This window comes from Callorhinchus milii, unplaced genomic scaffold (assembly GCF_018977255.1).
Source record: "Callorhinchus milii isolate IMCB2004 unplaced genomic scaffold, IMCB_Cmil_1.0 Scaffold2, whole genome shotgun sequence".
Lineage (NCBI taxonomy): Eukaryota > Metazoa > Chordata > Chondrichthyes > Chimaeriformes > Callorhinchidae > Callorhinchus > Callorhinchus milii.
In genome coordinates, this window is record NW_024704743.1 from 1,584,366 (window position 1) to 1,728,544 (window position 144,179).

Below are 144,179 nucleotides of genomic sequence, written 5' to 3' on the forward strand. Positions count from 1 at the left end.
GGCTCTCACGGAATGGCGTGGAGTTGACCGGCGCAGGAAGCAAAAAAAAGTTCCCTCGAGAAGGTCGTTAAAACCCAACACAGTGGACTGTTGTTGATTTCCCTCCATACCCCGGCACCTCCCTTCCTCTCCGACCTGCTTACCCCCCCCACCCAAACCCACTACCCGCTGCCTCCGCTCCACCGGCTCCGGCCTCCGCTCCACCGGCTCCGGCCTCTGCTCCACCGGCTCCGGCCTCCGCTCCATGACCAGTGGACGCACTTTCAGCCACATCGCCCCCGAAACTCTGGCACTCTGTCCCCACGTGTGTTTTGAGGGCGAAACGCGGCAGCCAAATGGGCGTCGTTAGTGGAGAGTAAGCAGATCGGAGAGATAGGTGAGGTGTCAGGGCGTAAAGTCACTTCTTTACGTGATTGCGAGGATCTTCCAAATTGGAATCGTTCTGCAACGGGGGAGAGCCAGCGGATCCTGGTAGGAACTGGGCGATGGCGCCACGGAGTCTTGGTGCTGATGAGGATACAAGCAGCGGAGCTTCGAATGCATTGGATTTTACGAACGATGGAGTGTGAGGGACACCGGCAAGGAGCTCGCTCCGGAATAATCGAGGCGGGAGGTGAGGAATGCATCGATAAGGCTTTCGACCGCGTTGGGTCTCAGGTATTTCTGTGATAAACCACTCGGAGATCAGACAATGTAACTTTGGCTTCGGGATTGTGGCTCGAACAATAATTAACTTGGAATTTCCATTCTTTCCTCGGTGCTGCGTGTGTGTGTGTGGGTGGATGGGAGGGGGGGGGGGGGGTGGAACGCTGAAGGTAGAGTTACAAAACTATTTGACATTAATATTTACAAAGTAAAACCAGCCACTTATTTATCTTGAAGGGATTATTATTACCCCCCCCCCTCCCACTTCTTGGAAACAATCCACCAAACGGGTTCCTACCGACTGCTGAGTGAACAGAGGCGGGTGGGAGTAAGGAAACCTGAACTAAGGATTTTGCCCCACTCGGGGATCGAACCCGGGTCCTCCCGCTTGGAAGGCTCTAACCACTACGCCACAGGACTCCACTGTGGAAGACTGTACACTGTAGGGAATGGTACGGCGCCGTATGCTGTGTTGGACGTGACGCTATCTCAAACTGTTACAATCCTCATCATTAAAACCGCGGCGGGAGAAATGTGGCTCGTGATGGGACGATGATCACAGGCGGGTGTGGAACCCCAGGGTCCACTTTTGACTGAGGCGCAGGAGGATTTTTAGAGGCGGTTTTATACGGAGATCGCTTTCTCGCTGCGTTTGCATCGACAACGGGCGATCAAAAAGGGGCCGTTAAGTCCCGTTGGAACAACTGGCTCTATCTGGAGCTCCATCATCCAAGTGCCCTCAATCGTCTGCAGGAGGTGAGAACACACGCAGCAGAAAAGCTTCCAAAGAAAAGTGAAAGCTCTATTTAAAAAAAAATTCTCCTCCCCGACTCACCCCCCAAACTGCTCTGATGAAACTCTGTGAACTTCCGACTCTTCCATCATTCAACCTTGAACAGTTGTATTGAATGGATGACATTTCCACGGGCCCCGGCAGCACATTCTGTTTCCGAACGCTTTCCGTGATCCATATCAGTATTTACTGCTGCAATCCCTCACCAGAAATGTATCGAGGGGTATCGGGATAACGGGAGCTGCCTCGTAATTCAGAGAATACGTCGCCTTTCACGTTAATTAATGATAAACGTAACCAAACTCTTTGCAAAATGTCAGCCCGGCTCAGTTGGTAGCACTCTCACCCCTGGGGTCAGAAGGTTGTGGGTTCACGCCCCGTTTCGGACTCAATCTCCGTCGTCTAAGGTGACCCGACAATGGAGCGCTGGGGGAAAAGGGCGGTGTTGCATTGCTTTGAGCTGCCGTCCTTCGGATTAGACGCCAAACCGAGGTCCCGTCTGCCCGTTCGGGCGGACGTGAAAGACTCCCGTGACGCTGTTTGAAAAGGGAGGTTTTTTTCTCTCTCTCTCTCTCTCTCCCCCACCCCGGGGGCCAGGCCAACCATCCCCCAAATAAAATGGGTCACTCACTTCACGGGCTGTTTGTGGGACATTTGTTTGCCTCTGCATTTGTCCTCAAAGAAGGCCGTCTGTCGTTAAGCTTACGTCCTGGGAAACATTTCGAATGAGCTGCATGTACCAAGTGCAAAGGTTATTATTGTTATGATTCACGATGGGGGGGTGGGGGGGGATAGAGCAGAGTTGACGTGCTATACCTGGGGACCTTGTACCAGCAGACTCTTAAAGGGCAGCAGCCTTTCACCGCAAAAAGTGCTCGTCAAAAGGCTTTCTCTTACTGTTAGGAAAACTTTCGGTAAGAAGTAAATAATAATAATAATCCTCGCATTTGATTTGCAGCGCCTGATCACGTCTTCAAGACGTGGGGGTGGGCTTCTGTGCTCCAAACCTTCAAGACAATAAAGTACTAAAACATTCACTCAATCGGTATCTATTAAACCCCTATTACAGGACGCGCGCACACACACTCCCTCAGGAACTCTTTAACTTCAGGATGTAGTAAGAGGATGCGTTGGTGCTGATCGCCGCTTCGCTGCAAACAGCCCTCGGAGTTCAGGAAGAGACGTGCCAGGCACAAGAGGCTGTCTGTCTCCAGCGGCTCTCGGCTGGAACTGGGAATAAAATATGTCCGGATGTCATTGCGGGAGCCAGAGGCGCCGTGTGGCATTGGGGGGTGGGTGGGGGTGGGGGAATTGTCCTGCATTGTCCCCTGAGGCGGTGGCTAACAGCGCTTGGAGGGGTTAATTACATTTCCACCCAAACAACAGCCACATCGACCACGATGTCAGTCTGATCAATACAGAGCTCCGGGCAGGACGGTGAATTTACAGCCACTTCTCTGGGCTTTTGTACCGGGAGCATTTTTTTTAATCCATTCTCTTTCAGAGAGGAGAGAGCACAAGACTGATAGCTCCCCCCCCCCCCCACAACCCCCCCCCACCCCGAGCCCCCCCCATGCTGGGCTCTGAATACACTTAAACATGGCAATTGGCAGCATCGCATGACAACCGCACGCTCTTAAAGGGCAGAAGAAGCCCTTTCACCGCAAACGTGCTTGGCAGACGTCATTTCTTTTTTACTGTTAGGAAAACTTGCGGTAGAGATAAATAATAATAATCCGGGCATTTCGATACGGCGCCTTATCGGGTCTTCAAGACGTCTCAAAGCGCTTGAAAGGATGCACTGTAAAGTGTATATTTTGTGGGCGAAACGCGGCAGCAGCGTCCCCACAAACAGCCGCGGATTGAGCGACCAAATTATTATTTTTTTTTGAAAGGGATTAGTACCTGCATCTAATCCTCTCTGGAATTAGGTTAGTGGGACGTGTGAGTCCAGAGAGAGAGAGAGAGAGAGAGAGTGCGTACGTATTCCAATCCGATACGTGGGAATTTCCACGTGTGGCTGGGACGCGCGGAAGCCTCAGTTCGGTTTGGACGGCCACGGGTTTGGGCGCGTGTCGAGGCAGCCGGCTGACGGGAAAAAAACAAAACAATGGAGATTAAGAACAGCGATAAAACTAAGACTGCTCAAAGACCACCGCAACCGATGTACGTCAGACAGCGAAGGCCACTTGAGGACAGCGGTCGCAGGAATCCGTAGTCAATTAGCAGCGTTTCCTGCAACAACTGGTTGAGAGCAAGGTGGAGCACAGTGGGACAGGAAACCGCTTTGTTTTTGACTTGGTCCAGTGGAACTCAAGGCAATGTCTCCCATTTTTTTTAATATACAAACTGCGTTTGAGGAAAACATCAATCGCCACAATATTAATATTCCTCGCGCTTTGATAGAGCGCCTTTTGACGTCAAACATCTCGCACTGCTCGACTGGTAGCTGCTGTCAAGCGAGGAGGTACGGAGTAGCTCCAGGCGAACGCAGTAGCACAACTTGCACTCAGCAATGTCCCACAACAGCCACAATAATAACTACAATAATGATAATAAACTGTTAATGATTAACTGGCCCTGTTAATAAGACGAGTCGTGAAATGGCTGGACAAAATAGCCGGCGAACAAACAAACTACCAGCCCTCCGGCCACAAGCAACGATTTTAGTTAGGAAGTTCAAACAGATTTAAGAACCGTTCATTCATATGTAACATGGCAGTGTTATGGGTCTGATTGACCATCACTTAGAAATTACCTCTACAGATTGACTTAAACTGCAATAACTTATAATAATAATAATAATCCTCGCATTTGATATAGCGCTTTTCACGTCGGGAGGACGTCCCAAAGCGCTTCACAGAACACACTGTAAAGTGAAGTGGCTGTATGTTTGTGGGCGAACGCGGCAGCCAATTGCGCACAACAATGTCCCACAAACAGTCGTGGGTTGAAAATGACCAATTTATTATTGTTTTTGGTTTTGGAGGATTATTATTAGGCTCTGTGTGGAGTAAGGAAACTTGCCCGAGGTTTCACCCTCTGCCTGGAATTGAACTCAGGTCTCTCACTCGCAGAGCGAGTGCTCTAACCACTGAGCCACAGGACTCCAGGACTTCAACATCATCGTCATATCTTATCACAGTAGTTTAAAGGTGCACTTGGAACTCTCATATTATTATGCAGAGTACCAAGTACACCTTTAAATAGTGAACAGCCCTTTCTGCCATCCCTGTTTCACGCCATTTGCGGCTGAGCTCCCACCACTTCTATTTCTTTCTGCTATTAAGTTCTGTCCAAACTCCCTTTCCATTTCTCTTCGGTTCCTAAATCCTACCTCTCCGACCAACTTGCCTCCAACCCCCACTTCCCAGGTTGCCAGGTCGTAAACACCGTCCCTTGTAAAGGGCACTGTACCATCTCCGAAGTTAATAATAATTAACTTAATTATAATAATAATAATAATAATTAACTAATAATAATTAACTCAACGCCTTATCACGGCGTTGAGACGACTCAAAGCGCTTTGCAGGATGTAGTGAATTGACTGTATAGTTTGTGGATAAAACGCAGCAGCCGATTGCGCACAGCAGCGTCCCCACAAACAGCCGTGGATTGAGTGACCAAATTATTATTTATTTGGAGGGATTATTAGCTCCAGAAGGCAACCTGCCAATCGGACTATCAACCAGGATCCTACCTACTGCTCGGTAACCAGGTGTGTGTGCGTGTGTGTGTGTGGAGTGAGGAAACTTGCCTAACATTTTGCTCTGCCCAGGAATTGAACCCAGGTCCTCTCGCTCGCGAGTGCTCTATCCACTGTGGGTGCAAGGCTCCGCAGAACTCTACCTTAAAGAAAAATGGTTTAGTACAATACAATTTACATTTACACAGCGGGGGATGAGGAAAGATGGCTGAAAGCGCGGTCGGGGGGTGGGGGGGGAATCCTTTCACGGAAACAACAAAAAAAGGAAATTTGAACAATTAGCCTCACGCACACACTTTGAAACATAATATTTATTAAAATATACAGAATTATAATACACTGTATTCACACTTACTGGGCTGGCGTACATTTTAGAGACTGAACACAAACGGTCAACGAGAAAAGCTGAAGTACTGGCGGGTGACAACACAAGAGGGTATGCCCTGGTTTTGTGGCAAGCGCAAAAATACCGTAATTTGCCTCGTCAAAGCAAAATACTTCCAAGGCGAAGTCATTAATTACCGGATGTAAACGGGCATACCTTTGTGCGTGGAGCAGTCTGCAACCACCTGAATTAACCTTTTGCCTCCATTGCCCAAAGCTTCAGTTTGATTCCTGATAAAAACGTAGCCTTCATTGAAATGGAAGTGTAACATATCCAGGTGTACGGTTCAACAGCCAAACGAGACAGGCGTCACGATATTTGTGTTACTGAGAAATAATAAAGGATGAGGAGGGTGTTTTTCCAGGTCTAATTCTACCATACGATAGGTACATATGATATAATAATAATCCTTGATTTGATACAGCGTCTTATCACGTCTTTGAGACGTCTCAAAGCGCATCACCTTGACCGGTTAGTCAGTGCGCTCTATCGATGTGAACAGAGTGAATACCGGTGGTGAGTTCAGAATGAACACACAGAGAAACTCGGACTACAGCCCTGATAGTACACTGGTTAGAAATGGGAGCTCTGTCTGCTGTTTGCTGCTCTCTTGTCAGGTCTGTATCGCGAGGGTAAATTTGGACTGAACTTCCCAGTTTTGAACGGCAAAACAAAGCCAAGATTCCTGCTCCTGGTCCCTGTGCAGGACACGCCACTGGTAGCGTGTGTTCGTGTGTGTGTGTGTGTGGGAGGTAAGCAGGGTCTCCTCGGGGCTGAACTGGCTGCAAGGTGACATGTATGGAATGAAGTCCACCCTCTGTGATGGTCTCTAGTCCTGTTTCTGAGCCAGGCAAGTCCACAGATTGCCAGGGCACGGCTGGTCTCAGCCCAGTCCAGCATGGCTCATCGGTAGGACCTGGAAGGGCAGACCAGTCACTGGGGGTAGGGATTCCTCCCATTCAGCTCCTGGTAACCCTACAAACCAAAGCCCTAACGGGTAAGGTGGTCCTAGTTGGATTAGCAATGGGAAAGCTTGCCAGACAGCGCTCTCAATGGCAAGCATTACGGTTTTAGCTGGATAGACTCCAGCAGTTACCCCAACATACACTCTGGGTTCCCCCCCAAGCCTTGGTTCTTGCCAACCTGCAATGGAGACTTTCCCTCTCGGGAGAGAGAGAGAGAGTGCGCGTTCCATTCCAACAAATATTTCCATGTGTAGTTGGGAACAGATGGAACTCTCAGTTTGGTTTGGATACTCTAACACATGCTGATGGGTTTCCGAACGTGTCACCTGCACGTGGGGAGGGGAAGGTTGACGGAAGAAGCAAAAGCGGCTATAAGGTGACAAAATTTTTGCCGTATGACAAAAAAAAAAGACATTTGTATAGCGTCTTCCACGTCGGGAGAATCAATCGTTTAACTCAATTGCTTATTGGTTATTTTATGTTTTATTGAATTCCGGGGGTCTTTCCTGGTCGGCCTTGTTCTGTGGCTGTTAGGGATGGCACCATTTACACTTCTCTATATAAAACATAGCAGCCAACACTGCTGGTATCTGTTCCCCTCCCCCCCGCCAATATATTATGGGAGCAATAATAGTGGGAAGAGTTTTCAGGACGTGGATGGCAGTATCAATGGTAGACAGGCTATTGCACTATTGCCTGTTTAAAGCGGAGGCTTGTTCCCCCGTTGATTTATTCACTGCACGTTCCACTCTGCTTGGTCAAAAGAACTAACTGGATAAAGGAGAGGTTTTGCTTCCCACGGGTCCCCAGCGATATGCTTTAACGAGAAAGCCTAACTCATCTTTGTCAGGCTATTCAGTGAAAGTGGACTTGGCTTTCACCCTTGCCATTGTGGAGGAGGCTCCTCTCTCCTCTGCGGGGTCTAATTGCCAAGGCCAAGCAGGAGGGAAGTCAATGCGCTGGCACTCTCCAGAGTTGCTCCCAGCGCCTCCCTCCCTCCTTGCACACAAATTCCTGAATCAGGCACCAACTGATTTTTTTTCTTTTAAAAACAGGAACTCAACAAATCTTTGGAAATTGAATGAATTCAGGATTAGGGAGCCCAGGGTGTGCGTTGGGGTAACTGCTGAAGTCTAACCAGCTAACACCGCATAGCTCGCCATTGATAACGCTGTCTGACAAGCTTTCCCGCTGCTTGTCCAGCTAGGACCACCCTCACCATCAGTTAGGGCTTTGGCTTGCAGGGTGATGAGTTGAAAATGTCACAGGAGATTTTTGGGCAGTTGGATGAGGAGCTGGATGGATCAGCTACTGACTGAAACTGTGACTGAGTTACAACTAAAATAATAGATGACCACGCCCTGGGCAAGCACGCAATTCATTTCATTTGCTCTCTAAAAGGTATCAAATATATAAATATATATTCTTTTAACTCGTAACTGCTTACCTAAACTCACCTGATGAAGTGGAAGCGGCCTAACCTGAGTGCTGACGATCAAAGCGTTACGTGACGGTAACTTATCGACATACAGTACGTTTCACAAAAGTGCAGCATTTATAAATCAGTATTTTTCTGACCTCCGAAATATCTATAGTCTTAGCCTGAAGACCGTTGTATTTTAGAAAATTCTTGAAGCCAGTGTTAATTCTGGAGCTGATTTTCTGCAGGTCCTATCAATCAGAGAACACACTCGACCCACAGTATATTGAGGTGTGCAAGAGAGAGAGTAGAGTGTGAGACAGACAGAGAGGTAAGGACTCACCAGGAAGTGCAGGTACTCACCATGAGTGACGAACCTGACACCCCCTGTGGGTGTTGACCAGCTCTATAACACACTCCAATCATAACACAAGGTCTTATTCCAAGGACCTCACCTGTTATAACTGAGCGGATCTCTATTCTCTATCCTGTGATTATATTCTGACACTGGTCTTAAGGCTAATACTGTGAGGTATTTTGGACCTCGGGTTTGCCCACACAGCTCCCAGGTGGGTCTGCCTTCACAAAGCTATTGGAGGTTTGGGGTTTGCTACAATACTAAGGCACAGGAAGCGAATGAACATCCCAAGATCCCTATTATTCTGCGGCGTTTGAGGGACATTACAACCACTGAAAAGCTCATACCTACATGAAACGGCTGCTTTCAGTTCATTGAGACGAAGCCAATGGCACATTCAATACAGCAACATTGGCTCAACGCTAACAGCTTGCACTTAATACAGAGCCTTTCACATAAGATACATGTCTTCACGCCCTGTACAAAGACATTGAGCATGGAGGAGAGAAAGGGTTTGAGTGTGGACCAAAGGCACGGTCGAAGAGGTACATGTGTGAAGGCAGGAAGAGAAAGCGGGCAAGGCAGAGGGATTTGGGTGAGTTCCACAGAGTGGGGATAGATAGGGGAGGGAGGGAGAGTGAGGGAAAGGGGCGGAGGTGCAAAAGTAATTGCTTGCGATCAAATAACTGATCGCGGTTCAAGTTCCTATCTCGGCACGTTTCAAAAATAAGATTTTTTAAAAAAAAACTTGACCCAAGTGTGAGCCTCTCAAAATGCTGTTTTCCAACAAAAAAAATCCTGTCCAGATCATCCCTTAACACCTCCTGCTATTACCGCAGGGAAAGGGGAGTCATTGTCCACCCCACCATCATCTATAAAACATCCCCTCACCTGTAACCGTGGAAAAAGAAGTCTCTGCTCCCTGGGAACAGATGGCTTAAAGCACCCGTGTACAGAGCGAGAGAGAGAGAGAGAGACTGTAATGTTAGAGATGTGTCTGCGAGCTGGCGAGGGTACATTTTACCCCGATGGCTGACAATACAAGAGGCCTTCTGCCCCCTTCCCTTTCCAGCCTCCGGGGGCGTTTGGAAGAAAGAGGGGGTAGAGAGTGCGTCAGATGCAAGCTGTTATTCCGAGCCGTTCTGATATTATCTACAGCGAAATGAAGGCTCGCTTATTGACTCATGCATCCAATAGCCCCATGGCCGTGTTCCACGCTTGATTTCACAGGTACATGCAATGCAGTCCATGTGGTTTACAGGATTGGCTCTGTTCCGTTCCAGTCTATGACTGCTCCCTTCCACCTGCACAAAACAAATCAAAGACGTATCAAAGCAGATTATTATAGTTGCTGCTAAATTATTTTACTTTCAAGTCGACCCAATGTACAGTCACACCACTTTACAGCGTATCCTGTGAAGCGCTTTGAGACGTTCCGAAGACGTGATAAGGCACTGTATCAAATGCCAGGATTTATTATTGTTATTATGTTATGTACACTTGGCGCCCAGCAAGAGAAATCATGAGAATCCCACCTGATATTACGCACACGGAATTCTCTACTGCCAAGGCCATCCATCAATTCTTTTTATAATAATAAAATAGAATAATCCTTGCACTAGATTCAGTGTCTTCAGTACACTCTACCCTTTTCCCTTTCAAACAGTGTACGTGAAATAATGAATAAAAATAATCCTTGCATTTGATACTGTACGTTTTGCATTACGAGGACTTCTCAAAACACTACACAGGATTTACTGTAAAGTCCGGGTTCAAATTAATTTGCTGGTGGCATCGTCCCACAAAGTGCAATTGAGTGAATGATTCATTTTATTTTGGGGATTGTCGGCCAGGTCACCGGGAGAGAGAAACTCCCTTCCTCCAGCGCTTTGGGACATCCTCCTAATGTGAAAGGCGCGAAACAAATGTAATGTTAATTTGTTGTTGTTCGCTTTTCAGCTTGTGTCACCAGATCTTTAACCTCCACCTGAACAGACAGACGGGACCTTGTTTTAATGTCTCATCTGAAGGATGGACAGCACTTCCAACATTGTAGTGAGTTCCCCAGCCCTGTTGTGCAGTGCAGCCTAGACTATGTGAATTCTAAGGGGCTTGAACCCCAACCTTCTGACTCAAGAGGCGAGAGTACAACTCACTGAGCCAGGCCAACACAAATAGATTAGAAGAGACTAAATGCCAACTAGCACCTCAGCCAAGTATCTACTATTCATGTGTTAGGCTTGACTTTGGGTGTCACAGCCAAGCCAGAGATCTCTCCAGGTGGTCTTAGTAATAATAATTATTAAGGTGCCACATAAAAGGTTAGTCCAAAAGATAAGGACCCATGGAATTGGGGGGAGCATATTAACGTGGATTGGGGAATGGTTAACGGGTAGGAAACAAAGAGTAGGGATAAACGGGTCCTTTTCAGATTGGCGGGATGTGACTAGTGGAGTGCCACAAGGATCAGTCCTTGGGCCTCAGCTATTTACCATCTACATCAACGATCTTGATGAGGACATCGAAGTTAATACATCTAAATTCGCAGATGACACAAAACTAGGAGGAAGTGTCAACACAGAGGACGACATTAAAAAAATGCAGTGAGACATAGATAGGTTAGGTGATTGGGCAGGTAGGTGGGACATGAATGTAGGGAAGCGTGAAGACATCCACCTCGGTAGCAAAAACAGTAAAGCAGGTTATTTTTTAGAAGGGGAGAGACTGGAATGTGTTAGCGTCCAGAGGGACTTGGGTGTCCTTGTACACCAATCACAGAAAGTTAGTCTGTGGGTGCAGCAGCAATTAGGAGGTGAACGGTATGTTAGTATTCATTATGAAAGGATTAGAGTATAAGAGTAGGGAAGTCTTGCTGCAACTGTATAGGGTCCTGGTGAGACCACACCTGGAATACTGTGTGCAGTTTTGGTCTCCTTATTTAAGGAAGGATGTACTTGCCTTGGAGGGGGTGCAGCGTAGATTTACTCGGTTAGTGCCAGGGATGAAGGGGATGAGTTACGAGGATAGGCTGACCAATTTGGGGCTATATTCTCTAGAATATAGAAGAATTAGAGGGGATTCTTATAGAAACCTATAAGATCATCAAAGGGCATGATAGAGTAGATAGTGGGAGATTGTTTCCCCTGATTGGAGAAACTAAAACCAGGGGTCACAACCTTAAAATCAGAGGCCAACCCTTTCGCACTGAGTTGAGGAAGAACTTCTTCACTCAAGGACAGTGAATGTATGGAACTCACTACCCCAAAGGGCTGTTGACGCTCAGTCCTTGAACATAGTCAAGACTGAGATAGATAGATTTCTTATTGCTAAAGGGATTAAGGGATATGGGGATAAGGCAGCGTCAGGTTATTAGATGGAGTTAGATTAGAAGATCAGCCATGATTGAATGGCGGGGCAGGCTCGAAGGGCCGAATGGTCCACTCCTGCTCCTACATGTTATGTTATCATGTCATTGAGACGTCTCAAAGCGCTTCACAGGATTTAAAGTGAATTGACTGTCTATTTTATGGGAGAAACGCGGCAGCCAATTACGCACAGCAGCGTCCCACAAAGTCATGGATTGAATTGATCAAATTGTTATATTTTTATTTGGCAGAATTATCACCCCCGGCAAAAGCGATCCGCCAATCGACTAACAACCGGATTTCCACTTACTGTTAGGTACAGAGTAAGGAAATTTGCCCAACGTTTCGCCCTGGATGGGAATTGAACTCAGGTCCTCTCGCTTGTGAGTGCTCTCTCTAACCACTAAACTACAGGACTCCACCGAGCTCAGTGGGGCTGAAGAACCCAGTTGCAATGAAATCAGTTAACTCAACAGGGTTATGAACCCAAGACCCTTCTGTGTGGCCCTTGCTGCAGCAGCACTAGTTCTGGAATGAATAGACTGTAAACAGAATGCAGCATGGAATTGCTTATCTGGCTTTACCACTGTACCCCTGCGCCTGTTCAAAGGGATTCAAGTCACTCCATCATGATGGGCCGAATGGTTCTGTGCTGCAAATCTTCTAAACATGACACCACTGGGACCAGTGGAGATATTTCTTATATCAACAGACTTGCCATGTGTTAAACGTGCTTAAGGTGTCTGGAATTTGTCCAGTGTGGAAAATCTATAACAGGGAGCCTTTAATGTTTGGCAGATAAATGCACTCAGCAAGGGATGTGGTAAATAACGTCACCATTCTCTCTCCCCTGACAGCCTTGATATCTTTAGATAGGAAACAAAAGGTTAGCTGAAAAGGTAAGACTTAATAACGATTATGATAATCCTTGCAGTTAACGCAGCGCCTTATCACGTCTTCGAGACGTCTCAACGAACACGCTGTAAAGTGAATCTGACTGTATATTTTGTGGGCGAAACTTAGTGCAAAAATGTCCCCACAGCTGTTCAAACTGTGTCTATAGGTCACTGGCTGTACTGAGGCAAGTCACTCACTTTGTCCTGATGCAGTTTTCGAGTGGCGGAATCAAATCATCTTCCCTGGTCACCACGCACGTCTGAGGCGCATCTGATAGAGACAAATAATTATCCTAATAATTAACCTCATCGAATGCTCCCGAGAATAGCAAAAGCAACGAAAAATGAGAACTCGATTCTTAACTTGTTAGCTTGATCTCCGTATCCTCGACCCCTCTACTACCATCGGAGGTCGAGCTTTTATTGACTAAGCCACTAACTAACTAAGCTATGGAACTCCCTGCCTCAATCCCTCTGCCTTTCCACCACCCCACCGCCATCTATACCAACAATAATAATCCTCTGCTGTACTTTGAACTGAGATTTAACTGAGATTGAAGATTTAAGTGAACACAGACCTATTGTCAGTCGGATTTCATCCTGTTGGTTCGCCAGGCCGTCATAGTAGTACATGTCAAATTTCCTCTCGAATTTCCAGTCGTTCATTAACTCCTTCTTCAAGCTGAACAACACACTGAAGTGACTTTCACTGCAGACCACCCAAATCGGAAACCTTGGAGTTTTCAGGTAGGATCCCACCTATACAATAAATACAATAACAAAATTACAATGTCCAAGGCGCTGGACAGAGGGATTTGGACCCGGGCAGGAGTTGATGAGGTCTGTGAGTAGAGGGGCAAGGAGGTGAAGCTGGGCTCCACCGCATGTAACCCTCTTGGGCTACATGACTCAGTTCCGCAAAGGACAATACATACCCTTTACCAACTGAGTCATCAACTGAGAGTCTGGCTGATACCGATGCAGTATTGCTATTTTACAATGTTGAAGTATCTTTATAGTCAGTATCAGCACTGATCAGATATCTAGTATTTATGTTAATTTGCCAAAGAAAATCAGAACACTGAGGTACTATGTTATGAAATAGTTATCACATTTGCCAGAAACATTGTGCAACACAATAGACAATCAATACGTAATAATAAAAATAAATAAACCTTGCGTGTGATACAATGCATATAAAGTAGAAATGTTTCAAACCATTTCATTGGTTGAGATGTGATCTCTGGAATCAAAAGTTTGACTGCAAATTGGGATAATAATAATAATAATAATCCTTGCATTTGATATGCCGCCTTTCACAATGAGCCCAAACCACTTCATTGCTTACTGGCATGCAATGCTTGTGTGTTTTGTGGGGGAAACACGGCAGCCAATTTGCGCACAGCAACGTCCCACGAACAACTACGGAGTGAGTGACCAATTTATTTGTGGGATTGTTGACCAAGACACTAAGGAGAGAGAAACTCCCTTCTCTTTTTTCGAAAAAAGCTAAGGGATCTTTTAACGTTCTCCTGAACAGGCAGTCAGCTTAGCATCTCAGTTTAACATCTCATCCGAAGAATTGGCACCTTTGACAATCAGAACATCCGTTGGATGCAACTACAAACCAGCAAACCATCCAGTTCAATCCTCAACTCTCCTTGTTCCCTCACATCTGTTCTTTGACCAAGACCAAGACTGCACTATTCAAATGTGCTACTTGCTGGTGCCTCCACCATCCATAAAGTCCACAAAACTCCACCACCCTAATCCTCCACAGGACTAACTCCACATTGCCTCTCACTCCAGTCCTCTGTCTCCCAGCAGATCAATTTCAAAGCCTCACCTACAAATCCCTTCCCACTCCAACACTGCCCTATCTCACTGATCTCTTACCCCACACCCTGTCCTCATCCCCTCTGCTCGGCTAATTCAAGCTTGCTGCACGTTCATTCCAAACATCTCTGGTAGCCAAGTTTTCACCTACGGTGCCCCTAATCTCTTGAACTGCCTCCCATTATGCTCTATCCCTCCCCATCTTGATCTGTCTTCATGTGCTGCCTTGAAACCTAGCTCTTTGACCTTTGAGCACATACCGAAGGAGAGAAAGTGGCATGTGATATTATCATCAGCATTAATTATCACCACAAAAAATGCAGTCAAGAGCAATCAGTAATTATTACAGTGCTCGGGGAGAGGGTTGAACTCAACTGCGGATAGTACTGTGAACACAGGGCTAGAAATATAAGTGCAAGTTGATGTTGTTGAAATAATCATCAACTACTTCTGCCCGTAGTTTGTGACCAATACGATAAATATCGCTGATATCACATGGTGTATTTTTATGTAGAGATATAAGTGATAAGTGACATAAGTGATGGCAGTCCAATTCTCTCGTCCCTTAGAAAGGTTTTGCAAGAGTATTAAGGGATATGGAAGTGGGATGGGGGAAGTGATGTGCTCTATTGGACCAAAATATATCTTTGCAATCTACACGACAGACCACAGTAAAATCAGATCTCACTATCTCAATGACAAATCCCAAAAGGTGGGGGCAGAGAGGCTGAGGCCCGACTGCCAATGGTTGGGCCGACCGGGCTGGGGACGTGAAGTAGAGGGAGCAGACGGATCAATATGGAAGTACTCTCTGGGGACTGCACCCCTGGAAACAAGTATAGGGGTACTTGGAGGAGAGGGCTTAACTCCCGAACTATTACCCGCTTCGGACTACAGTTCTGGTCAATGTGCTAATTAGCACGTGCCACACTCTCTCCCACAGAGTTACAGAAACATCGGGGAAAAGGGGGCTCGGAAGTTGGATTGATCCGGTCAAAAGGTGGATTTAGAAAAAAAACAGGTACAACACCTTCTCTGCTGAAAAATGCGATGATTCTATTGAGGTTCTCTGCCCAATGAGGGTGGGTGGTGTGGGAAAGACAAAAGAGAGATCGTAATCAGTGATTGGGATCTTAACTGCATTTTTCCAGCTCTTTCTGGTTCTCTTAGAATACTGGATTGTCAGGTCCGACCGGATCAGTCAGGTGGACAAATGAGATATACGAGTGAGTCGCTACTCTTTCATAAAACTGATACCATCACACATAGCAGATTCCCCATGCCCCCCAGACTCATTATAGGCCACACAAAGTCTTATCTACGGGCACAGCTCACCTCACTCACACCCAGGAGAAAAGAGGGGGAATAGAATCAGAATTTATCTCCCTAAAACAATACAGGAAGGTAGAAAATAATATCTCAGATACAGTACATAGTTTGGGACACGGCATGTCAAGCGCGAACCAAATGGACCTTGGTCTGCTTTCGCCAGCAAATTCTTATGTTCTTAAAAATTCCTAATCTTATCACCTTTCCGATGCTCGATCCATCTCCAACGATGACAACAAATCTCCAATGGCTATTAAAGTCAAATGGAGTTCATCTTAACCTTTCTGGTCACTGCTCAAAACTTCCAGTTTGACTGTGGCGGTGCGTTGTTTAGGCAAACTCAGCCGATTAGCGCGCAGCAAGATCCCACAAACAGCCATGAGATGAATGACCAATTAAATCTGGAGGATTGTAGGTCATAGCATTTCAAATCAGTGCTGGAGGGTTATAGTATTGTCGGAGGTGCCGTCTTTCAAATGTGACATTAAACCGAGGTCCCATATGCTTGTCCAGGTGGCTGTGAAAGATCCCATGGTGCTCTTCGAAAAGAGAAGGGAGCTTTCACCTTTCCTAGGAGTATGTCTCAAAATACTTTACATGGACATTGTGGGACATCAAGATCGAGGAGAGGGTAAGGGGGAAGGTGATACATTTTCAAAGAGGAAGATTTTTTTTTATTGGTTTGAAAACCATTGTGAGCTGCATGTTTCTGACTGATTCAATGGCAGCAGTACAACAATGGGCACCTTGGAGTTTCCAATGTCATGGCTTCCATCAAACCTCAGTGGTCAGAGCACTCGCCTTGCAAGCAGGCTGTGTCCACCTCCCAGGGGGTGGGGGTGGGAAGGGAAGAGGGTGAATATTTTAGTTCAGTTCCGGCACGCAGACGTCTTGACTACGAGTACTCACTACCTAGAACGGATGTGTGTGCCCTGGTTGGCTAAATACACACATCTGCCAATTGCATTTAACCACAATGTTGTATTGTTCGAAGCTTCATCTGCGTATCGTCGATAATTATTAACTCGCGCTTGTTGCTTGAGCTAAATTTACCAAAAACTGGCAGGTTTTGTGATGATGAAGAGGAATAAATTTGGGCACATTTCGGAATTTCAAATGGGGTGCAAGGCTTACAACAACCACAAATTACATTTATATAGCGTCCATCACTTCGAAAGGCCGCTCGCTCTAAGTGACTTGATAATCACACCCTTTTCAAAAACAGTTACCTCTTTGACCTACGGTCCTTTCCATCTCCAGTCCGCGGAGTCTGACCCCCCCCCCCGTCTCTATGAAGCACCCCAAAATGTCCGATACAAAGTACGCTACAGAAATAACTTGTGGGTCATTGCTGTGCACTGTATTTTCCTACAAATACAGTTCCTTTACAAAGATTGAAAAGAATGCACTTCACTGTAAAATGCTTAGAAAATACTTTGAGATGGTCTGACAATGTGATAAGGCACTGTAGCATAGAATTATAAAAAAATGACAGCACAGAAGGAGGCCATTCGGCCCATCAAGTTTTCTCTCAGAGCAAGCTGTTCGTTCAGTCCCAATTCCCTGCCTTACTCCTATACCTATATCCTTTATGTATCTGTGTACTCCCTCTTGAAACCCACCACCATACTTGGCACACTATTCTCCATCCCACACTCACACACAGCGCTCGAGATGCTGCTCCGGGTAAAAAAAAGCACTATATAAATGCAATTCGTTCTTTTTGTTGTTGAAAGCATTTCTTCTAAGCTTTCCTTTCTGTGTTCTTGTGACCGTCATATCAAATGCAAGCGGTTACGAATCATGACAAATTCAGTTAAAAACCATCATTGAAAAAATAATTAAAAGGGAGGTTAGTCACAGGGTTTTTTTTTTTGCACAGAGGTTGGTTGGAATGTGGAATTCTCTGCCCCAAAGCGTCGCAGATCTTTTAAAAGTGCCTTGGGACATCCTCCCGACATGAAAGGCGCCATAAAAATGTAGTTTGTTGTTGTCAAAGAGAATCAGATTGAAGAGGAATATTAAAATAGCCCTGGGAGCGAGCAGGAGAATGGGATCAGATTGGGAAATACGCCTATTGTGGAAAACAAACAACAGCACACAATCGATGCCCGAATGTTCTGTGCTGGAACGTCCTGATTCTTTAGTGCAAATAATGCTACTCACCTTTTAGTATAGTGCCTTTCACATCAGGAGGACATCTCAAAGCACTTCATGGAATTCACTGGAGACTGTGTTTTGTGGGCAAACACGGTAGCCAATGTTGCACAAAGAGCCATGAGCAATTTTGTTGGAGGGTGGGTGTGGGAATTATTGGTCAAGACACCATTCTCTTTTCAAATAGCGCTGTAGGATCTTTAACGTCCACCTAAACAGGCAGGCAAGACCTCGGTTAACATGTCAGCTGAAGGACGGGTGAAATTCGCCACTCTCTCAAAAGAGTTACTCCGAAAAGCTGACAGAAAAGCTTGTCTCTGAAAAAGTTTTAAAAGAGTTGGCACAGGCACGATGGGCCGAATGGCCTCCTTCTGTGCTGTAAGATTCTATGATCAGCTCTAAGCACACTCAAGAGTTCAATTTAGGCACAGATCCCCATAGCCACTGACATCTACAGACAAAAGATCTGTTTTGTAAACTCTGCCGTTTCCTGTTGCCAGCAATTTGACTGTTTGTAGCAAATGATTCTGCTTGTGTTTGTGGGTGTGTATGCTAAAAAGCACAGGCATGTAAATCCAAGGAGCAGAGAGATTCAGGAGAGGTGAATAGGAGGTGGGCTTGGTTAGGGGTTCGTGCCATATCATTTACATAATCCTTGCATTTGATAAAGCGCCTTATGACATCTTCGAGACGTCTCAAAGCGCCTCACAGAATACACTGTAAAGTGAATTGACTGCATATTTTGTGCGTGAAACGCAGCAGCCAATTGTGCACAGCAGCGTCCCCACAAACAGTTGTGGATTGAATGACCAAATTTTTATTTATTATTTTGAAGGGATTATTACCACTGGAAAGCGACCACTAATTGATTAACAACCGGGTACCTACTTCCTGCTAGGTAAATAGTGGCGTGTGCGTGGAGTAAGCAAACTTGCCCAACATTTTGCCCTGCTCGGGAATCAAACCGAGGTCCTCTCGCTTGCGAGGTGAGGGCTCTAACCACTGAGCTACAGGACTTCTTTAGTATAAAGAAGTGTTTTTACCCACTGAAGCACTGGGAACAAATGATCAAGAGAGGAACAAATGATCAAGAGAGGAACAAAGTGCTGGTAGTTTAGCAGCTATCTCAAGCCGCTGTACAAACCCAGAACAATGCCACCATCAGCCCTGTGAAACATACCTTGCATATGCTGTAGTGCTCAAAGAGTGAAAGCAATCCAATGTCGCTACGCCCTGTGATTCCTTTGAGCACGGTGATGTTCCCGTTGCCAGAATCAAGGTCTACAACATCATTGAAAACATTGGAAACAGCCCTGCCAGTCAACAGCAAGTTCACTAGCTCCTGGGGAGACACAATCCACAAATATCTGATGAATTTAACATTCTACAGAACTAGGACTGAAGTTTTATCAACGTAGCTTAAAACAACAACTTGCCTTTATATAGGGTTGCCTCTCAGAGCACTTTACAGTGACCAAATTATTATTATTTTTTTTTGCATGATATAATCTGAAAAGAGAAAGGGGTGAAAAATCCCCCCCCCCCTCCCACAAAATACAGTCACTCCATTTTGCAGTATGTTCTGTGAAGTGCTTTGAGATGTTTCAACGACATGATAAGGGGCTGTATCAAATGCGAGGTCTGTTATTCCGAGACGTTAAACTTCAGACTTTTTTCAGCTTTTGGTTAACGGAAAAGCTGGTGGTGGAAGATTACATATTTAAGTTGTTGTTATATTGAGCTGGAAATCCATCCATTGCTTTTCCGATATCACCATTGAGAAATGGTGATTCAATACGATTAATATAAATAAAAATCCTTGTATTTTATATAATACAGCACATCTGTCCTCAATTAATTTCATTGAGGATTAGGAACCAACGCATGAGCTTATTCTCTTTTCGAATAGTTTCACAGGATCTTTGACGTCAACTAAATGGGTCCTTGGTGTAACTTTGTATTGTATCTTCAACAATGCAGGGCATTGAACAGCCCTGCATTGGAGTGTCAACCTGGATTGTCAACTCAAGTCCCAGTATGAGTAATAATAACTCATGCATTGATATAGCGCCTTATTACGTTGAGAAGTCTCAAAGCGCTTCACGGAATATATTGTGAAGTGGATTTATGGTGTATTTTGTGAGCAAAACATGGCAGCGTCCCACAAATAGTCGTGGACTGAGTGACCACTTTTTGGGGGAGAGATTATTTTCCCAATCCGCTATTTGACTAACAACCGGGTTCCTACTTACTGCTAGGTAAACAAAGGCGGATGGAGTAACGAAACTTGCCTAAGATTTCCCTGCCCGGGAATCGAACCCGGGTCCTCTCGCTTGAACCAGTGGGGGTCTGACTACGAGATAAGACAGCTGGAGAACAAATCTGACCCCTAGACTTCAGCAAAAGTTCTAAGGCTGCTCTCGAGACTGCCTCGACGGCTTGAGCTTCACTGACCTGTGTGCAGTATCCATGTGCTCCAATCAGTGAACTTGCAGGGACGTCAAAGTCAGATATCACCCTGGAAAGAATCCAAGAGTAAGCAGTTCAGAGTTTTGTTCAGAATGCCTGTGTAGCTGTTGTTTGTGATCCCTCAGCTGTGAATGCCTTGACACCAATCAACGGGATAGCTTTCCCATATTGACTTCACTTTCAGGGTGTGACCACTCTGTAATGCAGAACACTCTGTTCAAGTGGCTCAGAAACTGCCCACTTGGCACTTTGTGAGTTTATCCAGGTGTGTGTGTGTTTGCCTTTCCTTGGGAAACAATAAGATTAAAAGCTGTGACAATGGTTTATAAAATCAAGAAAACAGGTTCTGTAGTGACACAAGTAGGAAAGGTTACAGGACACTCACATACCAGGCTCCACATCGCCATCACTCCCCATACTTGGCCAATAAGAAAAAGAGAGAACTTGTATTTTGATAACGGCAAAGCATCTCATTTGTAGTGACTTTTATTGTAGGCTGTTTTGGGCACCGCAAAGCCAATGTAGCAACCAATTCAGCTGGAAGATTGTTGGTCAGGACAGTGAGCGAAACGACCTTCGTTTTCAAAAGGATCTTTTATGACCCCGTGAAGAAAAAGTAACCTCTGGTTTTATGTCTTGGCACCTATGATAATAGTACTGCCCTGGAGTGTCAGCTGTGACTCAAATCTTGGCAGTGAGCTCACAGTCCCAACATGAGGCTTGAACCCACAACCTTGTGTTGCGGAGAACTGTCAATGAAGCCAAGCTAACACACTGAATTACTGGTCAGTAATTACTGGTCTTCGCATTTGAACGCATTGGGATCAACGGAACATGCTTCAACCTGGGACCTTTACTTGAACCATGAACCTATCTGTCCAGGTGGTTCGTTAAAGACCCCTATTCGAAAAGAGTAGGTGGTTTCTCTGTCCGTGTGTCCTGGCCAACAAACCCCACCCCCACCAAATAAAATTGATTGTTCAGGCCTCGGGCTGTTTGTGGAACCCAAAAATAAGCGTGCTACCAAGGGAAGACATAACAACAACAACAACAAGCATCTCAAGAATGCTTAAAACGCTTCCGCCACTAAGGAGGAAGCAGCAGATTTTTGCTGAAGGTTACATTTTTGTCATTCCAAATTATAAATCGCACAGGACAATGCTAGGCTGATTTCTGAAGTTATGAGGACAACATAGAGATAAACAAATTATTTTTGGTTTTGGTGCAGAGATAAGACCCATTTCCTATTTCCATGTTTGATTGTTTTCCCCGAAAAGGAAGGACACCAATCTGACTGTGAAATCTCCAATTAACTTTTTTACTTTCAAAAGAAAATTCAGCACTAATCATTAACAACAACAACTTCGATTTATACAGCCTTTCAGAGCACTTTACAGTAATGGATCCCGGGGCCGAGCCAGGGGGAGGAAGGTGACCAAAGGTGCGGCCGAAAAGAAAGGTCTTCAGCAGGGACCTGAAAATAGGAAGAGAGGGGGCGAGGTGAAGGGAGTGAGGAAGGGAATTCCAGAGCCTCGGGGTATAGTGGCTGAAGGCACGGCCGCTGAGGGTGGAGCAGAGGACTCGGGGAACGAGGAGGAGGCCAGGAATGAAGGCAACGGGTACTGTTTTGAGGAGAGAGGAGGTCAGAAAGGTCGGGGGGTGCAGAGGAGTGCAGGGACTTGAATTCAAGGGTGAGGATTCAAATCGCCGTAATCACAGTGCCAAGACATTTAAGGTGAAAAATGCAGTGAGTGATAATACTTATTGGACTAATTATCATCCACCGGTGACAATTATCAGCAGAAATTGCACCAAATGCCATCCTATCCAGTGATAATTATCACCCTCAAGTGTTAGATTTGACCTTGCTGCAGATCGATTGATTCAGAAATGAAGGAAAAATATACTTTCCTCTTGCAGATGGTTTGCAATAAATGATAATCCATGGAGAGATTGGCGGGATGCGAGGGTGGGTATCCTGGAAGGATGAGATTGGATGGACCAAAGTGTCTTCTTCATGCAAACCGATCTTGTGTCTTGTGAGTCAAGGATACGATCCAGATGGGTGTATGTTTGGATCACACGGCAGAAGTTATTCCTGCTAACTGGCTGGATATCTGGATGCCCATTGATCCTGATAAGACACAGGCACCAGTAAAGTACTGAGGAAAAAAACTGATGGGCGAGTTACCACCTGAAATGTCCTACAAAAAGCCATAGAGCGAGTGCCCAACTCTATTTGGGGGATTTGTTGACCAGGAGAAACACCCTTCACTTTTTGATTCGTGCCATGGGAACTTTCACCTCTACCCGAACAGGCAGACCTTGCTTCCTGCAACATGGCAGCCAGATTGATTTTGGACAGGAATGATAGGGAAAATTCCTTTGTTTGTAAACATGAGGAAACATCCCAGGCCTGAATCCTGAGGGTTGCTATGCACTATTTTAGAATTCCAACACTGCCTGAGATCGCTCTCCCCACCACCACCCCCAGCAGCAGCAGCAGCAGCAAAGAACTTGTGCTGGGGCAGCACATTTCACATGCTCTCTCAATTGTGTAAAAAGACTTGTCCTAATCCCCTTCACACCAATTGGCATTCCTGAGTTCCTGAGGATTTCACACACTTGGAAACACACAGATACCTCATCACCACTTTGATCAGTCTTAAGCTGCGTTTAAGAATCATAACAACAAAATTACATTTATAGAGCGCCTTTTACATCGGGAGGATGTCCCAAGGCGCTGGACAGTCAGGGTTCAGGACCCGAGCATGGGGGGGGCGGGGTGGGGTAGGGGTGAGGGAAGGCAGAGAGGTGGGAGGGCAACTGAAGGCACGATCGAAGAGGAGGGTCTTGAGACCGGCCTTGAAGGAGGCAAGGGAGGAAGCGAAGCGAAGGACTGTGGGGTGGAGTTCCAGAGTGTGGAGGCAGAGAGGCTGAGGTTGGGCGGGAGCCATGGAGCAGGCCGGAGCCCGCTGGAGGGAGCGGGCAGATTGGTAGGGAGGCAGCAGGTCAGAAAGGTAGGAGGGGGCAAGACGATGGATGGCCTTGAAAGTGAGGACGAGGATCTTGAATTCGATCCCCTGGGGGATGGGGAGCCAGCGGAGTCGGGTGGAAGTGATGGAGTCACGGAGCCTGGTGCGCGAGAGTACACGAGCTGCAGAGTTTTGGATGATCTGCAGCTTGGGAAGGGAAGAGTTGGGAAGGCCGATGAGGAGGGAGTTTCCATAATTGAGCCTTAATGTGACGAATGTGTGGGTGAGGGCTTCGACAGCCTGAGGGGTGAGGCAGTGGCGGAGTCTGGCAATGTTGCGAAGGTGGTGGTAGGCAGTGCCGGTCATGGCGCGAATGTGGGGGAGAAAGGACAGTTCAGGGTCAAACAAGACATCCAGGTTCCTGACTGGCTCAGTGAGGTTGAGTGTGCAGCCATGGAGGCTGATGCTGCCAGCGCCCGAGGTGCGGAGGCACTGGCACGAGCCAATTAGGAGGGCCTCGGTCTTGCTGACGTTCAGTTGGAGAAAGTTGTCCCTCGTCCAGGACTTGATGTTGGACAGGCAGTCGGTCAGGATGCCAGTGGTCCTGGAGTTGAGGGTGGAGGCAGAGAGATAGAGTTGGGTGTCATCTGCACACATGTGGAAATTTACCCCGTGTCTGCGGATGATGCCACCAAGGGGGAGCATGTAGAGGGTGAAGAGGAGGACAGAGGATAGAGCCCTGAGGAACGCCGCATGAGACGGTGCGGGGGCTGGAGAAGAAGCCATTTGCTGAGACGAAGTGGAGGTGGTGTGAAAGGCAGGACCTGAACCAGTCAAGGACAGAACGTTGAAGGTTGAGGTGGGAGGAGAGATGGTGGAGGAGGATTAAGTGGTCCACAGTATCAAAAGCGGCAGAGAGGTTGAGCAGGACGAGGAGGCAGAGGAAGCCCTAGTTACACATGGTCAGGATGTCGTTTGTGACCTTGACCAGAGCAGTTTGCTTGCTGTGGGCAGCACGGAAACCCGATTGGAGGGGCTCATGGACAGAGTGGGAGGAAAGAGCGAAGCTGGGAGATAACGGCTCTCTCAAGGACCTTAGACAGAAAAGGGAGGTCACAGCTCGTCACAGCTCCCTATACATGTTAACATTTCAGTGCAGGGCTGTAGGAGCACTGATCATCGTAGATGTCATGCTTCGGGTGAGGCCTTCAACTAAGGTCACATCTACCTGTTCAAGGCCCTTATATTTTAAAAAAGCCCTCATGTGTCGAGAACACCCTTATTTTCCACTACATTCTGCCTACGTGCGGTTCCTAATGTGGTTTGAGCTGGAAAGAACAAAGTCAAGGTGTGAAATTCCACTGGGTTATGAGGGCCCCGTTGACAGGTGTTAAACTGTCAGCCACTTTGCAAAGCGACTATCAGCACGTACAAAATGGGACTTGTAGCGTCCTTTCTACTGTATTTGCCTGCAAAAAAAAGTTACTGACTTCCTTCAACGGGCTGTTCTTTTTGGGGCGCGGGGGGGCGTCAATTGGATGTTTGACACATGCAGAAACCTGGGCCATCACCTAATCCAAGAGTTCCATTCATCCCACCTATACGTAGAAATTCCAGAGATGTTTATTGAAATGAAAATGCGCTCTTTCTCTCTCCCTCGAGGGACACAACCTGCTTAGGGACTATTAGACTTGGGGACCCCAGAGTGTGCATTGGGGGTACAAATGGCATCCAACCAGCTAAAACTGGATAGCTTGCCATTGAGAGCACTGTCTGGCAGGTTTTCCCACTGCTTTGTACAGCGAGGCCCCTAGGTAACACCTTCCAACAGCTGTCAGCCCCCAGCCTCAGAGTTTCATCAGCAGCTACCTGACAGAAATCTCCTTTAGCATGGAGGGGGCGGACCTTGACAGGAAAGCGTATGACATTCCAGCCACCTTGATATTCTCGAAGTCCAAGTCCAGGCTGACTAAGCACCAGCTGCTTTAATCCAGGTCCTCATGTGAGGGGCTTTGGTAAATATGCACGCAGCGCCCGCTATGAACTCGATTCTGCCTCCGGTGTGCTCTGGGACACTACCCTGCGTGAGGGACGCCATATCAATGCAAGTTGCTGTTGTTGCTCAGCCTTAGGTCAGTGCAGGCCAGTGACCAGATACCCCACAATCCTCTCTGGAACAGATACAGTAAGACCGTCCCCCTTGATGGCGTCCAACACATTGATGAATATGGAATAGGATGGATAACAATGGCCGGCCTTGCTCACCCCCGCCCCACCCCCTTCAAGAGAGATGGACTCAGTGAGTCCGCCTTCAACCCTTACACGGATACCGGGATCTGGAAAAAGATTCTGTTAAAATTCCAAGATTTGGGCATGTAGTTCCAGCATCCTTCACACAGAAATGCAATGACCAACTGAGATATCATTTGGTGAATTTGGATGAGGGAAGAACACAGGCCAGAAGAGGTGGTTGAGACGTCTCGAAGCGCTTCACAGAATATAATGTGAAGCGGAGTGACTGTATTTTGTGGGCGAAACATACTAATGAACTTACAACCTTCTGTTTCAGAGGTGAGAGAGCTACCAACTGAGCCAATGGGCTCTTTCTTGCTCACAAATTTATTGCTTTTCAGGGGGTAATAATTCCTTAAAAAAAATAATAAATTGGTCAGTCAATGCATGACTGTGTGTGAGACGCTGCTGTGCGTAATTGGCTGCTGCATTTCGCTCACAAAATACATAGTCAATTCACTTTACAGTAATATTCTGTGAAGTGCTTAGAGACAGTTCAAGGTGATAAGGTGCTGCATCAAATGCAAGGATTATTATTATTGTTATTATTATTAAATGCTTATGTAGAAAACAGCTCTGAGTGGAACTCAGTGAACCCAGAGCCATGTTGCAAAGAGATTAAATTCAGCGCAGTTTCCCAAGATCTGACTCTGGTCACATTATTGGCTGTACATCAACAACATTGGGTGATGTAGGACATGACATGTTTACAACTTCCCTCTTGCTCCCAGAAGAAATAGCCTGCAGAAATACCGATTCCCTCCTTTTCAATACAGGCAAAGAAACGGGGCTATTTTACTGCCGAACTTTGCACGCTTTGACAACCCATTGTGTAAGCGAACCTTGGGATTCATTAAAAACATCCGGGTATTGTGCTCTCTAATCACAACAACAACAAATCTGACACAGTTTGATGGTAGACCTGAAATTAGCATTTTCCACAATTCTGCAACAACTTAAAAGTTTAGACCATAGCTTGATTTATTGGAATTTCAGGCATTCCAAGGCATTTCTGCCTCAATATCCTTTTCAGGCATTCCACTCTCTGACACCTTTTCGTTAGCGATCTCGCTAAAAGCATTTAACATGGCCAAAGTGTGGACAGCGGTTGTTGGAAAATGCCTTTGCTGTGATGTAAAATATATAGTCAATTCACTTTACAGTAATATCCTTTGAAGCGCTTTAAGACGTCTCAAAGGTGTGATAAGGCGCTATCAAAGGCAAGGATTATTATTATTATTAAACGCTCATGTCGAAAACAGCCCTGAGTGGAATTCAGTGAACCCAGAGCCATGCTGTAAAGAGATTAAATTCAGCGCAGTTTCCCGAAATCTGACCCTGGTCACTTTATTGGCCGTACATCAACAACATTGGGTCATGTTTACAACTTTCCTCTTCCTCCCAGAAGAAATAGCCTGCAGAAATACCGATTCCCTCCGAATGGTGTGATGTAATATCATCACAGGTTCCCATCACAAGCTGCAGATCATTCGTACATCTGCAATTAGCTCTTCTTCAATCCCTCCGCCTTGCCCCACTCGCTCCCCCTTTTCAAGTCCCGCCTGAAAACCTTCCTTTTCGACCATGCTTATGGTCACTAATAATTATTATTAGTGTTCAAAATCCTACTATCCTGTAGTATAGTGGTTAGTATGCTAGCATCACAAGCGAAAGGCCCCAGGTTTGATTCCCGGGTGAGGCAAAACCTTAGACATGTCTCCTTACTCCACACGCCCTCTGTTTACATAGCAGTAAGTAGGAATCCGGTTGTTAGGCAATTGATGGATAGCTTTTCCGTAATAATCCCATTTTATAACTCCACAACCGTTTGTGGGACACTTCTATGTGTAATTGGCTGCTATATTTTACCCACAAAATATACAGTCAATTTATTTTGAGACCTCTGAACAACGCGACAAGGAGATATCAAATGCAATTAATTATTATTATGATAAATTGCCTGCCATGTTCGCCCACAAAATACACATTAGTCACAGTATATCCTGTGAAGCAATTTGAGACATCTAGACAATGCGACAATGTGCTATTCCAAACAGAAGGGTTATTGTTTACAATATCCCGGGCACCTTACAACTCATCCACCAATCTCATCTCAACAAAATGATATCGTTTCCATGGGATTTGTACCATTATCCAGAATTGAGTTACAATGTGTGGGAATTGATGTACCAGGCATTCTCAGTCCCTATGAAATGGGAAGCATCTATATTTTCAGACAATTTTTGTCCTATGAATGTGCACAATAATAGGAAATCCTGTAACACAATGAATCTAACCCAAGGTTAATAGCAGCATTGCATCCCATTTCCACAACCACTGACCCGTGGACTTTGAGATCTTCACCTACCGTGTAGTTGGACTCGCTCGCACATAAGATAAATTACTATTAACAGATAGAAAAAGCTCACGAGCAAGCTGAAATTATTGTGGAATTAATAATCCTTGCACTTGAAACAGCGCCTTATCATGTTGTCGAAACAAGAAATTACATTTGTATAGCGCCTTTCACATCTCAAAGTGCTTTGCAGGATTTACTGTAAAGTGCGGTGACTGTGTCTAATGCAGCAGCCACTTTGCACACAGCAATGTCCCATAAACAGCCATGGAGTGAATGAACAATTTTATTTGGGGGGGGATTCTCCAATCGTACCATGGGATCTTTAATCTCTACCTGAACAGGAAGACAGGAGACAGGACCTCAGTTTAATGTCTCATCTGAAGTACGGCACTTCTGACAAATCCCCCAGCATTGCAGTTGTCAGACCTTGAGCTCAAAGTCCTAAAGTGGGGCTTGAACCCACAAGCTTCTGAGTCAGAGAAGGGAGGGAGCCTGGTAAGTTGGTAGCAATAATAATCGTTAATAATAACGACTGTATTTCATATAGCAGCCAGAATAGGCTGCCGTGTTTCACCCACAAAATACAGTTAATTTGCTTCAGTATAGTCTGTGAAGGCGCTATACAAATGTAATTTGCTGTTGCCGTGTGCAAATTAACCAAAAGGGTCATCATGAGACCCAAAGAGGAGCAAATAATGTACCATTGAAAAGCCATCAATAATTAACGAATGGAAGGGTTAGGAATACCGCAATTTTACAAAGAGTGATATAGCGTGGAAACAGGCTATTCAGCCCAACATGTTGTGATGTTCCTTCGACAACTTCAGAGTAAAATAATTTCTTCAGCAGTGCCTATCTAATCCAGTGTCTCTGCAGCCTGATGTTAGGAAGTAGATTTCACACTTTGTGAAACCTGGGAAGTAATGTCATCCTTTACCTCCTAACATCAAATATTTTCAAAAAATTAAGATCCAGGATGTCAACCCTCATCATAAATAACCCATCAAAATTGTTACTGCGTAGAACCATAGTAATATACTGCAAGGCTGGAGGCTATTCAGACGATCTTGTCTGTGCCCGGTTCCCTCAAGAGCAATCCGTTCAGTCCCTCTTACCTGCTCTTTCCCCACATACCCCAGTAGCTGACTCTTCTTCAGGTAACTATCCTGTCCCTCTTTAAGGTCAATATGGATTTTACCTGAATTGCCATTAAACCATCTTAACATCTCATCCAAAGGCTGGCACCTCGGACAAGCCAGTGCTTCCCCCACCCCCTGCACTGCAGTATCAGGTTGTACTATGCAAATTCCAAGTCTCAATGTGGGGCTTGAACCCACAACCTTCTGCTCTCAACTGTGAACACCTTAAGTTAAATGCTCGGTGCTGTTGTCAGACCTGCAATGGATTGTTTTGTGTAAAGTGGTCCTTTAGAAAATTGTCCAAGCATCCCACTGTTTGCAAAGAGGGTACCAACTCAACATGTTTATCATACCATTTGTACTCTGGTATTTTAAGCCTCGACATTTTTCCCACACTCCTCTCACATATTGAACATTTTTTTTCAGATCATTGCTTTGATTTGGGGGGGGCTTGAATACCTTGCCCGGAAAATACCATCTCAGATGCTTTGTTTATAGATGTCTTGATCCCCAACTGTGCATTGTCAGATCGTCTAGTCTAAGCGCTCACTGCAGTGTCGAGGTGCTGACAGTCGATGAGACAATCGGAGAGCATTTAGACATTTTGCCCCAAACATGTACTCTCTCAACTCTGAATCTCCCCCACTTTGCTTTTTCCTTTTCTGCGTTCAAAAGCCACCAAATACCTCTCTTGCTGAACACTGCGCCTTCGACCACACTCCATCTCCCAAGCTGTTCAGGTCCCAACTCAGTCTCTCTAGAACTCCTTAAGCCCTTGTGTGACGTGCTTACCCGCTCTCTGAGAAAAGCCTAGTGTAAATGATAAGCCGCTGCACTGTGCAGATCACACCTGACGTCTGGCCACCCGCTCACACCTAGGCTTCAAAGCACAATCAGCACCAGGCTGATGGGAGCAGAGAGATCAGTTACATATGTCGCCTCATCGTCAAATACTGACAGTTCTGCTAAACATTAACTGCTGAACTGCACAGTTGGAGGCCATTTACAGATAAAGAGCTCCAAACACGCAAGACTGTGGACAACGCCACCCTACAGTCCCCGGTGATGGACCAGCCAGCCAGCCTTGCTCATCAGCAGGGGTACAACAGTCAATAGGAGCAGATGCTTGACTCCCATTAACTCGGCAAGCCAAAGTGTTACAGGTGGTCCCTTGCAGGAAACGTGGGCTAAATCAGAGGCCCCATAGATAAGGCAACATAAACCAGAAATGGGGTATCCAAGGTGTCTACGATAACACTAAAGACGTTGGATGTTATGGCGTTTTTTGTGCTACTCAGGGAATTGACTTCAAAGTGCCCACACGATCGCTCACTGTACAGAGCAAAACAAGTTCAGGCCTCAAGAGCTAAGTTTGTCAAAAGCTACAGGTCTGCTCATGCATTTAATACGAATCTGTCAAGTGTCTGTTCAGGTGGACAGGTCTGTTCTAAGCGATTATCAAACTGGGGCTATAAAACATATTTCACTTGCCCGTGGGCTAAGATTTTTCTACAGGTACAGGCAACCTTAAAAACAGTTTATATAGAGCCAAGAAGATAGTGGCAGCAAAGCCTCTTTGTGACACTTTGTATGAGGGAATCACTTTTTTTTTTTGGGGGGGGGGGGGAACAAAACTAATGCAGAAGGTACTTACAGCTCGATGGATCTCGACAAGATGGCAGACAGAGTCAGAAGAATGCAGCCAAATGGTCCAACCTCAAACTGGAAACACAGAATGACAAAAAAAGTCTGGAAAACTTTGAATTGATGTGGGGAAATTTTGTTTTAAAAATACTTGCATTCAAATTTGTACCTTGTCTCATCGCCAAGACAGCCTCAAAATACTTCACGGGAATTACTGTAAAGTGTGCAAACACGGCAGCCAACTTGAGCACAGCAATGTCCCACAAACAGCCATTTGGGGGGACTGTTAATTCTCAAATACTACAGTAATATAATAGTCCTTCCATTTGATATACCGCCTTATCACGTCGTTGAGACGTCTGAAAGCGCTTCACAGAATATATTGTGAAGTGGGTTGATTGTCTGCGTATTTTGTCGGCAAAAATGCAGCAGCCGATTGTGCACAGCAGTGTCGCACAAACGGTTGTGGATTGAATGACCAATTTTTTCTGAGGTTCACCCTGACTGTGAATCAAAGCCCCAAATTTTGCCCACAAAATATACGGTCAACTCACTTCACAGTATATTCTGTGAAGCGCTTTGAGACGCCTCGAAGACGTGATAAGGTGCTGTATCAAATGCGAGGGTTATTATTATAAACCGGGGTGCTCTCGCTTGCGAGGCAAGGGCGCCAACCACTACACTGTGGGACTCCATCCTGCACAATCTTAACTTTTAAAACAATGCTCCTAAGGCTAAGACCGAGGGATATTTGGGGTTTGAGACTTCACAGCACCACCTTGCTATGTTGCCGTCCCTGGGGATTCAAAACACATTTTTTCTAGAATCGCAACAAATCACAACTTGGGACAGATGTTTATCTCCATCAAATCCAAACCATATGGCCAGATACACACAGCAGAAGCGTAGTTCAAAGATAAAGTCTCGCCTGTTTGATAGGCGTTTGTGATGCTGAGGAGTTCAGGCCTTTTTAGCTCACACAGCTATTTAATCACTACAGGCTGGGGCTGATTATGTCCCGGTTCCCGTCTCTCTTGTGGCTCAGGTGGAGCTACTTACAACAACATTGCATTTGTGTCGCGTCTTTCTTATCAGGAGTACGTCTCAAGGCTCTATTTAAGTGGATTCAGACAGCAACTCACTCCCCGTCCCCCAACACTAATTCAAATGAAGTGGATGTTTCCTCCTAGGATATCCTGGTTTATATTACCTCCGCATCCAAACTCACCTCCCAATTTGTTTTATATATAAATCATATGCCTCTGTTCAAACTAACTGCCAAGTTTACAATCCGATCCAAATCCAAATTTCCATTTTACAATCCGTTACACTTTACTCTGCGTGGCAGCTGCCTGAGGCAGTTGGTAGAGCTCTCTCTCGCCTCCCGAGTCAGAAGGTTGTGGGTTCAAGCCCCACGTCGGGAATTGGAATCACATGCTTGCTAAGCTGACGCTCCAATGCAGTGCTGGAGGGGGTGTTGCACCGTCCAGGGGGGGGGTGACATCCTTCAGATGAGACATTAAAACGAGGACCAACTAAGACAGAGCGATAACAATAAACAAATGTACAAATACTGAATAAGTCAAACCTGGCCAACGTTTTGTTGAACAAATGTAGAGAGATCTTCATAGTTTGTCACCGTATTGAGAATAAGCTGCAAAAAAACACATAACACAAGCATTTTAATAGTTAATTGCACATAACAGAGTTTTTAAAATGTGGGGTAGAAATGAATAATTAATCTTTACAATTGATACATCACGTGCCTTTCGTGTCAGAAAGATGCTCAAAGCGTTCCACAGAATTTATTGAAAATTATAGTGACTGTGTAAGTGACCAGTAGTGTCACACAAATGGCCGTCTAGTGAGTGACCAATTTTATCTGGAGGATTGCTGGCCAGGACACCATTCTCTATTTGTAAAGTATCATCGGATCTTTAAAGTCCACCTGAACGTCTGATCCGAAGGACAGTACCTCAGGTGCTCTCCCCCACCCCACGCCTGGGAGTTCAAACTCCTTACTCACTCTCGCTGCTGAGTCGCATGGTTGTGGCTTCCAACCCCATGTTGGGACTTGGAACTCATACAGTCTAAGCTGATTGCAGTGCAGTGCTGAGGGTTTGCTGCATTGTTCGAGGTGCTGTTCCTTTGGATGAGACGTTAAGTAAGGTCTGCTTATTAAAGACATTTCCTGCAACATTTGCCGACAAAACATACAGTACATCCTATGAAGCGCTTAGAGACGTCTTGACTACGTGATAGGTGCTATAAATGCAAGTATTATTATTTCTTCTTGTTATGTTGACTTACTCATTTTCTTTTGTGTATAAAACGCTATCAATTGCAGACTTTATAAGATTCTCTCTTCACCAACTCCCCCCATTTATAACATGTTTCATTTTTTTTTAAAAATTGCATTTGGAAAATGAAAATATTTAATCTAAAAGATAAGATGTCTCTCTGAGAACAAGAGACAACAAAGGGAAACTTACTGTTTCTATCGATCCATCAGATTTGTATCTTCCCACGGGGATAAACTGCTGTCTGCCCGTTGACCTGAAAGAAACATTGCCTTTGTAAAGAAACACGGTCTTAATGTGTACAATCTCCCTTCAGTGGATATTCTGTTGGCATTTTAACTTTCTCACCTGTCAGGCAAAATGCAACTTACGAATGACAGCTTATCTGCATGATTTAGAGACTGTAGGACGCCGATGTGCGCAATTGGATGCTGTGTTTCGCCCACGAAATATACATTCAATTCACTTTACAGTATATCCGGTGAAGCGCTTTGAGACATCTCGAAGACGTGATAAGGCGCTGTATCAAATGCCAGGATTATTGTTATTATATTATTATTCCATATTATTCCAAGTGCAGAGGGAGGGATTGGTGAAGGCTGGAGAGGGAGGTGGAGGAGGGGGTGGCAGTAACAAGTGCAGAGCGGATCCTCTCAGTTTTGTAGCCCAGGAACTCCACCATTTCCTTGCATTTGGACTATACTTACAAAGCAACCACTGCTTTCCGCTTATCGCCGGCCCGCCATAAAATGGTTGCAATAGCCATGGCCAGGCTCTGTGAGCGTTGAGCGCTGGTGGGCTGTAGTTGTCTATAGAGAGGGGTTAGAAAGGCAATAGTCCTTTTTTTTGATAAAAGAAAGTACAACACAAATTTACATTGCACCTTTCACGTCGGGAGCACGTCCCAAGATACCTAGACACCTCAGCTAGAGCAGGGAGGGGAATGACTGAAAGCGCGGTCAACGAGATAGGTCTCGAGACAGATCTCGAACGAAGGGTGGGATAGAGCAAATGGGAGGTATTCTCCATTGTAAAAACTCAGACACAGAGCTGGTGCCCCATCGCAGGTTAGAGCGCAGCAGGGAAAGCGTAAAGTTTACAAGAGCGGAAGTGGGTTTTGAAAACTGTGTGAGAGCCAGGCATTTATTTGCGAAGGAGCTCATCATCACACAATTCAATTAGTGTAAATGGGGCCATGCTTATGCCCGAATCGGCACTTTAAAAGCTGAATGAGTCTACTTGGGAATAATCTCTCCTGGGTAGCGATAGAGGTACTGAAATTAGCTATAATTCTGTACTGGAGAGTTGGGGGTGAGGGGGTGGGGAAGGGGCGGGGGAATCATTCTTAGTTACTGAATGATGATGAATCCACTTTGTGATAGATCCAAGCCGTCTAAATCTTCTCACAACAGGGTAAGATTTACTTTACAGTGCCCTCTCCTGAATGAATTTCAATCACCCGATAGCGAGCGTGCATATCCATGGGTTGTTGTTGCCAGGGCATTTGGAGACGTCAAACAAATATTCCCGAACAAAGGCTTCATACTCACTTTGCTTCGATGCTGCTGTTGTTTACGTCCTCAAACAGAAGGTACTGTAAAACGCTGGCCTGGATGACAGCCAGAACTCCGCAAGGACCACCCTGGGAAGATTAGATTGAACACTGACACCAGGACACAGCTCGGTTCAGCAAATACCAATCCTGTTACAAAGCTCAATAACTGAATCAAACTCCAAACTTGTAAATCAAAATCCAGAGATGAGGGACTTCAATTATGTGGAGAGATGAGAGAGACTGGGATTGCTCTCCTTCGAGCAGATTTAATAGGTGTTCAAAATGATGAGGGGCTTTGATATAGTAGGGGAGAAAGTTTCCTTTGGCAGGTGGGTCAGGTGACACAGATTTAAGATTATTGGCAAAGAATCAGAGGGGAGACGAGGAGAATTTTTTTTACCCAGACAGTTCTCATGGTTTGGAACGTACTATTTGAAAGGGTGCTGGAAGAAGATTTGATAGTAGCTTTCAAAAGGGTAGGTATTTGAAAAAGAATTATTACCCCTGGAAAAGCGATCTAACAATCGACTAACAACTGACTCTCATCCCAGATACGCAAGAGAGGGGGTGAGGTGGAGGAGGGATTGCAGGATAGAGTTCCAGAGTGTGGGGGCAGAGAGACCGAGTACCATGCAAGTCCATAAAGCAACAGAGGCCTTAGGATCTGAAGATCATTCAAGCAAAGCGACTTGTAGATTGCCAGTCGGGGAAGCAAGTCTGTAAGTGCAGCTAGCGACTGACGTGCTGCGTTCTGTTTCTCTATTTTTCTTAAGATCGCACATGGTACTTTTTGCATCAGATTAGCCTCAAGAGCCAAGCCAACAAGAAAAGGGGGGAAGCACATGTAAGACATTCAATAATCCTTGCATTATTTTTGACATAGCGCCTCATCACGTAGTTGAGAAGTCTCCAAGTCTTCACAGGATATTCTGTGAAGTGGATTGATTGACTGTGTATGTTGTGGGTGAAACACAGCAGGTAATTGGCAGTGTCCCACAAACAAGCAGTCGTGGATTTAACACACAATAATGCTTTGACATCGACAGCAGGATAGGAGGGTACAGGCTCGCTCATAAATGTTTCAGTGGACCCTGTTCTTTGTCAGCTTGCCAGGCTCTCTCTCTCTCTCTCTGCTACTATCCCTGGGCATGTCTTGCTGCATCAAGCTGTTCCTTTGATCAGCAAGTAACAGATATTTGTCACCGAATGATCAAAGGAATCAACTGGGAACCCAGGCACCCAGAGTGTCAGTCCTGAAATAACACCAACCCCCAACAATATTTTAGATCATTCAGCCTGGAGTGAACTCAGCTGTACAAACGGAGGAACTCATTCAGTGGAAAACAGAATAACTGACAATAATAAGAGTAATAAAATAATAATAATCCTTGCATTTGATATAGCCCCTTATCAGGTCTTCGAGACGTCTCAAAGCGCTTCACAGAATATACTGTAAAGTGAATTGACTGTATATTTTGTGGGCCAAAAACAGTCGTAGTTTGAGTGACCAATTTTTTTAAAGGAATTATTACCCAGAAAAGCGATCCATCAATTGACTAACAACTTGCTTCCTCCTTACCGTGAGGTAAACAGAGGCGTGTACGTAGAGTAAGGAAACTTGACGAATGTTTCGCCCTGCTGGGAATCACTCAGGTCCTCTCGTGAGTGCTCTAACCACTGAGCTACAGGACTCCATAATACTTCGCGCTCTACATCAATCCCTCTCCAGGATCCAATTCAAGACCCTCACCCTCAGTCTGAACATAGTGACCAATGGCACGATCAAAGAGAGAGATTTTTAAGATAGTTTTGAAGACCTTAGAAAAACAAACAGTTCTGGTTTTCAGAACAAAGTGAGCACAGGACCCGGAAGCCTGAAATCAGGCGATCAGTACAGTGCAGACGTGATAAGGAATGGCTCGTATAAAAATTAGGCCTCTTGCTCCGAATCACTCTACAGCAGAAATACAGCAACTTGCATTTATAAAGTGCCCTTCAAGCGGGATAGAATCCTGGAGCCCTTCACAGTGACCGAGTCTGACAAATACGGTGTGCAAAAAAGCTTCAAATCTCAGCAAATTTTTACTTGCTCACTTGGCAAGAGCCAGAAACTCAGTTCCCCCCACCCCCAGACTCACTTTGCACAAGAGGGAAGCACTGAATTTGAATAATAATAATAATAATCCTTGCATTTGATCTAGCGCTTTTTGTGGGAGAATATATTTTGGGGGTGAAATGTGGCAGCCGATTGCGCACGGCAGTGGCCCACGAACAGTCGTAGGACTGAACGACCAAATTATTATCTGACTTCTGACTTTGCGATGGAAAATGGCCAAGGTTTACGTGATTAGCTGAACATTAACTCAAACTGTTACAGTTAATGCCTTTTCCCAAAACATCCTACAAATTACTCCGACCTCAACTCCAATGCTGCCAAAGCCCCATTTAGCGTACAAATGTATGACTAAAGCAAACAGACCCATCAGATATATCCATCAGAAAGATTATCGCATCACGTTAGCACAGCAAAAAGGCTATGACTGACAATGGCTGTGGATTTACCATTACCTTGAGCAGCCTGAAATCAGGGGTCATTCCTGTCCAATACCTCCCATGGCTCTTCAGATTGCAATTTTTTATGTAGGAATAACATAGTTATTATACACACATAAACAGAGAGAACTAACAGATGTTAGTCGATTAGCAGATCACTTTTCCGGGGGCAATAATCCCTTCAAAAATAAATAAATAAAGATAATAATAATTTGGTCACTCAATCCACGACTGTTTGTGGGATACTACTGTGAGCAATTGGCTGCCGCATTTCGCCCACAAAATGTACAGTCAATTCGCTTTACAGTATATACTGTGAAACGTTTTGAGGCGTCTCGACGACGTGTGCAAATTAGTTCGCCCACAAAATGGTCACTGCGTGATACAGTAAGTATATTCTGTGATGCACTTTGGGATGTCTTCCCAAAGTGAAAGGCGTTATCCCAAACGTAAAGATTATTACTATTTATTATGGATAAAGTTTTTCAAACATTGCAAAAACTGACAAGATAGAGCCCCTCACCTTCTTTTGAACCAGACCGTATTTTAAGTTTGGTAGCTCGTTAAAAGTGAAGCTTTGCATCTTCCATTCTTCAGTGAAGCAGCAAAGGCTGGAACCGAATAGGAGATTTTTCAGATCCTGCAAACGCAATTAGCAAAGTGACAAGTTAGTTTATTCAAAGGTGAAGTATTCATCATTCCACGTCTTCTCTCCTGTGCCTATGACCTCCTCAACCTCCCTCCCTGGTCTTTCCTGAAGACTAAGACTTATCGAAGGTCTACGTAACCTGGGGGTCAGATTTGATCCCCAGATGTGCTTCCTCCCGCAATTCACCCTGAAGCTTTGGAACTCCCTCCCCCAATCCTTCCGCCTTGCCCCCTCCTTCCTCTAGATCACGACTGAAGACCTTCCTCTTCAACCGTCCTCCTGCCTCCCACCCCGGCTTGGCGTCAGGCTTCCCCACTGTGAAGCGCTCTGAGACGCTGCCCCCGTGTGAAGGGTGTTGTGTATACCCAAGTTGTTGTTGTTTTGCCTCATATCCCGGTTTTAGGGCAGAATTCCTAGAAATTATGTCGTTGGCAAAAAAAATATTCCCCCAAAATGCCACGACACGGATATCTCTGTGGCACAGGATTCCTCATTCTTACATTCAGTCTTTAGGTGGTAGACGGTTCTGATACCGAAAACTGTATACAGTCAATTCACGTTGCAGTACATTCTGTGAAACGCTTTGAGGCGTCTCAACGACGCGATAAGGCGTTGTATCAAATGCAAGGATTATGATCATTATTACTGTGAAGGGAAGGAGTGAAACGTTGGGGGAGTAAGAGCAGCTGAAGTTGGGATTTGGTACTGTGTTGAACCCATTATATACATGCCCTCTGTGAGAGCACATGCAATCATTTTCTTTAAAAAATAAAAAGCCAGCAATAATTTAACAAAGCAGTTAAAAGAAGAGCAAACATTATTCAGCGCCTGAAAGGATGACTTACTGTTGCAAGAGTCAAGTCTATGGGCTTTGAATCAATGTGATGTTTGCGTACAGAGAAGTCTGGAATTGCACCAACGTCACTCAACTCTTCATCGTCAATGTCAGCTGTAAAGCAAGTCAGACCCCATTTATAACTCCTTGCGGCCTCTCAGTGGGGGATACAATAATCTATAATAATAATCCTTGCAATTGATACAAAGCCTGATCATGTCTTCGAGATGTCTCAAAGCGCTTCACAGGATAGACTGTGAAGTGCAGTGACCGTGTATTTTGTGGGAAAAACATGGCAGCCAATTGCGCACAGCAGCGTCCCCACAAACAGTGATGGATTGAATGACCAAATTAATATTTAATTAATCAATTTATTTTCAAGGGATTATTACCCTCCGGAAAAGCGATCCGACAATCGACTAACAACCGGGTTCCTACATACTGCTGGATTAACAGAGGCATGTGGAGTTAGGAAATGTTTTGCCATGCCTGGGAATCAAACCCAGGTCTTCTTGCTTGCGAGGTGAGCGCTCTAACCAGGACTACACTAATTGATAGACTAACGGATAGACTAAGGCAGACTAATGCCAGGAACATTCACAACTCTAACCAGCATTTATCTTGAGGTAAACAGACTAATCTCTCAACTGATGCTCTATTGTGCCATTTTCTGTGAAGAGTCAAAGCAAAAGGGATCCAGCCCTGTGCTAATTCATTGCAGTAGCTTCAGTGTTGCTACACAGTGATAAATATACTACTTTCTGGTACTGTATTATAGAAGCATCTGCTTAGACGTTGATCAGATTTCACTTTGTCTATGTTTCAAATGCTTTGAAAGATAAGAGCTCCTGACTGTGTACTTTTATGTGTTTCTACCTTGTGCAGTGTGACCCTTTGATACCACACGGCAGTTTATTGCTGTCCCACACGCAACAGCAATTTACATTAAACCAACACCTTTCACATCAGGAGGATGTCTCAATAGCTGACTGGGAATCCGAGCCGGTGGGGGGAAGAGAAGGAAGAGTGAAAAAAGGCAGGCCAAAACAAGGCCGAACAGGCCATAACAACACCAACAACTTGTATCTGTATAGCACCCCTCATGCAGAGCAGTGTGCTGGGCGTGTCTACCCCGAGCCAGGGAGAGCAGAGGTGACTGTAAGCACGATCAAACAGGAAAGTCTTTAGGCAGGATTTGAAAGCCGGGAGGTAGGGAGGGAAGGGGGTTAAGGTGATGGGATTGAGGGAGAGTGTGACAGAGTTTCGGGGCATAGTGGCTGAAGGCCACCGATGGTGGAGCAGAGGGAAAAAGGGACAACGAGGAGGCTGGAGCATAAAAGCGGGTATTGAAGGCCAGAGGGAGAGGGCAATGCAGAGGGTCTCCAAGACAGGGGATGAAGCAAACCGTTTGTTTGCTGAGTGAGTGAAGTGCCAGGAGAGCGTGGAACCACAAACAGCACTGAAGGTTACATGCTCGGAACTGAATGTCGGAATCAAGTCAACCTTCATTCTCAGTAATCAGTAATCAGTTCCACGTGGGTCCACAGCGCTGCATAGTTTCCAGAGTTAGGTAAACAGGGCAGGTCCCTCTGCAGAGAGTGCACATTCCATTCCAGACGTGGAAATTTCCATGCAGACCCATGCAGATCTGAGACTCTCAGTCTAGTTAGTTTGGACTATGTTTGGACACTGTAAAGCTCATCGTTTCGCCCACAAATATACAGCACAATTCACTTGACAGTATATTCTGTGAAGCGCTTTGAGACGTCTCGAAGACGTGATAATGCGCTGAATCAAATGCAAGGAATATTATATTATTGTCGTAATCCTCGACACCCAGCTAATCAAAACAACTTACCACCACCTCATTCTGCCTCCTTTGGTCTGCAAAATTGGGCCTGTTGCACGTCCACAGGTTCTGTCAGACACTCTAATCTTCCTCCCAAAATCCGTCGACCTCTCGCCCTCTCTGTTTCACAAACCTCTCTCGAGTGTGCTTTCTCAACGTCCCCCTTTCCTGACTGTGCTGTCATCAGCAGTGCCCTGGAATCAGCAGTGTCCCGTTCATGAGCAGTGTCTGGCTCAGGAACAGGACCAGAGACCCAGAGGGCTGGCTCGATCCCGACATTTCGTTGCCAATTACGTCACCATGAAGCCAGTTCAGTTCCACGGAGACCCAACTTACCCCCCCCCACACCTCACCACCCACCCAATCAGGTCTAACACCCAGGAAGTGCTTATAATTCAGTCCTGTTTCTTAAGTAAGAAAAGCAGAGTTCCCGACTTGCTCCAACTCAATCTATTTTCAGAGCTGCAAAGTAGATTGCATAACACACAGCCCCTTCCTGGGAGAATTCACATCAAATGCAATGATCCACCCCACATGTTTCACGATCTAAAATATGTAGAGAAAAGAGATGAAAAAGGTTTGTAATTGCACTACCTATCTGCAGCCATTCCTCCAGTTGATTTGCCGGTGATGAGCAGAGTGTGGGCTTCCTGGAAAGAGAGCAGAATAGAGGGCAGGTTATTCATATTCTCTGTGAAAGTGCACAATACCACAACTCAGTCCTCACTCGTCCACGACAGGACAGATTGGAAACCACATTATTTGAAAATAAAATTCACCCCGTCAGCAGCTGTATCTTATACACTCTCCATGATCTTATAGAATGGCGGAACAGGCTTGAGGGGCTGAATGGCCTTCTCCTGTTCCTACGTTTCTGTGACTCTGATATTGGTGTGAACCGCAGTAGCCCCTCACCTCTGTATGTAATAGTCCTCGCGCCAATCACAGAGCTCATTTGCTCTCCACCGCACATCACAAGTACTCTGCTTTGTTTGTTGCCGTGTCGAATCTTTCACTGCGTACGCGTAGATAATAAAAATACTAATACTCCTTACATTTGATAAAGCGCCATTTATGGGCGAAACGCGGCAGCCAATTGTGTACATCATTGTCCCACAAACGGATTGAGTGACCAAATTATTATTTTTTTTTGAAAGGATTATCACCCCCGGAAAGCGATCCATCAATCGATTAATAACCAGGTTCCTCTTTACTGTTAGGCAAACAGAGGTGTTTGGAATAAGGAAACTTGACTAATGTTTTGTCCGTCCGGGAATCGAACCCAGGTCTCTTGCTTGAGTATACTCTAACCACTGAGCTACAGCACTTGTATCAATTTATATCAACTCGCCATTTAAGAATGGAACAAAGTTGAGTAAATTAGCTTCCAAATGACGACTGAATTGAAGGATTTTACGCAATCTTAAAGTGGGAGACAAAATGATCTTCGGTGGACGTTTTGGACCTCGGGTATCAAGGCTGAGAGCTCAGTGGTTAGAGCACTCGCTTCGCAAATGAGAGACCTGAGTTCAATCCCAGGCAGAGGGCGAAACCTCGGGCAAGTTTCCTTACCCCACACAGAGCCTAATAATAATCCTCCAAAACCAAAAACAGTAATAAATTGGTCATTTTCAATCTATGACTGTTTGTGGGACATTGCTGTGCGCAATTGGCCGCCGCGTTCGCCCACAAATATACAGTCAATGTGCTTGCGGCCAGCCTCCCATCTCACCCCCACTCCCAGCGCAGAGTCCAGGCTCCCCCACTGTTACGTGCTCTGAGATGCTGTGAGGAGGCAGCAATACAAGAGAACGTTGTTGTCGTTGATAGGCCTGGCTGGGGTTGGGCACATCGCTCCCTCCATCCTTAATTGGGAGGTTTATCTGATCCCTAGAACCGCCTGTGCCCTCAATCGGTGGGAGAGATTTGCAGTTAAGATATCCAAATACTACAATCATTGTGATTAAGTGCATAAAGCAAGAGAAACGGGATGGATTCTCATCACAGAGCATGAATTAAGCTGGGATCTTGATTTACAGAGGTGCAATTACACATAGCAGTGTGATAACTTACATTTATAAAGTGCCTGTCATGCAAAATAAACCTCTCAGTGCTGTACAAAATGAATTAGAAATGAATTAAATGTTGTTTTGCAGTCAAATATGCCAGTTAATTTGCGTCCAGTGACTTCTGAATGCAGTTAATTGGATTAATTGCATGAATTTGAAGCCATGTTACTCTAAAATAGCAACTAGAGAAAAGTATTTTCGAGACCACCTCAAAGCAAGGTCGATATCTAAATTAATGACTGAATTGACGAAGCAATGATGATCTAAAAGCAAACAAACTTGTATTCAATATTGGGCGGTGCGTTTCATATAGGGCCTTTTCATGTCTTCAAGACGTCTCAAATATATTGTAAAGCGAATGGGCTGTTTATTTTGTGGGTGCGAATTGCGCACACAGCAGCGTTCCACAAACAGTCGTGGAATGAGTGACCAAATTATTATTATTATATTTGGAAGGGATTATTACCTCCGGAAAAGTGATCTGACAATCGACTAACAACCGGGTTCCTACTTACTGTTAGGTAAACAGAGGTGCGTGTGTGGAGTAAGGAAACTTGCCCAATGTTTCGCCCCGCCCGGGAATCAAACCCAGGTCCTTTCGCTTGTTAGCTAGCTAGCAAACAAGCAAACAGGGAGATTAGGGGAATTTTATTTAATGCACAGAGTAGTTAGGAGCAGTGCTCGAAGCAGAATCTATATTAGCTTTAAAAAGGGACCTAGATAGATATCTAACTAGAAATGAACCACAGGGCAGGGAAATGGACAGTGCTTTAAAAGGCCTGTAGCTCAGTGGTTAGAGCACTCGTCTCGAAAGTAGACGGCCCGGTTGACGGCAGTTGTTAGTTGACTGGCAAATCGTTTTCCAGGGGTATTGACTCCTCCAAAAAAAATGGGTCACTCAATCCATGGGTCACTCAAAAAATGGGTCACTCAATCCATGACTGTTTATGGGGCACTGCTGTGGCAATTGGCTGCCACATTTTGCCCGCTAAACGCGCAGTCAATCCACTTTGCAATGAAGTGCTTTGAGACATCTCGAAGACGTGATAAGACATAAATTATTTTTTAAAAAGAGCCAGCGCAGACCTTCGTTGTCATGCATAAAAGGGCACTTATCCTATGTCTTTCTCCATTGCTGTCCTTTAGCCTGTGTTCCAGTACAGAAAGATTGACGCGAGATTTCCTCGTCATCTTCCATCCAACAATCATGAATCACTGTGATCGTAAACATGTTGTACTGGAGAGTGTGGTCTGCACACTTCTCTAGTGAAACAGCAAAGTCAAGATTCCAGTAGATACAGTCCTACCGTCAGAAGCAAGCCCCTAATCTCTGAAACACTCTCTCAAAATCCCTTTGCCTCACTCCTTTGCCTACCTTAAAAATCTCTTTCACTCTCTGCAATTATGTTCACAGTCAGTACCCTCACCCCAGCTTAGTGACCCACATCTTCTCTGTAATGCTCTTTGAGTTATTAACCTAAATGAAAGGGAACGTTTAAGTGCAAATCATTTTTTGTACAATCATTAAAATTCAAACGAGTAAATGCACTGACGATTTGGGCACCGAGTCAACTAAATGCCAAAAAATAAATCAGGGTTCAGGATACAAACAGGAAAATGAGGAAAAGTGTTGACGCTTTTGTTGATTATTGAGAGAAGGATCAAGCCTCGTGTCAGAACTTGGAACTGGCAGTCTATGCTGACGCTCCCATGGAGTGGTGTGTGAGCTGTATTGTTGGAGGTGCCGCTGTTCAGACGAGATATTAAATTGAGGCCCCGCCTGCCTTGATCAGGAGGTGAATGTCAAAGATCCCGTGTGCCTAGGGAGTTTCTCCCGGTGTCCCTGGCCCAATCCCCCAAATAAAAATGGGCAAATAGGCTGCCATGTTCGCCTACAAATACAATCACAACATTTCGTTTCACAAATCTGAAGCTCTTTGACGTGTCCTCCTGACTTGAAAGGTGCTGTACCAAACGCAAGGATTATGATTAGTATTATTATTTGATCGCGAGTCTGGTGCTGCAACATTCAGGACAAAGAATGCGATTTTTCAGCAAGAAGAATTCATAACAACACCCAGCAAGCAGGACAGCATCGCAGTTGGACACTGCCATTTTCCTTATGGATCTTTTCCATCACACCGGACCTCGCCGGGCTCCACTGGCTCCCAATCACCGAACGGATCGATTTCAAGATCCTCTCACTCGTTTTCAAATCTCTTCATACCCTCGCACCTCCCCCATCCCACTTACCCACCCCCCTATTCCACCACCCACTGCCTCTGCTTAGTTGGCTCCAGCCTTCAAACTGTCGCTCGTGCCCTCCGCTCCACCAACGGTAGCCGTGCCTTCATCCGCTGCGCTCCGAAGCTCCAGAACTCTCTCCCTCAAGTCCTCCGCCTTGTCCCCTCCATCCCACCTTCGAATTTTGCTTAAAGACCTTCTTTTTTGACCACGTTTATTATGGTCACCTCCCCCTTCCCTCAGGATCAGACTCCGCCACTGTCAAGCGCTCCGGGACTCTACCCCGCATGAAGGGCGCTGTGTTGTTTCCAACATCTCTGAGGGCAGCGGAGAGAAAACACGGCAACAAAGCCAGAACTTTCTGGGAAAGTACATCAAGTTGCCTGGAAAGATAGGTGTGACCCTGGAATGCGTGGGGCAGGGAAGTGCATTTATGGAATACAATGCGAACTTTGGAGCTTTTGCCAGTACAAAATATTTGTCCATTGTCCACCTCGGCCATGAGGGTTATGACTCACACAGCGAAGGGCAAGCCTGTAATATTTTACCGATGGCCAAATTGATAAGCCACTGCCCTAGATTGTTGTGGACAATCCATTGTTTTCTTGAAAAAGAGTTATTGAACCCACATAAAGTTCATCGACTACGATGGTAAGAGTTGGGTGGTTATTTCGGAAACACAAGAGCAAATGGATCGAAAGGCTTTCTACACCTACAAATCTCTCTTGCGATCTTGTGACACGCAAATAGATTGTGACTGGTGATCTTGCCAGGAGAAAAGCAATGACCCAATTACATTTCAAATAAATCTGGGTTTGGATCTCAGAAGGACATGGGGGTAAATGAGAGTTATTAACTCTCAGTAGGTTTTTTTCAGACAGCCTCAGGTCCTGAAATAACCTGTTCAATGGCCTGGAATTTTACATTCCAAGGTCCTGCGTAGCAGGGCCACCAGTTGGTGTCAGTATTCGGCCAAACGCCAGAATTTAAGAACAGAAGAACTGCCCCAACCCTAAAAACTCCTAACATACAAAGTCTTACGAAGAGCCCAGAGGTCGAAACCTGCTCTTTGCCTGAAGAGTTCCAGTGCTGCGGCAGGCAGTGCCTTTAATAGGGAACGATTAAAGCATTTGAGCTATAATGGAGTCCTGTAGCTCAGTGGTTAGAGCATTCGGCCCATTCCCGGAACCTTAGGTAGCTTTCCTTACTGCACATACCTTGGTTCATCTAACAGGAAGTAGGAACCCAGTTGTTAGTCGATTGGCAGATCGCTTTTCCTTAAACAAAATGTGGTCACGCCGTGCATGACGGCTTGTGGAACATTGCTGTGCGCAACTGGCTGCCCGTAAAATATATACAGTCATAAAATATTTACAGTACATTCTGTGACGTGTTTGAGACGTCTCAATGACGTGATAAGGCGCTATTTCAAATTCAAGGATTATCATCATTATTATTGTTATCCATTCCACGAAATTGCCTGTAACTCAACAATTTGCATTCATACAAGTATAATATATTTACATTACATCTCGCAGCAGCGTGTCTCGGAGCACGGTTGAGGAAGGGAGAAGAGGTAGAGGGAGGTAAGCATAGGCACAAAATACTGCAGAAGACAAATTTAGAGTAGTCAGTGTGGCTCACAAATACCAGAGAGCAATTGGACGGCTGTGAGCAAATCTCAGGGACCAGAAGGCAGAAATAAACCTCTCAACCTTACTCTGGGATATATTTTATAGAGGTCATCCTTATCAATGGGTTCAATTGCTTCCTTGTAGCTTATCCATTATTCTTCATACAGATGCGAGGGGAGAAAAACATATCAATCAGAAGACGGCTCTGCTGTTTATAAGAGCCCAGTTCTGCTGTTGACGGGCACTGCTCATTTTCAAAGGAACAACAAAGCCCAGATAGTCAAGCAGCAGCTGTGCAGAACTGACTGGGTTGCACAAGTTAAACATCTACAACAACTTGTAGGGTCTCAGAGCGCTTTACATAGTTTGACTCCAGGCTGGGGAAGTGACTGTCGAAGAGGAAAATCTTCAGGTGGTGAGGCTGAGCGGCGATGGCACAAGTCTCCCGCCTGCCTTTGTTTGTCAATCTCAGTGGACTAACCAGTCAACTTTCCCCTTGGGGAGGGGAAAGGAGAGGGGGAGCAGGGAGATGCGAACGTTGACAGATAAGCAGGGTGCCTTTTGGGGTTCAGCTGGCTCCAAGCTGCATTTGAATACTGATATACATGTGTGCATATATATATATATGTGTGTGTGTGTGTATTTGAATACACAATATATACAGTCAATTCACTTTATAGTCTATTCTGTGAAGCGCTTTGAGACATGTCAAAGATGTGATGAGGAGCTTTATCAAAAGTAAGGATTATTATTATACTGTAAAATGAACTGACGTGGCAGTCAATTGTGCACAGCAGTCAATCCTCTGTGGCAGGTCAGTTCCACTTCCTGAGCCAGGCAGGTTCACAGTTCTCCATGGCATTGCTGGGGACAGCCACCTTGGCGCATGTGCTTTTGTCAGCATCACTGGAAGATCAAACTAGTCACTAGGAGCAGGAATTCTTTCCACTCGTCTCCTGTTAACCCTACAACCTGAAGCCCTAATGGTTAGGGTAACCCAGCAACAGGAAGACAAGCAGCAGAAAGTTTTTGCCATTATGCCATTTGAGCATTATGCTCAAATGTCTCCAGGGAGAAAGTCTGAACTCTCACAAGTTTGGTTTAGAGACTATTAAACAACAATAATAATCCTTGCATTTGATATAGTGCCTTATCATGTCTTCAAGACGTCTCAAAGCCCTTCACAGGATACACTGTAAAGTGAATTGACTGAGTATTCTGAGTATTGTGGGGGAAACACAGCGGTCAGTTGCAGACAGCAGTGTCCCACAAACAGTAGAGGATTGAGTGACCAATTTATTATTTTTTTAAAACATTTTTGTAGGGATTATTACCCCCGGAAAGCGATCCGCCAATCGACTAACAACTGGGTTCCTACTTACTGCTAGGTAAGAGGCATGTGCGTGGAGTAAGGAAACTTGCCCAGCATTTCGCCCTACCCGGGATTCAAATCCGGGTCCTTTCACTTGCGAAGCGAGCGCTCTAACCACTGAGCTGCAGAACTCTACACCTGAGAATCTCCAACAACGCAGCACTCTCCTAACACGGTACTGGAGTTTCAGCTGAGGCTGCGAGTTCAAAGTCCGGATGAGGCTTGAACACACTTCCTTTTGACTTAGAGGTAAGAGTGCCGTAGTCTGAGCCAGACTGACCGATGCCATGTTAAAGCTAAGAGGTTTAATTTTGAGTCACGCTCACTTGACCACAGCTACAAGAACATTCAAGCTTATTGTGCCCAGTGTGCACTCTGGTTGGAAAGATAACTTCAGGATAACCTCCTAAAGCATCAGGGCCTCAGTTTTGCTTCTGGCTTCTGTCAGGGAGCCCGAGGGACAAGTCTTCAATCAGTCTCAGATAAGCGTTCAAACAACAGAGCTTCTACAATACCAGACTGACTGAGGCCATGCAGAGACTGCAAGCTTTCCCCCACACCCCTACCAAATCACCCTGGGGCCTAAAGTTCCAACTAGTCTTTGCCAGCATCTCATCATAAAACTGATGATTTCTCAGTTTTAAACGGTGATTTGCCCCCCACCCCACCCCAGGACGGACGACTTTCAAATGAAGGCGGATTTGAATGGTTTTCCACAATCCAGCATTGATCTTTAAATTTTAAGTTAAAATAGCCTCAAATGACTACGTTTAAATGTGGAGTTTCGAGCTCCTGGTATAAAGGAGTCCTGTATGGTTAGAGGAAGCGGGTTCGATTCCCGGGTGTGAAACCTCAGGCAAGTTTCCTTACTCCACACACACGCCTCTGTTTACCTACCAGTAAATAGGAACCTGGTTGTTAGGGGACATAACTTGTGTCCTAATTTAGGGGGGGGGGGGGTTGGGGGAAGGAGAAGTGAAGACAGGCGATGTTGTGGAATTGAAGAAAGCAGAGAGAGTCAGAGGATTTAGAGGATGATCAAGGGTAGAACACGACACCGGGTCCTTAAGTGCCTGTACAGCGGATGCTGTCAGCACCTGAGGTGAGAATTACTGGCGGGAGAGACTAGGTGTCGGGAACATTCGATTGAAGAAAAACAGAACTCATGACTTGATGCTTGAAGGCCATCAGTCACAAAGGACCAGTGGGCTTGGAGTTGAGGGGAGAGGCAGTGAGATAGAGTTCAGGCATCATCTACAACCCACTGTTCAAAGGAAATATTTGAATGTAGGTGAATTGAAAGTATGGTCCCAATGTAAACACACTCAGGTTTGTTGCCCAGCAATGCTGGAGTCAGGGGGGGGTGGGGGGGGGTGGGGAGGGGGGGGGTGAGGGTGAGTCTGCACCAGGCTATTAGACAATTGGCAGATCGCTTTCAGTAATAATACCTCCCCGCAAAAAATTGTCAGTCAATCCACGACTGTGTGGGGATGGGGAACCATATTTTACCCAAACACACAGTTAATGCACTTTATCGTATATTCTGTGAAGCGCTTTGAGATGTCTCAATGACCCGATAAGGACTATATCAAATGCAAGTATGATTATTATTGTTTTCATTTGATCAAATAATCATCATCCTTGCATTTGATATCTCACTTTTCACAGCAACGGGAGGATGTCGTAAAGTGCTTCGCAGGATCTACCACAAAGTGCAGCGACTGTGCGTTTTGTGGGCAAACACAGTAGCCAATTTGCGCACAGCAGTGTCCTGCAAATGGACGGAAATTATGGAATATTACTATAAAGAACAGGCCATTCTGTCCCCTTCAAGTCTGCATTAGTGTATATTTCTCCACATGAACTAGCTAATCTAATATTATTAATGCTCACACTCCATATTACAATGCCTCATATCTCCATGTTAATTATATCCACTTAATTTGCATTAGGCACCGACACAGAAATGTAGTGAAGCCATGGTACCCCCATTAAAAGTTAAGTTTTTGCCAGAGCGAGGTTCCCAAGGCATGTGATTTGCTTTGCCCATAAAACGGGACTGCAGACCAGTATGTGAGGCAAGTGTGTTTATTGCGGTAACAGGGAGAGGGTTGGATTGAGAAAGTCAGAGAGAGAGAGAGAGAGGAGAGTGATAGAGAATGTTAGAAAGACATAGAAAATTTGTGTCTGAAAAAAGGCAGAGAGAGAGAGAGAGAGAGAAGAGAGAGCTGACATAATTGTATTATAGAACCATCGTAATCTTGACAGAAATTCTTTGATTAGTGCTTATTGTCATTTTATATTGGGTTCAGTCCCAATTAGTTCGTAATATCGTCTCACTACTGTAAATCTTGGTCGAAAGAACCATGCAGTTTATCCAATGAGGTAACCCTGCCTGTAAGTAGTAGTTACTCCCTCGCACTGTATGTTGGATTATGTATTTAGTCACAATTCAAACGTGTAAACCTGCAAGTTATCCTCACGGGTTCTTAAGTTATCTACTTGTGACTCATTGCTCTGTGCCCATGGTTTGCACATAGCGCAGAGACGCTTGCACCGAGACCGCCCCTTTAGGCAGTCCGAGGGCAAGTGGCGGTAGAGCCTCGGTGGAATGCAAATGGGTCAGAAGGCAGGAAAACGCTGCCGCATGGTGGCCAAGCGGTGAACTGAACGATGTTCAGTACCACTGCACCGCAGGGAGTAGAATCGCATACAGGCGTATTTATTTCGTTGTGCTCTCTCACCAGGTACTCGCTATCCACCAAGTGTCAATCCTGCAACTCCCTGCCTCAATCGCCCGCCTGGCCTCCCCCCTGCCCCCTCTTTATTTATCTTTAAACCCCCATCGTCGACTACATCCGTGGTCAACTCCCCGTCCTCTTTCGCTCAGCATTCAACCCACGACTGTACGAGGCTATCCCACATGAAGCACTATTGGGAGCAGAGGACATACACATACACACAATACGCATGCCCGCGCACACGCTCGCACGCGCGCAAATCCTGCATAAGGTGTGCACCAATTTTATAGAAACAAGAGGCCATTCAGCTCATCGAGCCCAAAGTGGCGCTCACTCCACTCAACACAGCAAAGAACTTCACCCCGAGTCTCGCTTGTGACTCTGGAGGGAGGATTTGGAGTTGAGGTATGAACTAATAATCCTGTATCTCAGTGGTTAGATCACTCGCCTGACAAGCTGGGCGATTCCCGGCAGGGTGAAACCTTGGGTGAGTTTCCTTACTCCACGCGCTGATAGTAATCCCTCAAGAAAAAGAAAACAAAAAAACCCAGAAATAAATTGGTCACTTCAATCCATGACTGCTTGCGGGGACGCTGCTGTGCGCAATTGGCTGCCGCGTTTCGCTCACAGAACACACAGTCACTTTACTTTGCAGTATATTCTGTGAAGCTCTTTGAGACGTCTCAAAGACGTGAAAAGCGCTGTATCACGTGCCAGGGTTATTATGATTTATTTTATTATTGCGGGGCAGTATGGGTTACTATTGTTCCCTTGATATCAAATGGGTTCTTGTGAATTCCTCGTTTATTCCTTTCACAAATCTGCGTCAAGTTTCCTATCAAATGTTTTCAGCCTCCAATTGCTATTTCTGGCAAAGCATTCCATATTCCAACAGGCCCACGACCGGGGTCCCCCCTCAACTCTCCCAGTGATGCCCCTAATCTCCCATCCCCCAAGTTACCAATCTATCAGTCTGGCCGTGGGAGACGTCACTTTCCATTGAAAACAATAGACTGTGCGTGAGGTCGCATGACCACTGACTGGTTGCCTTGACTTGTGGGCTTAAAACTCTACAACTACGCCGGGCTTAGAAGTCAAATTATAAATCATGAAGTCAGTCCTAATCAATCAGGATTCTTTGGATGCACTTGCCTTGGTGAAGTGCTTGCTTTCTCACAAGGAATGCCAACGTTGCGCAGTCATTACACAGTGTGAGGGGTAAAGGCTGCTATCCAACACAATGCAGGCAGTTCGCAGCAACTGCGAACGCATTCCATTCCTTATTTTAAAGAATGTTTATTGATTAGCTGAAAAATGACTATTCAAACCCTTCTTGATGACCATTCCCCTGTTCCCCCCCCTGACTTTGGCACAATGGCTTGGACGGATCTCTTCCCCCAATCACTCATCAACTATCTTAAGCTCTGGCTTAAGTCCCTTGAACACTTCTTAAATCACGTTAAAGACCCCATGAGACTATTGAAAGAAAAAAAAAGGACTTTCTCCTAGTCTTCTGATTAACGATCTTCCAGTTCAAATTCGTAGGTCAACCCATGGTTGTTTGTGGGGCATTGCCTTGCGCAAAACGGCTGCAGCATTTGCCTACGAATGCAGTCACTACACTAATTGCTGTAATTGAATTGAACGTGATAATGTGCAATAGAAATAACTCTAACTCTTTTTACCCTAATCTCTCCATTCAATTTCCTTGCGATCTTGAAGATGTACTTCTCAACCACATGGTTACATTGAACACACTGGTGTCTGTAAACAGTACTGTATACAAAGATTTATCTTTTCCTCATAACTTCATAAAACTTAATAGTTTTCCTTACATTTGATGCAGCGTCTTATTTACAAATATTAAGGCATCACAAAGTGTTTCACGGGAATTACCGTAAACTTTGCGCCCTTCATGCGGGGTAGCGTCCCAGAGCACTTGAGTCTGACCCCAAGCCGGGGGAGGGAGGAAATTTAGTGACTGTGTATTTTGTAGGCAAACTCGGCAGCTATGTCCTAGGAAGCGAATGGCCAATTTTATTGTGTAGAGGATTGTTAGCCACCATCAATAAGATCACCTCCTTCTCCTCTTCCACCGAATTTTACTTTCTCCACCGTAAGCATCTAAAGCTCGAAACAGCTTGTGATCATTGCCATAGATTTGAAGATGGTGCAGAATTTCAGAAGAATCATCCAAATTAAACAGAATTGAAATTCGAAAGTAACAACAATAAATAATCCTTGCATTTGATGTAGTGCTTTATCACGTCGCTGAGACGCTAGATCAAATGCAAGGACTATTTACGTTTGCAAATAATCAAGGGGCTTCACAGAATGTACTGTAAGGTGTAGTGACTGTGTGTTTTGGGGGCGAGGGTATCAGCAGGAGCTCATCTCGAACCTCTGGGCCTCTTTTGCCAAGTTCAGTTTGGAGGTAGTACAAGTCAAACAGCCAGTGAGCCTGACACGGTGTCCACTCTGTGACAGGCAAACAAAAACCAAGTAAATTACGTGCGTGGCATAGCTGGACAAGCAGGCTGAGCGAACAGGAACAGCTTCACTCAGCCACCAAGGCCCGTTCGAGCTCAGAGCAAAGGTCAGTGTTGAAGAAAGGAATAAGAAGCCAGACTGTACACAGCAGGGAAAAAGGAAAATGGAGCATAACGCAGATTCTTGCAATAATAAGAACTTTTTACATCCAAAGTAACTTGTTACATTAGTGCTTCTAAGGTCCTTCATTCCTACAATAACAACACATTGATGCAGCACCATTCACGCGGGGTAGTGTTCTGGAGCGCTTAACCGCTCCTACCTTAACCGCTAGGTATTGTGGCAAAGCAGCAAGTGTAATCACATCCAGCACTCTCCTATGTCTGCAGAAGGCTCTCCCCATTATAAGGCGCTATACAAATGTAATTTGTTGTGCTGCTGTTGCTATGGTCTCCGAATGTAATGCTAGTCAAACCCTACCGCACTGATGGCAAAACACAACCCTTGGACCCCAGTCTCTGCTCCCACAATGAATACAGAAAAATAGCTGGACGTAGAAAAGCTGGCAAATGAAATTTCAAATCAAAGCAAAGAGGACGGAGGAGAATTCGAGTGACCCTGGGTTTTAGCTGTTACATGATCAGCTGCTCCCTCTCATGGTCCATCAAAGTATTGTACCTTATCTGGAAACACGGCATCCCTTCACAAATATTATTCCCCGCTCTTGATATATAAAAGACGTTCCATCACTCAATCCGAGACTGTTTGTGGGCACTCTGCTGTGCACAATTGGCTGCTGAGTATCGCCCACAAAATGTACAATCAATTTACTTTACAGTGATAAGGCATTCTGTCAAATGAAAGGATTATTATTATATCTTCAAGGTCCACCTGAAAAACAGTGGCAGGACCTCGGGTTAGTGTCTCATTTGAAGGACTGAACTTACAGCCCTTCCCCAGTGTTACCTTAGTGCAAGCCTGACCTGATGTGAGGACGAACCTTCTAACCCAGATGGGAGCAGATGAAGCCACAATGGACCTACCTGGAGTACAAGTCTTCAGTCTTCCTGGTGCTGTTTTCTCTTGATTTACGCTCCAGGCTGGTGGATTCCGGAGCGAAGCTGACTTTCTTATTCTTCTCATGCGGGCCGGAGTTCAGATTGGATAGCGTTTTCCTCTCCTGGCCACTGTGGGCTGCCCTCCGATCCCTGTCCGACATCTTGTCCGTCGCCGGATCATCCAGGGCATCGCTGAAGATTCTGGCGTCTTGAGGTTTCAGGCTGCTGCGGACACCCAGGATTGAAGCGGGAGTTTTCTTCTGTGGATAATCCAGGACGGGAGTGGGCTCCGCTGGGATCATGCCGTCCGCAGACGGGTTGGGGCTCAGCCACTCTGGGCTGGCAGCGTTTTCCAGCATGCTGCCTGCCTGCCGTGCGTAGCATTTTAAGCCAGAACTGGAGTCGCTGTCGTTTGGTTGTAGAAAGAGGCTGGATCCCGAAGCCCTCTTGCTAAGGCGCTTCCTGGAAGAATCCTACACAGCGTTTGAAAGAAACAAACATCAACTAGATGGGAGCACTCAGACAAATGGTACTGTACAAACGTTACAGCACAGCAACTTGCATTTCTATAGCGCCCCTCACGCAGAGTAGCGTCCCGGAGCGCTTATCAGTGGTGCAGCACAATGCTAGGCCAGGAAGAAGGTGACCTTAAGCACGGTCAAATAGGAAGGTCTTCAGGCACGACCAGGCAAGAAGAAAACATATGGCTGCAGGGTCTTTATCCACACCCGGTGATCCTGTGGCTCGGTTGAGTGAAACCCACCATATAATCGCTTGCTGTTGACCAGGTCTTTACACAGAGAATTGTTACAGTCTGGAATGCACTGCCTGAAATGCTGGTGGAAACTGATTCAATAACAACTTTCAAAAGGAAATTAAGATAGGGACTTGAAAAGCAAAATCTTGCAAGAATGTGGGGAGAGTGGGGGAATGGGACTGATTGGGTAGCTCTTCCAAAGAGCCGGCACGATGGGCCCAATGGCCTCCTCGTGCGCTGTAATATTTTATGATTCTAAGTGCCTACGTACCTCCTGCAAAGTGGCGACTGGCCCGGTCATCATGCCGCGTACAATCCGGCTGGACTTGATCTTGTGCGACTCTGTGCCTCTGCTCTCCACTGGGAACATGACAACTCTGCCACATTCCACGCTGCTCCCTGGTGGCAGGAGGCTGGTGGGCAGGAGCCCGGGTTCCCCTCCCGAAGGGCAGCCCCCGATGCTGTTGCTGCTGGAGATTCGCTCCTTTTTCTTGTGGATACTCTGCAGAGTCTTGGAGGAAGAAACAGACATACAGGGCGCACCATACGAATCATTAGGCAATCTAGAAAACAGAATGAGATCATTGATATCAGGTCGCGGTCACAAAGAACGGGCAGACGGGACCTCGGTTTAACATCTCGTCTCAACCGAAGGCTGTGATTTCAACGTTGCTTACCATTCAGCCTTTCAGAACTTTCTGTTTAAGGTCGAACTCATATAATGCTAATAATCTTTGCATTTGATATAGAACCTTATCACGTCTTTGAGACATCTCAAAGCACTATATATTCATAGGTTTGTTCCCATAATCAGTCACAGGATATTACAATATAGAATTGATTACTCTGAGTGCCCACTGTGGCTGAATCAATAGCATCATTGAAAAGGGATTGGATAAGCACCTGAGCAATTAAAACAGTCACGATTATGGTGATAGAGCTGGAACACGAGATTAATACAAACGGTAATTTAAAAAACACAGAGGAGGCAAGATTGGTATAAATGAGGCACTTTGTTCACACAGGTTCGGATGAAAAAGGCCCTCGGCCCGTTTAATTTCACCCTTCACCGGGAAACAAAATAAAACTGTGGGACACTGCTGTGCGAAATTGGCTTACACGTTTCGTTCACAAAATATAGTGTCAATTCACTTAACAGATATTCCGTGAAGCGCTGTGAGGTGTGTGGATACACACTCAAATCACTCACCACAGCAGGTCTGTCTTTTCTGGAACCTGCCGCCTCACAAAAACTAGACCGTCCATTCCCTTTCAAACACTACAGGTAGAGAGAGCCCTTGACCATAGATCACTTTTCTCCTTTTCAAGGTCTATCTCAAGATCTACCCCATTCACCTCACTTTCCCCCACCACCGAGTGCCAAGAGCTTTAAGACGTGATACGGTGCTGTATCAAATGCAAGTTTTATTATTATTAGGATGTTCTCCCGCCACTGCATAAAATGGAAATTTGCGTTGTGCTGTATGTATTATATACTGTAACTTTGGAACCTCACCCGAATCTGGCCTTTCCTCACCCCCCAATGCAGACAGGATCCTTCAATCACGCCTTTTGTCACCTCTAGACTCGATTTCTCCAAAACTCTCTTCGCTGGCCTCCCTAGCTTAACCCACTGCAAGCTCCAGCTCATCTAGAGCTCCCCAGCTCATCTAGAGCTCCCCGTAGCCCCATCTTTGCTGCTTCTATAACCAATTTGTCTGCTTACACACACTGGCTCCAACATCATAATGTAGCGACACCTATCTGAGAACAGTGGGACAATAGCTCATTGTGATCTCCCACAGCAGGTGGTTAGCACTGGCTGGAAACTGCAGGTATAAAAGCACAGCGCCAGACACAATTTCTCTTACACGAATAAAGAAACGGGATTCAAGCCTCGCATCTGGTAATAGCTCCTTATCATGTCGCCAAACCGCTTCGCATTAACAACTGTCAAGTCTGACAATTGCGTATTTAAAGGTGAACGTGGCAGCCGATTGGCGTACAGCAATGTCCCACAAACATCCAGGGAGTGAATAGTTATTATAATATTTGCACTTGGTGTAGGGCCTTATCACGTCGTCGAAACGTCTCAAAGCGCTTCACAGAATATAGTGTGGAGTAACTGTATTTGTGGGAGAAATGCAGCAGCCAAATGCGCATTGCGGTGTCCTACAAACAGTCGTGGATTGAGGACCGCATTTTATTTTAAGGGATTAAGCCTAATTTCAGGCCAAGGAAGCCTTATTACATCAGTTTCAGCCCGGCTCAGTTGGTAGCATTCTCACCTCCGTCTCTGAAGGTTGCTTAAGTGGACGTTAAAAAGATTCCACGGCACTGTTTAAAAAGTCTCTCTCGCTCTTTCCCACGATTCTGCCCAATTGGTCACTCACTTCAAGGTTGTCTGTGGGCCACTAACATGTGCAAATTGGCTGCCACGTTTCCCCAAAGCGCAGTCACACCACTGTACTGTACATCCTGTGAAGCGCTCTGAGATGTCTCGACGATGCGATTAAGGCGCTATGTCAAATGCAAGGCTCACCACTGATTCTGCTTGTACCTGCAAATCTCTGTTTTATTCAGGTCCGACACCGCTAAACCTCCGCCTTTGTCCTCATCGCACAGGTCGTAGATGTTTATGAAGGTGTTATCGATACGCGACGTGCTGCCTCGCTGGTTTAAGATGGCTGGGGTTCGGATGCTGTCCCTCGTCAAGTTCTTTGCGTTTTCAGAACTCTCCAGGAAGTATTTCGTGATTATCTCCAGCATCGTCCTGAAAGGCATCAACTGATCCTGTTTTTTTTAAAAAAAGAGGTAAATACATTGAATTTTCAATAGAAGTTACTGCAAAGGAATAAATAGATCAACGTAAAGCTTGTAGCCGGAATTCAGTTCAGCGAATGATTTTGCCCACAAAACACCCGGTCCATTACACTCGCAAGGATTATTATTATTCCATCCCACAATCCCAATCCCTTTGCCTTGCTCCCTCCATGCCTCCTTCAAGGTATGACTCAAGACCCTCCTTTTCGACCTCCCCCCTACCTCTCTGGCCTCCCTCACCCCAACCCTGCCCCCACACGCTCGGGTTCTGATCCCCAACTGTTCAGCGCCTTGGGACGTCCTCCCGAGGTGAAAGGCCCTTTACAAGTGTAATTTTGTTGTTGTTGTTCATCCAGCCCGAGACCATTTCAACTTCAGGCCATCTGCTCCCTCCCTCCCTTCAAGGCATATCAAGACCTAACTCTTTGATCACGCTTTCGGTCATCTTTTCCTCTCCCCGGTCTAACGGGTGAGATTGGATTGCATCTTCCCACAGTCCAAGATTTAAGTAAAATTTAAAGGGCAACTGACGAGAGATGTGTCTGCCATCTATAAGTAAGTGTAAGCTCCGCAAAGGCCTGTCTACCGGGGTGAAAAGCACCGTTAGCAATAAAAAAACACAACAAATTGCATGTGATAGAAATAAGGATGTGGTAAAACACTGCAGCAGGTGGAATTATGAAAGGTGTTTCTTGAAGCCCTTATGTTCCCCGCAGCGCTAATGTTTGGTTCAACAAATGAAGTACATTCACCTTGTTCTGCTTATACAGCGATTCCAAATGTAACACTTTCTTCAGCTCATTTCGGTTGTTGATGCTGGTCTCACTGCGTGGAAATTCTTGGTCCATGGCTGCAATTGTCTTCTTTAAACCCTGGGAAAGGACAAAATGCCACAGAGCTGTCAGAACAGTTACAGTTACCAATCATAATCATAATAATAAATTGACCACTTCAATCCACGACTGTTGGGTGTATTGCAAGGAATTTTATTATCATTATTATTATTATTATTATTATTATAATATGCGCACTTGCTCTCTGAAAGCCAGTTTACCTAATTCCAGTATTAGTGCAGGTTAAGAACCAAGATTTCAGGTCCCTGGTACGGAGGTAACTGCTGGAGTTTAACCAGCTAAACACACAAGCCTTGGCATTGTAAACATATAACTTGCCATGGGTAGTAATAATAAATAATAATAATAATCCTTGCATTTGATATAGCGCCTTATCACATCTTTGAGAGGTCTCAAAGTGCTTCAAAAGATATATTGTAGAGAATTGACTATAGTTTGTTGGCAGCCAATTGCGCACAGCAGTGGCCCACGAATAGTTGATACATCAACAGAATTACATAACAGGAGCCAATTCCAGCTCCCAGTGATTTACACATTAATATGACTGTACACACGCTCACTTCTCATACCTGCCCTCTTTGGCAGGACACCTGCAAAGTTACCATCAGCTCAAGAACCATTATGTTCCCAAATATAGATTTTATGCCTCCCACAGACTCACTGGTTTCTTTAGCTCCACCATCCATACAATTCAGATAATCCAGATCTCCCAACGCCTGCATCCTCACCCACACCCCCAAATTCACTGGCTCACCGTCTTGATTTCAAGGTCCTCACCCTCTAATCTCTTCAGGTTAGCAAGAGCCAAACCTTGGGAACTCCAGAGTGTGCACTGGGATACTGCTGGAGTCCCAACCAGCTAACCATCAAAAACCACATAGCTTACTATTGAGAGCTTTCCCGCTGCTTGTCCAGCCAGGAAAACCCTGCAAGGGCTTTGGCTTGCAGGGTTAACAGGAGCCGAGTGGGAGGAATCCTGGCTCCCAGTGACTGATCTGCTCTTCCAAGTCCTGCCAACGAGCCAGGCTGGGTTGTGTTGTCATCGGCAATGCCCTGGAGCACTACAGACCCACCTGGCTCAGAAACCAGGTTAGGGACCGTCACAGAGGGCTGGCTCGATTCCGACATTTCGTTGCCAAACATGTCACCTTGGAGCCAGTTACGTTGAATTGTCAGAAGTGCTGTCCTCCGAATGAGACGTGAAACCAAGGTCATGTGGGCTGTTCTTCAGGTTAACATCAATGATTCTATTAACCTATTCAAAAAGAGAAGGGAGTTTCTCCCCGTATCCTTGCCAACAATCCTCAGTTACGTTGCTAATTCACTTTGTGGGTGTTTGTGGAACTTTTTCGGTGCTCAAATGTCTGCTGCATTTACCTACAAAAACAGCCATGACATTTGACAGTAATCACTGGGAAATATTTTGAGACACTGACGTGATAAGACTCAATAAAAAAAAGTAAGTTCTTTCTTTCAAATGAGCTGTCAAGGCAAAGTCATCTCCAGCGACACACTATTTCTGATCACCAAAAGTCGTTTTGCATCTCAATGCTTTCCAGAAAAGATAATCAGCCTTACATTTTCCTCAGAAAAGTAGATTACTTCCAATGATCTGACAATATCATTACTGTTAGACACTGTCCTTCACCTAGCATATACTGGCAGCTGCTAAAAAAAATTGAGAATAAAGTTGGGAGTCCGCCACAAATAATATATAGAGTGAGAACAAAACATGATGCACCGTCTCACAGAATATCAAGTTGCTTCGAATGCCAAATTGCGAAATAATTTGCTCTCCTCCGCATAATGGCTGCTCAGTTTTCTGCAGTGACGAGTGCTTATTTCTGAATTTTTAAAAGAGAGAGACTGGCAGAGCAGGAGAAAATGAGCGAGCTATTTCATCTGTAACAACACAGATGTCATGGGGGATAATCACAAGATTCAAAGATCAGAAGCGTGAGGCGTCAATGGCGACTTAAAAATTTATAACTCGCTTGACAGCTCAGTGGATAAACGAAACACAACTGGGGAGGCTTCATACCTGATCCGGTTTGAAGCGTTCCCAGTTGTGCAGTTTTCTGAACGGAGTGGAAATCGGGGGTGCACGATTGCCATGAGATTTTTGAAAGGGACAGAAGGTTGCCTACTTCTGGTGACTCCGCTGGAAAGTGTAGGTGTGTGATCATACAATCAGGCCCCGCTTTGAGATCGGACACATCTGCAGCCTCAACACCTAGGAACAGAGACTTGCAGAACCACCTTCATTTCCCTCCACCCAATATGAGGCCGTCACCATCGCCGACAGATAGATACAGATGAACCCCCCTCCTCCCACAACTGTAATCCAACCTCTTAGAAACAGAAACCCCTTTCCTCCAACTGTATTGAGATATCTGCCACCTCACTGACCGGAAACAGAGATGCAATTCCCCCACCACACACACACACCGCGCCCCAGATAATCCCACATCCCAACTCCCCTCCACACAACCCCATTATCTTCTAACAGACACCCCATGCCCTTCCTCACACCCCTCCCTCGTGTATTCCTGGATCTAAGCTCACACACACCACCCCGATTCCCCCAAAATTGAGACAACAAAATTACATCTGAATAGCGCCTTTCATGTTGGGAGGACGTCCCAAGGTGCTGGACAATCAGTGTTTCGGACCTGAGCTGGGGGCCGCGATCGGGGAGGGTGGAGGTCAGGGGCGGAAGGAGGGTGACCGAAGGCACAGATGAAGAGGAAGGTCTTGAGGAGGGTGTTGAAGGCGGCAAGGGAGGGGGCGAGGCGGAGGGACTGTGGGATGGAGTTCCATACGGCGGGGGCAGAGTAGCTGGAGGCGAGGTATGTGAAGCAGGCCGGAGCCCACTGAGCAGAGGGAGCGAACAAGTTGATACGGGGGTCGCAGAGAGGTGGGGGGGGGGGGGGGGGGGAGCAAGGCCATGGAGGGCTTTGAAAGTGAGGACGAGGATCTTGAACTGTATCCGCTGTGTGATGGGAAGCCAGTGGAGTCGGGCGAGAATGGGAGTGATAGCGGTCACGGAGCCCGGCGCGAGAGAGGACAGGTCCTGCAGAGTTTTGGATGGAGGGAGGAGTTGGGGGGGGGGGGGGGGGGGCGACAAGCAATGAGTTTGCACAGTCGAGCCTGGATGTAATGAAGCCGTGTGCGTGTGCCGGCGGTGTGAGACAGTGGCGGAGCCGGGCGACGTTGCGGAGGTGGGGAAGGCAGAGCGAGTCATGGGGTAGAAAGGACAGTTGAGGGTCAAACCAGACCCCGAGGTTCGGGACTGGCTCAGTGAGGGGGAGTGAGCCCCACGGACGGCGATGCTGTCGGCGCCTGAGGTGAGGAGGAGAGCCAAACAGGAGCCTCGGTCTGGTTGACGTTCAGATGTAGAAAGTTCGCTCTCGTCCAGGACTTGGCGTCTGACAGACATTCTGTACACCCCCCCCCCCCCCATGCCCCACACCCTCACACACACCCTCACACACACCCCGCCATGTACACACACACTACACCACCCCAACATACACACACACACACACTACTCCCCCCTCGACACCCCCGTATCATCACTCACCCACCCGCCCATCCCTTACCACCCATCACACACACCCCCTTCAGCCACCACCACCCCCCCCCCCCACCTCGGCTCACACACACCCTCACACATAGACACACACAGATCTCCACAGATGGTGGCGGTGGGGGGAGGGGAGGAGTCAGAGATCCTCATTAACACCGTCACTACCAACAACAAATAAGACCCTCCCACCACCACACACACCAACTCACACACACAACAGACACACACACACACACACACACACACACACACACACACACACAGACACACACACACAGACACACACAGACACAGACACACACACACCACACACAGACACACACACACACACACAGACACACACACACAGACACACACAGACACACACACAGACACACACACACAGACTCACACACACACAGACACACACAGACACACACACACACAGACTCACACACACACAGACACACACACAGACTCACACACACACACAGACACACACACACACACAGACACACACACACACAGACAGACACACACACACAGACACACACACACACACAGACACACACACACAGACACACACACAGACTCACACACACACAGACACACACACACAGACACACACACACACAGACACACACACACACACACACAGACACACACACAGACACACACACACAGACTCACACACACACAGACACACACACAGACACACACACAGACACACACACACACAGACACACACACACAGACTCACACACACACAGACACACACACACACACACCCTCACACAGCTGTTAGGTGAGGGTCAGAGACGAGGACGACAGCAACAACAACAACACAGACAGACAGACACTGTGTGTGTGTACTCGGGTGTGAGCGTCGCCGCCTGTCGCGTGTGGGGGATTAATCAGCGCGTCCCCCCATCACCTCCCGCCTCCTCTCACCTTCCTGCTCAGGTATTCCCGGACGAGGGAGGCCGCCATCTCCTGCACGACGCCGTTGTTGTCCATCGCTTCCCTCACGGATTCTCCCGTCTCTCTCTCTCTCGCGCGCTCTCCCTCCGCGGCCAACCGAACCCCGATGACCGGAAGTCCCGCCCATCTCGCGGCGGCTCCCCGCTCCTCCGATTGGTCGAAGCCGGGGCCCTCCTCTGCCGCCATTGGTTGCGAGCTCAGGGGGGGCGGGACTTCCGGGGTTTTGATGACCGGCGCGGAGCGCGTTGCTGAGGAAACTTGGCGGGTGCGCGTGCGCAACGGCGGCGGCGCGCGCAGCTCCAACCGCCAACCGCCTTAAAGGGGCAAGGTCAGCCTCACCAGAGAGAGAGAGAGAGAGAGGGGATTTTTTGTCCCCCCACACAAAAATAATAATAATAATAATAATTTTTAAAAAATGCTGTTCGGCTTAATCATGTTACTGCAAAATGCTCGTACAACGCTGGTGCTATCGTTGCTGCTAATAAAAGTCATATTGTCAGTAAATATGATGGTATTAGTAATCAATCAATGCAATCATGTTCTTGATCAATACAATGATGTTGTTAATCAATACAATAATATTACTAATCGATGAAATAATATTATCAATCAATAACATGCTATTGTTAATCAATGCAATAATATCAATCGATGCAATAATATTATTAATCAATGAAATAATATCAATCAATACAATAATATTATTAATCAATGAATTAATATTAATCAATAAAATATTATTATTAATCAATACAATAATATTACTAATCAATGAAATAATATTATTAATCAATAAAATAATATCAATAATACAAATGATAATGATGATAACAATATCAATAATACTATTATTAATTAAAGAAGCAACAGATTATTCACAATTAAAATAATATTGATATTAATAATATCGCCATCATCATTATAATAAGTAATATCATTAACAGTTATCATTATTTTTATTATTAATAAAAACAGCGGAATAATATTAATAAAATAATAATAACGTTATTAATAGCGAAAATAATGCTGACGACAATATGGTTATTAGCAATAACATGAATGAGAAGAAGTCACATTGAGAAAGTGATAACATGGACTCCAACAGTTGAAGTTAATAATAATAATAATAATAATCCTTGTGTTTGATTTCGCGCCTCATCACGTCGTTGCGACGCCTCAGAGCGCTTCACATACTGGAGTTATTTGCCCGAAGTTGCCCGAAATATTAGACTATCACCGCATCGGTTGTACGTGGGTGTGGGGCGGGCGTTGTTGTCGCTGTTTACTGAGTCTGCCTGTAGCTACATCGGCGCAGGAACAACCGCGAGAGCTTACGAGGCCACCATCACCACGTCCAGAAGCCATCGGCAAAGGGGTGGGTTTGGTGCACCCGAGCGGGAGAAAAGGGGGGTCGGGGGGTGGGGGGGGGAGATGAGACGTAGAGAAGGCGTCGAGAGCGAGAGAGAGAGATGGAGAGAGAGAGAGAAAGAGAAGGAGTAATAATAATAATAATAATAATAATCCTCGCATTTGATATAGCGCTTTTCACGTCTTCTCGACGTCCCAAAGCGCTTCACAGAACACACTGTAAAGCGAATTGACTGTATATTTGTGGGCGAACGCGGCGGCCGATTGCGCACAGCAATGTCCCACAAACAGTCGTGGATTGAAAATGACCAATTTATTATTGTTTTTGGTTTTGGAGGATTATTATTAGGCTCTGTGTGGGGTAAGGAAACTTGCCCGAGGTTTGGCCCTCTGCCTGGAATTGAACTCAGGTCTCTCGCTCGCAAAGCGAGTGCTCTGACCACTGAGCCACAGGACTCCCCAAACGCTGTAACGTGCACAGCGGGGATGTAGGAATTCATCCAGCCCAGGGGTACACACGGCCGGACCGGTCAGTCGACGGGCAACGCTGTCCGCTCAGGCTTCGGTGTTCGCAAATAGCCCTTGGCCTCTCCGCGCAAAAGGGGCCGTCATTCAGCTTCGTGGTTCCCGGTCAGTCGCTGCGAATTGAACACACGCGGTTTCGAGAAACCGCTCGTTAGGCCACCGTTCGACGCCTAACGTTAAATGAAGAATAATTCTTGCTTTCGATACCGTGCCGATGACAGACGTATCGCGATCGTCGTCGTCGTCGTCGTAATAATAATCATAATAATCTTTGCATTTGATACAGCGCCTCTTCACGCCTTCGAGACGTCTCAAAGCGCCTTCACGGAATGGACCGTGCAGCGAGTTGACTGAGTATCTTGCTCCCCACCGAACTCCTGGACATCGGCTTATCTCAAGACTAAAGGAACAGGGAGACGGCGGAATCCTCCCCAAAAGCTGTCCATCCCTCTTTCTGCGTCTCAGTTGTTTTACCCCACGTGAAACGGAGCCTGTTCAAGACCCCTAGCGGCCCGCGAAGGGCGGGGGGGGGGGGGGTGGGTGGCCTGTCTCTGGGACGAGGGGAGATGGAGGTAGAAACTCGTAAAAGTAAGACGTAACTTTGGAACAGTTGGACTCATCGCGGGGAGGAACAGTGGAGAGGTACGTCAGTGACGTTGCCCCCGTGGAATCGGGTGGCATCGGTTTCGTTGCATCTCACTGCTTCAATGTCACTTCAACGAGGTAGTAATTCTATGTGGTGTCAAAGGAGATTAAAAGTAATTCACACCTCCTGTGTCGGGTGAAGTCCCTTTCTGGCGAACGCCTTACACCGCTGGCGACGCAATCACCCACGAAACGTGCAGTCAATTCACAATGGGTTATAGGAACATAGGAATTAGGAGCAGGAGCAGGACATTCAGCCCCTCGAGCCGGCCCCGCCATTCAATAAGGTCATGGCTGATCTTCTAACCCAACTCCATCTGCCCGCCTTATCCCCATATCCCTTAATCCCTCTATCCTTTAGAAACCTATCACCCCTCTATCCTTCAGAAACCTATTATATTCCGTGAAGCGCCTTGAGACGTCTCGAAGACGTGATAAGGCGCCGTATCAAATGCCTTTGAAGACATTCCCACTTCCGCGAAAGACGTGATTTTTTTTTCTCTCTCTCTGCTCTCTGCCTCGACCAGTTCGTTTACCTGCAAGGAGCCAGGTTCCAATCGGCAGATGAAACCAAAGGAGAATCTTATGCAGTTATCCTCGAAGCTCATCTCGGGAAAAATCTGCAAGGCAGAGTGAGAGAGAGAGAGAGAGAAAAAAATTAAATCGCACACCTGCGTAAATGATTTAGCAAATCACCGCGTAATAGCCCTTTCCGTTCGATAGGCAGAAAACGGCCGTCTTTTCACACTTCGCCTTAACCCGTCTTGGGACCTGGAGAACCCACGGACTCCGAGTGAAACTCCAGGGCAGTGCTGGGGGGGGAGTCGCAGGTGCCGTCCTTCAGATGAGATGTTAAACCGAGGAGGTCCCGTCTGTCCCTGTTCAGGTGGAGTTCCTCTCTCTCTCTCTCTCTCTCGATGTCCTGGATGACACCCCCCCAGATGAGATTGGAAGTTGTTGCAAGTATATTAGTTCCACGATCACCATAAACCAACACCCCCCGCCCAACACAGTCACGACACTTTGACGTTTCAAGCTTTTTGAGGCACGGTTTCAAATGCAAGGATTGTCTTTCTGTTATTATTCACGAGTTTATGGATCTCGTATCCGTGGTCCGCTGGAACTCTTCTATAATCCCTCCAGCTCGCACCCCACACTCCCCCATCCCCAAACCCCACCGCTTCAACCATGAACATTTGGAGTGGAGTCCCTGTCGCTCAGGGGTTAGAGCACTCGCCTCGCAAGCGAGAGGACCCGGGTTCGATTCCCAGGAAGAGCGAAACCTTGGGCAAGTCTCCTCACTCCACACACACGCACACACACGTCTCTGTTTACCAGCAATAAGTAGGAACCCGGTTGTTAGTCGATTGGTGGATCGCTTTTCCGGGGGGGGGTCATAAAATCCCTTAAAAAACAATTGTTGACTCAACCCACGGGTGTTTGTGGGGACGCTGCTGTGTGCAATTGGCTGCCGCGTTTCGCCCACAACATATACGGTCAAAATCACTTTACAGTATATCCTGTGAAGCGCTTTGAGAGACGTCTCGAAGACGTGGTAAGGCTCTATATCAAATGCAAGGATTATTATTATTAGTAGTAGTAGTATTTGTTTTGCTGGATGGCCCAAAAGGTTGACCGCCACAGTTCTAGAGCATTGTTTTCCCGTCACACTTGCTACCTTGGTCAGTACGTCAGCAATCTTAGAGGCATTGCTGGGTGCCACCTCTTCTCTCTCCTGAAGGTCGGGAGCCCCTCGATCCACCGCCTGCTCTATCGGGACGGTCGGAGCGAGCGGGAGGGCTTCAGTCACCATGACTGCTCCAGCGCAGAGGAGTACGCACAAAGCCAACCAGGCTCTCATCTTGTCCCTGCGCTCTTCACTCACAGTCAAGGTTCAAGTGATATGAGTAACTCTGCGTTTCATATTGATTCGTATCATCAATCATTAGAGATCTTGTTTGGAAAGTCTCTCTCTCTCTCTCTCTCTTTTTTTGGGTGGGGGACACACATCAATTCGAGCTTATTTGTACCAGAGACCACATTAGTTGCCACATTAGTTTTTATCTTTACTTTGAATGAAAAAATATTTTTATTTCTCCTGTCTTGTCTTTTGCGCCTGCTTCATCCCTGAGTGGACTTGTCGTGGCAACTCCGCTCGCGTGCAGAACTAACAAGGCCTCGGATACAACGCCTCGTCAGGTCGTCAAAAGGATCTGGGAATTTTGTAGGCAAACGATTTGATAATAATCCTGGCGTTTGATATCTCTCTCTTGGGGTATCTGAAACTCCTCAACCTCTCCGTATCTCACAGCCCAAACCCTCGTCCACGCCTTCGTTACTTCCCGGCTGGACTATTCCAATGCCTTCCTCACTGCTCTCCCCAACTCCACGATGCACAGATTTCAAGAGAGCTCCTGCTAAAGGTAATAATAATCTTCAGCAGTGTTTTTGTCGTGACTCGAGTGAACCGCGCACCTTGTTTATTGTGGCGGGTGATCTGTGAAGTTAAAGGTTTTTTTATTAACCAGGAGGCCGGGAATCCACAAACAGACGATGGATAATTGAGCCAAATTCTCTCAGGAATTGCCACACGGAAATAAATACGCAAGCAGCCGAGCAGTAATTATTTCAGGGCAGTCAGAGATGCGTAGAAAAGCGGTCATTATTCAATTTTTTAAAAAAAAATTGGAAAGAAGCCAATGGTTTGCAGCCTCAGGCCAGGGCTTTGAACTCGCATAGTCCAGGCTGACACTCCGGGCAGATCCAGAAGAGCGCTGTATTCTCAGAGGTGCTCTCCTTTGGATGAGGCCGTTCAGGTCCCATCTCAAGACCCTCCTCTCCAACCTCGCCTTTGGTCACCCTCCTGCCCCCTACCCTCCCCGCTCTCCACCCCTCCCAACCCCCAGCTCGAGTCCAAGTCCCTGACTGTCCAGGTAGTAAAGGTAATTAGAGCTCTCGCCTCGCGAGCGAGAGGACCCGGGTTGAACTCCCGGGCGGGTCGAAACCTTCGAAAGTTTCCTTGCTCCACACGCTTATTAGCCGATCAGCGGATCGCTTTCTGGGGGTAATAACCCCTTCAAAGTAACTAACAAAATAAATAGACAGTTAAATGCAAGTATTATTATTATTAATCAAATAGTAAGATTTTTTGAAGAAGAATTAAGCAGCGATAAAGGACGCTGTTTGGTTAAGCGCGTGGAAAGCTAAATTAACGCAGCCGTTGGATGCAATTTTGGACATGATTTTCTTTTCTGTACTGATATTTATTTTTTCAGAATTAATGTTTCTTTATTCCCTGACAGTGTACTGCCTCTGTTTACGGTATTTGTTTGGGTTCACTTCCCGTGGATTAGCAGTCAAGTTGCTGTGATTCCGCCTCCCCTCACGAACCCTCCAATGGAAAGCTTTTACAAGTAATTCAGTTTGAATTTACTAGAATCGAGAATAGAGGAAGAAATTCCTTGATTCAGCAACGCAAGCGAGGTTTGAAAGTTGTGTTCACCTAAGCATTTAATAATTCTCTGCTGCTCAGCACCTTTGCAGGTAATTCGCCATAATAATTAGTAATAATAACAATAATAATCCTTGCATTGATGTTGCGCCTTATCAGGTCTTTGAGACATTTCAAAGCGCTTTACAGAATATGTAAAGTGTAGTGACGGTATATTTCGTGGGTGAAACGCACAGCAGTGTCCCCACAAACAGTCGTGGATTAAGTGACCAAATCATATTTAAAATTTATTTTGAAGGAATTATTACCCCCGGAAAACTGATCCGCCGATCGACTAATAACCGGGTTCCTATTTACTTTTACTGCTACATAAACAGAGGCGCGCGCGCGTGTGTGTGCGTGTGTGGGTGTGTGTGTGGAGTGAGGAAACTTGCCCGAGGTTTCGCCCTGACCTGCCCGGGAATCGAACCCAGGACCTCTCGCTCGCGAGGCGAGGGCTCCAACCCCTGAGCTACAGGGACTCCACTCGATGGCATGAACCCACCTTTTCTCACCGGGCTCAGAGATGGAAATAAATGAATGCACTACTACGTGCATATTGCTGGCATGCGCTTCTCCTTCGATAAAAAATGAATAGGCATCTAATGGCATGTTACCAGCCCACTGGTCTCGGCAAAGCTCAATATTTTATCGGCTACGGAATAATTTGAAGGAATTATGACCAATCTATTATCAGTGTTATTTTTTTTGAAGGAATTATTACTCTCTGGAAAGATGACGCCAAATAGGCCAAAGGGCTTTCTTCATCCAAACCATTGTGGCGGATGAATGCTGGCGAGGATTGGTTGGGTTGAACGACCTGTTTTTTGTGGCTGTGAAGACTATCTGTGTAAACCTAACACAGGTGGATGTCAAAGATCCCATGGCGCTATTCCAAAAGATGAGGGAGTTTCTCTCTCTCTTTCTCTCTCTCTCTCTCTCTCTCTCTCTCCCGGTGTCCTGGCCACCGATTTCCCAAATAAAATCAGTCACTCGCTTCACGGCTGTTTGTGGGGACGCTGCTGCGTGCAGTTTGGCCACCGGGTTTCGCCCACGAAATGCACCATCAAACCATTTGACGATGTATCCTGCGAAGGGCTTTGAGACGTCTCAACGGCGCGATAGGGCGCTGTGTCGAACGCCAGGATTCTTCTTCTTCTTATTATCTGTGCAATCTTGTGAATTCAGCAGATTTCGAAACCATTGTTAATGGCATTCTTGAGACTGCCACTGAGGATGGCACCGACTCACTTAGTATCAGTCAATGCACGACACTGCCACTTGAGGAGGTGGAGGCGTATAAAATGGACAGCGCACCTAAAATGTGATGGTTATAATTGAAAATTTATGTTTTAAACGTAGGGTATCATTAAACCGGAGGGCTTACAAGAAATGAGACTAATGTTCTCCATTTTAAGTAATTCCCACAGGGATTAGCGCCACTCTTTAAAAGTCTATGTTAGTGAGATTCAAACGCACATTAAATGCACAGGTAAACGGGATATTAGCAGCTCAGTAACAAAAGTGTGATTCAGATGATTTCTCTTCCCGTCGTAAAATGTGACCGTAAAATGTTCTAGTTTGTTATTAAATCGTTATTGCTAGTAGGCGCTGACACTGGGAGAAACTCCTCCCTCTTGTTGAATAGGGCTAAGGGATCTTTGACATCCACGTGGAGAACAGGCAGATGTAACTGCAGTTAAATGTCACACCCAAAGACATTTATTCCCCTGAGGTGCATTCGATACAGCGCCCTATCAGGTCTCCGAGATGTTTCAAAGCGCTTCGCGGAATGCACCGTAAAGTGAAACGACTGCATATTTTGTCGGCGAAATGTGGAGTGAGGAAACTTGCCCAACGTCTCGCCCTGACCTGCCCGGGAATCGAACCCGGGTCCTCTCTCGCTCGCGAGGCGAGGGCTCTAACCCCTGAGCTGCAGGACTCCACTGGATGGCGCTAACCCATCTCTTCTCACCGGGCTCCGAGGTGGAAATAAAATACTGCGCTATTATGTGCGTATTGCTGGCATGCGCTTTTTTTCTTCGATTAAAAAAAAAAACCCACATAAAAAAGTTAATGGGCGTCTAACGGCCTGTTACCAGTCCACCGGTCTTGGCAAAGCTCAATATTTTATCTGCTACAGCATCGACTTGTAGCATAAAGGACAGCCGGAAAATTACTGCAAATGTAATATTTGGATGAAAACTAAACCAGCCATGAATAAGCTCACACTCGGCACCTCGGCTAACCAACCAACACGTTCGGTTAAGGGCAGAAAAACTTGTCACTGCCTCATTAAATCGGTGCTTTAACTCCCACGCAGAGGCAAAACTAATGGGTACAGTATATAACAATAATAATAATAATAATCCTTGCATTTGATCGAGCGCCTTGCCACGAAAGGCGCTGTGAAATGTAAGTTTTTTTTTCCAATCAGAATAAATTCACAAGACCCGGTCTGCTTCAGAAGCGTAACTGTTGAGCGCGGTTCCCCACGGCTCGTGCTGGAGGATCGCTCGCATCCACGATGTGCGACTCGAATGGCGTTTACGACTCTTGGCCGCGTTTCCCTCGAGCTTGTCGGGCTTATGTCAATTGCTTTGCACGTCGGCAGCATCAAAGGCCACGGAAAGGGCAACGGGGAGAAGATTTAAAATTTATACGGACAACCCGTATCAAGGTAGCCTGTTAGCACCTTGAGGTCATCCTTTTGCCCTCGAATACATGTGTTACGCACTTTTCAATTAAATTGTGTTGGTATCCTCTGGGCTTACGTGCTCTTTGATACGTTAAACCGTCGTATGGATGTATTTGCAGGCAAAACACGTCAGACAGTCGCCCACAGAAGGCCATGATGTGAGTGACCAATTTTTTTTTGCGTGTGGGGGTTTGTTGGCCAGGACCCGAGGGGAAACTCCCTCCTCTTTTCGAACAGCGCCACGGGATCTTTAACAGCCACCGGCACAGGCAGACGGCAGCTCAGACAATGCATCGCACGCGCCCGGCATTGCATTGGAGCGTCAGCGTGGACTGTGTGCTTTCAAGTCCTGACGTGGGGGGGCGGCTTGAACCCACAACCTTCTGACTCAGAGGCGAGAGAGAGAGAGAGAGAGAGAGAGAGAGGCAAGTTTCTTTACTCCACACACACACACACACACACACACACGCGCCTCTGTTTACCGGCAGTCAGTAGGAACCCGGTTGTTAGTCGATTGGCGATCGCTTTTCCGGAGGCAATAATCCCCTCGTGAAAAAAAATTTGGTCGCTCAACCCGCGGCTGTTTGTGAGCGACGCTGCTGCGCGCAATCGGCCGCCGCGTTTCACCCACAAAATACACAGTCGATTCACATTACAGTGTATCCCGCGAAGCGCTTTGAGACGTCTCGAAGACGTGATCAGGCGCTGTGTCAAATGCCAGGATTACTATTATTATTATTATTATAGACTGTATGACAACAACTTGAATTTATCCAGCGGGCTTCACGTGGGGTAGCGTCTCGGAGCGCTTGACGACCACAGGACTGAAGCACGTAGTCCTTTCCCACCTTCTCAGCAAGTCCGCCCGAGTTTCTGATCTGATGACCGTCAACGGAGAAAACAGGGCGGACTTTTCCAATGAATAATGTGTTTTCAAGAGCCAGTGCGGTGAATCCCTTTGCAAGGCCAGCTCTTTTCACGCTTTGAGTACCACAAACATTCGACACGATTGCACTCAGCGGCAAACCAATATATTACTGTCAGCCACTAAAATTGCATTAAACGTCTTGTAACAGTTGACTACACCTTCATACCACAGCAGCAATTATCGGTGGGGAGAGGAGGAAACCTCACTCCCCCCTCCCAGGAGTTGGGGGGCTGACATTTTAACCCGTGCAACTACCATTATTCTGTACTCGATACTCTCATCGTGCAGTCCCTGTTGCTCGGTGGTCAGAACCCTCGCCTCGCAAGCGGTTCGATTCCCGGGTCAGGGCGAAACATTGGGCAAGTTTAGTCACTCCACACACACACACACACACACATAACTTTTCCGGGGGTAATAATCTCTTTTAAAAAAAAATTGCGCTGTATCAATTCAAAGATTATTAACCCAAAATGGTGCAATGGAAATTCACTGCAGCGCTGATTTGCTTGCCCATGGTGGCCCAGAAGTTATTACTGAATGACAAGATCCTGGTGGATGTGGTTGTAAAGTATTATGGGAGAAGCTGTAAACGTTTTTATGCTTCTGTGTTTTCTCTCGCGACAGGCCGAATTAATGACGTGCATTTCTTTATCTCTGTAGACCAGAGACCTTTAGAAATCTTGGCTCCGGATACTCTTGGTTTGAAGGACGTGAGGATTGGCATCGAAAAAAAACGCAGCTTTTAAAGACTAAACTGTTAGATTAACTGTGGTAGATAAATAGTCAAAGGAATAATAAATCCTTGCATTTAACATTGGGAAAGATTTTACTATCAAAAGTATTCGAAAAGAGAAGGCAAGAAAGGAGCTTCTGGTGCAGCAATCAGATAAAATTGGTGGTTCACTTGATGGCCGTTTAAGGGAAATGGCTTGATCGCGAGATGGACTCCAGCCTGCTTCACGAGCCCGGCCCTAACCACCCCACCCTCGGCGCTCGGGCTTTCAGCCTATCTGCCCCCTGTTCCCCGGAACTCCATCCCACAATCCCTGCGGCTCATCCCCTCCTTATCCCCTTTTACGGTCCATCTTAAGACCCCTGAGGGACACTTGACTGTTATCTTCAGTTACTTTACCCCCTCACCCCACCCAACCCCTTGATTTCCCACAGCTCAGGAGGCAAGCCCACACTGTTAAGCACCTTGGAGTCCTGTCGTGTAGTGATTAGTGCGCTCACCTCTCACGGGAGAGGCCCCGTCTCCAAGCGCTTCACAGAATATACTGTAAAGTGCAGTGACTGTGTGTTTTGCGGGCGAAACGCGGCAGCCAATTCCGCCCAGCGGCGTCCCCCACACAAACAGCCGTGGACTGAAGTGACCAATTTATTACTACTGTTGTGCACGTGAAAGGAATAGATAGGATATCTTGAACAACCGCAAGAAAATTCTTTGCAAAAGCCTCTCCAATTCAAAACACCAAGAGACAACGAATGGGATCCAATATTCCTGCTGTTTCCGCTGACACGTCGCAAATTGAACAATCTTTCCCCTGTCTTTCCGTATCATTGGATCACGGCTCTAAACTTGCCCCTATTGTCGGCCGGTGTAATTGTTTTTCACAGTAGTTTTCTTGTACACTTCCAACTCCTTCGGATCAGATGTTAGCATCGGTGCCATGACCCGCTCTACCTTCCCCCTACTCTGCCACTGTCTCACACCGCAGACCCCCCGAGACCCTCACACATGCATTCATAACATCGAGGCTCAACTGTGGAAACCTCTCCGACCTCCTAACCTGCTACCACACTGCTCGCTCCCTCCACTCAGCGGGCTCCGGCCTGCTTCACGTCCCCCGGCCCACCATTGGTGGACAGGACTTCTGCCACTCTGCCCCCACCCTCTGGAACTCTATCTCGCAGTCCTTCCGCCTCGCCCACTCCCTCGCCACCTTCAAGACCCATCTCAAGACCCTCCTCTTTGACCGTGCTTTCGATCTCCCTGGTTCTCCCCCACCTGCCCTCCCCACCTCCCCGATCCTAAACCACCCCACTCCTCTCACCCAGCGAAACCCAGCGTACAGCCTGGCTCAGTTCATCGCTCTCTCTGGCCTCAGAGTCAGACGATTGTAGGTTCGAGCTCCACTGCAGGACTTGGACCTCACGCAGTCGAAGCTGACGTTCTAACGCAGCCCTGGGGGTGTGTTTCACGGTTAGAGGTGCCGTCCTGCGGATTGGATGAGACGTTGAGAAATTGAGGACCCGTCTGCCTGTTCAAGATCCCCATTGCGCTATCCCGCCTAACAATCTCCCAAATAATCTAGTCTTATTATTATTATTACAATTACTATTACTATTATTATTACTATTACTATTATTATTATTCATAAATAAAGCTGTTCGCACACTCACTCCGTGGCTATTTGTGGGAAATCGCTGTTGCACAAATGGACAACCGATTTCACCCACAAAATTACACAGTCAGCGCGCAGTACGATAAAATCCCGTGAAGCGCTTTGAGCTGATTCAACACGATAAAGCTCTATATCAAACCCGGCAGCCAATCTGCACTCAGCAATATCCCCTTCACACAGCTGGGAACCGCACGAACAATTTTATTTGGGGGGATGGCCAGGCAGGACATTAGGAACAAATCCCTGCCATGTGATCTCTGTTAGACACTGCATTGTTGGAGGTGATGTCCTTCAGCCGAGAGAGGGGCCAGTCGAGCGGAGGCGCTGACTGGGTATTGGATTNGGGGGAGTGAGGAGGTCGGACAGGGATGGAGGGAGGGAGGGAGGGGCCGGGGAGTGAAAGGGAATTGAACACGAGAGCGAGAGGATCTTGAAGTGGATCCGTTGGGTGACGGGGAGCCAAGTGGAGCCTGGGCCAGAACTGGTGAGATGTGGGGGACGGAGTTTGTTCCGGGTCAGCGTGGGCGGAGGCAGGCGAGAGGTTGCTTCACTTAACGGCAAAGTTTGAGACCTTATCATAAAGTGGGATTATAATTATAATTATTGTTACGCAGTTAAAAGCTGCTGTTGCGCTCAATTTTGCAGGAAGTTTGTACAGAGTTGGGGCTGATTTCATTTCAGAAAATCTTACTTGGAAAACCAGCCCTTAATGGGATTACTCTCACTCTGCTCTCGGCTGTAACACCGAGACAGACTCCTTCCTAATGACGGCCCAAACGCCAGTTATTAGGCAAGTCTTTGGCATTTTTTGACATCCGAAACTTTTTGAGCCGTCGTCAAGTTTCCATTTGGTGCTTTAAGGCACCATTGAGCTCATATTTTATTAACCCTAAGTGGAGTCAACCGTAATCGCTAAGAGCTTTTAGGTATAAAGGCAGGCGAGAGAAATGGTGGCAGTTTTTTTTATATATATGTATGTATATGTCAACCTTGCATTCGATGATAGTCCTTGCATTGGATATAGCGCCTTATCACAGCAGTTTAAGATCAAAGATAGTGCCGTGGGATCTTTAAAGATAAGTCTTCAGTCTCGCTGCCTCCACCCTCCGGAACTCCATCCCAAAGTCCCTTTGCCCCCTCACCCCACCCTCCACCCCTTACCTCCTTCAAAGCCCATCTCATAACCCTCCTCTTCGACCGTGCCTTCGGTTACCCTCCTACCACCCCCCCCGCCCCCCACCCCCACCAACCAACCCTTCACTTCTGGACAATGAGGGTTTTAATAATAATAATCCCGGCATTTGACTCAGCGCCTCAACACATCTTCGAGACGTCTCAAAGCGCTTCACAGGACACACTGTCAAGGGAATCGACCGTGCGTTTTGTGGGCGAAAGGCTGCAGTCAATTGCGCCCGGCGGTTGGGAAGCCTTGAGCTGTCCTCCCAAAGTGAAAGGCGCCAGAGGAATGCAATTTGTTGTTGTTGTTGTTGTTCAAGCTCCACGTCGGGACTTTGAGCTCACAATCTAGGCTGACACTCGGAGTGATGGTGGGGAGGGAGGGAGGGGGCGCGGGAGGGTTTGGGGAGGAGGGGTGAGAATGCTACATTGTCGGAGGTGCCGTCCTTTGGATGAGACTTTCCATCTCGCTTCTGGTTTGTCTGTTCGGGTGAAGGTTCCCATAGCGCTATTCGAAAAGAGAAGGGAGTTTCTCCTGGTGGTACCGGCTTGCCATCGCCCCCCCCCACCCACCTCCCCCGCCACACCACCCCCAACAAAAAAAATATAACTTGTCACTCCCTCCGCGGCTGTCTGTGGGGACGCTGCTGTGCGCAATTGGCTGCCGGGTTTCGCCCACCAAATATTTGTTCAATTCACTCGACGGTGTATCCTGCGAAGCGCTGTGAGACGTCTCGAAGAAGGCTCTGCATCAATCGCGAGGGTTTTTATTGTCGTTATTATATCCCGTAAAGTACTTGGATACTCCCTCCGGGCGTGAAAAGCGCCGTATCCAATGCAAAGGATTATGGTGCTTTTGAAACGAATGACCAATTCGTCTATTTTCTAACCGAGGGAGGGATATTTTTCCTTTGAAGTTTAGGAGCATAATCCCAACAGTTATCTCTCTGCGTAATACACAGCAACGTGAATTCTACAGCCGCGCAGTGTTAAACACAGCTTGTTAATCACACAGATTGTCTGATGTGATCTGATGTGCCTTTAGGTAGCGTTTATTAAATTGAAGAGCCTCTCAGATCTTTTCCACAGCGCAGTTTCCATCTCCGACCTCTTTATCCTGGTCATTAAATCCAAGTGGATGCTACAGATCCCATGGCGCTAATTTGAAACGAGATGGGAGTTGCTCTCTCTCCCTCTCTCTCTCTCTCTCTCTCTCCCCACCACCGCCCTCCCCAGCGCCAACCACCACCCGGTATCCTGACCAACAAGTCCCCAGGTAATATCGATCATTTATTTCATGGCTGCTGGTGGGACATTGCTATGTGCAAATTAGCTGCCGCGTTTCGCCCGCAAAATAAAACGCAGTCACATCACTTTACAGCGTGTCCCGTGAAGCCCGTTGAGACGTCTCGACCAGGCGATAAGGCGCCGAAACGAACGCAGTTATTGCTATTATTATGACAATAATAATCCTTCTCACTTTTGGGCTGGAAATTGCAGTGAGCAAATTGGCTGCCCCCAATCATCCTGCGAAATATGCAGTCAACGCGCTTTGCAGGGCATCCTGTGAGACGTCTCGAAGACCTGATAAGGCGCCGTATCAAATGCAAGGCTTATCGTTGTTATTGTTATTAATATTATTTTTATTACTGTGAAGTTTTGGGTGACCTCTTCCTGATGTGAAAGGCATTACATCAATGTAAGGCTTTTTATTATTAACAAAATGCTTTCTTGCACAACAGCCTAATTGCTCAATTCTGGTTTATAAAACGCTGCCTTGTGCCGACTGCCGCGGCGTGAAGTCTAAATTCCCTATTTACTGCTGATGATTATGCATTGATTTTTCAACGTTCGCCTGTTACACAGCGAAGTCAGCAGAGTTGAGCGGCTCATCTTATTCAAAGGTCGCCCCCATGCAATGCAACCCACGCACACGTTTCGCTGGAGTAATTTGGGTTGCCGGCACATTTTATTTCCCGGTTTGTCTCAGCGGGCGTTCAAACATCGAGTCTCTTGCTCAGTTTGCCGGGGGAACCATTCTCTTTTGCCGGATGTAAAAACAAATCCTCCTCCTAACTCGAGCCAGCAAAGGCAGAATTACCCAAACGTAACGAGAAAGAAGGAGCTTAGTGCAGGAAAAAGAACCGGCGTGCGGAAATCAACTTTGAGGCGCTGGTTTAATCAAATCCACAACAGGGTGCAAATAACCTGCCCCTCGTTTCTGTTAATGGCCGTGCGGTCGTCTTTAATGGTAACCTACGGGGCCCCGGCCCCGTGAGGACGTCTCAAAGCCCTCCCCACCGGATTTTACCACGATTGTATTTTAACAGGCAAACCCGGCAGCCCGCAACATCTCGCCCTCGGCAAGCAAAGGGGCGGTTTTGATCTGGGCGACCGCTGGCTGGTCAGGATGTCAGGAGAGAGAAATTCCCTTCTCCTTCAGAGGTAGTCCCAACGCAATCTTTGACATCCGCCTTAACAAGCAGACAGGACTCAGTGTAACATCTAATTAAAAGGACTGCACCTCCGACAAGGCAACGCTCCCCCCCAGGACCTGGATGGGATTAATCTTTATTAATGTTATTATTATTATTATTATCATAACCGCTCTGTGAAACAACAGACTGCAAAGCAGGAACGACCAAACACTCGGTGATGCCGTTTCCCAACCCACAGCGGATCCAAAAGCAAGATCGAAACCTTTTCCTTTCTCTCGACTGAGACGGCAGCCACTTTAAGCCAGTTAGGCTAAAAGTAGACAGTCACTACGCTTTACAGTGTATCCGGTGAAGAGCTTTGAGATGTCTCGAAGACTTAATCAAGCGCTGGGTCAAATGCAAGGATTATTATTATTATTATTATTATTAGATGCCCCTCGCCTTTCACACAGGCCATTACACCCAAAGCAGAAAGCCTGAGCCCGTTATGATGATGCTATTTCTACATAATAATAATAATAATAGTAATAACAGTCCTTGCATTTAGGATAGCTCCTTATCACGTCGTCGAGACGTCCCAAAGCATCACACGGAATATACTGTGAAGTGAATCGACTGCGTATCTTTTTCGGGCGAAACTCCAACTGGCAGCCAATTAATTGCGCGCAGCGGCGTCCCCGCAAACAGCCGTGGATTGAGTGACCCACTTGCCCGTGAGTCCAAAATGGGGTGGGGGTGGGGGGGGTCATGAAATATAAGTCTATAACTATAAGTGTAAGAGAATCACCGTAATTTGTTCTTGAAAGAATCACCAGATGCAAGAGTTATTATTAATCATAATAAAAATAATAATATACTGCATGGAAAGAAAGCAATTGGGGGACATCCTCAGACATTTCATTCCTTTTTAACAACAATAATAACTTGTTATTTGGTATATAAATAACAGTATATCACGCGGCACCTCAGAGGCTCGAACGAATTATCATTATGGAGGGAGGAAATTGGACGACCGATGTCTTTTTCACAGTCCTTTTCGATGTGATGCTGCACAGAATCAACTGTGCAAATTAGGGCTTGAAGCCAGTTGTCCCATCTCCCAAACTCAATCAGCCCGGGCAAAAATGTAATGTGCTTAAGAAGCGATGGCTTGTTGTGAAGACGGAGAGAGAGGCGACAGGAAGCCACACTGTAATAATCACCCAATCCACGAATGTTTGTGGGGTCTCTGCCGTCCGCCTTTCGCCCACAAAATACGCAGTCGATTCACTTCACGCTATGTCCCGGGAAGCGCTTAGAGACGTCTCGAAGACGTGATAAGGCGCTGTATCAAACGCAAGGATTATTATTACTACTATTATTATCATAGATTTATTTACAGGGATATTGGCTTGAAATTGCCGTTGTCAGATGTTGTTTGGAGTCCTACTCTCTATGATGAATGACTTTGAACAAAGTTCAATAACTTTGAGGTCACAGGCCGGGTTGACTATCCAAAGCAGTACATAGGGGAGGGGAGGGGTGGGGTGGTGGGGGTGGGGGGGTGGGGAAGTGATGCCTTGTTGGTGTGCATTGCTGTGTGCAAATCGGCTATCATGTTTGCCAATAAAATACCCAGTCACCCGCTGTACAGTATCGCTCTGTCTTCCTGACGTTAAATCAAGATGAGTCATTTGCAGCCGTTCATTCTTAATAATCTTTGCTGTTAGTGTTGTGCCTTTCACTCCAGAGGTCATCTCAAAGAGCTTAAGAGGATTGATGTTGAAAAAAATTGTCCACTCAACCCATGGCTGTTTGTGGGGGACGCTGCGGTGCGCAATCGGCCGCCGCGTTTCGCCCACAAGATATACAGTCAATTCACTTGACAGCGTATCCCGTGAAGCGCGTTGAGACGTCTCGAAGATGTGATAAGCCGCTGTGTTAAATGTCGGGATTATTATTATGATAAAACGGGACTTGGGTTTAACATCTCATCCGAAGGATGTCACCCCCAGTAATGTCAGTTTGGCCATTGTGGGTTTACGGACCTGATGTGGGGCTTGAACCCACAGCCTTCTGACTCAGCGGAGAGAGTGGAACCCAACTGAGCCAGGCCGACACCCAAATCCCACCGCCAAGTGGCTTGTCTGAAATGGGAACAGCAACCAGATCATCCCGAGGGATGCAGCGCCATCAACAGTAACAAGTTACATTTGTACAGCGCCTGTCATGTCAGGCGATGAATCAATATGGTGCTTCCCTCTCCCTCTTACTGACCTAACTTCCTACCCAGTGCGCAGGTCACTTTCTCTTACAGAGGGAGGGACTGAGTGGTCTTTAAGATTCTGAAGAGACCCGATCATGTCGATCACAATAAGCCGTTTTATCTTGCGCTGAACAGTCGAACCAGAGGACACGCACGGCCTGCAATTGAAGGAGGGGGGAAATTCAGACAGACACCTGGGGAAACATTATTTCGGGGAGCGAGCAGTAAACTGCTGGAACAGGTTCCCGAGGGAGAGAGAAGTTGTTGTTTGTTTCAAGAACAAACGAGATAGGTTTCCGCTAGAAAGTAATACCTCGGGGATACAGAGTGTAGTTTGGAACACGACATGGGACACGACTGCCGGGATGGTGGAGGGCGAACTAGACGGGGGGGGGGGGGAGTGGGGGTTGGTGGTGGGGCGGAAATGGAGGGATAAATCCTTCTCTTCCTGCCGTCATAAAAGTGAATGAGAAAGCAGCCAACCTCCCTCCATCCTTCGAGCAACACTCAGCGACTCCCATAGGAGATACTTCAGAGGAGAACTTGGCATCTGATCCGCAAAGAAAATAATAAAGCTTCTGCACGTCTCTATAAGTGCCGGAAAAGAATTCATAATATATAAGACTCCGTCCGCCTCCCCTCGCTGAAACTGGTTTGCCTCCGGCGGGGTAATAACTAGTGGCTTTTATTTTTTTTTGCGGAAACTTCAATATTGTTTCTTAACCCATGGAAGACAAAGCTTTGACTGTGTACGATTTTGCCGGCCGAACGCCACAGCCAATTTGCGAGCAAACCAGGTTCCCCCCAAACAACGGCCAAGTGAAGGCATGAGCAGTGTAGCTGGGGGAGTGGTGGGGGGTTGGGGGGGGGGGTTGGTGGGAGGGGGTGATGGGTGGGGGGAGGCCGTTGTCGATTTGCCTTTCACCCGTTTGCAAACGAAATGCACGGTTTGTTGGTCACTCGAGGAATGAGATGGCTCATTGCTGGATATCCCAAACAGCATTTTATCCCTAAACCAGCCCCGTGCTCCCAGGCGCTCTACAGCTTATAATAATAATATTAATAATAATAATAATAGTTGCATTTGATATAGTGCCTTGTCACGCCTTCGCAGAATATACTCTAAAGTGGATTGACGGTATATTTTACGGGCGACAATATACGCTTCCTGCTTTCTGTGATGAGCATGAGCTTTAGAAACAACAATGTCATCGGATTTCGACACCTTCACACTCATCTTCGAATCCCTCCATGAACCGGAACCTTGTGGACCTGCTCACTCCTCAATCCACAACCCTCTGCCTCCCCTCGAGTGGCTCCGGCCTCCTGCTTGTCCCTCGTGCCCTCCGTTGCACCATCGGTGGCCGCACTTTCACCATCTAACAGGTTCCTACTGACTGCTGGTAAACAGAGGCGCGCGTGTGTGTGTGTGTGTGTGTGTGCGGAGTGAGGAAACTTGCCCAATGTCTCGCCCTGACCTGCCCGGGAATCAAACCCGGGTCCTCTCGCTCGCGAGGCGAGGGCTCTAACCCCTGAGCTCCAAGACTCTCAGAAATCGATCCATTGAGAGATAGAGAGAGACAGTGTCACTGGGATAACAGACCCGCGGAGTTTGGTGAAGGTGAGGATGGGGGTGGCAGAGTTTTGGAGACATCTATGGATGGCGGAGCACGGGAGAGCAGGTGAGGAATGTTAGCATGTGAGTTAAGTTAATGAAAGGCAGTCGTCCGATAGAACAGACCTGGATGATGTTTTCGTGCGGAGGGCAAAGGCGGCGGGGGAGGAGGGTGTGTGGGGGGTGGTATGTGTGGGAGTGAAAACGAACCAGCTTATCTGCCTCAATTCCCGGTGGAAATTAAAATATACTTTCGAGCAGCATTGGAAGATTTTTATCACCAGCCGGGCTTCAGCGCTGTAATTTGGTACTGGCTATCAGCTCCGCTTTAAAGCAAGTCTCCTTTATATGGAGCCGGCAATAATATTGCAGGGCCTATAAATCATCTCAGGCGCACGTGTCCATTGAGGGTTCCAGTTACTGCACGCGAGGCATTTTAAAGCAGGATAGCGAGGCAAGAGACTGTCAAACTCCAACTCTGGAGGCCTGTAGTTCAGGGGTTAGAGCGCTCGCCTCGCAAGCGAGAGGACCTGGGTTTGATTCCCGGGTCAGGGCGAAACATTGGGCAAGTTTCCTCACTCCACACACACACACACACACGCACACGCACGCACACACACGCCTCTGTTTATCTAGCGGTGAGTAGGAACCCGGTTCTTAAGTCAATTTTTTTTGGAGAGATTATTACCCCCAGAAAGTGATCCGCCAATCAACTAACAACCAGGTTCCTGCTTACTTCTGGTAAACAGAGGCGTGGTGTGTGTGTGCGTGTGGAGTAAAGAAACTTGCCCATCGTTTCGTCCTGCTCGGGAATCGAACCCCAGGTCCTCTCACTTGCGGGGCGAGTGCTCTAACCCCTGAGCTCCGGGCCTCCTACGTAAGACCACTTGGCTCATTAGAGTTCTACCCGGGAACTCTCCAGTCAGTGCATCAAATTGCAATCTCGAACCATTGCTTTGACTTTATTACATTGCCTTGAGATTATTACAAACCTTTATCATCCCTGGGATTCAGGACATTCCCCCTGACAGCTGTTCTGAACGCATTTGCCTTTCGCTTTCGTTATTGTGTCCCTGTTTTTTTTTCCCGCTCTCTCAGTCCCCAGCGTCTGGGTTGGTTTTATCTGCGCCCTTAAATATTTTAAATACTCCGAATGAAATATCTCTCCCTTGGTTGCTTTCTTTCCAGATCGTAAGACTGCAATTTTTCCCCGTCATTCTTCGTGAGTCTGGGTGTTTGCATTTGGGATAATAATCTCCTAACTTTGCCCTGACCACAGAATCCTGTCGCCCAGCGGTTAGAGCCCTCGCCTCGCGAGCGAGAGGACCCGGGTTCGATTCCCGGGCAGGTCAGGGCGAGACATTGGGCAAGTTTCCTCGCTCCACGCACACACACACACACCCACACGCGCGCTTCTGTTTACCGGCAGTCAGTAGGAACCCGGTTGGTAGTCGATTGGGAGATCGCTTTTGCGGGTTTAATAATCCCTTCAAAATAAAAATAGATTTGGTCACTCAACCCGCGGCTGTTTGCGGGGACGCTGCTGTGCGCATATCGCCGAAACATACAGTCAATTCACTTTACAGTGTGTCCTGTGAAGCGCTTTGAGACGTCTCGAGGACGTGATTAGGCGCTGTATTAAATACAACGATTATTATTATTATTATTATTAAAAAATTGCCCTCTGCGACTCTAACCTATGCCATTTTGCTCTACTGTCTTGGGGCAATATCCTGCAGTTCTGGGTCTACTTTTTCAATCCCATTTTAAATGTTCTCCCCCCTTAAGAGATCGCCCCTGAGGCATCTTCCCTCAAGACTGAAGAGTCTTCATTGAAAGCCTTAAAGACGGAGCTTAATTCCTTGGATTTATTATTTATTTGCCGCTATAATAATATTCTTTGCATTTGCTAAACCACCTTTCACATCGAGAGGCTGTTCCATAGCACGTGACGGGATCCCTGCAAAGTGTAGTGACTGTTTATCTGTCAGGCACGTGCAACACTGCAACAAAAAAATGTTACTCTGGTCTTTCTGATGATTATATTCCCAGCGTCTCTCACATAATTAGAATAACGGCTTTGATCCACGGCTGTTTGTGGGGACGCTGCTGTGCGCAATCAGCTGCCCCGTTCCGCCCACAGTGTATCCTGTGAAGCGCTTTGAGATGTCTCGAAGACGTGATAGGGTTTTTATTGGAATGGAATTCGCACTCTCTTCCTGGAGGGACGCACACCTGCTCACTTCATTCCAGAGAGCAAGTGCGATATCAAACACGAGGATTAGGATGATGTTGATGTTGATGATGTTAACATTAATCGGCTCCTGGTCTCCCAATGGCAATTGGACATCAAAGCGGTGGTATCCCAATCACAGTTCTGCGTGTGTTTCGGTGGCGTTGGCTGGTTACACCTTGTACAACTGAGTACGCTGTCTGCCAGCAGCCAGAAGCGAAGGATGAAAGATTATTAATCTCTTCCGTTGCCAAGCAAGCCTTTGTGTCAACAGTAAAATGCCCTGGGATTGCAAGGAGGACACATACAGCTCAGCACAAATCCCCCAACCAAACAGGTGATGAGAAGTGATATACGTGTATATATATATATATATATGTGTGTGTGTGTGTATGTAAATACTGATCAACGCTGTTAACTTTGTCACTCCAACTCCACTGTCTCCTACTCCACTGCCTCCCTATCGCCAAAAGGATTGATTTCAAGAAGCACTCAGACCAGCTTACTCCCCCAACCCTCAGCTCGACTGGCTCCGACCCCTCGCCCCCTCCACTCCACCATCGGGAGGGGCCCCCACTTTCAGCCGCTGTGCCCCAAAACTCTGGATCGTTCTCCCTCTATCCCTCCCCCCGCCTCGCCCCCTTCCGTGTCTACGGTCACCTCCCACCCCCACCCCCCCCCCACCAGACACGGAGTCAGGCTCTGCCACCGTCGAGCACCCTGGGTCGCTGTCCTGCGCGGGGGGGAGTGGGGGGGGTGGTGGCGCTGTGTAAAAGCGAGTTGTCGTTGTGTAAATGTGACGGCTCAGAGATAATCCGCGCCGATAATAATATAACCCTCGCATTTGGTGCAGCTCCTTACCACGAGGCGTCTCACAGCCCTTCACAGGATATAAAGTAAAGTGAGGTGACTGTGTATTGTTTTGTGGGCAGACAGTCGCGCATTGAGCGATCAAATGTTTTCGTTTCCTTTGGAGGGATTATCACCCCCGGAAAAGCGATCCACCAATCGACTACCAACCGGGTTCCTACTGACTGCCGGTAAACAGAGGCGTGTGTGGGTGTGTGTGTGGAGTGAGGAAACTTGCCCAATGTCTCGCCCTGAGCTGCCCGGGAATCGAACCCCGTGTCCTCTCGCTCGCGAGGCGAGGGCTCTAACCCCTGAGCTCCAGGGACTCCCTCTCAAGTGTTGTGGCTCCGTCATTGTGGGCGAACTTGGCAGCCATTTTGGCGCACGACAATTGAGCCAATATGGAGGCAGAAAAGAGAACTCGATCAGTACCTTATGGGGTATTTCACCGCCCCTAAGCATTCCCTCCCCACCGTTGAAGCCCGCCTTGAAACCTTTCATCTCGACTGCTTTTTGATCACTTTTCTCCTCTCCTCTCCCCACCCCTTCCCCACCCCCACTTTGCTCAGTTCCCCCCTCTTTCCCACCCCTCCACTGCGTCAAGCTTACATTTGTAAATATATCTAATAAAAATCCTTGTAACCTGACACAGGGCCTTATCTCGTCGTGGAGGCATCTCGAAGCATTTCACATGACACACTGTGAAAGTTTTGTGAGTGGTTTGTGGGCGAATGTGACATGTGTATATATAAAAAATATATATAAAAATATAACAGGATTCCACGCAGCTACAATATTGAATTGTTCTCATTTCAACGCCGTTGCACTGTTAAGAGAAAAAAAAACCACATCGAATTACCCGAACTGCTGGAAACATTATTAAATGCTCCAGTACATTTTTTTTATATATATATATATATATATTCCAGGTTCCAAGACTCCCACGCTACCCACGCCAGTTAATTCAGTCGTTCATTTCGAAGATCCTAAGAAACGTTATCGAGGACCAGGTTCCACTGTTCAAGAATCAATCATGTTTATTCACACAGTCACATTGAATTGAAGGTCCTTGTTGTAGAGAATAAAAATGCAGGAGTTGTTTCTAACCCGCCCGCTCCCTCCGGTCAGCCGGCTCCGGCTGCTCCTCGTCCCCCGCCCCATCCGCCCCACCATTGGCGGGAGAGCCTTCACCCACTTTGCCCCCAACCTCTGGAATTCCATCCCCCAATCACTCCGCCTCGCCCCCTCCTTGGCCTCCTTCAAGTCCCGCCTCAAGACCCTCCTCTTCGACCATGCCATCGGCCACCCCCTTCCCCTCCCCTCCCTTCTCCCCCCCCCCCGACCCCAGCACGGGTCTGAAATGCTGTCACTTCAACGGCTTGGGAGGTCCTCCTGACGTGAAAGGCGCTGTACACATGTCATCTTGTTGTGGTGGTTGTTAAGACGTTACAGTCAGTGAGTTGCACCCAATGGCCCATTGAGTTCTCGAGTGACCCTGAAATGAAAGGCGTGAGACAACGCAGAACGGGGCAAAGATTATTATAAACGCCTCAGTGTCTGTGTGTGTGTATATGTATGTGTGTATGTATGTGTGGTGTGTGTGTGTATGTCAGCCTGTATGTTTAGATCACTCACATGGTTCTTTGTGGGACGTCGCTAGTGCGTAAATCGGCTGTCGCATTGGCCTACAAAACGCACAGTCACTACATTTTAGAGTAATTCCTTAACTGTAAGGCGAAAAGTTGGGCAAGTTTCCTTACTCCACACGTGTCTGTTTGCCTGGCAGTAAGTAGCTACCTGCTTGTTAGTCGATTGGCAGATTGCTTTTTTAAGGGTTAATAATCCCTTCAAAACAAACAATAATAACATAATAATTTGATCACTCAACCCCCGGCTGTTTGCGGGGGACGCTGCTGTGCGCAATCGGCTGCCGCGTTTCGCCCACAATTCGCACCGTCAATTCACTTTACAGTGTATCCTGTGAAGCGCTTTGAGACGTCTCGAGGACGTGAAGAGGCGCCGTTTCAACTGAAGGATTATTATTATTATCAATGCCCTGTGAAGTGGATTATCTTTGCTCTCTGAAACTACCAGAAGCTCTGACATTTATTTCTTTTTGTCAGGGTCAACCAGAAGAACAGGAGAGTTTCCCAAGTGGGTTTGTGTTTGCCCCCCATTGACTGTTAAAATGAATCCTCTGAATTATCTCATCACAACACAGCTCTATCAGTCCAGACGCTCGATAATTACTCAACACAGCGGGTTGGAATTATTAAACCATCGAATTATTATTGCAGATCCTCCTGAGACAAAAGGTCATTTCAGTCGGACAAAGTGAGACCTTTCGCTTGCAAAAAAGATCCGTTACAACGAAGCTTCTCAAAGTGTTTTGCAGGAAAATTGCTCTCAGCTGTACTTCTAGGCAAATGTGGAGTCCTGTAGCTCAGTGGTCAGAGCCCTCGCCTCGCGACCGAGAGGACCCGGGTTCGATTCCCGGGCAGGTCAGGGCGAGACATTGGGCAAGTTTCCTCACTTCACACTCACACACACACACACACACACCTCTGTTTACCGGCAGTCAGTAGGAACCCGGTTGGTAGTCGATTGGCGGAATCCTTTTGGGGGGGTATTAATCCTCCCCACCAAACAATTGGTCACTAAATCCACGACTGTTTGTGGGACAGTGCTGCGCGCAAATGGGCTGCAATATTTGCCTACGAATACAGTCGCATGCTCTGAAGCATGATGATGAGGTAAAGCAGGTCGGAGAGGTAGGGGGGTGCGAGGGCATGAAGGGATTTGAAGACGAGTGAGAGGATCTTGAAATCGATCCGTTTGGGATCGACTGGGAGCCAGTGGAGCCTGGCGAGGACCGGTGTGACGGGGGTACGGAGTTCAGTGTGTGTGTGTGGGTGTGTGTATGAGGGCAACAGAGTTTTGAATAACCTGAATTATTCACTGTTTGGGCTGAATGGCCTGTTTTCGTGGCTGTTTCAGTCTTTGTAAATCTTTCTATAGCGCTTCTGTTCTTAATTAAAATTGTGTTTTATGTGTTTGTTTTTCTCACGTCAGAGCGAATATTACAGCAATAAAACAACCCCTGACGTTCAGAGTTTCTTTACTGCTGTAATATTCTTCAGCACTTCCCTCGATGACATCGAAGTGGCTACAAACCCTCCCCCAAAATTTTTTTAAAAGGTTCTCAGAGTCGCCCAGAGAGTTACCAGGAACTTGTCGACAGAATAATATGCAATAAAAGTTTGAGGTTTGTGGAACGTTCCTTGTGTGACTTTGCACCTGGTGAGCACAACCAATAGATGGCATCGCACAGTGTGACCTTCCTCTGCTGGAGCACACATACCACTGCCATTTTGATGTCATCGAGCCACGTTTGGTTTGTAAGTTGTATCCCTGTGTTTTTTTTTGGGTGGGCTGGTGGGGAGGGGATGTCTGACCCGCGCGGAAATCCGTCGCCCATTTTGCTTAAGAGTCTCCAGACCAAGCTGAGAATTCTGTGTCTCCCACCTTACGGGTTCCTTCCGACTTACCGCTGGTTAATCAGAGGTGTGCGCGTGGAGGGAGGAATCGAACCCAGGTCCTCTCGCTTGCGAGGCGAGCCGTCTAACCACTCAAATACACGACTGATAAGCCCCAGTACCAGTTTGGCTCAGTGGTAGCACACACTTGAACTGAAACTCCAGTCCAGTTGAATCGTTTGGGAGGTGCATTTCTTTGGAAGGGACATTAAACCGAGATCCTGACTGCCTGTTCAGATTGACCTGAGGATCTCCTGACACTATCCAGAGAGAGAAACGAGTTTCTCCCGGTGTCAATAATCCTCCAAATAAAATTGGTCATTCACTTCACGGCTGTTTGTGGGATGAACTGTTTGTGGGATGAACTGTGCGCAATTGTGTTACTGCGTTTGCCTATAAATAACAACAACAACAACTTGGATGTATATAGCGCCCTCCACGCTGGAAGGCGTCTCAGAGCGCTTTACAGTAACGGATCCCGGGGTCAACCCGGGAGGAGGGGGGGGGCGGAGGGGGAGAAGATGACCAAAGGCGTGGTTGAAAAGAAAGGTCTTCAGCAGAGATCAGCAGGATCCTCTCTGGGACAGGAGCCGGTGCAGTCTGGCCAGGACTGGGGGGATCGGGGAGCGGGGTTTGGTGCGGGTGAGAATGCGGGCGGCAGAGTTCTAACTACACTGTATGGCCTCCTTCTGCGCTGTAATCCTCTGCCGTTTCACAATCCGGCACTGAACTCGAGTTGCAGCCTGCAACGTGACCTGAAATGTGCGGTGGTGGGTTTTAATCAGAGGAGGTACAAAAGGATTGTAATTGATTTGCTCGCTCGGCCAGACTGCAGCATGAATCCACAAAAAGATAGTTAGCACAAGTTGCGGACCATCAAAATCTGATCAAAGGCACTGGTGCCAACCCAATTGATGTCCGTTATTTCTCCATGTGGGTTAAGTCAATACCGTCAGTCGATGAGGTAATAAGTCAATGCCACACCACCATTGGAGCTGAGCACCTTCTGAATGTTAATCAGCCAGGTTTGCCAGCCACCCTCAGCAGTTACCTGAATGGCTAGAAATTATAATAATACTGATGATGGTCCTCGCATTTGACGCAGCGCCTTATCACGTCTTCGAGACGTCTGAAAGCGCTTCACAGGATACGGTGTCAAGTGAGTTGACTGTGACGTTTTGGGGGCTAATGTGTTGACAGTGCTGTCATCGCTCCGGAGCAGGCAGGAAAATGGGGAGCGAAACCTGACTCTCAAATCGGATCCTCCAGCTCGTCCCTCGCGCCCTCTGTTCCACCATCGGTGGCCGGGCTTCCAGCCACTACGACCCGAAACTCAGGAACGCTCTCCTTCTATCCCTCTCCCACCGTACTTGCCCCCCGCTTCCTTCCCCATCTTCAGATCGTACCTGAAGACCTTCCTCTTTGACCGTGCGCCTACGGTCACCACCTCTTCCTCCCCCACCCCCACCCCCGGCTCTGTCAAGCGCTCTGGGATGCCACCCTGCGTGAGGGGAGCAGGGCTGTGTAAATTCGCTGTGTTAATGCAAGTTCTTGATACTTATCACCCCTTCTCGTTTCAAACAGCGCCGAGGGATCCTCAACAACCCGCACAAATTGGCAGTTGAACTTCACAGCGAAACCCTTTGAAGTGCTTTGAGAGGTTGTGATGACATGATCAGGCGCTCTATCGATTGTAAGCGTTAACGTTAGTAATAATTCTATGCCCGGTTTCGTGACAGAATCTGAAATGTGATAATTATGTGAGGCGTGAGGGGTAGGATGGGTGTTTATTAACACGCAGTATTTTTCTCAGGTAATAATTATCCTTGCATTTGATACAACACCTTATCGAGCCCTCGCAACACTTCACTTCACGGGGAATCACTCACTCGTAAGGTGCAATATAAAGTGACTTTATACACAGGCAAATTTGCAGATAGCAAAGTTCCACAAAACTAATTTTTATGCGGGGGATTTCTGGCAAGACTTCGGGAGAAACTCTCTTCTCGTTTCGAATAGCGCCAAAGGAACTTCACCGTCCACCTGCACAGGCAGATGGGAACTTAGTTAAACATCTCATAGAAAGGACAGCACCTTTGAAGATACAGCGCTCCACCAGCATTGCATTGCAGTGTCAGCCAAGAGACTGTCAGATCAAAGTCCTAACATGGGGCTTGAACCCACAACCCTTTAATAATAATAATAATAATAATAATCCTTGTATTTGATATGGTGCCTTATCAGTCCATCGAGATGTCTCAAAGCGCTTCACAGAATATACTGTAAAGTGAATCGACTGCATATTTTGTGCAAGAAAGGCGGCAGCCGATTGCGCACAGCAGCGTCTCCCCCCCACAAACAGCCGCGGGCTGAGAGACCGGGTTATTAGTTATTTATTTTTGAGGGATTATTACCCCAGGAAAGGCGATCCGCCAATCGACTAACAACCGGGTTCCTATCACTGCTGGGCGAACCGAGGCGCGCGCGTGCGTGCGCGTGTGTGTGTGTGTGGAGTAAGGAAACTTGGCTAAGGTCTCGCCCAGGCCGGGAATCGAACCCGAGTCCTCTCGCTTGCGAGGCGAGGGCTGTAACGAATACACGACAGGACCTCCCTCTTGCCTCTTTGACTCAAAGGCACGAGCGCTACCGACCGAGCCAGCCTTGGCTCTAATCCTGCAATGAAATGGAAAATTCTAATCTTTACTCTTATTTATCCGTCCACATAAACAGAGCCAAGTCCCAGGACTCCTGCTGCCGTTAGTTACCAGAGAACACAATGATTAAGAGACAATAAATCCAATCAAATTCAAACCCATTCGACTTTGACAAATGATTCTCGCGTTAGATAAAAAAAAGGAACGGTCATGGTTTATTATTATTCTTTCATATCCCAAATCCAAATCTCTGACTGTCCAGCATCTCGGGAAGACACGAAAGGCTCTATATACTTGCTATTATTATTCTTACAAACGTTATTAATAATAATAATGATAACAATCCTTGCATTTGACACAGCGCCTGCACTGTAAAATGAAGCGACTGCGTATTTCGTGGGCCAAACGTGCACAGCAGCGTCCCCCACACAAACAGCCGTGGGTCGAAGTGAGCGATTGTGAAACAAAAAAAAATTATTTTGAAGGAATTATTACCCCCTTGTGTTTTTTTTAGAGAATGCTGCAGTAAGAAGGGTGGTGGGGGATGGAAATCATTCAGAAGGAACAGTAAATAAGCTCTTGGTGGTCTGTTACAGTGCACATCGGTCCTCGAGACATTGATTGCTGGACAGAAGAACAATGCCATAAATAAGCAATCTTAAGCCATTGACCGGGTGCAGTATCTCTCTCTCTCTCTTCAGCTCAGGAGATTGTGTGAATGAACCTCCGTTGGACTTGTCCAATGTATGTTTGTTCCCCCAGCGATCGCTGAAGCCTGAGGTGTAACACAGGCGGTGGGGGGGTGGGGGGGGGATCTGACTTGAGGGGTTTCTTATAACAGGATTCATAAGCAGGCAGTGCAGTACAGAAAAATAATAATAATAAGGCCCTTCACATTGTCCAGGCGTTTCACAAGGAGTTACTATAAAGTGTGCATTTTGAAACCCAACACTGCAGCTGAACAAACACAATCCCGGATTACTATACAATACATTACACAATGACATGTACGCAGACCCTTTCACGTCGGGAGGACCCCCCCCCCCTCCCCCAGGCGCTGGACAGTCAGGGATTTTGGACCCGAGCCGGGGGTTGGGATCGGGAGGTTGGGTGGAGGGCAGGGCAGGGAGGTTGGGGGGTAGGAGGGCGATCGAAGGAGGGGAAGGAGGGGTCTTGAGACGGGCCTTGAAGGAGGCAAGGGAGGGAGCGAGGCGAAGGGAATGTGGGATGGAGTTCCAAAGGGTGGGGGCAGAGAGGCTGCCGATGGCGGGTTGGGACGGACAGGGGACGCTGAGCGGACGGAGTAGACATTATTATTGTCACGAAAGCCCCAAATTTATATTCTGCTTTTGTAAGTAATAAAAAGGGGGGTGGGGGGGGGGTAAAAAGGGAGGTAATAGAAGGGAAAAAATGTTTTTTTTTGAGAGTTTTATCACCCACAAAATATACAGTCACTTCACTTTACAGTATATTCTGTGAAGCGCTTTGAGACGTCTCCAAAATGGGATCAGGCGCTACATCAAATGCAAGGATTATTATTATTTTAAACATCCTTTCTGTCTTTCTCAAAGCCCAGTTTAGATGGTTGTTATATCAACGCAAAAGGGAATAAATGTGAAAGCGGAATAATGTAATTCGAGGCAGGGAAGGAGCAGGGAATTGGGAGTAGATAGACAGCTCCAGTGGAGGAATTAACGTCAACCAACCCTGGATTGACTACTGCAGTGTAATCATTAGTGCGTTTCAAGCACAAAACTGAAAAATGATCCAAAGGAAAGCCTTTTATCCTCACTCACAAGTGAAATCACCTCAGGATGGAACATTATAGCAAATGTGTGTTATGTAACGTTTGTTTAGCCTGCACCTTGATATAACCCGCTCCCTTGTATATGCCTCATTTTATACAACTTGTGTTATACCACGTCTGCGAGACGTCTCAAAGCGCTTCACAGGATAACACTGTAAAGTGAATTGACTGTGTGTTTTGTGGGTGAAACGCGGCAGCCGATCGCGCGCAGCAGCGTCCCCGCAAACAGCCGCGGGTTGAAGTGACCAATTTATTAATTATCTTTTTTTGAAGGGTTTATTATCCCCAGAAAAGTGATCCGCCAATCGACTGACAACCGGGTTCCTACTGACTGCCGGTAAACAGAGGCGCGTGTGTGTATGTGTGTGTGTGTGTGTGTGTGTGGGGAGCGAGGAAACTTGCCCAATGTCTTGCCCTGACCTGCCCGGGAATCGAACCCGGGTCCTCTCGCTCGCGAGGCGAGGGCTCTGACCACTGAACTAAGGATTCCCCCTTGTATCAATCTAACATCCTTGTTCACTCACTCCCTTCTGAAATCGACACCCTTAAATCATTGTAACAACAACAACAACAACAACTTGCATTTACACAGCGCCCCCTCACGCAGGGCAGAGTCCCAGAGCACTGGACAGACAGTGGTGGAGCACGACACCGAGCCTGGGGAGGGGGAGAGGGGAGGGTAGGCACTGGTCGAATAGGAAAGTCTTAATGGGGAAAGTCTTAATAGGAAAGAAAATGGGGAATCAAGGGGCAAGGCGGAGGGAGGGAGGGAGGGAGAGTTTTGGGGCGTGGTGGCTGAAACCGATGGTGGAACGGAGGGCATCAGGGTACAAGCAGGAGGCCGGAGCCAGTTGAGCAGAGGCAGTGGGTAGTGGGTTGGGTTGGGGGGAGCGAGCAGGTCAGGGAGAGGTAGGGAGATGCCGCGGCATGAAGGGATTTGAAGACGTGCGCGAGGGTCTTGAAATCATACGCTTGAAACTGGAGCCTCGTAAAACCTGTATCTCTTTAATGGCTGCACTTAAGTCCTCTTAGCATTCAGAACCCACGACTGTGCTGTCAGTCATTGACCAATGCCAAGTCTACAGAAGCCTGTGTGGAGTGCGGAAACCTGCCCAACGTCTCGCCCTGACCCGGGAATCGAACCCGGGTCCTCTCGCTCACCAGGCGAGGGCTGTAGACTCGGTATTGGGCAATGACTGACAGCAGCACAGCCTGAGAAATAAGTGCGGAAGCTCTCGCTCTCCGCCCCTGTCGGGTATATCCTTTCTCCCGACCACAAACTCTCAGATCTGACTCTCTTTCCAGCTGCTGAGACACCGGGATAATTTACTGCAGACCGCGAGCCACATGTAAAGATCGAGCTGTGTGCCGTAGTGACTGTGCGTGGCTGGTGGCCGTGCGTGCCACCTGGCCTTCGCTTAGCTTCACGTTCATCTGATCAGAGCCTTGTTCTACACTGTTGCCTCACACAACCGTTGCCCGGTTCAACCCTCGCCTACTCCAAGACCCGTCTCAAGACCCTCCTCTTCGACCAAACGCGCCTTCGGTCACCCTCCTGCCCCCCCTACCCTCCCTGCCCTGCCCCACCCTCCCGATCCCAACCCACTGGCTCGAGTGCAGAGCCCCGCCTTGGGACGTCCGGCTGACGTGAGAGGCGCTGTGTGTAAATGTCATGTGTTGTTGTTGCGTGTTGTTTGGGCCACACGTCATTCGGGTCTATCTCGGATGAGGCGTTAAACCGAGTTGGTGCAGGTGGACGTTAAAGATCCCGCGGAGCGAAGGGAGTCTCTCTCTCTCTCTCTCTCTCTCTCTCCCCCCCCCCCCGGTGTTCTGGCTAACAATCCTCCCAGACACTATTGCTCATTCACTTCCCGGTTGTTTGCGGGACGTGGCCATTTGCGAACAGGAATTTCACCGCGTTTCACCGACAAATGCAGTCACCTCGCTTGACAGTAACTCCCGTGCAGCGCTTTGAGACATCTTCACGACGCGAAAGGCCCGATAGCAAACGCGGGGAATTAATATGATTCGATATTATCGGTGCTATAAAAATGCACGTCCTTCAAGGTGAGCAGTGTTCACAATCTGTTTTCCCCACAAGGCCCTGGCTACGTTTCACACACACTCTCGTATCCCTGTCAGTTTTCTACGGAATATTTCCGATATTGCGTTAACTCCCTCACAGTGCGCTCAATACGTCATTTCTGTCGGCTTTTAATGGCGAGTTTAAGGGCCTGCAATTCCCTCTGGCCATCCTTCTCACCAGTTTACGGATGGGATATTCCCTTTGGAGATCCATTACTTCCTCTCCTGTTTCCTTCCTTGAAAAATAAATCAAAAAAAAATCTCTTTTGCCTTACCCATTTGGGATTTCGCATTCCACCCACTCTCTCTCCAGCTTCTAGTTTTTAATCATCTTTATTCCTCCACCATCTGTCCCCTCTCTCTCTCTCTCTCTCTCTCTCTCTCATCTTCCCCCAAACCCTCATCCGCGCCTTTGCCAATTCCCAGCTGGACTATTCCAATGCCCTCGTCGCTGATCTCCCCAGCTCCGGCACGCACAAAACTAATTGAAAACTCCGCCATCTGGACACTAACCCGCACGAAACTCCGTGCCCCCATCACACCAGTCCTCGCCAGGCTCCATGGGCTCCCGATGACCCAACGGATTGATTTCAAGATCCTCTCGCTCGGGTTTCAAATCCCTTCATGCCCTCCCTCGCACCTCCCGAACTATTGAGTTTGCTTACAGTCATGACTGCTTTTCAAAGGCAACAATTATTATTATTATTTTTACTATTATTAGCTTTATATGTGCACAATCCCTGCGCCTGATAAAAAATTGCCTGTAAAGCGCTTTGAGAAAAAAAAATGGTCGCTCAATCCACGACAGTTTGCTGTGCGCAATTGGCTACCGTGTTTCACCCACAAGATATACAGTCACTACACTTTACAGTATATTCTGTGAAGCTCTAGCGTCTCGAAGACGTGATAAGGTGCCATAGCAAATGCAAGTATTGTTATTATTATTAGATGTTCCAGTGTTATAGGCGCTGTATCAAATGCAAAGATGATTAGATTATTATTTTCAGAGCGCGGCAAAGAGTTGCTTTGTTTTTCGCGTCAGCAAAAAGAAATGGAAATCAGTTGCGCTCAGCGCATCACCAATCATCAGAGTCTCGCACTTCTGCTGTCAGGTTCCTCTCGTGTCTGCTTGGCCTCTGACACTCGCATTAAATTGTGTGACTATCAGAACAGTCGTGAACATCACAGCACGCTGACCCCATTAACCAGCCTCTCACTTCAATGCAGCTCACCTCCAATTACTCCAGCCATCCCATTAATAATAATAATAATCCTCGCGTTTGATACAGCGCCTGATCACGTCTTCGAGACGTCTCAAAGCGCTTCACAGGATACGCTGTAAAGTGAATTGACTGTACAGGTTGAAGAGGAGGGGGACTAAGGACAGAGCCCTGAGGAACGGCGCATGAGACGGGGTGGGGGCTGGAGGAGAAGCCGTTTGTGGAGACAAAGTGCAGACGGTGTGAGAGGCAGGACCTGAAGCAGTCAGGGACAGAACCGTGAAGGATGGGGCGAGAGGAGAGGCGGCGGAGGAGGAGAGATCGAGTGGTGTCAAAGGCACAGGAGAGAGGTCAAGTAGGGCGAGGAGGCAGAGGGAGCCATAATTTGTTAATTTGACCAATATAGGACAGCCTTCGGATGCTCCGTGCTTAAGTTGCCGTCCTGAAATATCAGTGCCTTTATTAGTATGCAACAAACATCTTGACAAATTGTCAAACTGTACTGCACGTTATGGAGATACCTTGAAGTGTTTATTCCTTTTAGATGCCCTTTGGCGATGGCTGTTTTCTAAACCTTGTGTTTCTCATGTCCCTCTTTCTCCCTCTCCTTCTTCCATCCCACACCCGCTCCTCCCAACCCCTCCCCTTCCAGTTCTGTTCCCCCGGTTAATCTTATTCTCTGCCCTCCACCTTACCATCTTCCATATTTATCAAACGAAACAGAACAGAAGCCAAAATAAAGGAAACAGACAGGAGGTTCTACGGCCCTGAGGGAAGATGACTCATTCGGGATCTCATTAAAGGCTTACAGGAATGTCAACAGGAATGATAAAGCAAACCCACAACCACAAGAAAATTACATTTGTGTAGGAGCCTTTCACATCGGGACGACGTCCCAAGGCGCTGGACAATCAGTGTTTTGGAATAATACTTTAGGATAATGATGATAATCCTTGCATTTGATACAGCGCCTTATCACGACCTCGAGACGTCTCAAAGCGCTTCACAAACCCTCACTTGTCCAGCGCCTTTGGGACGTCCTCCCGACGTGAAAGTTGGCTCCTCTGACAATGCAGTGCTCCACCGAAACTTGACACTGCTCACAGTTCAGTGCCGGTACAAAGTAAGCGGAAACCAGCCAACCCCACTGTGTTTAAACATCCTTTGCCACAGTACAGCAGAGGAAGAGATTAACAGCTCAGCACTTCAAACAGACTACATTATCAAAGCAATCTGGGCTTGAAGTATTGATGAACGGTTTGCGGCTGAAGGCAAAGAGATGGCAATAAAACACCCAGCAAATGTTTTCTGACAAAAATACATCAAATAGCCTTATTAATAAGGCCATATTAATAAAATCGACTGTCTAAAGTGCCTTGGAGTTCATTAAAAGGGATATGTGCTTTAATTAAAATCATTACATTTATGTTCAACGATTTGGTTTAACAACACTGTCAGACTAATCCATGCATATTTACTGCATCGCTTCAGTGTCAAGTTTCGGTGGAGCTCTGCATTGTCGGGAGGACGTCCCAAGGCACTGGACAATTCAGGGTGTGTACCCGAGCTGGGGGTTGGATTCGAGATGGATAGTGGGGTGTGGGGGAAGGGGGGGGTGCAAGAGGTGAAAGAGAGAGGTCTTGACCTTAAAGGAGGTGAGGGAAGGGGTAAGGCGAAGGGATTTAGGGATGGAGTTCGAGAGAATGGGGGCAAAAAAACCTAAAACCCGACCACTGATGGAGGTGATGAAAGCGTGGCCAAAGGTCTCAGTGACCCAGGGAGAGAGAGTAATGGCAGAAGGAGGCAGGCAATGTTTCGATGGTGGGGAGCAGTTGAATGGGTCAAGGCTCAGATAAAGGGTATTAACAGAGCGGGACAAGGGAGCACAGGTTTGGAGCGGTAAGGGGCAATTTCAGGACAGACCATTTCATGAAGTTTTTTCTTTCAACAGGTCGCCAGGAAAGCCCGGCACCTCGACTCAATTTCTCTCAGTTAATCCTCTCACCTGAAGGATGACACCTCCAAGAATGCAGTACGTCCCCAGCGCTGTATTGGAGCGTGAGCTTCGACGATACCGGTTCCAAATTCCAGCACCAGGCCTGAACCCACACCGAGGCGAGAGTGCTCCCTACCGCTACTGAGCATAAAACGTGTGGTGACTGTGGATCGTGTTATAATAATCCTCGCCTTTGAATACAGCGCCTTATCACGTCTTCGAGACGTCTCAAAGTGCTTCAACAGCAACAATAACAGCAAAATGACATTTGTTTAGCGCCTCTCGCGTCGGGAAGATGTCCCAATGCCCTGGACAGAGTTTCACAGGATATACTGTAAAGTGAATTGAGCGACAGGACTCCACAAATGGATTGTTAGGTGAACACGTCGCCAACAATCCATTTGGGTCATGGGACAGTGTGATCCGCATTCACACAACCCTTCGTGCGAAGAAATGTTTTCGGATCTTTCGCTGAACTTCCAGCTGCAACAATCCTCAGGTTAATTGACCCTTCTCCTTGTGTCTGTTTGCGGACTTTGCCGGGGGGTGGGGGGGGGGGGAGAGGAGGCTGTTGTTTGCCTGTAGAGAAAAAGAAATCCGTACGATTGAAAATAATTGAAGTGCGAAGCCCTTTCAAATTAAGGTCCTGAAAAAATGCGAGTCATTTCTTTCCTTTTCTGCCCTCCCAATACTTTCAATGGCAAAGCTATGCATTTTTAGGCGGATAAACTCCAGTATTTAACCCCAATGCATATCCTCGCTGGTCCAGGTGGGTCTACAGTGTTGCATGACACTGCTGATGACATGACAGCCCAGCCTGGCTCATTTGGTAGCTCATGGGTTGGAGGGGCAGGAATCCTTCACACTCAACTTGTGTTAGAGCCATAATTGGGAGAGTAGTCCCAGCTGGACGAGCAGTGGGCAAGCTCGCCAGACAGTGCCTTCGATGGCAGACCTTGATGTCAGCCGGTTAAATTCCAACACAGTTACCCCAACGCACACTCTGGGGTCCCCAAACCTTGGCTCTTGCCAACCTGTGCCTAATACTTCTGGGAGAAGGTAAGCAGGGTGTGTCTACGGTCACCTCCATCCCCCCACTCCCCTCGCAGCTCGGTGTCGTGCTCCACCACTGTCAAGCGCTCTGGGACACGACCCTATGCAAATGCAAGTTGTTGTTGTTATAGTCCTTGAGTGTCTCTGTTTTTAAGTGCTCCGAGATATTGCCCAGTAGGAACAACGCTAAATAACACGTCGCTGTTGTTGACTCAAAACCCTTCTCGGTATTTTCCTGTAAAGATTGTGTACTTTGTTGGCAGCCAATTTGCGCATAAAGCAAAGTCTGTCCCACAAACAACCCACTTTTATAATAATCCCGGCATTTGATACAACCACTCATCACGTCTTCGAGACGTCTCAAAGCGCTTCACAGGACACACTGCAAAGTGAATTGACTGTGTATTTTGTGGGTGAATCACAGCAGCCAATCGCGCACAGCAGCGATTGAGTGACTAAATTATTATGATTGTTTTTGAAGGAATTATTATGCCTGGGAAAGCAATCCACTAACAACCGGGTTCCTACTGACCGCTGGTAAACAGAGGCGTGTGTGTGTGTGTGTGTGTGTGTGTGTGGAGTGAGGAAACTTGCCCAATGTCTCGCCCTGACCTGCCCGGGAATCAAACCCGGGTCCTCTCGTCTGCGAGGCGAGGGCTCTAACCCCTGAGCTCCAGGACTCCAATCTAGATCATGACAGACTGCTTCAACTTGCCCAGAATAGTAAAACCAGAGGACAGACACGGTCTGCGAGTGATTGAAAGGGGTAGAATTCAGAACAAATCTCCGCAAACAGTATTCCAGTGAGCGATCAGTGAGCCTGTGGGACACGCTCCCTGGGGAGACGGTCGAAGCAGGAAACGTGGATTCTTTCCAATGCAGATTAGATGGTTTTCTTTTAGGGAATAACACGATGGGATACAGAACATAGGGAGTTCAGGACACGTGAGCAGGCGACCCCCAGGGAGGTGGGAGGCCAACGAGGTGGACTTTGGTCTTTTTCCGTTGTAGCATTTCTTATGTTCTTAATGGAACATTTCACAGCAAACGTTCTCTATCTGCTCTAGCAACGTTGTGAGGCATAGACTTCCGCGAAAATCCCTGAATGTTTTTTTGTATAACCCAGAGAGTGGTTAGGATCTGGAATGCACTGCTTTGAAAGGGGTCGGGTGGGCGGGGGGTGGGGGGGGGGGGGTTAGCAGATTCCACCGGAGCTTTCAAAAGGGAATCAGACATGGACTTGCAAAGGAAAAATGTGCAGAGCTATGGGGCAAAAGCAGGGGAATGGGGACTAGTCGGGAGCTCTTCCAAAGAGCTGGCACAGGCACAGTGGGCCGAATGGCCTCCTTTGGTGCTGTAATACTATGTGATTCTATCAGGGTCACATTAGGGTAACTTTCTGAGGAGATGGACGGAGGGAGGGAGGGAGGGAGGGAGTGTTGACTTTACTGTCTCCAGAAACTTTATCGTCTGCTGTTGCACTTTAAAGGAATCCACTCAGACTGCGGTGGGTGAGAGAAGAGATTTATTTTTAGCCGGGCACTTTCGATGTTCTCGAAGGAGGTTTTTTTTTTTTAACCTCTGCCCGCCACCTTTAGTTTAGTGCAGTATTGATCTGGAGGTGGCTAATAACTTGGATAGTTTACATCTTTGTCATTGTTTTGTCTTACTCTAAATGAATGAGATCAGGGCCTGTGGCAGCAAACAGCCCAGGAGACATCAGGAGAGTGTGACAGCGGAGGTTGGGTGGGGGCGACACGTTACGCTGCCTTATCAAGTCGGCGAGACGTCTCAAAGCGCTCGACAAGAGTATCCCGTAAAATGTAGTGACTGTGTATTTTTGTGGGCGAAACGCGGCAGCCAATTGCGCACAGCAGCGTCCCCGCAAACAGCCCGTGGATCGAGTGATCGATTTGTTTGTTTATCAAAAAAAAAAATTTGGAAGCAATTTTTACCCCCGAAAAGCGATTCGCCAAATCGATTAACAACCGGGTTCCTACTTACTTGAGTTAAACAGAGGCGTGTGCGTGTTCGTGTGCGTGCGCGCGTGTGTGGAGTAAGGAAATTTGCCCAATGTTTCGCTCTGCCCAGGTCCTCTCGCTTCTGAGCCACTGAGCTACAGGACTCCGACAATCCACATGCGAATGAGCTTCAAAAGGTCATAAAATCGCTTCACCTGATCTCAGCCTTCCTACCGTCTTCAAGAAGCTTCGTAATGAGTTCCAGCGTTGTGGCCTCGATCGCTCTTTGCTGCTAACCTGTTCCAGTCATTGATTATCCTCTGAGTGAAGAAAAAAAAAAATAATTCTAGTGTCTGTCCTGAAATTGCCCTTCGCAACCCTAAACCCACGTCCTCCTGTTCCACTGTCTCGGTGTGACCTAAAGTATTGATCGAGGTTGACTTTTTCAATCCCATTTAAAATGTTATACAGCTCTGAATTGTCTTCTCTCTCAGGATTGAAGAGCGCGTCTGATTGTTGCTCACAGCTCATTTCTCTGACACTGAGGATTATTCTCATTGCTCTCGCTCCTGCGCTCTCTCTCTCTCTCTCTCTCTCGCTCTCTCTCTCTAGGGTCTTGTCAGCTCCCATGTGTAATGGGTTATCTGTGTGGGATACCTACTACTATCATGACGGGCGTTTATATAAGTGCACGTTGGTGGTGTTGGAAGGAGTTGACCACAACCATGGTAGTGTGGAGATATTCGTGGAGTCCTGTAGCTCAGTGGTTAGAGCACTCGCCTCGCGAGTGAGAGGACCCGGGTTCGATTCCTGGGTGGGGTGAAACCTTGGGCAAGTTTCCTTACTCCACACGCACACACGCACACGCCTCTGTTTACCGGCAGTAAATAAGAACCCAGTTGTTCATTGTTTGGGGGGGAAATCGCTTCTCAAAAAAAAAAATAATAATTTGGTCACTCAATCCACGACTGTTTGTGGGCAATTGGCTGTTACATTTCGCCCACAAAATATATACAGTCAATTCACCTTTACAGTATATTCCGTGAAGCGCTTTGAGACATCTTAAAGACGTGATTAAGGATCTATATCAAATGTAAAGATTATTATTACCCTACGCCGTGCCTGATACTTTCAATGGTCTTTGGCTCCCTTTTGAGATGGGTTTGGTGGTGGTGGGGGGAAAGGCAGGTAAATGGGACTGAGAGGAACCAACACAGTTTATGGTCTAAATTGCCGTACAACAGGAGAGAACCCAGAAGCTGCACAATGCAATACCGAAGTACGTTTACACAGGATGTCCCAAGGCGCTGGACAGTCAGGGATTTGGACCCGAGTTGGGGATCGGGGCGGGCGGAGGACGGGGGATAGTCAAAGAGGAGGGTTTAAGAGACACGGCTTGAAGGAGGCAAGGGAGGGGGCGAGGCGGAGAGAATGTGGGATGGAGTTCCAAAGGGTGGGGGCAGAGAGGCTGAAGGCCGGAGCCCGCTGAGCGGAGAGGGAGCGGACAGTTCGAGAGGAAGGAGCAAGGCCATGGAGGACCGCGACACTTAATTAAAAGTGACTGTAGATAGAGACCCTGTGCCATTTACTGTCACAGAGACGTGACGAGCTGCGCTTTGAGGAGTTGTTGAGTTACCTACAGACGGACACTAAACGCATCACCTCAGTCAGGCCGTGACACAAAGACTAACGTTATCGACCCCCACGGTTGTAATAAACTCTGTTTGTTTTGTTATATTAAAAAATAATACAGGCAACACCGAAGCCAACATTCACAGCTGTCTTGTTGGAGACGAACACGATTTCTTTCGTGTTTGTTTCGAATCAAAGCCGTGGACTTTTAATTAAAAGTGACGCGGGTTTTAATATCCGCTCTTTCCAGTGACAGACGTGTAATTTGTGAAACCCGGACAGTTTTATATCACTGTTATTGCAGTCAATTAGCTGTCAGAACCAAGTCGAGGGACTATTCTCCAGTTCCAAAGACTTACCCAATCTGCGAGGCTATCAGTGCTGCAGTAATGCAGAGGTCCTGCTCTTAATTTCAATGGATTGCTTTCCTTCGATTTTATGTTAACCAACGCCCTGCCCTGTCTGTTCCTGTTCAGGTGGACATCCAAGTTCCCACAGCACTATTTGAAAAGAGAAGGGAGTTTCTCTCTCTCTCCCAGTGTCCCGGCCCACTTTAAGGGGTAATAATCCCTTAAAAAATAATAACAATTATAAAAATAATTTGGCCACTTAATCCGCGGCTGTTTGCGGGGGACGCTGCTGTGCGCAATCGGCTGCCGCGTTTCGCCCGCAAAACCCACAGCCAATTCGCTTTACAGTGTGCCCCGTGAAGCGCTTTGAGACGTCTCGAAGACGCGATCGGGCGCTGTGTCGAAATGCCGGGATTATTATGGTGAATAAAATCTGGTCATTCACTTCCTTGGCTGTCCGTGGCCGTTTGCCGTTTGCAGACCAGCTGCCTGGTCGGCCCACGAAACACGGACGCTCACTCCTCCTCCGAAGCCCCATAACCCGCAAAGCGGCTTTGAGATGCGAGGGAGCCGCGGTCCGACACCAGGACGATTGTTACTGCTATGATCCGGATTACGTGGAGGCTATCACGACAGTGCATTGCGTTCTGGTGGATCCTTTCAAACCACTTGCCCCGTTAGTTCGGAATAGCCTCGCCGTCCGTGCAATCAAATACAAACATACCTTTGTGACGCAGAGGCGTTTCCAGTCGAGAGGACATCCTGAGCCGATCCTGAGCCGATCCTGAGCCGATCCTGAGCCGATCCTGAGCCGGACAACAATGACGGTTACTTTACTTTACGCCCACAAAACGCACAGTCCATTCACTTTACAGAGTACTCTGTGAAGCGCTCTGAGACGTCTCGGAGACGTGATCGGGCGCCGTGTCAAATGCCGGGATTCTTGTCGTTGTTGTTGTTGTTGTTGTTATGGGTGTGGGAGCCAAGGGCGAGGATGGAGGGGAAAGAAGACCAAAAGTGCGGTCAATATAATCTCTCTTTGAAGCATCCCAGTTGAGTCTGCCTCTGATGGGCAGTCTGAATGCTTTCAGGCTCGCTCGGCTCTTTGGCGAGTCGAGCCACAACAAACTGCATGTGTGCAGGAGGACGGCCCAAACCACTGAGCAGTCATGGATCTGCTCCTGAGCTGGTGGTTGGGATCAGGAGGGGTTGGAGGGCACAGGGGGAGGGTCGGGGTAGGAGGGTGACCAAGTGCGCGGTTGGTTGCAGAGGAGGGTCTTGAGACGGGTCTTGAAGGAGGCGAGGGAGGGAGCGATAGAAAGCAAAGGCTTTGCTCACGTGACATGCTCCGGAGAAACGTGCACAAGCACTTGTCTGATCAACCGAGAGGTTGCCTTGCGCCACAGGTTACCTTACAGGATGTGTATCGATCCGCGAGTCAATGATCTCAATTCCCTAACGCTCACCACTTTCTGAAGCATAACCTGGACTCTGTGGGTAAGAAAAAATAATCAATGGGCTCCAGGATTGTGGAGAAGAAATTACATTTAAGGACTGAGGCGATGTGTTTGTTGCTCGGCATTTTTATTCCTTTAAAGGACTGAGGTGGAGTCCTGTCGCACCATTCTATTAGATCAACCATGACCGGCTGGAGGGGCTGAATGGCCTCCTCCTGTTCCTATGTTATAATAATTATCCTTGCATTTGACATGACGCTTTTCACGTCTTCTCAACGTCTCAAAGCACTTCACAGGATACGCTGTAAAGTGAATTAACTGTATATTTGTGGGCGAAACGCGGCAGCCAATTGCGCACAGCAGCGTCCCCACAAACAGTCGTGGATTGCAAATGACCAATTTATTATTGTTTTTGGTTTTGGAGGGATTATTATTAGGCTCTGTGTGGAGTAAGGAAACTTGCCCGAGGCTCACCCTCTGCCGGGAATAGAACCCAGGTCTCTCGCTTGCGAGACGAGTGCTCTAACCACTGAGCTACAGGACTGCAAATGTTATCCAAATGTTGTTGTCGTTCCTTTGATTATAACCTCAAATTTCTAATGTGAGACTCATAACCTTGTGACTCTTCAGCAAGAGCAGTACCGACTGAGCCAGTCCCACATACATTAATTGCACTCTTGCACTGGGGTATGAACCGTTTTCTTTTGGCAAGTTATGAGGAACTCGGCCGAAACCCAACCGAGAATTCCATACCTCCCACCTACACATCCATGGATTGGAATGGGATACACACTCTCTCCTTGGAGGGATGTATCCTGCTTAGCTAATGCCAGAAAGTATTATTATTATAATACATTATAACAATAATAATCCTTGCATTTGATACGGCGCCTTATCACGTCTTTGAGACGTCTCAAAGCGCTTCACGGAATATACGGTAAAATGAAGTTTGTGGGCGAAACGCGGCAGCCAATCGACTAACAACTGAGTTTCCACTGACTGCTGGTAAACAGAGGCGCGTGTGGGTGTGGGTGGGTGGCCCTGACCTGGGAATCGAACCCCAGGTCCTCTCGCTTAAGTACCTTTCTCAGACACGGATATATGTTTTACAGCTTTAAATTCAATACATTCCGTTAGGGTTAATTTCACCCTCCACTGCAATTTGAATTGAGGTCACGCAGCTGTTATTGTTTGTAATCAGAGCACTCGGCGCTATCTCCAAAAGATAGAAAAACCTATCTGCCTCAGAGTTTGAGACCCGTGTGTTGTCTGGATAAAATACACAGTCACTCCACTTTACGATATATTCTATGAAGCGCTTTGGGACGTCTCAGCGCTATATTAAATGCAAGGATTATTAATATTTTTGTTACACTTAGCACTTTTCGCATCAGGAGAAATCTAGAGCGCTTTGCACAACTGACTTGACGTGGTGCCCGATCTCACTCCATAGCAGTTTGCGGGACATTGCTGTGAGCAACTTGGCTGCTGCGTTTCGCTCGCAAGATACACAGTCACTACACTTGACAGTACATCCTGTGAAGTAATTTGGAACGTCCTTCTGATGTGAAAGGTGCTATGCCAAATGCACTTAGGATGAAACTAATCTTCCTCACCGCGGTTTAAACCCGACTCGTGATCCCAGGTGGAAAACAATGTCTGAAACATAACCAGGAAACAAAGTCAGAATGTCTTGAAAAATCCAAATAACCTTTCCCTAAAGAAGGGACTTAACCCAAAACTTGACCCGACTGGAGAAAGGTGTCGATAATGCAGATACAGATCGATTAGCTCACTTAAAGAGTGTGCTTAGGCAAGCACAAAATTAGGAAATTGTTCAAATGATACCAGCGATCAAAAGGTGGAGAAGGGAATACGTGAAAAATACTGCACTTACATTTAATTATTGTTATCTTGATAGCGTTCCCTTTGAATGACTGGAACACAATGAATAGTTAGTTGAGAATGGGATTAAAATCTTGTCGGAGCAGCATTAGACGGAGATGATAGGTCCCTCTGTGGAACGTTGCACCAACTGTAGATGGCAAGTGTCAAATAATAATCCTGGCATTTGATGCGGCGCCTGATCACGTCTTTGAGACGTCTCAAAGCGCTTCACAGGATAGACGGTAAAGTGAATCGACTGCGTATTTTGTGGGTGAAATGACGCCTAACGTAAAAGGTCAGAGTTAGACTGGTCAGGACCCGATGAGAATTGGCTAAAGTTGAAACAGCCTTTGGAGGGAAGATCAGAGCACTCTGCGCTATCTCCAAAATAACAGAATACCCATCTGGCTCAGAGTTTGAGACCTGTGTGTTGTCACTCCACTTTACAATATATTCTATGAAGCGCTTTGGGACGTCTCAGTGATGTGATCAGGCGCTGTGTTAAATGCAAGGATTATTATTAATATTTTTGTTACACTTATACGGCACCTTTCACATCAGGGGCGAGAACAACTTGATAAGGAATGCGATGTTTGTGTCTGGACACAGACACCGGAATGTGTTTGTTGTGCCAAATGTATAATTTATAAATAAATAAATATTTTTCCTTTTTTTTAAAAAAAACTTGGTAATTCTACCTTTCCGTGAGTACCGTCGAGACGCAAAGGTTTCTTTTTCATTAAAAGTGATCCCGGTGAGCTTGATCACCTCAGCGTGCAAAATCTTTAATTATAAATAGTCCAAACTTTGAGGAAGTAAAGATAATCTGAGATTGACCCATTTGCTCTCAACACTAACATAAACAAATCCGGTTTGCAAATATGGTTCTGCATTTTAGACACGCCACGTCTCACATAAATCAAACAGTGATGTTGTTTATTTTTGGCAAGTTTTTTTTCACAGCTCTCTGTCAACTGTGGCACACGGCATGTTATAAATAAAACAAACCCCGTGCTAAACACCGCCTCCAAGCGTTTTATTCGAAACGCCTAGAAACAATGCATTTATCCCAAGTTATTATTGCTTGAGAGCAGCGATGACTCACTAAACGTCTCGTAAAGCGCACAAGGACGAGAAGTTGAAAAATCCTTTTCAGCTCAAATTATAATAATCCTGGCATTCGATACAGCACCTTATCACGTCTTCGAGATGTCTCAGAGCGCATCACAGAATGTACTATAAAGTGAAATGACTGTATGTTTTTGTGGGCGAAACGTGTAGTGACTGTGTACCTTATAGGCCAATGTGATAATATATGGGTGGGTGGGGGGTGAGTGAGTGAGCGAGTCAATGAATGAATCTGCCCTGAGGGGGGTTATTCTGTGAAGCGCTTTGAGACGTCTCGAAGATGTGATAAAGCGCTATATAGAATGCAAGGATTATTATAATTATTATGATTAGGGCGGGGCGAGACCATGGTGAGAACCAGGACCTTGAATTGATCTGCTGGGGGAACGGGAAGCCAGTGGAGCTGATAGACATATGGAGCCTGGCAGGGGAGAGGACACGGGCTGTAGACTTCTAGATAGATAGTGTGTGTTCTGGTCTGTTCAGGGAAGAGCTGTGGAATTCAGGGAGCAAAGCACTGGCATTATCGACCCTGGACATGACGATATCTAATCATTCCTTATAGCTCGTCGCTCCAACACTGGGGGTTATCACAAAACATTAGAGCCATCTTACTTTTTTTATTGGGAGGGAAGGGGGTGGGAGCAATTGTGTGATTGACTAGGGCATTTTTTTTTGCTGAGTTGCAGCATTTTCCAATGAGAATTGAGAATAGATCAGCCTCCAAATCAATGGCTCTAAAAAATATGGATTTACATCCATGGGGTCACGGCAGAGCTGTTCAGAGGATAGTTGAGATGGGATGTGTGAGTGCTGGCACTTTGCAGAGAAGGAAAGGCGATACTGGATTGTTTCTAAATACCGTCTGGTTAGATAGCCTGGACCTTGGGTCTACAGAACCACAAGACAAGACAACTTTACATTGATGTCATTGACTTTCACATGGGAGGGAGACGAGGAGACAACCAACATCGCCACCCCTCTCGCAACTCCACGTCGAACACCAACACAGGACATGTTATGTTTATCTCAGGCCTTTCGTAAGGGGAGGACATCTCACACAGCATTTCACACAGATTGTTGGAATGGAATGCGTACTTTCTCTCTCTCTCTCTCTCTCTCTCTCTCTCTCTCTCTCTCTCTCCCTGGAGGGACTCACCCTGCTAACCCAATTCCAGAGAGTATCAGGATCCAGGTTGGCAAGAGCCAAGACTTCGGGGGGGACCCCAGGATGTGCATTGGGTTAACTGCTGGAGTTAAACCAGCTAAAACCACATAGCTTTGGCTATTGCGGGCGCTACCTGGCAAGCTTTCCCATTGCTTGTCCAGCTAGGACCACCCAACTACCCGTTAGGGCTTTGGCTTGCAGGGTTAACAGGAGATGAGTAGGAAAGTTACTGTCCTTAGTTCCAGGTCCTGTCCTGTCGTAAGCGGTGCCCTGGAATATTGCAGACCTGACTGGCTCCGAAACTGGACTTCTGAGATTGCCACAGAGAATGGGCTCAATTTGTCTTAAAAGAAAAAAGTAAATTGGTCATTCAGTCCACGACTGTTTGTGGGGACACTGCTGTGTGTAATTGGCTGCTGCATTTTGCCCACAAAGTATACGGTCAATTCACTTTATAATATATCCTGTGAAGTGCTTTGCGACATCTCAACGACTTGATAAGGTGCTGTATCAAATGCATCTTATTATTATCATGTTGAAAATAAATGGACTATTAAATCTGTGACATTTGTGCTAAATTTAAAAAGAAAAGTTTTAAAAGGTGCCAAATTATGGACCCTATTAAAAATCCATTTTGGATGTAATCTCTCATTAGATTACTTGAAAGCTTCAGCAATTAAACCCACTAAAACTGCAGCACTAAAGTACCGCCATCGCTGATGGAACTTTGCCGTCACGTAATTAAAGTCTTTTTGGCGTCTTGAGCAAGTGCTTCCATAATCACATATGCCACGTTATATTCTTTATGGCTGTTAGAAGCGGCGGAGTATGAGGCTTTTTTTTTAAACTAACAAAACTCCACAGGTTTTGAATGTGTCCTGCTGCAAACCGTGGGACCCAGTTGCAAATACTAAACGCAAGTCTTTGGTGTACGGATATTTTCGTTTTATAAAGAGTCAACCACAGGGGTACGGGGTGAACGACAACAAATCGCATTCACGTCGCGAGAGAGAACTCCCAAGGGTGCTGGACTGTGATGGGTTTGCGCTCGAGCTGGGGCCTGGAGTCAGGAGGGGTGGAGGGCAAGGGGGGGGGTTGGCGATGGAAAGATGACTGAAGGCTCAACCTACTCGTTAGGGCTTTGGCTTGGATTCATGCGAGCCGGTGGGGGAGGATTTCCCTGCCCCCAGTGACTGGTCGGCCCTTCCGGATCCCGCCGATGGATGAGCCGGGCCGGGCCGGGCTGCGCTGCCAGAGGGAGAGTTTCTCATGAGTTTCTCCTGGCTAACAATCTCCAGATAAGATTGGTCATCGCTTCATGGCTGTTTGTGGGGTGATGCTGTGCGCAAAGTGCCTGCCGCTCTCACCACCAAACAAACAGTGAATCCCCTGAAGATATTTGAGACGACCTCCCGATGTGAAAGGCGCCGTCTAAATTGTAAGCGTTATTATCGATGTGTTATTGACTGAAGGCATTGCTTGCTCGTGCAGAACCAGACGGACAGCTTCGCCAGATGCCCTTTGCGTCCGCAGCCTACAGAACCTAAGATGTAAGAACAGCGAATTTCATGAGACTTCAGGTACCCATGGATTTCTGAAGAGCTGAAACACAGAGGTAGGTAATTTGAGTTCACTGTCACTGAAATTGCTCTGCTGGGTCTGAAATTCAAGTCAGTGAAGTGTGCAAATACCAGGCAGTGGGCTGATATTGGGGGCTGAGCATTGCAATCTGAGGAATGAGTTAGACTCAACCTGTGTAATTAGAATTCCCACGCCAATGTATGACTGGAATGCATTGCACTAGAATCGACAACGATACCTTATAATAATGCTTGCGTCCGATACAGCGCCTTATATCTTCGAGATGTCTCAGAGCGCTTCACAGAAAAGTCAAGCCAAGTGACTGTACATTTTGTGGGTGAAACGCGGCAGCCAATTGCGCACAGCAGCGTCCCCCACAAACAGCCCGTGGGTCGAGTCACCAAATTGTCGTTAGTCGATTGACGGATCGGCTTTCCGGGGGTAATAATTCCTTCCAGATTAATAAAAAAAATTAATGTGGTCACCCAATCCGTAGGCACGGCCAAATAGGAATAGGACATGATGAGGCGCTATATCAAATGGAAGGATTATTATTATTTTCAGTCAATCTTGCAAAGCGCTTTAAGATGTCCTCCTGATGTGAAAGGCGCGATATCAAAGGCAAGGATTATTATGATTACTCACAGTGAGAATGGACAGTTTGTAATAAGATAATGCTTGGTCAACTCGAGCAGATGTATTGGAGCCACCCTGGTGACCGTCGGGGTATCCTTTTACACACACGCAAATGACATCTTGACAGCTTTTCGTATTTACACCATCCATTCCTCATGCCAGTTCCCTCTGGAATCTGGTGTAACCTTCTGCAGGACGTAAAGCGGCCCAATTTGACCTCGATGGCAACTCTCAAATAACGTCATCGGAAGTAGATCAAGCCACCGCACGAGGGTCTACAGTCAACTCTAGGTGCCAGCCTGGCTCAGTTGGCAGCATTCTCTCTGCATTGAGTCAGAAGGCTGTGGAGTCCTGGAGCTCAGTGGTTAGAGCCCTCGCCTCGCAAGCGAGAGGACCCGGGTTCAAATCCCGCCCAGGGAGGGTGAAACATTGGGCAAGGATCCTTACTCCACAAACACACACACACACGCGCCTGTTTACCAACAGTAAGTAGGAACTAAGTAGTTAGTCGATTGGCGGATTGCTGTTCCAGAGTTAATAATTCCTACAAAAAAAAGATAATTTAGTCACTCAATCCACGGCTGTTTGTGGGGGACGCTGCTGTGTGTAATTGGCTGCTGCGTTTCGCCCACAAAACATACAGTCAATTCACCTCACAGTACACTCTGAAGCACTTGACTGTAGCATTCAAGCGTCTGATTACCATACCATTAGATGCTGGTGATTGGGGGGGTAACGGAGTTTAGTGTGTGTGAGTATGCGGGGGGGGATGGAGTTTAAATGGAGCTGGATCTTGTGGCTGGTGGAGCTGGGGAGACGGGCGAGGAGGGCATTCGAACAGTCGAGGCGGGAGCTGATGAACATCTTTCGACCTGCTCAAGGCTCAGGAGATCAGGCCCAAGTGATTGCGTTCGATACAAGGCTTGTAACCCGCGGTCACTGGAAGCAACTCTGCGAGATTTGCTCCACTTGCCGTCTGTAGAGAGACCTGATGGTATGGTAATCAGATGCTCGAGCGCTACAGTGTGGGGACATATTTTTAGCCTGGCCCGCGTTACATTTTGAGGGTGATGCTCACTGTGTTAATAAATAACGTATCGCGATCTGGATTAATTATTAACGTAAAGCGTATCATTGCTTGCCATTTCAGCTGGATGCTGCGTTGGTGATTTATCTATCAGTCTCTCCTCCACAAGGTTGTCCGTTCCCGTCGACGGTTGGTTTGCAATTTCCCTTCATAAGCGGCACTTCACCAACAAATGCAAACTCGGCAATTTTACCTCGACTTACGCTTGATTAAATCCGGCCCCAAATGCAGACTCCTTTGCTCCTCATGTCCTTTAATGACTGAACTCTTTGTTTGCCTCCGTCTCTGTGAACACCAGACCGCGATATTGGGGATTGTCAATTAAATGTGTCGTTTTCCCTTATATCAGTTATATATTAAAAAAAAAGCATCTCATCCCTGAGCATCAGCCTGGCTCAGTGATAGTGGCACTCTCGCCTCTGAGTCAGCAGGCTGTGAGTTCACGGTCTAAACTCACGGTCGAGGCTGACGCTCCGGTGCAATGCTGCAGTGCATTGTCAGAGGTGCCATAAAAATAATAATAATAATAATAAAATAATAATCCTGGCATTTGACCCGGCGCCTTTCACGTCTTCGCGACGTCTCAAAGCGCTTCACAGAATAATAATAATAATAATAATAATCCTTGCATTTGATATAGCACTTTTCACGTCGGGAGGCCGTCCCAAAGCGCTTCACAGAACACACTGTAAAGTGAATTAATTGTATATTTGTGGGCGAAACGCGGCGGCCAATTGCGCACAGCAATGTCCCACAAACAGCCGTGGATTGAAGCGAGCAATTTATTATTGCTTTTTTTTTTCTCTCTCGAGGGATTATTATCGGGCCGTGGAGTAAGGAAACTTGCCCAGCGTTACGCCCTGACCTGCCCGGGAATCGAACCCGGGTCCTCTCGCTTGCGAGGCGAGGGCTCTAACCCCTGAGCTACATGACTCCACAATCCTGTATCCATCCACTGGATGAGACGTTAAACTGAGGTTCCCGTCTGCTTGTTCAGGTGCTACTATTCAAAAAGGGCCAACAATGCCACCGACAAAATCAATCATTCACTTTGTGACTGTTTGTGGGATATTGATGTGCACAAACTGTCTACCTCGCTTACTACTACTACTAATAATAATAATCCTTAGCCCCCTATCACATCGTTGAGACGTCTCAAAGCCCTTCAAAAGGTACACTGCAAAGTGAATTGGCTGTGTGGGGAAAAATACTGCCCCTGCACCTCACAGTGAAAGCCTATGAAGGGCTTTGAGGCATTTCGATGGCGTGGTAATTCTTACGATAGCCGTTATTTTTCTTTGATACGAATGCAGATGGATTCATTTCGCACGTCAGTTTGACATGACGGTTACCTCCGTCACTCCCAACTCCGTCAGAAGGAGATGTTGGGGAATGCCAATGAAGTGCGTCATCTCCCCTTATTAATAAGAAATATCTGCGAACCAAAGGGCTTCTCAAAGCGCAGCCTGGTCCCTGACCATCTTCAATTACACTCTGCTGTCCCCAAACCTCAGACACGACATGGTTGAAATCTCAATTATTGGTTCAGAGCGTATCATTTGATTGCAATCAAAAGCCCGGTGAGATTGCAATAGTAGTTGCGTTGACGGCTGGAGATTTCTCCTGGAGTTTCGTCCGGAGAACAGTTGCCACTGAAGGTAATATTTTTTTTTTTTTTTAATTATTTTTTCTTTTAACTCTTCAGGAGATGTTGCTGCTTTGCTTGAGCTCCAGCTGCCCGGGGCGCTCACTCAGACAGGTGGGTTCCAGCCCCACGTCAGGTCCTTGAGTTTGTACTTCAAGCTGACATTACGGATGCCTCCCTCCAGGGAGAGAGAGAGAGAGAGAGAGAGTGCATCCCATTCCAACAAACACAGCGTCTCTGGGATTTCTACGTGTCGTTGGGCTGCATGGAATTCTCAGTTTGGTTTGGAGACTCTTAAGCACGGTATCACAGCCCGGCCTGGCTCATCGGCAGGACCTGGAAGGGCCTTCCCCTCAGCTCCTGTTAACCCTGCAGCCAAAGCCCTAGTGGGTAGGGTGGTCCGAGCTGGACAAGTAACGAGAAAGCTGGCCAGACAGTGATATCAATGGCAAGCTATGCGGTTTTAGCTGGTTAGACTCCAGCAGTTACCCCAACGCACAATCTGGGCTCTCCCCCCACCCAAGCCTTGGCTCTTGCCAACCTGTGCCTAATACTTTCCGGAATTAGGTAAGCAGGGAGCCATCCTTGGCTCTCTAGGGAGGAGAGAGAGAGAGGGAGGGAGGGAGAGAGAGAGAGAGCGCATTCCATTCCAAAAAATTACCTCTGGGATTTCCAGGTATAGGTGGGAAGCCTGGAATTCTCAGCTTGGGTTTGGAGACTCTTAAGCAGTGGTGACGGGTTCCTGAGTGTGTCAGACACTAACAAATGTAGGGCAAGGTGTTGATCGATGAGAAAGAGACTCACAAGACCAGGTATAACTAACAATTGAGGAGAGCACCGAGGCATTAATTAGACCATCCGTGATGGATGAATCGTCTTTTCACATTTTCCAAAGGATATTTTTTGCATTTCTATCTCTTCAATGTCCTGACTGATGGTCTGGTGCAGAGCTGGGGGTGGGGAGGGGGTGGGGGGTGTGCATTGTTTAAGGGGCCGTCCTTTCAATGAGTAAGATGTTAAATCGAGTCAGGGATCAGCACCCGAGCTGGAGGTTGGGACCGGGCGGTGGTGGAGGGCGGGGAGGGCAGGGGGTAGGAGGTTGACCGAAGGCGCAGTTGAAGAGGAGGGTCTTGAGAGGTGCCTTGAAAGAGACGGCTGGGGGTGGGGGGCGAGGTGGAGGGACTGTGGGATGGAGTTCCAAAGGATGGGGGCAGAAAGGCTTAAGGCCCGACTGCCGATGGTGGGGTGGGCTGGGCGGGGGACGTGGAACTTGTGCCCACAATATTCTGACCCAGAAACAAGAGGTCTACCCACTGAGCCACGCTGACACTGCAATATATTACCATGACATTCTGCGAAATATTATGGGGAATAAAGTTTACATTCTTTCCCACGTATTTTATTCTGCTCTGACCGGTGGCCTATTTACATTGTTTCTGGGTGTGCAGTCTTACACTCGGACATGTATTCTCAGCGAGGATCCATCCATCCAACATTTTGATTAATTGTTTTCCTGCTTTTTCAGGTTGAGAAAGCTGTAATTCTCAGCCAAGATAATCCCTCTCCCTGAAACCCCAAAGCCTGATCCACTCTTCAAGTGGTTTGCTGCAAGATGTATGGGTTACAAATTGTGGAGTCCTGTAGCTCAGGGGTTAGAGCGCTTGCCTCGCAAGCGAGAGGACCCGGGTTCGATTCCTGGGTCAGGGCGAAATGTTGGGCAAGTCTCCTCACTCCACACACACACACACACACACACACACACGCGCCTCTGTTTACCGGCAGTCAGTAGGAACCCGGTTGTTAAGTCGATTGGCGGATGGCTTTTCCGAGGGGTAATAATAATTTCTCCAAAAAAGAATAATAAATTGGTCACTCAATCCACGACTGTTTGTAGCTCCACTGCTTGGAACTTGCAATTGGCTGCCGTGTTTCACCCAGTCGATTTACAGTATAGGCTGTGAAGCACTTTGAGACGTCTCGAAGACGTGATGAGGCGCTATATCAAATGCAATGACTTTATTATTATTATTATTATCATAATTTGCACGCAGCAGTGTCCCACAAACAGCCTTGAAGTGAACGACCGGTTTTATCTGGGGAATTATCGAGGCAGGACACCAGGCGAAACTCTCTTCTCATTTTGAATAGTGCCACCTGAAGAGGCAGCAATCACGGCCTCTGCAATCACGGCTGATCGACCTGTTTGGTCTGTTGTGAGTTCAAGCCCCACTCCAGGACTTTGAACTCGCCATCTCAGATGAGACCGCAAAGCAGCGTTGAAGGAGGCTGCGTTGTCAGAGGTGCCGTCATTGGGGTGAGATGTTTAACGGAAGATCTATCACCTGTTCAGGTGGAGGTTGAAGATCCTATGGCCCTACTTGCAAAGAGGAGGGAGCTCAGTTTAATGTCTCATCTGAAGAACGGCACCTCTGACCAAGGAGCAGTCTCCCCGTTGGAGATGTCAGGCCTTGAACTCCCAAACGTCTGACTCAGAGGCGAGAGAGTACCAACAACTGAGCCAGGCTGACACACTTAGACGTCTCAAGTCAAAGAACCCCTTTGACATCTTGAGTTCTGTAGAGCTCTGTCTCTAACAGTGCGGGGGTGCGGGTGGGAGGGTGTGGTGGGGGGGGGCAGGCAAACACGATATTCCAATCAAATACATTTGAAACGGGGGCTGGAGGCTGATCTGCTCTCTGGATAGGTTTTCAGGTACCGATTGGGCTGAATGGTGATTTGTTGTGTCGTCTGCTCCAAAATGCATTCCTTCAGAGGTGACTTTGTTCAAACGGACACCTTCGATGTCAAACCCGCTCGCGTGAAGAGAAATAATACCGTGCTCCATGTCCTCTGCCCAACCCGGCCCGCCCCACCGTCGGCGGTCGGCCCTTCAGCCTTTCTGCCCTCACCTTTTGGCACTCCATCCCACATTCCCTTCCCCTCGCCCCACCCTCCCTTGCCTCCTTCAAGGCCTGTCTCAAGACCCTCCTCTTCGACAGTCTCTTCAGTGACTGGTCTGCCCTTCTAGGTCCTACTGATGAGCCAGACCGACTGTGCTGTTATCATCAGCACTTGTAGGAAATGATCCTGTGTCCCATAGGAGGCCATCAACTGATATTGGCCGGTGTAAGATTTCATGAGGGCGACATCTTTCTTTTCTTCTTCTGTGTCTCAATATCTTCCTTGTGAAGGAAAAACAACAACAACACATTACATGTGTGTAGCGCCTTTCACGTCAGGCGGACGTCCCACAACAACAACAACAACTTGCATTTGCATAGTGTGGGGTAAGGAAACGTACAATAAGCAGAACCAAAACCAAAACATTTTGAGATTTGGTATCAGCCACAGTTCCTCTGTTCAAGGAATTGGCTGTGAATGATCCTGAGATCTTGGAAGGAAAATGGATATGAGCGAAATGAAGTCTAAAACATTCACCTGCGATAGGAAACACAACTTTCAATGTAGCAAAGCCCTCCCATTATCCAATCTGTTTGACACGACATATACCTGACTTGAAAGACAAGTTCCTGATGGAAATAATTAGTTGCAGTTGCATTTCCGCCGGGAAATAAAAGTTCCCTCAATCAAAGAAATCTCTGTGCTCTCTCTCTCTCTCTCTCTCGGGCTTCTTTAGTGCATTGTGATCACCTTAAAATTAATAACAATCCTTACATTTGATTTTGTTTTGTAGTCGACTGGGTGTCTGACACGTGCCGAAACTCATCATCATTCCTAAGAGTATCCGAACCTTCATCGGAATGAAGTCTTCGCACAAATACCCAAACCAGCTCACATTTTAATCCTCGTAAGTACAACCCGTCAACTCCCCACTTGCCCATTCGATTTTCTATCCTTCCGTCAAAGACTTTTATATTCTCACGTTGGGCCAGACTGGTTCAGTGGGTAGCACGCTCGCCTCAGTCAGAAGGTTGCGGGTTCAAGCCTCACGTCAGGACTTGGAACTCATACAGTCTAAGATGACACTCCAATGTAGTGCTGGGATGCGTTGGAACAGCTTGAAATAAAACGTTAAGCCAAGGTCCTGTCTGGCTGTTCAGGAGAATGTTAAAGATCCCTCAGAACTTTTTTCAAAAGAGTTTCCCCTAGTCCTGGCCAACAGTCCCCCAGATTAAAGTGGTCATTCACTGTGATTGCTTCTATCCACACATTGAGACACATAGGCACAGAACAAGCCAAAGCCCTGATGGGTAGGGTGGTCCTCGCTGGACAAGCAGTGGGAAAGCTTGCCAGTCAACGCTCTCAACGGCAAGTTATATGGGTTTTGCTGGTCGGACTCCAGCAGTTACCCCAACGCACACTCTGGGTCTTCCTAAACCTTGGCTCTTGCCAACCTGCGCATAGTACTCTCCAGAATCAGGTACGCAGGATGCATCCCTCCAGGGAGAGAGAGAGCGAGAGAGCGCATTCCATTCCAACAATCTATCTCTGGGATTTATGGGTGTAGGTGGGAGACGGGGAATTCTCAGTTGGGTTTGGAGACTCTTAAGAATGGTAAGGGTTTCCGTGTGTATCAGACACCCGGCTGACGGAAAACGAAATAGGCACCGAACATGAAACAACCCTCAAACCAATGTCTGAGGCTCACAGACAAGACCACCACCCACCCCCTCCCCCCCACTTCAATATAATTTGGAGAAGCAGATGGGAATATTTTTAATTACCCGTTGATTAAATAACTGCTCGTTGCGTGAGGGGAAATGATGTCTTGACATTAAAAGTAAAATGTCATCGTTGCTAATGCCACTTGTAATGGTTTTCAGACTTTTTGAGAAGAGATGGCGAACACATGAGGCCTTTATTGTAAGTGAGGTCTCCTCGGAGCTGCGCTGGGTCTACGTCGAGGTGCTTGACAATGGAATGTCAGAATCAAGTCAACCCTCATCCTTACTCAGAGGATACAGTAATTAATAAATCAAACAGAGTCTCGTTAGAAATGAGTGAAAGTGAAGAGGAATAAAGTGATCGCACGGATTCCGAGCGATAAATTATTCAACTTCATTCCAATTTATTCCAGGAAAACAGTCAGTTTGGCTCGGTTGGCAGCACCGCCCTCTCGTCTTCAAGTCGGAAGATTGCGGGGAGGGTTCAAATCCCACGAGTTGCGTTGCCAAAGGTGCCGACTGTGGGATGAGACGTTAAACCACAGATGTGACCTGTTCAGGTGGACGTTAAAGATCCCGCGACAATAGTCAAAAAGAGAAGGGAGTTTCTCTCTCTCTCGCTCGCTCTCTCCTGGTGTCCTGGCCAACAATACCCCCTCAAAATAAAACGGGAAATCAATTTCACGGCTGTTTGCGGGACGTCGCTGTGTGCAGTTGCGCTCCCGCGTTTGCCTGCAAAGACGCAGTCACTTCATTTCACGGTAAACCCCGTGAAGTGATGATAATAATCCTTACGTGATAATACATCGCCTTCTGGAGGAACCGTTCTTTCACCACGGATTCGATGACCAGATTTTCACCCCCAATGGCATTCAGCGAGGCAAGCCACGAGTAGCAGCTCCCAGAGGGGGCCATGTGGATCTTATTGCAGCCGAAAGAAGGTCTTTAATGCCTTAATAGGGGCAGCCCTGAATGTCGGTGCTTATTTGCTGAAGAGTATTCCTCACTGAACTGCGCGGGCCTTATGCAATGTGACACAGCCTGAGGCAATTTGTTAGTGGCCCTTCATATGTGTCGGATCATTTGCTGTGCTTGACTGTCTCTGAGCTCAGCTGCGGCAAATAGTGCTCTCTCAGCCAAAACGCTCCATTTTCATACAAAGTGGTCCTGGAGCTCGCCTCGCAAGCGAGAGGACCCGGGTTCGATTCCCGGGCAGGTCAGGGCAAAAAGTTGGGCAAGTTTCCTCACTCCACACACACACACACACACACGCGCCGCTGTTTACCGGCAGTCAGTAGGAACCCGGTTGTTAGTCGATGGGCGGATGGCTTTTCCGGGGGTAATAATCCCTTCAAAAAAAAATTAATAATAAATTTGGTCACTCAACCCGCGGCTGTTTGAGGGGACGCTGCCGTCCGCAATCGGCTGCCGCGTTTCGCCCACAAAATACACAGTCAATTCACTTTACGGCGTATCCTGTGAAGCGCTTTGAGACGTCTCGAAGCCGGGATCAGGCGCTGTGTCGAATGCCGGGATTGTTGTTATATCATTAAGCAGACCAGGATACACATGTTACAGTCTACACTAAATAAAAACTACGTTTGGTGTAGCATCGGAAGGACGTCCCAAAGCACTTAACGGAAATAAACTGTGATGTGCAGTGACTGTGTGTTTTGTGAAGCAGCCAATTTGCAAACAGCAATGTCTCTCGAACGGCCATAAAGCCAGTGACTGATTCTATTTGGGGGGAATGTTGGCCAGGACACAGAGAGAGAGAGAGAGAGAGAGAGAAAGAAAGAGAGAGAGAGAAAAACTCCCTTCTCTTTTCAAATGGAATTTGATCTCTAACGTCCATCCGAAACAGGCGGAGACCATGGTTTAATGCCTCATCCAAAGGATGGCACCTCCAACAATTCAGCCCACGCCCAGTGACAACTTAGACGAGTCCCGATGTGGGGGTTTGAACCCACGACATTCTGACTCAGAAGTCGGAGAGTTACCAACTGAGCCAGGAGGGCTGACACACGCATACATCAGCATCCGGGCAGGTGGCTTATTGGGAAGATTCCACGCATCGCGAAAGTCGTCATCGAACGAAACTCCGCATCAGCGTTGCCCCCAAACTCACCCCAAAAATATCCACGTCATTTGCGTGGATCCAGTCAGGGTGTTTTGTCAGCAATTGGAAAGGGGCGCACCGTTAAATGCTGACTGTTACGTACAGCGCCTTGGGACGTCCTCCCGACGTGAGAGGCGCTTATACAAATGAGAGGGGTTCGTTCGTGGTTGGATGGGTTCCATTGCTCCGCGTGAACACTGCCGGGGATGTCGGTATCAAACCTGACCCCTCTGCTCCAACCATCCAGTCATCTTCGGCTGTAAATCTGTGTCGCGCGACTCTTGTTTCGATGCCTATTGCCATAGAATTTACATTTATATTGATCCCAACGACAACACTCGAGAAGAGAAGAGAGTTTCTCTCTCTCTCTCTCTCTCTCTCTCTCTCCCAGTTTCCTGGCCAACAATCCTCTCCACGGAAAAGCGGTCGTTCATTTCACAGCGGTTTTGTGAGCCGTTGCTGTGTGTAAATGGGCTGTGGCGTTCACCTACAAAATGCACAGTGTTCCTGCAAAAAGGATAATAATACAACAATAATAATCCTTGCAATTGGTTTAGCGCCTCATCGTATCGCGTCGCTGAGACGTCTCAAGGCGCTTCACGGAATATATTGCAAAGTGGAGTGACTGTGTATTCTGTCGGCAGTGAATTGTGCAGCCCAATACGCTTCCCGTGGAGTGCCTTTGTGCGTTGTGGGCAAACACGTCAGGCAATTTGCGCACCGCAACATCCCACAAGCCCACCGCGGGGTTGATGGCCAATTTTATTTGGGGGATTTTTTGGCCACAGGACACCGGGAGAAAGTCCGGAATTTAAGGTGCAAACTCAGCGATTTCATTAAGAAATTAAATGAAATGACGCTTTGAGACCCCCGTTCCCACCCCCCCCCACCCGACGTTTCGTCCTGCCCGGGGCACGGTATCCTGTGAAGCGCTTTGAGACGCATCAAATGCTCTTATTATTATTATTATTTTTATCATTATATTATTGAGTCTGAGCTCCGAAATGTGACACCTTCGCCAAGAGTCTCCCGATCTGGATTGTATCTTCGACCGCGTCTTCGGTCACCCTCCCCGCCCTCCGCCCTCCGCCCCCCCCCCGATCCCAACCCACCAGCTGCGCGGACGCAGGGCATATGATATAATTTGGGGGTTACAGCTGGATTAAACGCACGTGAAATGAGCGCGGCTGGGATAGCGCGGTCGTAAACCTCGGCACATCTGTGCGGACAAAACCAAGTCACAGCTGGACAGGAGGTAAACTGGGCCACAGCTGGAGAGAGGATATCTCTCTCTCTCTCTCTATATATATATCTATTTTATATCTCCACAAAATAGACAGTCACTTTACAGCATGTCCTGCGAAGCGCTTTTGGAGACGTCTCGAAGACGGGATGAGGCGCTGTGTCAAATGGAAGGGTTATTATCATTATTGTTGCTGTCGGTTGTGATGTGTAAACCTGGACACGGATGGAATAACCACAGTGCGTAAGTCATAATAATGCTGATGATGATCCTGGGGTTTGATACAGCGCCTTATCGGGGGCTTCCAGACGGTTCCCAAAGAGCCTCACGAGGGATACGGTGTCAAGCGTAGTGACTGTGTGCTTTGCGGGCGAACCGATTGCGCACAGCGACGCCCCCACAAACACACAGCCGCGGGTCAAAAAAAATTATTATTAGATACTCTATAAACCAAAGCTCAGTCCTCAGGCACTGACATAACCTGTACCAGAACTGACCCCCACCCCCCAGAACTAACCCCCAACCCCCCCAGAACTAACCCCCACCCCCCCCCAGAACTAACCCCCACCCCCCAGAACTAACCCCACCCCCCCCAGAACTGACCCCCCCCCCCCAGAACTAACCCCCACCCCCCAGAACTGACCCCCACCCCCCCAGAACTAACCCCCACCCCCCCAGAACTGACCCCCACCCCCCCCAGAACTGACCCCCCCCTCACTCAGCCACTGTGCAGCGACCGCACACACAGAGCCACTCTGTCCCCCATCCAACTGGATCCCAGGCCAAGCACTCCCCAGACATCCCTCCCTCCTCCGTCCTCCTCCATCCCCTCCCTCCCTCCTCTCCTCCTCCCTCCCTCCTCCTCCATCCCCTCCCTCCTCTCCTCCTCCATCCCTCCCTCCTCCCCCTCCCTCCCCTCCTCCTCCATCCCCTCCCTCCTCCCTCCTCCTCCCTCCTCTCCTCCTCCATCCCCTCCCTCCTCTCCTCCTCCATCCCCTCCCTCCTCCCTCTCCCTCCTCCTCCATCCCCTCCCTCCCTCCCTCCTCCTCCATCCCTCCATCCTCCTCTCCTCCTCCCTCCCTCCCCTCCCTCCCCTCCCTCTCCTCCTCCTCCATCCCCTCCCTCCCTCCCTCCTCCTCCATCCCCTCCCTCCCTCCTCTCCTCCTCCTCCTCTCCTCCTCCCTCCCTCCCTCCTCCCTCGCTCCCTCCATCCTCTCCTCCTCGATCCCTCCCTCCCCCCTCCCCCTCTCCCTCCCCCTCCCTCCCTCCCTCCCCTCCTCCTCCATCCCTCCCTCCCTCCTCCTCCATCCGCTCCCTCCTCTCCTCCTCCATCCCTCCCTCCCCTCCCCCCTCTCCCTCCTCCTCCATCCCTCCCTCCCTCCTCTCCTCCTCCTCCTCCTCCTCCTCCATCCCCTCCCTCCCTCCTCCTCCATCCCCTCCCTCCCTCCTCTCCTCCTCCTCCTCCATCCCCTCCCTCCCTCCTCTCCTCCTCCTCCATCCCCTCCCTCCCCTCCTCCTCCATCCCTCCGTCCCTCCCTCCTCCTCCTCCTCCTCCATCCCCTCCCTCCCCTCCTCCTCCTCCCCTCCCTCCCCTCCTCCTCCATCCCCTCCCTCCCCTCCTCCTCCATCCCCTCCCTCCCTCCTCTTCCATCCCCTCCCTCCCTCCTCTCCTCCTCCTTCTCCCTCCCCTCCCTCCTCTCCTCCTCCTCCATCCCCTCCCTCCCTCCTCCTCCTCCTCCTCCTCCATCCCCTCCCTCCCCTCCTCCTCCCTCCCCTCCCAGTTCCCGGGATCAGCTGTGCGAAATATTCCAGGCAGTGAGTGGCCGGGATTCCCGGGATCAGCCCCACCTCTCCCCCCTCTCCCCCCTCTCCCCATGTAACTCACTTACACAGAGAGAGACAGACACACACACTCTCACACTGACACACACAGAGACACTCTCACACACACACACACAGACACTGACACACACACTCACACTGACACACACACTCACACACATAGACACACACACACTCACACTGACACACACACTCACACACACTGACACACACACTCACACACACACTCACACACACACTCACACTGACACACACACTCTCACACTGACACACACAGAGACACTCTCACACACACATTCACACACACGCTCACACACACACTCACACTGACACACACACTCACACACACACACTCACACACACACACACACACTGACACACACACTCACACACACAGACACACTCACACTGACACACACACACTCACACACACACTCACACTGACACACACACACAGTCACACACACTCACACACACACACTGACACACTCACACACACACACACACACACAGAGACTCACACACACACTCACACAGACACTCACACTCACACACACACTCACACACACACTCACACAGACACACACATACTCACACTCACACACACATAAACACACACACACACATAGACACTCTCTCACACACACAAACTCACACACACACAGACAGACACACACAGACACACAGAGACAGACACACACACAGACAGATACACACACACACAGAGAGAGACAGACACACACAGACGGAGAGAGACGCACACACAGACAGAGAGAGACACACACACACAGACAGAGAGAGACACAGAGACAGACAGAGACACACACACACAGACAGACACAGAGACACATACACAGAAATACAGAGAGATACAGACACACAGAGAGGGACACACACACAGACGGACACACACAGGGACACAGAGAGAGACACACACACACAGAGAGACACACACAGAGCTACATACAGACAGATACGGGCACAGAGAGAGACACACACAGGGACACACAGAGAGACACACACACACACAGAGACACACACAGAGAGAGAGACACACACAGAGCTACATACAGACAGATACGGGCACAGAGAGAGAGACACACACAGAGACAGAGAGAGAGAGATATACACACACACGGACACACATAGAGAGGGACACAGAGACAGAGTGATATACACACACAGAGACAGAGAGAGACACACAGAGAGACAGAGAGAGACACACAGAGAGACAGAGAGAGACACACAGAGAGACAGAGTGAGAGATACACACAGAGACACAGAGGCTTGTGGATGCTGTTGTGGTGAAAGGACCTCAAAAATATACAGAGACAGAGATAGACTTGAGAGACACACACACAGACACTCACACAGATAGACTTGAGAGAGAGAAACACACAGATACTCACACACAGATAGACTTAAGAGAGAGAGAGACACACACACAGATAGACTTGAGAGATACACACACACACACACACACAGATACACAGATAGACTTGAGAGACACACACACTGATAGACTTGAGAGAGAGAGACACACACACTGATAGACTTGAGAGATACACACACACACAGATACACAGATAGACTTGAGAGACACACACACTGATAGACTTGAGAGAGAGAGACACACACACTGATAGACTTGAGAGAGAGAGACACACACACACACACACACACAGATAGACTTGAGAGACACACACACAGATACACAGATAGACTTGAGAGAGAGAGAGAGACGTATATGCAGATAGAGACTTGAGAGACAAACAGACAGATAGAGAGACTTGAGATTTGAGAGAGCGAGAGAGCGAGAGAGGCAGAGAGAGCAGAGCAGGTCTAGTGACATTTGTGGGCAGACGCCGCCGCTGACAACAACAACAACAACAAATTAACATTTGCACAGCGCCCTTCACGTCAGGAGGACGTCCCAAGACCGAGGGGTTGGGGGGAAGGAGGATGAATCAGACGGCGGGGGTCTCCAACAATGTCAAGTGCTCATCTGTTAAAGGCGTCAAGGTAAGTCGGGGCGAAAGGGTCAGGAAGGGGGGTTTGGCGGGGGTAAAGCTTCGGTGTCAAGCACACGCCAGAGACGCACAAGGAGTTTCCATGTTCTTAATTCCTCGTCGTCGTGGGTTAAAGCAACTCCTACGTGTTAGGTCAGGGCATTAAGGGGTACGGGGCGAAGGCGGGTAAATTTGTCTTGAGGTACAGCTCAGCCGTGATCTTATAGGATGGCTGAACCGGCTCGAGGGGCTGAATGGCCTCCTCCTATTTCTGTGTGTGTTTCTTTCTCCCCCCCATCCCCTTAACTCCCCTTCGAGCATCACCAGCTGCTTTGCAAATGTTCTCATCCCCTTGTTTTTTTTTCTTTGCCAACGAAACTATTCGCTGCGCTTTCTGGCTTCCGTACTTCAGCCCACAGAGCCACCAAACCTCTCCCCACCCACGCAGAACCACCCCCCCCCCCCCACACACACACACACACTCCATCTCTGTTTCGCCTGGGATTTAAATGGTTAACGTGCTGTGTTTCGGTGGGAGAGAGAGAGAGAGAGCACGGCTCTCTGAACTCAGCAAGGGGAATACATTAATCTTGAGCTGGGAGGGAGGGTGTAACATTTTGTCTTAAAAATGGACCAAAAAAAAATGTCAGGGAGTATACCTCGTATTAACGTTGATTCTTCCACTTGACTGAAATATCGAGTTACATTTGCCCGTCGCTCTGCTCTGCCAAACAAAAGTTGGGGTCGTTATATTCGAGCGTTAGATCTGGGATTGAGAGAGAGAGAGAGAGATGATCATAGACACTGGAATGACTCTTATTTCTTTTCTCTGCCGGACTGGCCCCCGCTTAACCCCCTCCGCCCCACACGCTCTTCCCTGCCTCCAGGAGGCCTCCTTTCGATGCCTGTGTTCAAATGTCTTATTATTGGTTGTCGGATGTTTTAGCCGAGGCCAGTTTGAGTCTCGAGGTGCTGTCTAGACTTTTGTTGCTGAAGTTTGGGTCTGTGGGTACCTCGATTTGTGGGAGATCTCGGTTTGTGGGCCACCTTATTTTTTTTATATATATCTGGTGTATTTTGTTTGTGGTATCCCTCGATTTGTGGGGTACCACAATTTGTGGTGTCTCCAGATTTATTCTATATCTAGATCTTCTCTGGAACCTCAACTTGTGGTTGATCTAGATTGGCTATTGATCCAGATTGGCTGTTGATCCAGATCGGCTGTTGATCTAGATCGGTTGTTGATCTAGATTGGCTGTTGATCCAGATCGGCTGTTGATCCAGATCGGCTGTTGATCTAGATCGGTTGTTGATCTAGATTGGCTGTTGATCTAGATTGGCTGTTGATCTAGATCGGCTGTTGATCCAGATCGGCTGTTGATCTAGATTGGCTGTTGATCCAGATCGGCTGTTCCTTGTATGCCCTCATGTTGCTGTACACTTAAATATTTGGCCTGTGGTATATGTTTAAGAGTTGGATGTTCTGGTAATATTTATTTGTAAGACACTGATGCTATTTGTGTGGGGTTTTTTTGGTATGTGGTGGGTCTGACTGCTGTGCCTTTTTGTGTGGGGGTCAGAAAGGAGGTGAGTGATTAACTGACAGATTGCATCCTGTGGAAACCAAAGAAAATTGTCTTTTTTTTTTTCTCCCTCAACTCTTTTTTGCTGGACAATAAGTGGATCGAGCGCGTTTGAATCTTGAGGACATGTGTGAAAAAAAATTACACTGCAAAAGCGAGTACTGTCTTGATTTCCTTTTGAAACGGCTGATGAGCATTTTAGTGTCTGGAAAATGCCACCTATTTTTGTAAAGTGGGTGATTCAGAGAGAGAGAGCGCGCGCAAGAGAAAATTCTGCTTCAATGATAAGTAGATTGGATGTTGGTTCTTATTTGCAGGCCATCGCCTGTATATTATGTACATTTGTAAAGCAAATTGGGGGTGAGGGAGAGCAGAGAGGCAGGAGGGTGGTCGAAAAGGAGGGTCTTGAGTCGCGCCTTCAATAAATGTATCTATTTAATAATAGATAATTATTTAAGGAGGACAAGTTTTCAGGGCTATGGGAAGAGAGCAGGGGAGTAGGGTTGATCAGGGCTATGGGGAGAGAGCGGGGGAGTGGGGTTGATCAGGGCTATGGGGAGAGAGCGGGGGAGTGGGGTTGATCAGGGCTATGGGGAGAGAGTGGGGGAGTGGGGTTGATCAGGGCTATGGGGAGAGTGCGGGGGAGTGGGGTTGATCGGGGCTATGGGGAGAGAGCGGGGGGAGTGGGGTTGATCGGGGCTATGGGGAGAGAGCGGGGGAGTGGGGTTGATCGGGGCTATGGGGAGAGAGCGGGGGGAGTGGGGTTGATCAGGGCTATGGGGAGAGCGCGGGGGAGTGGGGTTGATCAGGGCTATGGGGAGAGAGCGGGGGAGTGGGGTTGATCGGGGCTATGGGGAGGGAGTGGGGTTGATCGGGGCTATGGGGAGGGAGTGGGGTTGATCATGAGGAACAGCACACGTGACAGTGCGGGGGGTGGGAGGAGAAGCTGTTCGAAGAGACAAAGTGCAGAAGGGATTATATAGTGTGTTGTATGTGGTTATGGCCTCTGACATTTAGAATTCGCTTAAGTGAGTTGGGGTTGTGCCGAATGCTTCACTCTCTGCCTTATCCCTTGTGGCGGGTGGTAATGTTTGCCCAACCGTCCAAACACCACCTCCATTCTCGATTCCTCTCGCGGATACGTATCGATTTGCCTTCTTGTCTTACTCTGATGGTCGTCTACCATTCGGAAGAATAGCTGTTAGATGAGTGTCATTGAGGAAAGCTTCACGCTAATGAAGTCGAGGCTCCCAATCTTCGTGTCCCTCGCTACGGGTTCGAAGACGAAGACCGCGTCGTGTTGCGGGATTCGGCAGTTCCCATTCCAGCGTCCTCGGGATTTTCCGGATCGATTCTGTTCATTTGGCGAAGAATGACGCCAGTTTTTTTTCTGATGTCGTGAGAGGTTCAGCATCTCTGCCCCCGGACTCTGGAATTCGTATCCCGCGATCCCTCCGCCTCACCCCCTCTCTTTGCCTCCTTCAAGTCCCTTCTTAAGGACCTTCCTCTTCGACCGTGTGTTCGGGCCACCCTCCCGCGCCCCCTCCACCCAGCGCTCTCCACCCCTCCTGACCCCCAAACTCCCAGCTCGGCTCCAAATACCCCTGGACAACTGAGACCGCCACAGAGGGTTGACTTCATTTTACCGTTGCGTTGCCGAGTGCGTCACCTTGGAGCCAGTTCAGCTCGAAGGAGACCCGAGTTACCTCTCTCTGAAATTGTTCAAAAGGTTTCCGCATCATCCACAAGTTTCCTTACTCCACACATACGCACTCTGTTAACCAACAGTAAATAGGAACCCGGTTGTTAGTCGATTGGCCGATCGCTTTTCCCGGGGGTTACAATCCCTTCAAACAAATAAAAAAATAATTTGGTCGCTTTAACCCGCGGCTGTTTGTGGGGGACGTTGCTGCGCGCAATTGGCTGCCGCGTTTCGCCCACGAAACACACAGTCAATTCACTTTACAGTATATTCTGTGAAGCGCTTTGAGTCGTCTTGAAGACGGGATAGGGGGCCGTGTCAATTGCCAGGAGTATTATTATTCTGTGTCATCATTTTTTGTAATCTGATATGATTTCCTCTGTCTCCCTCAACCCCCTTCCTTCCCAATTACTTCCACCAACCTCCCTGCTTCGCAACATCCGAATTGATTCCCAAGTTAATCATCCGAGGCTGCTGTGTCCACATTCGCACAGGCCTTCATGTGAGGAAATACTACCCGAATCTGCTTCTAATGAGCTTGGCTCCAATATAGAGATCATTTCCCAAGTGCTTGAGAGCGTGGTATCTGGTGAAGCTCCCACTTAAACACATATTGCTATAACAGTACCATGGGATAGCAACTATTCACCTAATAATTTAATACTTTGCTTCAGCTCTTCACGGTGCAGGTGTATTTAACACCAGTGACATAAGGAAGTCTTGTGAAGGATATACAGATATACTTTATATTGTTTCACCCACGAAATCTACAGTCCATTCCCTTTACAGCGTGTCCTGTGAAGCGCTTTGAGACGTCTCGAAGCCGTGATAAGGCACTGTATCAAATGCCAGGATTGTTATTATATAAGTCCTTAATACAGTATTGTAAAGGAAATTATCTAAAGGCGATGAAACATAACTAACACTTGTATTTGATATCGCGCCCTATGTGAACATCTGGAAGTGTTTCATTCGCAAAGTTTAAGTGAAGTGTATTTTGTAGGTGAACTTGGCGGTTAGTTTGGTCTCAACAACATCCCTACAAACCGCCATGAAGGACACTGGTGGGGGTGGGTGGGGTGGGGTGGGGGAGAGAAATGCTCTTCTCTTTTAGACAGTGCCGTAGGATTTTTAACATCTACCGGAACAGAGAGTTGAGACCTTGGTTTAATGTTTCATCCGAAGGACAGCACCTCTGACGAGACAATAAACCACCCCCCCCCCCCACCCAGTACCGCCCTGCGCCTCAGCCTAGACTCAATTCAAAGCGTCTCAAAGTGCTTCCCAGGATACACAGTAAAGCGTAGTGACTGCGTGTTTCGTGGGCGAAACGCGGCCGCCGATTGCGCGCAAGATTGACAAAGCGGTCGGACTAGAATCAGACACGTCCCACGCCCAGATGATTTCCACCTGGGTACGTTAATAGAAGCCGGCGAATAAATTGTTGGTGCTTTAATGATATGGTTTTAATGATGGAGGAACGCAACGACTGCGAGACCGTTATTCAGGAACGCGAGGGGTGGCGGGGTGGGGGGGAAAGTAACTGCAGTGTAGGCTGTGGGCAAATTACCCGTATCGATCATTGGGGGACAGTGTCTGGGTAAACACAAACAAACATCACTTGAGAGACGCTCCATCAATTTGCAAGGATTATTTCTTAGTATTATTACGGGGAAAACCATCCAGGCGTGCGTGGGACTTATCTATTTTTACCGCGAGCGGTTTATGAGTGTGTCATTTATTTGGTAGCTGTTTGGTGGAAGATTATGGGTTCAAGCCCCCCCCCCCCACACACACACACACACACTCGGACTTGAAACGTGACAAGTCCAGGATGATATTCCTTTGCAGTGTGGGGCTGAGCGCTGCATATTTTCGCCCCGAACGCCTTTTTCTTCTGCACGTCCCCATCTATCTCGAAGCCTCTCTTCAGATCTCGGGTTAAGGCAGAATTATTTCCGCTGCGCCAATGGCCAGGGGGCGAGAATTATTATTTCATTCGTTTCTTTCGAGGATTAAACGAACGTTTCTGTTCTTGCGGGTGAAGCGTCTTGCTTCTCCATTAGGTAAATTGAGCAAATTCCTCTCCCCGTGTTCTCTACAATAAATGTAATGCAGTTGTAAAAGCACAATTTAATTGTACATTCATAACATCCTGTTACTTATCATTTAAACTTGCATTGGGTCTGTTTATAAGTGCGCGGGGACAATATACTCAAATTATTGATGGAGGCAGAATGAAAGGTTGAATCTTGCTGCCTGGAGTGGATGAAGTAGAACACGGTATTTTACTGCTGAATTTTTATGATCCTTGTGTTTGATGTCGCTCCTCGTCATGTCGTCAAGATGTCTCAAAGCGCGTCACGTGGTTTGTTTTAAAGTGCATCGACTGTGTATTTTGTGGGCGAACGTGGCAACCGATTTGCACATAGTGATGGCCCACAAACAGCCATGAAGTGAATGATCAATTATATCAGGCGGGGGGTGGGGTGGGGGGTTGGGGGGTGTGCGGGGAATTATTGACCAGGACACTGGAAGAACCTCCCTTCTCATGCTGCATAGTCATACAGATTTTTTATAATAACAAACCCGGCGTTTGACACGGCGCCTCATCACGTCTTCGAGACGTCTCAAAGCGCTGCACGGGACACGCTGTAAAGTGCAGTGACTGTGCGTTTTGTGGGCCATGATCTTACAGAAAGGCGGAACAGGCTCGAGGGGCTGAATGACCTCCCCCTGTTCCTGCGCGTCTTGAAATCTTAACCTTAAACCTATTTAGACCGTGTCTCGGTTCACACCCCCCCCCCCACCCCCACACCCTCTTCGCTGGGAGTCAAACCCCGCAGCGTTCTGAGATGTTGTCCTGTGCGAAGGGCTGTGTAGAAAGATGAGTGGCGGAGCCGCTGAATCTGCACTACACTCACTCTGCGCTGTGTGTGTGTGTGTAAAAAAAAATCTTCTTCAGGCATCAGAAAAAAACTAGCGTCATTCTCGGCCAAATAATCATGTTTTTTTTTTTTTAACTCTGATTTCCAGTTTCCCTTGCATTTACTTCACATAAATAACCTTGATTAATTATTCAAGAATGCCAACTTAATATGGTTAAACGTTAAGAATCAACTGCAAGCTTTGCAGAGATGCCATCAGGGATAAGAGGCTTTAAATCCAAATAAACTGTGGCAGCTTTTCTGTGGAACAGAGAAGACTTTGAGAGGCAAAGTACTGCAGAGGCTGCGAATCCGGTATCCGCACAGAAGTCGCTGGGAAACACGCAACAGGTCAGGCAGCATCTACGGAGAGAGAGGAAAACGAGTTCACCTTTCAGGCCCCGGACCCTTTTCGTCAGAAGACTGAGAGGGTCGAGGGGCTTCGAGCCGTCCTCTCGCCATGAAAGGGTTTCGCAAGGGCGTTAAACTTGAAAGCTTATTTGCGTGACGTAAACTGAGAGAATTCATTGTTTGCAGTGGGTCGACGAGTCAGCAGAGAGAATTTAAAATAATTGCTTTAGATTTCAAGTAATTTTCCCAGCGAGAGAGAGGGAGAGAGTAGGGAGAGAGGTGAGGAGACATTATAATAGAGAGGCATCCGGAGGCATTGGATTGCTCTATAACTTGGGTTTCTGTGATTAAGGCGACTTCTCCAACCACTGAGCTACAGGACTCCGCGTTTTGTGGGCGAAACGCAAAGGATCCGGAAAGGAGTCACATAAAAATGGTTTTGGGGTGAGGGGGAATGGGGGAAGAAGAGAAAGGTGGGATTAAGTGGGATTAAACGGATAGCTCATTCGTGGAGAAGCACAGACGTGAAGGGCTGAATGGCCTCCTTCTGTGCTGGCCCTATAAATTTTCCGCAGTTCTAAGGATACACGATGGTCTGCGTGTGTTTACAGGGGAGGTAATTGTTGACCTCTGTGCCTTGCCTAATAATTAAAGTGTTGTGACTAGTAAAGTGCTATTAATTTATAGTCGGTCGCGAGCCTGAAATAAATCTGAAAGGGACAGTAATTAGTATTGATCCAGATCCAGATTGCCGGGTAAAGTGATGGTTGTGGTTTAAGTCCCATTTCAGAACACTTGTAGGCACTTTTTAAAAGAGAAAAAAATAAGTGCGTGTGTGTGTGTGTGTGTGGGACGGACACTGGGACGGACACTGGGACGGACACTGGGAGAAACTGCCTTCCATCCTTTTGGAAAGGACTCCTAACGTCCAACTAAACAAAAGGCAAAACACTGCTGGAAATCTGGTATAAAGGCCGAAGTGGCCGAGAACAGGCAAGTAGGTCAGGCAGCATCCATGGAGAGAGGAAAATGGGTTAACGTTTCAGGTCTATGGCCTTTCGAGGTGGGCGGGCGGCCGGGCGGGCGGGCGGGTGGGCGGGCAGGCGGGCGGCAGGTGGGCGGGCAGGCGGGCGGCCGGGCAGGCGGGCGGGCAGGCGGGCGGCCGGGCAGGCGGGATCTCAGTTCAATGTCTCATTCGAAGTACAGCAACTCCCAACCACACAGCACTGCCCCAGCATTGTGTTGGGATGTCAGTCTAGATTATAATAGTCATATTAATAATACTAGTCATAATATTAGTAATGGCAAGTATATAATAATACTATCACGATAGTAATAATAGTAGTAGGATTATACATGCAAGGATTATTATTAATTATAATTGTTATCGTAATTATTGTCGTAATTAATGCTATTACTACTGTCATTACTACTACTATTATTATACTCTTATAGTCCAGTTGCTGGGCTTGAACTTACAACCTCCTGTCTGCACAACCTCCTGTCTCCGAGGCTGTTGAAACGAACGGCAAATTCAGCTCCTGAAGGAAGGAGTGATGCTTCAACAACAAACTAAGATAAGCCTCTCAGGCGTGAAGTGACACCAATAGCAGGTTTGCGCCTTGTCCGGCTTGTACAGTTTCCCCGCATGACCGACCCATACCTCAGGACAGACACAGGTGAGCTCCGCTCCGAGGCAAACAGATGGTGATTTTGTCTCCCGACAAGAGAACGATAACTAACTGGAAACAACTCTGCCTTTAACCGCGATGGAGCCAATTACCGGCTGTGTCTGTGTCTTTGAAGCGCTCCGAGTTATCCTTCAGTTCTCCTGGAGACCCACCATCAGCGGGCGGTGCTGCCTCTCTGCCCCCACCCTTTCGGAACTCCATCCCAAAGTCCCATCCCTTTGCCACCCTTCCCGAGGTGTGAAAAGCGGCGTTAAAAAAAAAACATACAGCCAATTCCCGTTACGGTCTATTCCGTGAAGCGCTTTGAGACGTCTTGAAGACGTGACGAGGCGCTGGATCGAATGCCAGGATTATTATTATTGTTGTTGTCGTATTCTTATAGTTGTTGTCATTTATTGTTCTTGTTATTATAATAAGTGTAAATTTGTGGCTGCGAAACAAAGTGAAGCATTTGTTAGACTCCTCGAAAGGCTGGTTTTACCTTTTTTTTTTTACCTCTTCGCCTCTCGGTTATAACTCCGGGGGTCGAACTTGGAAGCGAGGCGTCCCTGCGTGTGGATGACGGCAGTGTGTGTACTTCCTCGTCCAATTAAACCTCAAACTCCAACTCAAACTCGCCGGTTCCTTTCGAAGAGCCTTGAATTTTTCAGATGGTTAATGTCTCAGGCACTCGGGAGCCATGGGAACGTTACAGGGCCAAAGCCATTAGAGGACGTTGTTTGTAAGGACAAGGTATTTATCCGCCCTCCTACGCCAAACCTTTTACCCATTACGCCTTTCAAAATATCTGCCTCCTTCCCTCTCTCTCTCTCTCTCTCTCTCTCTCTTTCTTGAGAGCTTAATCTAGATCCTGCCTCATTCGGCACGGCATTCCACCGCTCGCCAGCAACAACAAAATTCCTCTTAATCTACCCCTGTTTTTTTTTTTTTCGCTCCCTTCTTAAGCTGTTTGGGGGGGGAGGCCGCTGCGCGCAACTGGCTGCCGCCTTTCACCCACAAAACACACAGTCACTCCGCTTCGCAGTGGAGCGCCTTGAGAGGTCTCGAAGACGTGGAAAACTCGACATCAAACGCCAGGATTATCATCGTCATTATTTGATCCGAGCGGATCTGTTAATCCCACTCCCCCCAGTCATCATTCATATCGCTGAACGCCTCCGTTCCCGAATAAACCAATTCTCTCGTGCGATCCAACTTCTGAGCTCGTCAGAAAGTCTCAACGGGGCTACACAGAGTAATTATTTTGCGGGCAAAACGCGGCAGGCAGTTTGCACTTAGCAGCGTCCCTGGAACAGCCAATTACCGGTTTCATTTTAAATCGGGGAGATTGGGCATTCTAACCCCATAATAATAATAATAATAACAATCCCGGCATTTGACACAGCGCCTTATCACGTCTTCGAGACGTCTCAAAGCGCTTCACGGGACACACTGTCGAGTGAATTGACTGTGTATTTTGTTGGGGAATCACGGCGGCCGATTGCGCACAGCAGCGTCGCCGCAAACAGCCGCGGGTTGAGTCACCAAATTATTATTATTTTTTTTGCGTCATTATGTGACTGTAATAATAATTCTTGTATTTGATGCAGCTCCTCTCGCGTCGAGAGTGACACCTGGACGCGCTTCGCGGGATATACTGTAAAGCGTAGTGACCGTCTCCTTTGATGGCCGACGCTGCAATTGGCGCACAGCGAGGTCGAGAAAAACACAGCCGTGAAGTGAATGTCTGGGTTTTCATGCAGGGGATTGTCAGCCTGGCCAAGGAACAGCGAGGGAAGTCAAGTTTGATAGACTGCAATTCTATTTTGCCGCTGAGAAGGTTTGGGAGAGTGTAACCAATGAGACGTTTTATTATTTCTACATAGACCCTTTGATCCCAATTTCAGAGGAACAGCTTCCATCTGAACTGGAGTTCTGTGCCACCGCCTGTGTTGGTTTCACACAGCGCTCTCAAACAGAAGCGGAGACTGAAGTGGAGTTCCCTGTGTCTCAGGGGTTAGAGCCCTGGCCTCGCGAGCGAGAGGTCCGGGCGACACATTGGGCGAGTTTCCTCACTCCACACACACGCCTCACTGATTACTGATTACTACTCGCTGATTACCAGCAGTGAGTAGGAACGATTGGCGGATTGCTTTCCGGGGAGAATAATCCCTTCAAAAAAAAACTAACAATAATAATTTGGTGACTCAATCCACGACTGTTTGTGGGGACGCTGCTGCGTGCAATTGGCTGCCGCGTTTCGCCCACAAAATATAATTTACAATATATTCTGTGAAGCGCTTTGAGACATCTGGAGTCCTGTAGCTCAGTGGTTAGAGCACTCGCTTTGCGAGTGAGAGACCTGAGTTCAATCCCAGGCAGAGGGCGAAACCTTGGGCAAGTTTCCTTACTCCACACAGAGCCTAATAATAATCCCTCAAAACCAAAAACAGTAATAAATTGGTCATTTTCAATCCACGACTGTTTGTGGGACATTGCTGTGCGCCATCGGCCGACGCATTCGCCCACAAATATACAGTCAATTCACTTTACAGTGTGTTCTGTGAAGCGCTTCGGGACGACCTCTCCCGACGTGAAAAGCGCTATATCAAATGCAAGGATTATTATTATTATTATCTCGAAGACGTGATAAGCACCGTATGGAAATGCCAGGATTATTATTATTATTATTATTATTATTATCATTAAGTCTGTCTGTAACGAGTTGGATTGCAAACCCAGTTTCCGGAAGTGAAGACACAAATGTTTTACACAACGTCGTACCTCTCAGGTGCCGTTCAGGCGAACCTTCTGGCGTTTCCTGTGTCGGCTCTCTGCTGTGACCCTCTCTGTATTGTGTGCCGACTGATTGAACCCTGGTTCAGTCAGGTCAGAATCCTGCCGTGAGGGTAATTTAATAAGCGTCAATAGCTCCGAGACGCGAAGGGAAACCATTTAGTGCTTGACAGATGAGTCAGAATGTTTCTACCGCGGCTGATTTCGCACGCGAGGCTTTCTTTTTTTAAGACGCGATAAATGCAAGCTTTACGTTTGATTATAAAAAAAATCTACTTCAAGGTCCTCACGCTCATTGACAAACCCATTCATGCCCTGACACCCCCTACCTGCGGAATCCTGTGGCTCAGTGGTTACAGCCCTCGCCTCACGAGCGAGAGGACCTGGGTTTGATTCCCGGGAGGGTCAGGGCGAAAAGTTGGGGGTCTCAAAGCGTCTTCGAGACCACGTCTCAAAGCGCTTCACAAATACACTGTAACGTGAAGTGACTGTATATTTTGTGGGCGAAACGCGGCTGCCGATTGCGCACAGCGGTGTCCGCGCAAACAGCCGTGGGTTGAAGTGACCAAACTATTATTTTTTGTTGAAGGGATTATTACCCCCAGAAAAGTGATCCACCAATCATCTAACAACCGGGTTCCTACTGACTGCCGGTAAACAGAGGCGCGTGTGTGTGTGTGTGTGTGTGTGGAGTGAGGAAACTTGCCCAATGTCTCGCCCTGACCCGCCCGGGGATCGAACCCGGGTCCTCTCGCTCGCGAGGCGAGGGCTCTAATCACTGAGCTCCAGGGACTCCGACGATGGTGACTAACTCACAATAACCACTGCAATTACGGAAACTCAACGCCTTTATGCGTTGGTGACAGGATCTGAAATTCGCCCACGCGGGGGGTCAGCTCCTATTATCTCTCGAGTGCTTCCCCGACGAGTCTCTCTGGTGGGCACCGAAATAAATTCTAACGTATGCAAATTGATGCCAGTTCATAGCTCGGTGGTTAGAGCGCTCGCCTCGCATGCAAGCGAGGAGGACCGGGGTTCAACTCCCGGGTGGGTCAGGTCAGGGCGAAATGTTGGGCAAGTTTCCTTACTCTACACTCACTCACTCACACACACTCTCTCACTCACTCACTCACTCACACACACACACTCTCACTCACACACACACACACACACACTCACTCACTCACTCACTCACTCACTCACTCACTCACTCACACACTCACTCACTCACTCACTCACACACTCACTCACTCACTCACTCACTCACACACACACACTCTCACTCACTCACTCACTCACTCACTCACTCACTCACACACACACACACTCTCACTCACTCACTCACTCTCACTCACACACACACTCTCTCTCACTCATTCACACACACACACACACACTCTCTCACTCACTCACACATTCTCTCACACATTCTCTCACTCACTCACACACATACTCACTCACTCACCCACACGCACACACACGCCTCTGTTTACCAGCAGTGAGCAGTAACCCGGTTGTTAGTCGATCGGCGGGTCAGTTTTTCCGGGGTGGAAGGTCGGGGAGGGGGGGGGGGGGGGTACTAGTCCCTTCCAAATAAATAATAATAATTCGGTCGCTTCAATCCACGGCTGTTTGCGGGGACGCTGCCGTGCGCGATCGGCCGGCCGCCGGCTTTCGCCCGGGATAAACGTACGCAGCCACTCCACTTTGCGGCGTACGGCGCGAAGCGCTGTGAGACAGACGTCTCTGATTAAGGCGCTGTATGAGATGCCAGGATTATTATTACTGTTATTGTTATTATTATTATTATTATTATTGTTAAAACATCTGTGTGCAGGTGCACGAGAACTGGCCGCCCTCTGGTGGTCACTCAGCGCCTGCTCGGGTCTGAGTTTATTCTCGCCGGGACTCGAGAGGTCTCGTTCGATTTGGACGCTCCTCAGGCACTCCGTGTCCGTCCAAAGGTCCGGAGCGAGAGAGACCTGGCTGACCGAGACAGTCCATTTTTATTTTTTTTTGCTGCTGAGTTCTGTTCAGCTCGAGGGTCTGCAGCGGAGATCAGAATCCTCCGCTGCGCTGCAGCAGAGTGTGTATCCGCGATCCTGACCCATCATTTTATGGCCGGTCACTACGGGTTTTGTTAGTAATCCTGGCATTCGACACGGCGCCTTATCACGTGTGTGCGTGTGTGTGTGTGGAGTTGAGGAAACTTGAGAGTGAGAGAAGGCGCGGTCGGTCGAAGAGGAGGGTCTTGAGATGGACCTTGAAGGAGGCGAGGGAGGGAGGGAGGGAGGGAGGGGACGAGGTGGAGGGACTGTGAGATGGAGTTCTAGGGGCGTGAGGTGGTGGCGGGGGGGGGGGGGGTTGGCAGAGAGGCTGAAGGACTGATCGCCATACGGTGAACGTACCCAATTTAATTTAATCTGGGGGTGGGGTGGGATTGCTAGCCAGGCCATTGGACTTCCCTCCCCTCTACCTCTCTCCTTTTCCCTGCTCGGCATCCCTGGACCCCCACCCCGTCGCGCGAAGCAGTGTCAGACAACTCGCTGCTTGCGAGGCGTTGTGTGAACGTGACCTGTTGTTCCGGACAGTCTTTCCACTTCGCTGCAAGGGGATGAACCGTAGAGAGTCTTTACGGCACAGAAGGAGGCCATTCGGCCCCACCCTGGAATAAAGCCAAGGAACGAATTGTGCCTGTGCTGGAACACAAACTGCCCCACTCCCACTCCCCACTCCCCACTCTCCCACCAACGACTCTCGTCTCGGTTCCCCTCCTTTGTCAATGGGATCGTGGAATTATTTTCAGGGCATCAGGAGGAGGCCATTCAGTCCTTTGGGCTTTGCTCTGTCTGTGAGAGACTGTCTGTGAGAGTTTGTGTCTCGTCTCATTTCCGTCTCCCCCCAAACCCCCCCCCCACCACCCCCACTCCAATTCTTTATTATACGTTTCCTTTTCGTGTGGGTCCAATTCCTCCGCTTTAAGAAACTTCTCTCCTATACCCCCATCTCTCTCCCCCACACTCTACTCCCCCCCACTCTCCTCCCCCCCACCTCTCTCCCCCCCCACTCTCCTCCCCCCCACCTCTCTCCTCCCGCCCCCTCCCCCGCTCTCCCCAATCTAAATTTAATCTGTTTCGTCGAGGACCGAGATTAAAAAAAAAATCAGTCGTCCACTCTCTGTGATAAAGGAGGAAAGACATGAGCGAAGCCATCGCTGTGTCTAAGCCTGAAAGTTCCTTCTATGCCACCGTTCCATGGAAATGCTCTCTTCCTAGAGGGACACATCCCGTTCACCTAATCCCGGAGAAGAATATTAGGCTCACGTTGGCAAGAGCCAAGGCTTGGGGTGGTGGGTGGGTGGGTGGGTGGGTGGGGGGGAGCCCAGAGTGTGCATTGAGGTAACCACCTAAACCCGTGGAGTTTGGCCATTGATATCACTGTCTGGGAAACTTCTCACGCACATCCAGCTACGACTCCCCTCCCGTTAGGGCTTTGCCTGACAGGGTTAACAGGATCTGAGTGGGAAGTGTCTCTGCCCCCAGTGACTGGTCAACCACTCCCAACTGGTCCTACTGACAAGCCGGGTCTGAGCTGTGCTGTCATCAGCAGCGAGTGCCCTGGATTACTGTGGACCCACCTGGCACAGGTTAACTCAGTTTACCTGTGCGCAATTGGCTGCCGCGTTTCTCCCGCAAAATATATATGCAGTCAATTCACTTTACAGTGCATCAAATGCCATTATTATTATTATTATTATTACCCGCGTTGAAAATTGCAACGTAAAATCGAGTCCTCTCCTTTCCGTGGCACAATGGACTGAAACCTCTGCTCGTTTACAACACTTGAGTTTCCAACCGAGCGAAGGCAAAGACAGGATAAATATTTTTTTCGAATCTAAAGCTGTGACGGTAAAAGCGGTATTGTAAAAGCTCAGCAGAGAGACGGCATCTGGCTTTTGGGGTCGTTCGAGTGAGTTGTTCCGTAAAAATTCTTCGACGTTTTAATAAAAAAAAAACGTCGCTAAACTGCGCGTCTTGAGTGTTATTTTGATGTATGATTCCCTTTTAATTAAGGATAAACATGAGTGGAGTCTATTATGTTGAAAAACGATGGCTGTGCTGATATTCTGCAACGGAGGGTGAGGAGGGTGGGGGGGTGGGGGGGGAGTGTAATTTTTTATAAACTGTGTTCACAGAGCACGGACCGCGGTGTTGTTTATGTGTTGATATTGTCGTTGAAAAGCAATTTCAAACCAAACTGGCTGCTTTGCATTTCCAGTCTGACTTTCAGCGCAGGCACACGCGTGTTATCAGCGCAGGTTTGTTCGCGTGTAAAGGAGAGAGGGCAGCGGTGAAAAGTAAATCCGCTTCCGCAGAAAGGAAAACACAGCGGCGACACTTTGAGCTCGGTGCGTGACGGTTTCTCGTTGTTTTCTGTGTCTTTTTTGCTGTTGTGCCCCAATTACCGATGAAAAAAGCCGGTCAACCTCGACGGAAACGGGCAGACCGTCGTGGCCGTTCGTCTGACGTTAGTTGATTGCTCTCGTTTTGGTTTCCCCCTCAGTGACCCTCTCTCACCCACCAGGACGCTGCACTCGTGTCTAGTTTGTCCCTGCACGAGATGAGCAGGACCACTGACGTGCGACGCGTGGCTGAGATAGCCTTACGAACGCGTGCGCTCTCGGAGCTACTCCAGGTGGCGGCTTTGACCCCAGGACACACGGTTTGCCCTAACAAACGGCTTTGATCTCGCGGGTCAGTCCTTTTAACCGCAGCTTTTTAAACCGTGTTAATAAACTGTGTAACCCGTTAAATAATAATCCTTGCCTTTCACCTTGAGAAAGAGTATCTCCGTGTCAGCCCGGCTCAGTGGGTAGCGCTCTCTCTCTCTCTGTTTAGCACAGGGCCTTGGGACGGACTCGCGACGTGAAAGGCGCTATACAAATGTAATTTTGTTGTTGTTGTTGTTGATCTCTGTTGTCTGTGGGGGACGCCGCTGTGCGCAATTGGCTGCCGCGCTTGGCCCACAAAGTACACAGCCACTACACTTTACAGTGTATCCTGTGAAGCGCTTTGAGACGTCTCGAAGACGCTGCATCAATGCAAGGATTATTATTATTATTATTATTATTATTATTATTATTATTATTATGTCAGCTCTCTTTGACCATGATTTCAATCATCTTTCCCCATCTCCCAGGTGCCCAGCTGGCTTTGCCAAGTAATTTGGGACATCCTCCCGATGTGAAAGGTGCCCCCAGTATATAAATACATACATTGTGTGCCTGACATTTGCCCTGTGCCGGGTACATATATATTATTCCGGTAACTTTGCAGTGAGCCGTTTTGCGCTGCCAGTGAACAGTTGGACCGAATGAAGGGCTGCCGGGTTTCACCCACAAAACACACAGTCAACTCACTTTGCCGTCTCGTTCTCGCGAAGCGCTTTGAGACACGTCCCGAGGACGTGATAAGCTGCTGCGTCCAGTGCAAGGATTGATTACTATTACACGGTTGGGCTGTTGACAAGCAATTTGCAAACCGTCCTCAAACTACAAACCACATTGCGATAGCGTAGCTTTGAAAACCGTGTCTCCGACTACTAAATCGGACGTAAATGGGTGTCAGCCCGGCTCAGTTGGTGGCGCATTCTCTCTCTCTCTCACCTCTGAGTCAGAAGGTTATGGGTTCAACCCCCACCCCACCCACCCCCCCCACACAACGTCAGGACTTGGAACTCGAATGGTCTTGAACCAGCTCTTTTAAGAAGATGTCTGGAAAGACAGTCAGGTCGCTGTGAGATATTTTGTTCTACAAGGGAACCAGGTTTCTCTCTCCCGGTCTCCCGGCTAAAAAATTCCCCCGAGTAAAATTTGGCCCACGGCTGTTTTGGGGGGGCGGGGGGGGAGGGTGTGGGGGTGTGGGGACACACTGCTGTGCTCAACTAGGCCTCCGCATTTCTACCGCAAGGTATACACCTTACAGGGGACGTCTCGATGACGTGATACGGCGCTCTATCAGGCGCAAGGCTTGTTATTTATTGATGATTATTTGCACGTAAGGGTTGTTAGCCGCACGTTGTTAAAACTTCACACCAACTTCACAGCGCGTCGGCTGCAGACTCTGTGCTAACCCGCGGCGTGGATTCTGCGTCGAATTGCTGTCCTTCCAGGATTCAGCCGGAGCAAATTCAGCCACTTTACTGCCAGTGCTCCGAACCTTCATATGAATGAACTCGAGTCCGCTGTTGATTACCAAAGCCGTCCCCCACGGCAACATCTGAAGTCTTCACAAATCCGGTCACGCCGTGCGCTAACCCGAACTTTCAGCAGCCAGATCCGTCATTAATTATGCCCTCGCTGCCAAATGACACAGAATAATATATCAGAGCGTATCATTTCCCCGTTGTAGATGTCTTCAGTCCCAACGATAGCTGAGTCTGGCTAACTCAGCTCCGTTCTTTTGCGTTCCCCACTGTGGAGTCCTGTAGCTCAGCGATTAGAGCAGTCAGTAGGTTGTTAGTCGATTGGCGGATCGCTTTGCTGGATAATAATAATAATAATAATAATAATAACCCGCGGCTGTTTGTGGGGACGCTGCTGTGCGCAATCGGCTGCCGCGTTTCGCCCACAAAATACACAGTCAATTCACTTGACAGCGTATCCTGTGAAGCGCTTTGAGACGTCTCGAAGACGTGATCAGGCGCTGTGTCAAATGCCGGGATTGTTATCATTATTATTATTATCTTCC

General features: G+C 47.6%; 2 protein-coding genes across 2 annotated transcripts in view; one reads left to right on the forward strand and one right to left on the reverse strand.

Moving 5' to 3' along the window:
- Positions 1–8,276: 8,276 nt before the first annotated feature.
- Positions 8,277–63,188, reverse strand: mindy4 (MINDY lysine 48 deubiquitinase 4). Its single transcript, XM_007910072.2, has 18 exons — positions 63,036–63,188; positions 58,415–58,534; positions 57,400–57,632; positions 55,111–55,402; positions 54,068–54,555; positions 41,069–41,124; positions 38,636–38,739; positions 37,665–37,781; positions 34,584–34,675; positions 33,741–33,842; positions 33,226–33,289; positions 32,322–32,387; positions 30,744–30,811; positions 20,310–20,373; positions 19,036–19,197; positions 13,112–13,292; positions 12,732–12,804; positions 8,277–9,576 (listed from the first exon to the last, which is right to left on the reverse strand). Exons 1-18 carry the CDS (start codon positions 63,099–63,101, stop codon positions 9,528–9,530), a joined length of 2,397 nt encoding a protein of 798 aa, XP_007908263.2. The 5' UTR covers positions 63,102–63,188; the 3' UTR covers positions 8,277–9,527.
- A 63,150-nt stretch (positions 63,189–126,338) lies between these two features.
- LOC103189623 (dipeptidyl aminopeptidase-like protein 6) overlaps positions 126,339–144,179 on the forward strand; it is a 200,011-nt gene continuing 182,170 nt past the window's right edge. Inside the window, exon 1 of the mRNA XM_042332321.1 lies at positions 126,339–126,414. Coding sequence (XP_042188255.1) covers positions 126,355–126,414 — 60 coding nt within the window. The 5' untranslated portion in view covers positions 126,339–126,354. The remainder of the gene's footprint in view (positions 126,415–144,179) is intronic.

Coding starts and splice junctions, on each gene's coding strand:
- mindy4 (XM_007910072.2), bottom strand. CDS start 63,101: ATGGACAACAACGGCGTCGTGCAGGAGATGGCGGCCTCCCTCGTCCGG. Junction 33,843..34,583: donor AACAGCAGCATCGAAGCAAA/GTGAGTATGAAG, acceptor CCCTCTCTATAG/ACAACTACAGCCCACCAGCG. Junction 33,290..33,740: donor CGGAAAGCAGTGGTTGCTTT/GTAAGTATAGTC, acceptor TGTTTCTTTCAG/GTCAACGGGCAGACAGCAGT.